This window comes from Acartia tonsa, chromosome 6 (genome assembly GCF_053477335.1).
Source record: "Acartia tonsa isolate MP-2025a chromosome 6, ASM5347733v1, whole genome shotgun sequence".
NCBI lineage: Eukaryota > Metazoa > Arthropoda > Copepoda > Calanoida > Acartiidae > Acartia > Acartia tonsa.
In genome coordinates, this window is record NC_137265.1 from 29,017,019 (window position 1) to 29,161,197 (window position 144,179).

General features: G+C 31.7%; 3 protein-coding genes and 1 non-coding gene across 4 annotated transcripts; 3 read left to right on the top strand and 1 right to left on the bottom strand.

Moving 5' to 3' along the window:
• Window positions 1–17,560: 17,560 nt before the first annotated feature.
• On the top strand, window positions 17,561–17,632 carry TRNAT-UGU (transfer RNA threonine (anticodon UGU)). Its single transcript has one exon. It is a non-coding gene; the product is annotated as a tRNA-Thr (tRNA).
• Window positions 17,633–25,652: 8,020 nt separating this feature from the next.
• On the bottom strand, window positions 25,653–30,879 carry LOC145322325 (uncharacterized). Its single transcript, XM_080164282.1, has 8 exons — window positions 30,796–30,879; window positions 29,910–29,966; window positions 29,403–29,572; window positions 29,035–29,154; window positions 27,928–28,011; window positions 26,916–26,987; window positions 26,392–26,567; window positions 25,653–25,799 (listed from the first exon to the last, which is right to left on the bottom strand). The coding sequence occupies exons 3-7, from the start codon at window positions 29,567–29,569 to the stop codon at window positions 26,564–26,566; spliced, it is 447 nt and encodes a 148-aa protein (XP_080020408.1). The 5' UTR covers window positions 29,570–29,572; window positions 29,910–29,966; window positions 30,796–30,879; the 3' UTR covers window positions 25,653–25,799; window positions 26,392–26,563.
• A 7,848-nt stretch (window positions 30,880–38,727) lies between these two features.
• Window positions 38,728–83,909, top strand: LOC145322319 (immunomodulatory peroxidase-like). Its single transcript, XM_080164275.1, has 31 exons — window positions 38,728–38,812; window positions 44,468–44,496; window positions 46,588–46,716; window positions 53,811–53,887; window positions 54,489–54,584; window positions 55,936–56,036; window positions 56,942–57,034; window positions 59,296–59,349; window positions 65,222–65,249; window positions 66,236–66,317; window positions 66,680–66,730; window positions 67,115–67,152; window positions 67,313–67,371; window positions 67,723–67,780; window positions 68,062–68,117; window positions 68,493–68,559; window positions 68,827–68,873; window positions 72,976–73,017; window positions 73,341–73,388; window positions 75,872–75,941; window positions 76,908–76,986; window positions 77,370–77,453; window positions 77,621–77,674; window positions 78,301–78,380; window positions 78,861–78,938; window positions 79,359–79,462; window positions 79,792–79,900; window positions 80,681–80,796; window positions 81,321–81,401; window positions 81,996–82,065; window positions 82,502–83,909. Exons 1-31 carry the CDS (start codon window positions 38,751–38,753, stop codon window positions 82,595–82,597), a joined length of 2,238 nt encoding a protein of 745 aa, XP_080020401.1. The 5' UTR covers window positions 38,728–38,750; the 3' UTR covers window positions 82,598–83,909.
• Window positions 83,910–118,817: 34,908 nt separating this feature from the next.
• On the top strand, window positions 118,818–139,855 carry LOC145323051 (uncharacterized). Its single transcript, XM_080165437.1, has 16 exons — window positions 118,818–118,890; window positions 119,266–119,374; window positions 119,637–119,970; window positions 121,301–121,384; window positions 126,502–126,729; window positions 127,074–127,181; window positions 128,357–128,476; window positions 129,888–129,979; window positions 130,532–130,601; window positions 135,216–135,259; window positions 135,820–135,880; window positions 136,354–136,461; window positions 136,819–136,974; window positions 138,157–138,228; window positions 138,749–138,852; window positions 139,200–139,855. Exons 2-16 carry the CDS (start codon window positions 119,334–119,336, stop codon window positions 139,513–139,515), a joined length of 1,938 nt encoding a protein of 645 aa, XP_080021563.1. The 5' UTR covers window positions 118,818–118,890; window positions 119,266–119,333; the 3' UTR covers window positions 139,516–139,855.
• The last annotated feature ends 4,324 nt before the right edge of the window (window positions 139,856–144,179 follow it).

The following is a 144,179-nucleotide window of genomic DNA, read 5'->3' on the forward strand; positions in this document are numbered from 1 at the left end:
TTTTTTCGGCTTTATTTCCAAAAACTTGTGTATATTACTAAACAATTGTTTAAAAGTGTATTTTCCAAAATGTAAAAAACGATTATTTGTCACTCGCTGGAACATAGTGCGGGAATAGTCCCTTTCGTGGCAACGCTTCTTAAGGGGATATTCGTCGTATTTTTAAAATGGCTTTTTATAGGTTATTTTAGGTTAAATTAGGTTATATTGGGTTAGGTGATTGCTCCACAGGGTTAGGCAATTGGCCCAGCAGGGCTTAGAAATAGGAGAAAAGCTACTAAGAAAAATACAAAGAATCGCCCTTCAAGGTGCGTTGCCACGAAAGGGACTATACCCGAATTTTCCTATATGAATAAAGGACACGAAACCGTAAGGGATAAGATAATGTAGGATAAATTTGTGTATACTCCTAAATATAATCAACTAAAAATATATCTTCTATAGATTATGATTTAGGATAGAAAAGTTTGGAGACGAAGCCCAATCTGTCCCACTTTTGAGCAAGACGATTCCTATATGACGTCATATAAAGGGAAAAGAAAAAGGGAAGGGGGGGAAGAAAATCTCTTCAAAGGGGATGGGAGAAAAGGGAATTGTCTTGCTCAAAAGTGGGGACAGATTGGGATCGTCAGTTTGGAAACTGTATTTTATACTGCATGACCAATATTTTTAGGCCAACAAAAGGTAAAACACATTTGAAAAACTTTGGGTACCAGTGTTATTTACAATGTCTACATACTCTCTGCAGACATTAAACTTTTCAGTGAGGACGCTGTTTTACAAAATATTAGAACCTTTAACCTTATCAAAAAATTTGATAACAACTAAAATAGATCTTATAAATATTTTTTAATAATAATGAAAGAAAAGCTTTGTTTTCTTCATTATTTTTTAAGACATAAAATTTTCTCTAAAATATGTATATAGTGGTCCATTGTAAGTTTATAACTGTTGCCTGCATTTTTAAACACTACAGCTACTCTATAATTGGCATGGATATTAAAGAATAAAACAATGGAGAATAATTGTTGTACAATCCCAATGATTATTTAGCTATAAATTGTTGGTTATAAAATTGGACACTGCTAAAAGGGTATTGCGTTTGTAAAACTTTGGGTACCAGTTAACAGTCCAATATTCCCCCTCCTTGATAATTAGGGCCTGTCCGTTCGTAAGTCTTACTGAGTCATTTTGTCAACAGATTTTTGTCTTGTATACATAATTTATAACAGTTCACTTAAAGGTTAAACTTTCCCTAAATATGTAAGTTTGCCGTAGCTGCGCTATTAGTGGACATACTCATAACTGTTGCAGCTCAATTTTTTTACCTAAATTATTGGCGCAGCATTGGGTCAAAATACACATTTTGAATGTCAGATGCAGAGAGTGAGATTTACAAAGCAAGGGATTCGTGGATAGGTAGATTAACATTTTTATTTGAGAATAACATATGATGATATAATATGAGAATCATCAATTCTTTGTTTTAAAACTTGCGTGGTATAAAATTGTGCCTGTTTTATACCAAGTTATTCCCTTATATAAGATCAATATTTTGTTAATTACATGAAATTTCTCTGTCATCTGAAATATCATATTACGAGATCTATGCAATAGCTATCTTACACTTAAATTTGTACATACATTATGTTATTTTGCTTACTTTTTCCAAGTTTTATTTTGTTTTGGTTGTAGCTAAATAAGGAACTATAAAATTGAAAAAGTTCAATAATTTTAGAATAACGTTACATAGTATTTTAACTAGAAAATCTTATTTTTTGCTGCTTACTTTTGCTTTACCCCATGGCTAGAACCTTTTGCAGTTTTACCACCGAAAAAAAAGGTTAAGAAATCATGTTTCTCGTGTTGTCCTTTCTAACTTGAAACACCCTAAATTACGCGGAGGCGCATGGATCTTCTGCCCCCAAAGCTCCAAAGGACATAGCGTCGTCGTCGGTGGTGGTCGAATCTATAAAATGGGTGCCCATCCTCCCCAATTTCTCCAGTTAGTGAAAGGACACCATGAAAGTTGCAACAAAAGCCTGCAATTTGCACACAATAATTGTGCAACAGGGGAGATGTGATTTTACACTGCTTCTCTATAAACTTATATGTCTGTCCGTCCCTATGCAAAGTTGATAACATAAAACTATACTTAAACATAACAATGCTTTCCATAACATATATATATATATAAATATGCGTCAATGTAAGTCATGTCAAATGACTGACAATAAATTTCTTGATTATTGACAAGTTTTGGAAAAACAAAGCATTAATTGATTCTAAATTTAGCAATCTAAGAAAATTAACTTTCAAATATCTCACATGATTTGTAATAATAACTCCTATCTCTCTATTTTTCCTGTACTAATCTTTACTATTCTTTTTTATATGTTGCGCTACTAAAATATAGATGAATCTATATAAAATCTACATACACGAGTGTTGAGTTGATTAACCTTTATACTTTATTACTTCAGGAGGGAGCAAGTGTGGGAGGGGAGAGGGGGCCCCATGATCTAAAAATGCATACGCTATATCACTATAATACTTCTATGGATATGAAAAAAGTCATCATAAAGATGAGAGAGGTAAAAGGTAGTGTTTTTGCATTGAAGATAATTATTATGTTATCAATAGCAATCTATATGGACAAGGGTTATTAAGAACCCCCCTCCCCCATTAAAAATGACTTTTCATACATTGCTTTGTTGATTATGATAATAGCATTATATAAACAATAAAATAAGAAAATAGGTATATTTTGTAACTTTTAAATGGAAATACTTAATTAATCAATTTTACAAACATTGGAATAAGAAATGATATAAATCCATTTTCTCAGGAATATTTCAATTTGCTTTCTGGGCAACTAGCGGCTGCATCCCTAGTATTCCATATTTAAAGATGTTTAGGAGTGGGAAAAAATAGCTTTAAACCATCTCATGAAAATTGTCTATGGCCATCTTTGTATCAATGAGAATCTGTTCAGTGGTTATTGATATTTTTTATAAAAATATTTTTAAAAATAGAATAGTATGCAATTCAAGAATTTTGAAATTAACTTTGTACTAATATATCTTCTCTACTATATTGGCAAAACACCGAAAAACTGATTTGCTTGGGGGAAATAAAAGACGGGGGCCGGGAATTAGATTTCAACGCGCGGTGAGAAAAGGACATTTGGAAACAGACATACATTCTAAAAATATCGTCCTAAAGTAGCAAGTTTACATTAACGATTAATAATGCAATTTGAAATATAATGTTTTAATTGAAGTTTCAAATTTTTTTTGTCTGTAGCTTAAGATATCGCTAACTTCTGAACTGATTGAGTTCTCCAGTTTAGGGACGCTTTACATGTGTCCAGTAGTTGTTTTGGACTATTTTATTTGTAGGGTTGATTAAGTTTTAAGCTATATTCCTGCTCTTCTCTCCCCTTTAAATACAGAGCCCCTTGATGCTTGGGGTGCAGTCGCTTGTTGAAATATAAAAGAGTTAGGAATAAGAGTTTGTATGTCTATTTAGTCATGTCATCTTTAGTTGAAAGAAATATTGAATCAGTAACAGAGAGATTGATGCATATTTAAATGTACACACTTTTTGGGCTGTTATTGTCAATATATATCAAAATTCAAAAGATATGACATTTTTTTTTTATAAATCACAAATATATTTGAATTTGAAGATTGGTCATGAGTTATAGAGAAACTGCACTACTTACAAAGGATATTTTGTATTCGTTATATCTTTCTAAGCTTGATTCTTTTAACATCTTTCAATATTAAATGGCAAATGGGGGGGGGGGGGGCTGGTTAAATGTTGTGAAGGGTAAAGCTGTTGATTTAAGAGGGAGGGTAGGAGAGAGGTTGTGGGATGTTTTAAATACAACAACAACAACATTTATCTGTTGAAGAGTAAGGATATCAACAGCGTGAGACCACAACCGGAAAGTAGCAAATTCACCAAAAAACATTCTGGCATTAAGTGCTGAGTTAATATATCAACAAATTATGACAATAGCCATACTATAACTTAATATCAACCATATAAACTGTTTGTAAGATGTAGTGAAGTTTTTGTGCTGTTGTAATAATTTACGGACGTCATGGCACACCGATATCAACAACATTTTAGAGCAAAAAGGGGGAAGACAATGAGAGAGGAAACTTTAAAAGGAACATCCTATTACTTAACCTGTTGAAAATAATTTTAAGATCAATGTTCTAACATTTTTAAATAGATGTCTCGTACACCAGCATTTTAATAACATTTCGATTATCCCTATATATAAATAACAGGATATCTAAAGCATAGGATCTCGTTAGCCGCTGAACCGGTATGGGGTCATCCTTTACAAGAAATCTTTTTATGTTCCGAGAAACTCAATTATTTTTTGGTAGTTTTACTTTACCCTCCCAAGATAAATCACCCCTAGAAAGTTTAAAAATACCCCTAGGAATGCATATTACTCCTTATTATTGAGAGAAAAAAACATAGTGGAGATACCTTTTAACTAGATATTTCCCCTTGAATCCTTGTCAAACCCGCTCCTCCTACCCCCACCCACCTCCAATAATAATCATGATCACTCCCCCCCCCCCCCCCCCCCAGTTACCATGATTATCCTCGAAGCGTTATCATGCACTTTTGGAAGCTCTCCGAGCAGAGCTTTTTGACGATAAAAAAAAAGCCACCCACCCTAGGGGTAAGCAGGGGGTGTGGGAGAAGGGCGGTTATAGGATATTTTTTTATTCCCCCTCAGGGGTGGAGGTAGTAGGGGTTGGGTATTATAGGCTGAGGATAAAATTATTTTCCTCAGTTGTACTTCTCTTCTATATAGTGCTGTTTCATACCGTAATTGCAGTTAGATAAATCTATTTAGTAGTATCACATTATAGTTTTGTGTTTATCTATCTACTAACTTACTTATTAGCGATTGTGTTGTCATTAAATCAACATACGACTGTTGTCATATTGTTATTAGGATGTCATAGGTAGTTAACATGTCAGTCATGAACACTTTTGTTTAGGGAACAGAAATACATTATGTAAAGGCTTGTCAAGAATGTGTCAGCTCTGACAACATAAGTCGATATAATTGTCGACATAAACCATTAACATTGTCTGTCAATAAAAATACATCCAACTTGATAGACATTCCTATGTAGGAGATGGAAAAAATATTTTGTTTAGATAAGTTTACTTACATATTTTATGTGATTCTATCTGTGCTTCCAAAAGTTTTTTTCATTTACAATTGTTGGTGGTTTATAAGTGAGCTTTTATTATAATGGGTCATCACATAACCCCCCCCCCTCCCTCCACCTTAAAAAAACAAGATTTATTTACTTTAACATAATGTCGACTAAGTATAACTAAGAAAGTTATTTAATCAGCATTTACTGATATTCATAGAGTCCACATAAACAATTAAAATTGTTTTCAAGACCTAAAAGCATAATTATAAAATTTTGAATATAATAAGTTAAACTTCAAAGAGTTATATAAATATATCCTTATTAAAATGATTATAGAAAATTTGCTGAAATCTAATGTTAAATGATATGTGACTTATCTCAAGGAGGGAGGGGCAAATGGCTGATAAATTTTTCCATTTTTCCAATCTTCCTCCAATATTTATAAGGTACTAACGTTTTATTTTCAATCCTGCTGTTTGTAAAAGATTGATTTATCATCCATTGTCTCATCCCTGAATCACCGTAGGTGATTTAACAATTTGCAGACAAAATTGTTTTAGTCAAGTCATTTAAAGATAATTTAAAGTTATTAAACAATATTATGTGTTAATAGTAGGGAAAATAAATGAGGAAATTTTTCTTAGTTTTTGTGATTTGATTCTAAACAACCATCTTAAACTTCACTGCTATTATTAAATTAATATAAAGATAGTCAGTATGTCTTATATGTTAAATATACCTAATGTTGTAGATTACATCGACTTCATTATCAGATAAATATTTTGTGATAAACATCCTATTGTATAAAGTAGTAAGATTTTTTTTTGTCTGCAGCTTAGGATTTGAATAACTATTCAACCGATTGAGTTTTACGGAACCTTTACATAGGTCCCCAGATTGTTTTAAGCCTTTTCATTCTGAGATATAAGTTTGGGAAGGTTTTAGGCTATTTTTTCAGTCTTCAATTATAGAGCCTCTAGATGCTAGTGGTGTAGCCACTAGTATACTACAAGATAAAGCAATTACAGATTGACAATGATTATAGAAAAGTGCTGCTTATAAATATTAGTAATATGCTTTTCTTTGATCCCTTTTAAAAAATATGGACAATAGATCATTTTATAAATTATCAATTGTCAATTTTTCAAAGTTTAGTATTACAATTAAAGAAACTGAATAATATGAATATTACATGCTTTTTGTTACAGTTATCCAAATTAACGTATATCGTTTTAGGAACTTATTGTGTTTTTTTTATGACAATAGCATTATCCTAAGAAATTCAACTATTTATAGTTGACTGATGAAATGGAATATAAAAAACTTCGTATCATTTACTAAGTATATTTGCGATTACTTTTATTTAATGAAATCTTCCAATTTTTAACATGTACAAAACGGCCTGCTTAATTGCTTCAAGATCTATGTCAGATCTATATAGGAAATAAATGTCTATAAACGAGCTCAAGTTTTTTAAGGAATATATGATTAAAACTCATAGTGCTCCAATAATCCATAATAAACTCTCATTGCCCAGAACGATAAGACCCATTATTTTACTTTATTAAAAATAAATTCATTTTTTTCATTTCATGTTGCTATTTACCTTATATTGATGTATTTAATTTCTAATCATAAAAAAGAAAATTTAAATTTATAATATGATAAATTTAAGAAAACTATGTTTTAAAAGAATTCGATTGTGGCGACATTTTGTGTGTTCAAATATTAAACTAAAATTGTAATCATCATCATTAACCCTTTGGTGATGGTAATGTAAAGAAAAAAATATAATTTAAAAAAATCTTTTAAAAATCATTTAAATTATTAAATATTTACTTTCTTTTAGATAGTAATGCCGGGTGAGGAAAATAGATTTATTGAGAAATAGATATGCATATAGAAAACTAGCCAATAGGGAGATAATTATATCGAGCCAACTCTAGTAATGTATACCACTTCTAACAATACCAAAACTATGGTCGGATTTTTCCACTCAAGATATTAGAGATATTATTCCTCTAGACTTTCTACATAAACTGCCACGTTTTTAAAGCTCCTTTTTTTGCTTATTTAAAAACAAACATTTTTTTTGCAGACACCATATATGTAGTATAGTTGATCTCTTGTAAAATTCCTAAGAAATTGTCAACAGTTTTCTGAACTTTCAAGTTAAACTAGTTTGCAAATAAGCAAATTAAATATTTTTGAAGCTAAAAAACATGAAATGTTATAAGAATGTTTAGGGCTTTTTATTCCTATAACTGGTCGTAAAATAAAAAAAATGTTTTTATTAGAGGGTTAGATTATTCTTTTTTATATTTCTTTGTTTCTTATTTTCTTAGGCTACTAAGATTTTGATATTTTTGTAAGGACACTTTCAATCTTATTTGACCTCAACCTTTATCTTTCATTTGCACTTTCAAGTTTCGTAGCAACTCTACAATTATTTTATCTATAGCCGAAATTAGATAGATAAACAAGGTTAAGGCATCATGTAAGGATCATCAAAGTAAAGATGGGAAATGCCTTGACCCAAGAACTGGTAAAACTTATTAATAAAGAGACTTTTCTAAAAGTGGTAAGTGAAATCAAAGTTTCTTATACTTAACAATATTGAAATAACATGAAAATTTCCCTTGTAATAAAATTATTATTATTATGACGAAGTTAAAGTCCATCTTATTACTGGGCTTGACATTTTATTTAATCTTAACTGCAAGTTAGATTCAACTTCAAAGGTCTTAAAACCATTTCTTCGAAATTTCCAGAAATTTCTAGCTTTTTAGAATAGTGACAAACTTTTAAAATAAATCCTTTTCCAAGATCTTATAAGACATGTCTTTGTCACTTTGTTTCCTAAGTTGGATATAGCTTAACAGGCCAAAAATCAATTTCTTTGAAAATTCTTGATTTCTAATACATTAAAGAATAGATATATTTAATACAATAAAAGGTACAGGGCTGAGCCAATCGATGTTGAATTAATTAAAAATCCTCCAATTCAAATACAATACATTTCATATTTTTCAAAATTTTTAGATGAGGGACTGCGAATTATAAGTGTTATTAACACGATCCTCATCCTCTAGCTTAAAAAGTAGTTTAGTTACTCAAGATCCTTTAAGGGTGTTTCCTTCACCACAAAAATACTCCTCTCAGTTAAAAAAAACGAATTTGCAAATAGGCATAATTTTGAATTTTTATATGTGTGTATAATTATTTTATCTTTCAATAACTAATCTCTTTATTCCTTTCCCACAATTCTTGCAGTTAACCCCCTTTAAACATAAGTGCAAGGGTGCTATTGAGGAGTTAGGTGCTTGACCCCTAATATTCTGCGGTGTGCAATTTTTTATCAGGGAGTGTTGGGACATTGGAAGCCAAAGTTTTATAAACTAGTTATCTTATTCATTGCCTGAAAAACATTATTTTGAAACTTTTATTGAATTTTGATTGGTTGGCTACAAACTAGTAGAGTGCAAACTTTTATAAAAATTGTTTTTTTTATTAACAGAAAAGTTAATTTTATTTATTATCCATTGTCTTATCCCATAATAATTCTGTTTTTTAATGCTTATTTTCAGATCATTCTCTTTAGGACGATATTTCATCTAAAAATTACAAATATTTACATTCAACCTTTCCACTAGTCAAAATATATTACAATACTATTTACTTCGATTGTTTGATATATGTAATTTGTATAATGTAGTATGCTATTTTTGTCTGTAGCTTAAGATTTCGATAACTACTGAATCAATTGAGTTCTCCATTTTACGGAAGCTTCAAATAAACTTAAGTACTGTTATGGTTTTAGGCTATAGATGGCTTGGCTTCAAATAAACTAGTATATACTTAATATTTCGATTAAAGAGACTTATCAACACGTTTTTTTTATTCGTTAGCTTTAAAAAGTTGGGGACTTTTATCTAATAATGATTTGGGTTTAGTAAAAATCAGTCTCCAGTCTTTTCAGTTAGTAATCCATAGAGAAAGGGTGATTTTGTTTACAGTAATAGTAAAATGAAAAACCAGTTTTGTTATCCCGGGCTTTAAGCCTCTCAGGGCTAACAAAACCGGAATTTATCTTACAATTTATCGTCGATAATAATACGATGCGATAGATTTCTTTTATTGAAAATTACCGTCCTTGTTTAGGCATTATAAATGTTTGATATTCGTTTTTGTTAAAATATATAAAAAATGTATAATTTTCCTTGATTTTGTGGAGTGTTAATTGGTTATTGGTTTCAACTTTTAATTAAATATAAACCATATTTTTAGTAGCGCAGCTACTCTTTAACTTGTTTATGTTCGTACGTTTTTCCATTAAATTATTTTTGGTATGTGTGTGTTAATGAGCAATTTACGCAAATGTTTATAAATGAATTTTGCAAAATAGTCAAAAATATTTTAACAGATATCTTAAAGGACAAGACAATAGACAATAAATGGGTGTAAATTTTCAAAATTTTTACAAAATTACTCTGTCTGTAGATTCAAATTATTACTTGAAAAGTTTGAACACTGCTAGTTTAAACAAACTAATCAAAGATATCCCGCTAACAAATAAGTGAACATATTAAGCAAACTTTGGGTACCAGTATAATTTACAGTGTAATATCCCCTCCCTCTAAAACAACATATAACACTTCTTTTAAATGTATTTGATTCGCAACAAATGGACACTGGTGTCCTAGTTTCCACGTTTGTTTTATTCACGTTACATAAATATCAAATAACTGATTATTTAATCAATTTGGTTAATCACACGTTTTTGTTGTCTTGTCTCTTTTTGTTTGGTTATTAGTTTCAATTTCTTTGGTAAAACAATCCAAATATCATTTTTTTATCATCCCTCTTATATGTACAGTTATTGTATAAAGTATTGTTTTTTTGTCTGTTGCTTAAGATTCAACAACTATTGAACCAATTTGGTTATCTATTATACATAGGTCCCATGATGGTTTTAGGCTATTTCTTTTTCAGATTAAAGTCTTATGAAGGTTTAAAGCTATTTTTCTATCCACTTTCTGCCCCTTTGAATACAAAATTACTAGATGCAAGGGGCGCGGCCGCTAGTTATATAAATTTTAATGAGGGAATATATTCATGATCCTATTTTTTAACATTCAGAATTCTTGATTAAAATGTTGTTTTGAGCTATTTTCTAGCCAAAGAGAACTAAAAAAAACTAACTTGAACAGTTTTTTACCAAAATAGAAATTTCAGCCAAGCCGTTTTAGTGATCTAAATAGCCTAAAGACAAACAAACGCACATGTTACTACTTTAGTTTATAGATTAAAATTTTCCCTTAATATTTGGTTTGAAAAACTGTTATTAAAAGATAACTTTTTCATGACAATGATATAGCTAGACATATTAATTAACAAGGATAATTAAAAGCAACAGTAAACTTTGATTCAGTAAAATTATCATAGATTGGAATAGGTAAATGCAAGGGATCATAAGGGATGATAAATTGATATACAAACCTAATTATTAGAAAAAATGTCCCCAACCCCCTGAAATGTCCGTAACCATTAAATTGACTTGTTCAGAATGACGTATAGGCGTAAAGACATGCCTTAATGTTTGAGTAGCTGCGCTACTATTTAGAAGACAATTATTTAATCCTACAGTATCAGATTAATCTTGGATTTTCTTCCGTAAACGAGATAATAATTACACCACTTCAAAACACACAATGACACGCAAAGGAAAAAAATGTTAGTAATTATCTAAAACAAATTTATAAAGCAAAAAGTCTTTTGTTAGTCCGTTAAGATCTCGCTAACCACAGAACCGATTTAGTCTCTCATTTGAGGAAAGCTCTTCATAGGTCCCGGGAAGCAAATATTTTTTGTTTGTTTTTTGTTTAAGTAGTTGGATGTTTATTGGCTTTACAGATTTAGTATTCAGTAACATCTCTGAAGTTACAAAAAAAATATTGTGTTCAATTTTCAGATTTTCTGGGGAAAGAGGATTTTTATCCCCCTTTAAAAAAGCTAAACCTGAATTAAGAAGGATCTTCAATAATGTCATTTTCTTGGGAGCAGGAGGTCATCATCCCGTTTAAAAAACTGTCTGCAGATACTAACGCTAACCTGCCATAGATTTGTTCAATCTAAAACTTATTTTTTTTTAGCTCAATGTGATATGTCTATACATATGATATAACAGCCGTTATATTTGTGGTCGTAAAAATTGTTTCTTGGGGGGAAATGAAAAAAGGGAACATTTACAGACCTGTTTAGTAGCGAAGCTACTTTTTTATACAGAATGACTGTCTGTCCATCAACTACGTTGTCCTTCCCCTTTTTTTTAGATCAAGTAGTTGTTATTTTCTCGGCTGCTATAAAAGATAGAGAAGACTATTTGGATCTACTGCAGTTCACGGTAAAATATTGCTGGTAACGAATATTGCTAAAAATCTATGAATTTAAAAGGCTGCTAGCTGCCAAACGGCTGGACGTACAGATCATGCCCACACACTGTTTTAGGCGGCATAAGAAGGACTACAAATAATCTGAAATAGCCATAAATCAATAATGCATAATTAACTCGCAGTGCAGAGAAATGCGCGAAAAGGGCCTATATTATGCGTTTTTTCTTCAGTGAAGCTTTCCCTGTGCATCATTGGATCTTGGCTATTCCAGATTATTTGTAGGCCTTCTTATACCGCTTAAAATGGTGTGCGGGTATGATCTGTACGTTCAGCCGTTTGGCAGCTAGCAGCCTTTAAAATTCATAGATTTTCAGTAATATTCGTTACCAGCAATATTATACCGTGAACTGCAGTAGATCAGACTATTTTTGTGTAAGCTCTTTTGACCACTTACCTTTTCTACCACCCACTTTGTCCCTCCGTCCATCTTGAAAAACTAGCTATGGAATTATTAGCTATTAATGTTTTGCTACTTTAGAATATTTTCATACTTGTTATAGAGGCATGTAACTAATACACATATAGAAAAATGCCATCTTGGTTAATAGTAATGTCAATTGGGGTGTTCTACCAAGTTAGCACAAGGACCCAATAAAAAAAAACGATTTAAAAAAAAGCAAATATGTTATTTTTTCATTAATTTTGACCTTCCCTTCACATTTCAGAGTGTTATCTTATACGCCAATGTGTTTTTTTTGCAACTAGCGGCCGCGCCCCAGCCCCTAATATCTATAGAATTTGTAAAAGTAGGGTTATGGAGTGGGTATAACTATAGCATAAAACAATCCCAAGATTAATTTTTTTTAAATATCCTGAAACGATCTTCGATCTTTGTCAAGCTTCCCTAAACACTAAAACTGAACAGGTTCTGTATCGTTCATGTTTTAAATAGTTTTTGGCAAGACCAACATTTTTCAGACATAAATAAACACTATCATAACGGAAGGAGTGGGAGGGGGTGAGGGAAGCTTTAAGAGGTTATAAAAAACGTATGATTTCAATTTAACCTTTTTGGTTTTAGTTCATACAAATAAATTTTTTTTTGGTTTTAGAACTCTCATAAAAAAACATTGTTTAGGATTATTTTTAAAAATTTTTTTTTTTTTGGGGGGGGGTGGCTAAGGAATTTTTTCTCTTGACAATCATTAAAATTGGTGGGGGGGAAGGGGGTGGGGACCTAGCACCCCTCTCATGGGACAAAGTCTCTATCAATTGAAAATATCAGAAGACAAAAAGATAATAAAAATACCAATTGACCTACAAATTTTTATTTCTTACGGTATCTAGTTTTATTATGTAGACAGATCCTTATAAATTTAAGCAATCGTATAAGTGGATTTATTATTGCTTGGATGTTACATCAGATTATCATGTACTCTCTTAAAGTGAAACTTGTAGCTAGCTAAAATAACTCCACCCCTTTACTTCATTCCCTCCCCTCCTTATGGAAGACCAATAAGTAATGTCTATGGTAGCAACCAAAATTGACGAAAATTTTCCCCTGTCATAATATCCACGTATATTCTTTATCCATTATCGTAAATAATAAATGGCTGAAATAAGATCTCCACTGAAAACAATGCCATTTTTATAATAAACACAATTATGTTAAAGAACATTAATTAATTGTTTTTAAAGCTAAGCCTTTCTACAATTAGAGAAAGTTCGTCCGTCCACAACATTTAGCTCAGTCGTTCGTTTATTTAAGAATAGAATCATATCATCCTATTGATTTAAAACCGCTTTTTTAGATATTATTATCCTTGATTATACTTTATTACTTGTTAAATTTAGTTTTGCCAACTTACTATTAAAATAAATAGGGTGTTTGTATTAATATGTGCTTGTCTGTTTGCACCAAAAGTTCTTGGGGGACTTAAATAAATCATCTTTTTTAGTTTGTTTTATATAAGTTCTTGAAAATTTTGATAGTGAGGAACAAAATTTGAAGAGGGAGTACTACACATTTTACAAATAAAAACTCGCTCCAAATAGAGGATTTTTTTCTATAAATATTACATATTTTAAAATTTAAGGCTAAATATATTTTCTTGAGATAGAATATCCCTGCTTGCTTAAGATGCGGAACCAATGTTGAAAAAATAAATAATGAGATTAAATTATTTGGGTTCAGTAATTTGTATTTAGTTAATTGAACATTATCCCATATTCATCAAGTGATATACTTTTAACTTTCCTCCCCCCCTCTACTTGATTTTAAAAAAAAAGTAACTAAATTTTTGGGTGTCTGTGTAACCCATCAAACGTGAAAGGTTATCATTGGAGATTTATGATCACCTAAATGCCCGTGTTTTCGTCTTATAGCTTGTATTGAAAATAATTCTGGTATCATAAATTTAACAAAAAAACATCCACAACAGTCTTATATCGATTTTATAACATCACAAAAGATTGACGATGTGCTCAAACTAATTTCAATAATTTGATCTTAGTTATGTAAGTAATTCTTTCTTTTAGGGGGGATAATTTGACCATGTTGAAAAAAATGGGACGTTACCTTAAATACATATTAGTAAATTGATACCAAATTGACCCCAATTGTTTCAATTTCCCAAATAATTCATATGTACCATCTTTTAATCTTTCAATCAGTGGTGTACAGTGCACAGAGGTTCACCATTGGGGTCGGAAAACACTAGGAATGAAAAAAGTACAGAGGGTGTTTACACTTTCTTTGGCTGTTTGACGTACAGACGGACATATCATAGTTAAAAAGTAGCTGCGCTAATAATTAAAGAAAAGAAACACTTAAAAATAAAGAAAAGGTTAATTAATTGCGTTGCAATAAAGTGATTTTTTAATGATTATTTTTTTAATGCATTTTTAAATTTTAACTAATCATTATTCAAAATCAATTAAGTAAGGACAACTAAATCCATTAGCAGCGAAAAGAATCAATAAAACTGATTTGTAGACTAAAGTGAATAATGCACTATTTTTTAGTTTTGGAAGTGGTAACATATCATCATCAAATACGAAAGAAATTACCTAAGGGAGGGATGGGACTTTTAACTGTAAATTATGCTAGTACATATGAACAATCTTTCTCTTATTCGCTGACTTTAAAACTTTTGGGACTTTTTGTTAATAAAAATTTCAAGACTGTTAAAACATTTCATTTTTAACCAATTATTTTAATCAGTATATATATAAACACAGGTCATTTCTTTAACTTTTTATTGATGGAATACAATTGTTTCACTATTAAATAGATCATCAGTTCCAATTAAGATGTATAAGATAAGAGTTAAAAAAATATATGTCCTTGCATTATTTTAATCTACAGAATTTGCCTTTAGTGATCAACAAAAAATGATTATTGTTTTTTTTTATTTGTGATAAATATTTGAATAGGGCTTTTCCTTTTAAAATGTAAAAAAAATACAATAGGAAGCAATAAACATAATAGCTTATTTTTTCAACATAATCAAAGGATTTAAAAACTTGAAAAGGTTCCACTCCTTAATTTTGTTCTCTTAGCAATTAATGAATTATCTATTCCTTGCTAGACTTTTGTGCTGTCATTAATAGCGGCTATGCCCTTAGATGCCTCTTTTGCGACTTTAGGTGGGAGGATTACTCAACCGTCTACTTTGTATTTTAGTTTTAAAATTAGAAAACATTTTGGGGTTGGGGGTATTTTGTTCAAGAAGCAATTTCTTTTTAGAGGAATGAGGCATCTTCCCCCCAAATAGCTAAAGGCTTCCTTGGACCTCTAAGAAGTTTCACTGTAAAGGATAATCATATTGCTTCAGCTGTTAGCGAGATCCTTTGCTACAGACAGAGATCCAATTACTTTTATTTATTATATTATAGTATCATTGTAGGATCCTAATTAGTTACAGGTTCATAATTTATAACTCTTCTTGGTAACAATTCTGACGTAAATATCAGATTAATTTTAAAAAGCCAATGACTAATTTTTAATGGCAATCTTTTACGATCCCTGATCAAATTAAATGTCAATACAGTACTTCCATATTTATTGGGTTTGCTGATCCCAAAAGAATTTTTATAGATTTGAGTAACCTTTACTAGTCATTTAAATCAGTAGCATCTCTTTAATGGCAGGATGGGAATATTGGACTGTAAATTTAACTGGTCCCGAATTATTAGTATGAACACATTCTGTCATTTATTGACTTAACTTCAAGGACTTTGAATAAATATTTATTGTCTATAGGACATTCCTACGTTACATTTTGTTCGTTTGTTTTAAGTGAAAAAGTTGGATTATTAATTAATGAAAAATTACGAAACAAGTGTAATTAAAGAGGGCTTGGTCTTCTAGTAATAATAAATAATAATGATAAACTGGAAAAGGGTAAAAGCCAGGGTTCGGAAGCCGCAGCCGCAGCCTCAGCCTCAGCCACCATCAGCCGCGCGGCTTACGAGAAGCCTCAAAATCAGCCGCGCGGCTTCCTCAGCCACCCAATAAGCCTCAGCCTTAGTCGCAGCCGCGCGGCTTAAAGAAAACATAAGCCACTGTAAGCCTCAGCCGCATTCAGCCACTGTAAGCCTCAGCCACTGTAAGCCTCAGCCACAAAACTCCAATTCAGCCACATTAAGCCTCAGCCGCACTAAGCCTCATTCAGCCAACGCCCCTCTAAGCCTCAGCCGCAATCAGCCGCGCGGCTTATAGTTGGGGAAGCCTCAGCCACACTCAGCCGCGCGGCTGTTAATAATTTGAAGCCGCAGCCGCACTCAGCCGCGCGGCTTCAAGAAAGCCTCAGCCGCAGCTGCAAAGTTATGATTATGCCGCAGCCGCAGCCGCGCGGCTTGATATTTGTAAGCCGCAGCCTCAGCCGCAGCTTAATTTTTTAAATTCAGCCGCAGCTTTGACACAGCCGCGCGGCTGAGATATTGTAAGCCCCAGCCGCAGCCGCAGGTGCTAAATTAGTACAAGCCTCAGCCGTCAATTCAGCCGCGGGGCTTAATTTTCATTTAATTTTGTCTGTCTGAAGCTTAAGATCTCAGCAACCACTGAACTGACAATGTTGTCCTTCTCAGGAATCCTTTTACTACAGTAACAGGATGTCTATGTGTTTGTGTATCTGTGTGTCTGTACCGAAGGATCTCTCTAACCGCTGAATCGATCGGGTTCTCCTTAACAGGGTAGCTTCTCATAGGTCCTGGGAAGGTTTATAACTATTTTTTTGGGGGTGGGACACCCCCAACCCCCCCAAAAAATTAAAAATCCCCCCCCCCCTCAAATAAAGAAAAAATTTTTAAAATTTTTTAAACTTAAATTAAAAATGAGGGGGGAGCCCCCCCCCCTAAAAAAAAAAATTCCCCCCCCCCAAAAAAAATTTTTTGTTTACTTTTCTTTAAAAATTTAAAATAATAAATTGGGTTATTAAATTTGACTCTCTCTCTTCCTCAAGTGCCCCCTAGAGGCCTCTAGGGGCGTAGCCGCTAGTTATATATATATTGACATTGGATGGTTTTGAGCTAATTTTGGGGTGGGGGTCAGACATTTCCATCGCCCAAAAATAATTTTTTTAAATGTTATACTTTTAAATTTTTTTATATTCTTTTATAAAAATTTTATCTTAAGTTTTTTTTAAAATTACAACATAGAAACTACCATCTCGAACAACTACAAAAAGTTTGAACCTGTAATGTAAGAGCTCCAGTAGCGCAATCAGTTAGCGCACGGTTCTTCTACACTGTTATGCCGGGGTTATAAGTTCGAATTTCACCCAGGAGCAATACGTTTTTGAACGTTGATACTTATGAATATTATTGAATACTATTTATAGGGTAACTGCCCTACTGACGTTTGCCTAATTTTATTGTTTTTAAAAGATACAAATTTTTCAGAATTTACTTAATATTTACTATGAATTTGTATTATCTTAAATTTTTTTTCTTGTACAAGTGGCCTATTTAGCTCAATGGTAGAGCACTCGTCTTGTAAACTAGGGACCGTGAGTTCAAACCTCACAGGGGGCAATCAATTTTTGTGATACTCAAGTTATATAGTAGCTTCTCTATTATTTTTCCGTTTAGGTACGCAATACTTGTTATATATAATTAAGCTTCTCCTACTTAGATATTTCTTCAATTTTAAATGTATTTAATACGTTGTGGTTGATGAGAGACACTGAAAAAGTTATGCAAAAAAAAAGATTTGTATGGAGAGTTATTTTGTCTGTAGATTAAGAATTCGATAACTACTGAACTAATGAAAACTTTTTAAATTGCCTTTTCCAAGTTTTTGAAAAAACTAAAATTAAAACTGGTGGGTGCTCAACCAAACTCCCCCCTATTTTCCCATAAAAAAATAATAAAAGTCACCCTTCATCCCCCCAAATTTTTTTTTCTTCTGGGATTCGAACCCGGATGATAGATGGTTCAAAGCTGTTACCGTACCAAAAAGCTATCAGAGCTCCAATATTTCAAAATGAAAATTTGTCTTATTTTTAGATCATTAAGTATTATGATGTCTGTCTTTATGTTTGTACTACAGGATCTCGCTAACTACTAAACCGATATGGTGCTCCTATTCAGGGTAGTTTCTTATAGGTACTGGGAAGGTTTACAACTATTTTGGGGGAGGGTACCATCACACTACCAGAAAAAAATTGCCTTAGAAAAAAAATTAAACATCACCCCAAAATTAAAAATGGGATTTACTCACCCTGGCCCTCCCCACCCAATAAAAATCACCCTACCCCCCAAAAAATTATTTTAATTCAGTTCTTCTTTTTCCAGTACCTATTGTTTAGTATTTTTTGTAATAACTTCATAATTACATTGTCATTAAGATTATGTGACATAAAAAGTTAGTCATAAAAATTATACCCATGAATAATTGTAATAAAAAGCACTTTTGTAAAAAAACATTTTTCATAAGAGGTAAGTTTTTATGACTAATACATTTATTGCAAGTGTACATATGATAAGCATTTTAAAGACGATTATTTTTAAGACAAATTTAACCTGCGTACCATGGCTCAACATGTAGCGCATCTGCTTGTCATCATGGAGGTAATAGGTTCGAATCTTGGCCAGACACTGCGTGAAAACTGAAGACGTTAAATGGTTCCTACTGCAGCTATGCCAGGTATGCAACATGTAAAGTTAGAGTATGAGGATTTCCTTGGCTGGTAAATAGGCGTAACTCATTACCATAGGACTTTCTGGCAGGTAGTTGGTTGCTGGATAGATGTCACTTAAATTGGAAAGAATTGGTTCCCCTTAATTATCCAAGGTTCAACAAGAAGCGCATCTGCTTGTCATCAGGGAGGTAATAGGTTCGAATCTCGGCCAGACACTGCGTTATAACTGAAGACATTAAATGGTTCCTACTGCTGCTATGGCAGGTGTGCAACATGTAAAGTTAGAGTAGGAGGATTTCCTTGGCTCATAAACAGGCGTAACTCATTACCATAAAACTTTCAGGCAGGTAGTTCAATAAAAAAAGTTGGTTGCTGGATAGATGTCACTTAAACTAATACAGAAAAGGAAAGAATTGGTTCCCCAAGGTTCAACAAGTAGCGCATCTGCTTGTCATCAGGGATGAAATAGGTTCGAATCTCGCGCAGACACTGCGTTATAACTGAAGACATTAAATGGTTCCTAGGTGCTTGGTGTGCAACATGAACAGGCGCAAAGGAAAGATATAATTCCCCTTAGTTATCCAGGGTTGTTGGACCTTGAGTTAATGTCATAGAAACCCTCGACCGTGGCTCAACATGTAGCGCATCGGCTTGTCGTCTGGGAGTTGATAGGCTTTGTACTGCATCATAACTAAAGATGTTGAAATAAATTCCTACTGCTAAAACACTTGTATAAAACTTTGGGTACCAGTATAAAACTTTAGGTATCAGAATAAATTTTTGTCTATTAGTATAAAACTTTGGGTACCAGTATAAAACTTTGGGTACCAGAATAAATTTTTGGCTATTAGTATAAAATTTTGGGTACCAGTATAAAACTTTGGGTACCAGTATAAAACTTTGGGTACCAATATAAAATTTGGGTACCAGTATAAAACTTTGGGTACTCGTATAAAACTTAAGGTACCAGTATAAAACTTTGGGTACCAATATTAAAACAAAATTTTAGGTATTAGTATAAAATTTTGGGTACCAGTATAAAACTTTGGGTACCAGTATAAAACTTTGGGTACCAGTATAAAACTTTGGGTACCAGTATAAAATTTGGGTACCAGTATAAAATTTGGGTAACTGTATAAAACTTTGGGTACCAGTATAAAACTTTGGGTACCAGTATAAAATTTGGGTACCTGTATAAAACTTTGGGTACCAGTAAAAAACTTTGGGTACCAGTATAAATTTTTAGTACCAGTATAAAACTTCTGGTACCAGTATAAAACTTTGGGTACCAGTATAAAACTTTAGGTTCTAGTATAAAACTTTGGGTACCAGTAAAAAACTTTGGGTACCAGTATACATTTTTAGTACCAGTATAAAACTTTGGGTACCAGTTTAAAACTTTGGGTACCAGTATAAAACTTTGGGTACCAGTATAAAATTTGAGTACTAGTCTAAAACTTTGGGTACCTGTATAAAAACTTTGGGTACCAGTATAAAACTTTGAGTACTAGTATAAAACTTTGGGTACTAGAATAAAACTTTGGATACCAGAATAAAATTTGAGTACTAGTATATAATTTTGGGTACTAGTATAAAACTTTGGGTACCAGTATAAAACTTTGGGTACCAGTATAAAATTTTGGGTACCAGTATAAAACTTTGGGTACCAGTATAAAACTTTGGGTACCAGTATAAAACTTTGGGTACCAGAATAAAACTTTGGGTACCAGTATAAAATTTTGGGTACCAGTAAAATTTGGGTACCAGTATAAAACTTTGTGTACCAGTCTAAAACTTTGGTTACCAGTAAAATTTGGGTACCAGTATAAAACTTTGGGTTCTAGTCTAAAACTTTGGGTACCATTATAAAACTTTGGGTACCAGACTAAAACTTTGGGTACCAGTATAAAACTTTGGGTACTAGAATAAAACTTTGGGTACCAGAATAAAATTTGAGTACTAGTATATAATTTTGGGTACCAGTATAAAACTTTGGGTACTAGAATAAAACTTTGGGTACCAGAATAAACTCTGGGTACCAGTATAAAATTTTGGGTACCAGTAAAATTTGGGTACCAGTATAAAACTTTGTGTACCAGTCTAAAACTTTGGTTACCAGTAAAATTTGGGTACCAGTATAAAACTTTGGGTTCTAGTCTAAAACTTTGGGTACCATTATAAAACTTTGGGTACCAGACTAAAACTTTGGGTACCAATATAAAACTTTGGGTACTAGAATAAAACTTTGTGTACCAGAATAAAATTTGAGTACTAGTATATAATTTTGGGTACCAGTATAAAACTTTGGGTACTAGAATAAAACTTTGGGTACCAGAATAAACTCTGGGTACCAGTATAAAACTTTGGGTACCAGTATAAAATTTGGGTACTAATTCTGAATCAAACATTTGAAAAAATCCTGCTGTCCTCCCCCCTCTTCCCTCCACTCTTATTCTCACAACCCCTAACCACCCTCAACTCTCCAAAAAATGTCCTAGAATGCATTTAAAAAATCCAATTTAGCCGAAGCCTCAGCTGCAAAGCTTATTTTATAATCAGCTGCGCGGCTGAATTTAATTCAGCCACAGCCTCAGCCGCACGGCTTTCAGTAAGCCGCAGCCTCAGAATCAGCCGCGAGGCTTAATTATGTTATCAGCCACTCTCAGCCTCAGCCTCACTCAGCCGCGCGGCTTAATTTTCCAATCAGCCACTGTAAGCCGCAGCCGCTATGAGCCGCGCGGCTTTCAGTAAGCCGCAGCCTCAGCCACAAATCCTTCAGCCACTGTAAGCCTCAGCCACCCTCAGCCACTGTAAGCCTCAGCCGCTCGAAGCCTCAGCCACAAAATTCCAATTCAGCCACTGTAAGCCTCAGCCACCCCAATTCTTATTAAGCCTCAGCCGCATTCAGCCGCAGCCACTCTCAGCCGCACTAAGCCTCAGCCACTCTCAGCCTCAGCCACTTCCATAACTTTAAGCAGCCGCAGCCGCAGCCACAGCCGCAAATTAGGATTCAGCCGCAGCCGCAGCCGCGCGGCTGATAGCGCGGCTTCCGAACCCTGGTAAAAGCAATTAGTTTGATTATGCTTTGAGTCAGTGTATGTGTTTTTGTATGTGTGTGTTTGTGAATTTGTTTTGTGTGTGTAAGGGTGTGTTTGTGTTTGAGTGTGTGTAGAAATCCACACAAATACACTGAAATAACAAAAAAAATATGCTTCTGTGGAAGTAAAGATTGTCAATTAAGATCTTGCAAACAGCTGGACGTACATTATAATCTATTTCTGTAGGGTTCAATTACCCCCTCCCTTCTAGAAAAACTCACCCACAAAATGATATGAATGGTTTTCAAAAGCAGTTGGCGATCTCCAGTTTTTATTTTTTTTTTTACAGTGTTTGGCTAAATGTTAGCTGTAAAATGTCTTAAAAATCGCTGGGAAATTTGTAGTTTGATTTTTTCAATATTCAGCATAATTGCAATCATATTAAAGAAAAAGGAAATTAATATCCAAAGTCGCGCATCATTAATGGTTATAAAAAGGTTAAAAATAGATACATTTCTAAACAAGGATGACAACATCCATAAGTAGCGAAGCACAAAAAATTGTGGATGGTAATACGTAGCAGTAGATTTAAAGTGTATTTATTTAAATCAAGAATAGATTTATTGGAGAAAATAAACACAAAACCTTGTTTTATTTTGTATGATGAAGACGGTTAAAGTAAATTACATACTAGATGCACATAACAATGGAAAAAAATATTTTGAAACTGTTAATGCAAAAAGTTTTAAAATAAGACCAAAAATACCAAAGATATGGGGAAATATGTCAAACATTTAAAAATAGCCCAAAACCTGCTAAAAGGCAGTTTGTCCGCCATTGTTTCTTTTCTAAAAACGCCAGAAATTTAATTTTAATATCTTTAACTGAAATTTTTTTGAAAATTTGACCATAAACACCAAAGATATGTGTAAAAATGTGAAAATTATAAAAGTAGCCAAAAACCTGCAAAAAGGCAGTCTGACTTTCATTGTTGTTTTCTTCAAACTACAGGAAATTTAATTTTGATATCTTTAACTGAAAAAATTTTGAAAATCGGACTATAAACACCAAAGATATGGAGAAAAGTGTGAAAAATATAAAAATAGCCAAAAACCTGCAAAAAGGCAGTCTGACTGTCATTGTTGTTTTCTTCAAACGACAGGAAATTTAGTTTTGATATCTATAACTTAAAAAATTTCGAAAATCGGACCATAAACACCAAAGATATGGGGAAAATGTAAAAAATATAAAAATAGCCAAAAACCTGCAAAAAGGCAGTCTGACCGTCATTGTTGTTTCTTCAAATGACGGAAAATTTAATTTTGATATCTTGAACTGAAAAATTTTTGAAAATCGGACCATAAACACCAAAGATATAGGGAAAATTTGGAAAATATAAAAAAATAGCCTAAAACCTGCTAAAAAGCAGTCCGACCGCCATCGATGTTTTATAGTTAATTGTGCTCCTTAATGATGGGAATGTTGTCAAAAAATTTCAGCTCTCTATCTTTTATAGGAGCTGAGAAAATCACGTTTCCCCCAATTCATTAATTACGGACGGACGGACAGACGGACGGACATTGTGAATTATAGAGTAGCTTCGCTACTAAAAACAATCTTTTTTTGACATTTAAAATAGTTATAGAGTAGCTATGTTACTAAATTAACAATCCCACACACACACAAACATCCTCAGAAATAATTATAAACAATAACTTGCTTTAGCATTCAAAGTAAATTTTATAACTTAAACTAGTATCTAATTTTATTAGTTTTTTTAATGTGTTGTCCATTAGCTGACAGATTATGCTTTTGATTAGTTTTACGTCGTCATAGTGTACACCATTTAACATTACTACTGAAAACCATATCGCCCATGGTACGATAATTATAACCACATAACTTTGTTGATGTAATAACAGCACAAGGGTTAACGAGGGCATTAAGTGCCACTAAAAGTCATCAGCACGAATTTTTGTTTGTAAATTTGGAAGGACCGTTTTTGCTTAGGCAAAATGTAAAGTAGTAAAAATATGAAGAAAAAAATGCATTCTCAGCGTTCTAATGAGGAAAATGAGAAGAAAAGTTAAAAGAAGGGCTCGGCAGCCGTTTACTTGTTTTAGAGTTTTTTAATTAAACAATCATATTATTGGTTAATCATCATGACTGTCTGCCTGGCTGTTTGTCGGGGGGGGGGGGGGGGGGGACATTCTAAGGAAGAAATGCTGCCACTAAAAATAGATGCATGAAATATAGCATAAAACCATTATTCTTCAATGAGTTTTGTTATTCTCTTCGCTTCTTATGAATTTCGTAATCCTTGTTTATGTTATGCTTAAGAAAATCGGCTGCGATTTGGTTATCTAATAATTATATAAATCGTCTGGAAGTTTTAGTCTTTATTATATAAAAACATAATTTATATTTTTTTTTCTTCAAAAAAGAAAGAGGTTTAAATGAAATTCGAAGCCACGATCTAAAAAATATGATTTTTTCATATAGACATTTTTTTAACAGGCAATAACTTGTATAATAGCTTCGATAAGAGATGGATCTTTAAATGTGTAGCCGTTGCCGTAGTCATGGCCAGAGGTACAGCCACTAACCTAATAGCGAACTTCAGCTACGGCTATGGCAACGGCGACGGCAACGACAACGGCTACACATTTAAAGATCCAGCTCTGAGCTGAATTTTATTAGTGTAATGATTTCCTTTACAGCTTTACAGTCATATTGAAATACATACATACAGACATGATGGCAAAAATAAAAAGAGTTAGATTAAATAAAGATAAATAGAACATGTTATGTTTGTTTTTACTCGGTATATTGTTATCCTTGGTTATGTATGTTTGTATCAAAGTTATCAAAAAGTCTAATGAGTTCCTTTTGCTTTATATAAGCCCGGGATAAACGGATAGACAAGTAGAATTAATACAATATTTGTTAGTAACTTCTCTATAAGTTATTTTCGTATGTTGGTACGAGATTAACCAATTTAAGGCATTAATTGTAATATTGTTTTGTTTCTCTTTCATAAAATATTACCCTTGTGTATAAGAAGCTCTTTTCTCGTATTCATTCGAATCCGGTGGATAGGAACCGGTTCTCATCCATACGAAAAAACCATGTCTAGCATCGTATTATATCCAGCTTTCTACGAATATAGAAATGTACAATCATAAGATTAAAACCAGTTTTTTTAGACGGTGCCTCCGGCACCTCAGGGCTAAAAAAACTAGTTTTAATCTTATAATTGTACACTCTATATCCGCGGAAAGCCGTTTATAATACGATACGAGAAATAACTATTCTCGTATTCATTCGAATCCGGTGGATAGGAATCTTATAATTGTACATTCTATATCCGCGGAAACCCAGGATCGAATTAATACCATAAAAAAACCTAGTTTTTACCACTTTTATGGTAAAATTTTACCAGCCTATACGATTTAAAAGGTGGTAAAATTTTACCGTAATCGTGGTAAAAACACTTTTGGTGGTATAGCGAGACGCTTTTTACCATCGATTTTTACCACAATTATCGGTAAAATTTTACCAGATTTCCGGTAAAATATTACCATTTTAGGACGCAAATTTATACCAGATTTTGACCAATTTTTACCACTTTTTTGGTAAAATTTACCGCAAATTTCTGGTAGATTTTACCGAAAAAGTGGTAAAACTGTTCAACACCTGGTAATATTTTTGCCCTAAACTGGTAAAATTTTACCAGAAATAGGGTAAATATGGTAAAAATTTACCAATAATTGTGGTAAAAACGGGTGGTAAAAATCACGAGAAAGTGGTAAAAAACGACCTTAATTATAGAAAAACCTCGCTTGTACACAAAACGCAAAAATAAAAAAAAAATTGTTTTCATTATTATCTTTATTGATTGAAACAACACTTAAACATATTTTTCTTGATTCTACTGCTCTGGCCGCGAAAACTGTTGCGCAACCTCCTGGATTTGCTGGGCACCGGCCCCATTCGACCTCGGTATCACTGATATTCAACCTGGAATAAAATTGCTCATTAGTTAATTAGATAATTACAGGGATATAAAGGGATAAGACAATGGCTGATAAATTGATGTTCATCTCTAATGATGATACACATCGTTACCCCTTCTGTAGATTACAATAAGTGATTGAAATGTTAGGACACTCAACTTAATGAACCAACCAATAAAAAATCAATAAAAGTACCCAAGGTTGTTAGGCCAAAGAATAAGAAAATGTTATTTGAAAACTTTGGGGGCTAGTGTAATTTACAGCCCAATGTCCCATCCCTCCCTACTAAATATCTAATCTATAATACAAAGTAGAACGATGTCTGTCCGTCCGTCTGTCCGTCCGTCCGTCCGTCCCAAAGATAAAGCCTATACTCGCTGTTTACGCAAATGTGTCAGAACTTCCCCCCCCCCCTTACTCTCACACCTAAATTTTTTCTTTTGAAAGCAAAAATAAAAGTGTGTAGGTTCGACTCCCCCTCTCCCCCCTCATTCATTTCCTACAGGCATCTTGACACGTGGCAAAAAAATCAGCAAACTTATCTAACTAAACATCTTTGAAAACGCAGAACGAGAAAAAATAAAGGGAAAGCTTACCTGGAAAACATAAGCAGTAACAACATCCCTGGCTAACAAGAACATGCTGTGTCCATACTACTCGGCATCATAACAGGGAACCCGATCTTGTCTGCCTCCGCCTTCAAGGTGTCCAGGCTCTGGTCCTCTCCGTGGTAACCGTGGATTACAGGTACGTTAGCGGCTTCCATGATCATCTAAAAAACAGGTTAAATATTAGAAAAATTGTAACGACAGACTTCTTTTAAATACACAGTTGCTTTTCCTAGAGCCTACTTGTGTTTCGTCTTAAAAGAGGATGGTTGGAGGGTTTTTACCAATGAAAATATTCGAGGTCATTTTTCCAAGAAGCGGTGTCATACCCCCCCCCCCCCCCGCCAAAAAAACAGCATAAACATTCCCTGAAAATTATGGAAGACCAGAAGATTGAGATCGTACAGGACAAATGAACAGACATCCTGTTACTCCGGTATAGTATAGAGTGTTATTTTTTTCTACTTGAAATCAACCAAAATAAGTTCCTGAGTAGCTACTCTATCATTTACCTTAGATGTAGACTTGATACCCATATCTCTAATGGCAGTGGACGGTGGACCAACAAATATAACTCCTTTCTCCTGATAAAAAAAAAAATTTAAATTAAAAGGTAGGTATCATTCTTATTAATATAATATTACATTCTTGAAATTAACCAGAAAAAAACGTAAGCAGTACAGTGGCGTGCACAGGGTTTTTACGGGAAGGGATGTAATCTTAGAGGTTTTTAAAAAACGGGGGGGGGGGGAATCTACATAATTTTAATTTTAAGGGGTGTGTTGTCAACCCCATTCCTCACACTAATGACCGTGGACAAGATAATGAACGAAATATACATATATAAATCCCCAAATATATTGAACAAAACAACACCTTAGATTAGTTCAGACACTGCTAGTTTGAATGAACCAATCAAGATTTAAAGTTGTGAGCTAACGTGTTTATAAAACTTTGGGTACCAGTATAACTTCCAGTCTAATATCCACTCCCTCCCTGCAGTCAAATGGAAAATATTACCTGTCCAGGGATATAAAATACACGTGGATATTATTAATGACATATCATGGAAATTTGTTGTCATGAATTTAGGTTCCTAACATGGACTTCATATATTGGTCAGATCGTTTACCCAGAAGGAGGTAAGGGGGTGTTGTAAGGGAGGAATAAGGGTGTATCTTTATTTTAGCCCGCTGTGAGTACCGCTTTATTAGAGTACATGAAAAACTGGTGTAACATCCAGGTAATAATATATCCATTTACCCAAGAATCTTAAGGGATAAGACAATGGTCGACAAATTGATGTACTGTACATGTACAACCCCATTGATGATACACAAAATTACCCCTTACATAGATTACCTTTTGTGGTTGATACGTTTGGACACTCAACTTAATGTACCAACCAATCAGGGATCACTTAATCCCCAAAGTTGTTAAGCCAACGAATAAGAATACGTTATTATAAAAGTTTGGGGACACGTGTAGTTAACAGCCCATTGTCCCCTCCCTCCCTGCATTTACCTGGCAAAGATTAGCAAACTCGACATTCTCGGAGAGAAATCCATAGCCAGGATGTACAGCATCGGAGCCGGTTTCCGCCGCAACCTAAGATAATACAGTGTATGGTCAATAGTAACTAAGCCCCTAGAGGCCTCTAGGGGCACTTGAGTTAGTGGTGAGTTGAAATAGATCCCAACATTTTTTTATTTTAGTTTCAATAGAAAAAGTAAAAAAAATCCATCTTAAGGCTTAAATATGATCAGAAAATAGAATAAAACCAACTCAGGACCTATGTGATGCCTACCTAAAATAGAGAACCCAATCGGATCAGTAGTTATTTAGAAAAAAAGTCTTACTGCTTTATATAATAGGATGATGCATATAAGAGTTATTTTAAATCTTAATAGGTAGATTCTTCCAAGTTTCAATTTAAATTATCAATCACACCATTAAGCAAAAAACAACACCCATTTTTTTTGCAATGTGAAAGGTGTGGGGAGGGGGGGGGGGGGCTGGGAAAGAGCCGACCCACTACCTTGAATTTTAATTTTTCAAAGTTTTTAAAAAATAAAATTTTTGGGGTAATTTTTCTTAGGCCTATAAAAAAATCCATGTATAAATTAAAACCTTTCCGAGACATACAATAAGCTTCAATGTAGAGGAGAGACGTGTACGTACGCTAGATATTTCGCTACAAACGAAGACAAACAAACATCCTGTTACTTTTATTTAAGGATTATTTTAATCAATCAATTCTTGTAATGTCCATCTAAAACTAATACCTAACAGTATAATGTCAGAGATATAAAGGGATAAGAAAATCTTTAATAAAGCAATAAAAGAGATGGTAGGCATTTAAAGTTAGCAAATTTGGAAATTACACTAATATATTTTGTTTATATACTAAATTGTTTAAAGTAAAAAGGTTCTTTGTCTTTAGCTTAAGATTTCGATAACTACTAAACCGATTGAGTTCTCCTTTATAGGTAGGAAAGCTTCTCATATGACACGGAATGGTTTTAGACTATATTTCTGTCCCCTATCTATCCTTTTTAATACAGAGCCCCTAAATGCTAGGGCCGCAGCCGCTAGCAATATCTAAACTAATCTTAAAATTTAAAATTTTACCTTGGTGGAGGGGATCTACCACCCCCTCTGCCACCACGTCCTCTGAAACCACCCCTGTCCCCTCCACGGTCTCTGCCTCTAAAGCCACCCTTATCACCTCCCCTTCCTCTAGAGCCACCTCTGTTATTTTTAAATGTTTTCATTTTGAAAAAAAAAAATTCGATGATTTTTAGTAAGTATTTTGGAAGATTAATTTTAAATTTTTTTATCTTAGGTACTGCTGTTTTATTAGCGCAGCAACTTTATAACAAAACTGTACGTCAGTCCATGGCGAAATTACAAAAAATGCATTGCTTTTAAACGTTACATTTAATAAATAGGCCTACCTAAAGATTTTCTAACTTTTACTTTTTAAAACAAAAACTTTCCTAGAGTAATGTGGGGGGCTGCGTCTTTCATACCTATCCCCGCCCCCACCCCGGCCTCTACCTCTGTAAGAACTGCGCCCCCTATCACCTCCGCCTCCACGTCCCCTGCCTCGTCCCCGGGATATTTCCACTCTCAGCCGTTCACCGGCATATAATGTACCGTTCATTTCCTTAAAAAATAAAGTGAAGTAAAAATAACTTCAAGACCTGAAGTTTGTTTAATAACAATAAGGTAAAAATAAATCAAAACAATTCCCTATAACTTAAAAATACCTCCTACCCTTGTGGAATATTCTAAACCCTTCTTGATCTCCCTAAACCTAACTAAAAGCAGTAGTGAAAGTTTCAAACAAAAAATTCAAGTAATGAAAAGGTGAAGGCAAGCCTTGACTTTTAAGGGGGTGGCAACACCCAGCCATTTTGTTGTAAAGAAACCAAAATATTGTTTGTATTATTATACAGATCTACAAAGATAAATATAAGCTGCGAAACTTTTCTGTAACTTACTTCTTCAACTGCCCCCTATGTTTCAAATGCTGATCTGAGGTCTTGTTTCTTTACAATCTAAATAAAAGAATTTGTTATAATCAAAAACTATAGGTATGAAACTAAAAAAATACGACAAAAGTAGAAACCTTATACTTTTTAGCTAGACCAAAATAATCAGTAGGTAACAAGTTTGAAATAGATAGGACAATTCCTACATGCTTGAATTAATGATAATAGCTATGAGTTTCGTCCATACAGACCGGCCATCCAACACTAATTATAGAAAAGCTTCGCGTTTACAAAAAACATAATTCCCTTCCACAAAATAACAATGATAACGTTTATGAGAGTAAAGCTCTCAAATAAGACAGTGGGACAAACGGAATTTTGTTGGTAAAACTTCAAGGATTTTAAGGGATAAGGCAATCCCCGATAAATTGATCCACATCATTAATGATTATTAACAAAATTACATCTTTATAATTATAATTTTTTTTTCAATTTTTTTCAATTTTGTACCCCCCCCCCCCCCCCCCCCCCCCGACTACCGACGAACAAGTATTTTAGGTTAGGTTAGGTTTTAGGCTAGGGAGCCGAGCGCTGCGGCTAGGCAGGCAAGGATAATACCACCTACTCTAATGAATGTAGAATATACGTGGATATTACGACAGGGGGAAAAAATTGTCGTTATTTTAGCTTGCTAACATGAAATTCGTTTATTGGTCAGTTTGTTCAACCAGTAGTAGGGTAAGGATTGGGTTTAAAGAAGGGGGGTATCTTTATTTTAGCCAGCTGTGAGCATCTCCTTATCAGAGTAAATGAAAATGTGGTACAACATCCCAGTAATAATATATAGATTATTTTTATAAACTTTAATGGAAAAAACATTAAAAAAATAATATACCTGTCTAGCTAACACTCTGGTAAGGGTTTCCATAGTCTTAAACCACTCCCGGATTAATTCTTCCCATAAAGTTAGTCCACTCAAAACCTAAAACAAACGAACTTATTTTGACAAGTAGAAAAGTTGGTGGAAAAATAATTCATCTAAATTAATGAAGCAAAAATTCGTCCCCAAACTTCATTTTTAATTCTTGATACAGATTTTAAAGGGTGGGGCTTAAAGGGTGTTAACTCCACTCAACCCGTAAAACCCCTTATTTGTTTCCCTTCAAAATTAAAAAAAAATATATTAGATTACCAACCTCAAACCTTTGAAATCCCTCATTTTATCCCTCTTAAAATTAAAAGCTTGACGTACAATCAACCATTGGTTGTCTTTAGGACGATTGGCAAATAGATCTGATTCCTGTACTGTAGAACAAATAAAACATTATGGAATGGATATAGAATATACGTGGATATTGATGACAGTGGAAAAATTGAAGTCAATTTAGGTTGCTAACATGAAACTCATTCAATGGTCAGTTTGTTTATCCAGTAGGACGGGACGGAATGGAGTAAAGGGGGCGAATTAGGGTTATCGTCATTTTAGCCCACTGGGAGTTTTACTTTATTAGAGAAAATAAAAATCTAGTGTAACATCCAAGTAATAAAATATCTATTTCTGCAGGTTATCTTAATTATAGTATAGCTAACATTACCTCTAGAAACTGATCCCAAAGTTCACAGGACACAACAACATAGAGATTAGCCTTGATCCATGTGACAATGAGGGTCTGGAAGATGGCCTGGGTCAACCTTCCTCCAAGGGTGTCCTCCCTGATAAGCATAGATAACTATTAACTAAAGATCTAAGAACAAATTAAATATAAATAGGCTATTTTTATTTAAGTGTGTAGGTAGGTATAAAGTATACTTTTTATCTAAAAATGGTATTTTTGTCTCTGATTTTATTTATCGCGTCGTATTATAGACAGCTTTCCGCGACTGGTAAAATGAGAAATTTTCAGATCAATAGCAATTTTGTTAGCCCCGAGGGGCCAAAGGACTGGCCTAACAAAGCTGGTATTGATAATATAATTTCTAGACTATTGTTCATAGAAAATTGTCTGTAATACGTAATTTTTCAGTATGGCCCAGAACCATTTTTAATCCAGGGGATATTTATCGGTTTCAAAGCCATACTGGAAACTCTTTGTTTTCAAATTTTTCAATATTGAAAAAAAAATTTCTAAGAGGATAATACCAAAAAAACAATTTAATGGACATTTTATATAATACGAAAAATTTCTTCCTTTCCCTGTACCTTATAAAAATCGTCGGAAAAAGCCGTTTTTTAAGCAAACAAAAGCGCGTTTTGCTCTATCTGTGAGATATTATGAATAAGATAATGTTAAGATGAGAAAAATTTACGTTCACAGTCCCTTTAAAGACACAATACCTGTAATAATAATGTACAAACTTTTCAACCACTAATAATACCCTGGCCTTTCTAATTAAAGCCTAGGCAGAGCAATGCTGGTTAGCTCAAACGTGTACCGTGGTTTCTGTAGAACTGTTCTTCTGAAGCCAATACAGGGTTACGAAAGTTTAAATTGATGTTTTTTTTTTTTAATGTTAATATTAAATGTAATATAGTTTTGTAATGACATATAAAATATATATTCGATAGAATATAAAAAAATATAGTGCATTCAATAATAAAAAAAATATTTAAATATATATATAGTTGTTAACCATATATGATCCATATAAGAATCTATTTCCGGCCGGGTTCTTAAAAGATATTGCCGCGTTTTTTCGACATTTTTTAAGCTATGAATAACAAGCGCGACATTCGCGAAATCTAAAAGAGTATACAATGATTTATTTAATTATTTCGCTTTTGATGGTACGGCCTTCATAGAAAAAAAAAGATTATCTTCAATCCATTTTTGCTGCATATTAATTAATGCATCTTTTTAGAGCTGTGTTAGACATTAGAAAAATTGCTAAAAAAATAATTTAAAATTCAGTATTTTTATGTTATATACTCTGTTTGAAATTCTATCGTCAACGTTCAATCAATCAATGTCTAAAAAACGCCGAAAAAATGTGGCATTCATCTTTTAAAAACCCATCTCGGTGGTATTTCCGGTTGGCAAAGACAACATAAATATAGAAATCATGAAACATTGTTGTTCCACAATTTTGCCACATTTTTAAACATCTTGCTTAAAAAAAATCTTCCTTGTAAATTCTACAAATTTAAATATTTAGAGAAAATTGAGTAGTAATTTACTTCTTGATTCAAAATATTTGATTAAATTGAATCAAAACTAATAATTATTTTTGGCACTCTATATTCAAATAATCATAAGCTTATCCATAGTGCGCATGCGCGCACAGAGGTGCCATAAATTTCAAAACTTAAAAAATAAGTTTTGTAGCGAAATTAATTACTCTATAATTCGAAATCTCTGTCTTTCTTTTAGAAACATTCAGGGGAATATACGAAAGCTTATATTTATATTAAAGATGAAAAGTCGATAAATTCAAATGCACACGGCACATCTGCGTAAACACACCCTGGATTTTTTTTCTTTTAATTTTAATTCGTATGAAGCTAGCTCAAATAAGTAAATATTAAATTTGATATATTTTTGATGATGCGGGAGGATGTTTTAAAAGAAATGATGAAATAATTTTCAAGGTTTTAAAAAAAAGTTAGCTTCTTTTATGCGAAAAAATTCAATAAAAAGTAAAAATTTTTACCAAAAAGTTGGTCAAATTTTACCAAGTTTTTTTTTTTGTTAAAGTCCAAAAATTTGGACTTAGCCTAAAAATTTACCTTGTCAATTTTTACCAAAAAGTTGGTCAAATTTTACCAAGTTTTTTTTTTTGGCAAAGTCCAAAAATCTGGACTTAGCCTAAAAATTTACCTTGTCAATTTTTACCAAAAAGTTGGTCAAATTTTACAAAGTTTTTTTTTTTGGCAAAGTCCAAAAATTTGGACTTAGCCTAAAAATTTACCTTGTCAATTTTTACCAAAAAGTTGGTCAAATTTTACCAAGTTCATTTTTTTTGGCAAAGTCCAAAAATCTGGACTTAGCCTAAAAAAATACCTTGTCAAATTTTACCAATTTTTTGGTAAAAATTGACCAAATTGCGTTTTTTTGTCTAAGTCCGAAAATTCGGACTTAACCTGAAAAATAGAGTTGTAAAATTGACCACATTTTTGGTAAAACTTCCAAAAGTGGTAAAATTAAAAAAAAAAAAAAAAATTTAAATTTAGGCTTCATTGTATAGAAGTCATTATTTTAAAGTACTACAACTGATTATGAAGAGCTGTTTTTTATTTAAAACACCAAAAACGGGTTTTTTTGTTTCGTCAAATTTTACAAAAAAAATGGTAAAATTTGACTAATTTTTTGGCTAAAATTTTTGCTGGTAAAATTTACCACGAAACTGGTATATTTTACCAGGTTGACCAGCTTTACCACTTTTCTGGTAAAACGATTTTTTTTTCTGGTATTTCGTAGAACCTGGGAAGCCGTTTATAATACGATGCGAGAAATAACTATTCCAACTAAAAAAAAAGAAAAAAGACAAAATAAATTTATAATTTTCTTTAGACAAAAAAATCTTTCAGAAAGGACACTAAATCGGTCAGGTCGTTTTACTTTTTCTTTTAGAGATATTTAAGGAATTTAGAATTTATCCATCCCTTCATCCCTTACATAAGCGGAGACATATGTTTAAGTCATCAAGAGTTGTAAGGGCGTAAACTGAATTATTATGAAAGGGTGAAACAAATGTCACGAATAAAATGCATCGTAAAAATTAATCTAATGTACAAAATAGGGACTTGATTTTAGTCTTATATTTTGAAGTAAAAAAAAATATAAATAAGCTACGATGATAACATTGCGTCTATTTGTCATAGGAATCTCTATGTCAAAAATCAAAAATTTTATTGAATACTAATATGGGGGAGGGGGTGTCCCCTTACTCGGTTAGATGACATGAGATGTTTTAGTACAGCTTGAACGGTTTCAGATCACACACAGAGACAACATTCTTACATTTACACAGACAAATAGCATTCACATACACACACACTCACAAAGAAAATTCGCATATAAAAGTAGTCATCACCAGCAAGTTAAAATAAGACCTTTTATTGCTTACCATATTAGAAATTAAAACCTTTGTATTTAGAATTCTTTTAATCTTTCTAACTACATATAACACAAGCAATTTCCGAGATCTTTAGCTCTTTACATCATAGGACTAGTGTTTTCAAGAAGGGGGATATCATTAACTAGCGGCTTCGGCCCTAGCCTCTAGGGGCTTCGCCCTATAAGGTAAGGGTAAGTCAACCCTCCTATATAGAACTTTTCGTAGAGCTATAGATATGTTCAAGAAAGTTATTCTTTGTCAAATTACTCTGTGTTGTTCGCGTATATGTGGTAATCCGAGCCAGGAGTACTTGCGGCGGACGTAAATAGAAAACCTACCTAAAAAATAGGTACCTATCTAAAAAAAAATGGGAGGAGGAATTTTTTTGGTTTTTGAGGGGTCCCTATCTAACACTACATACCACAAACAGTATAAAATTAGCTGTTTAAAACCTAAGAGAATTTGGAGAAACATTAAACAATTGATTTACTTCTGTCTAGACTTTTCAAATCATTTTTGTCACAATTTTGCTCAAAGAACCTTTATTTTTAATAATTGGTATGAATTATTTTTCCAAATACATTTCACAGTATCAATCTTTCACAAATGCATTTTTATAAAATTAACGTAGCTACCTGATAATTAGGTTCTTTTTGTCTGCCAAATAGACTAACATATAGGTCACATTATAATAATAAACTGTGCTATTTGTTTACTACGACGTCGTTCTACTAACCGTTCAAGTTCATATTTGCTTTAAATTCTGAGAAAAAATATCTTGTAATTCTAATCCATTTACTCTCATTATTTTTAATGTAGTACATGTTTTACCTAAAATTAAATATTTAACTGACTTAGGTCATTGAATTGTTGATATCCAAAAGGCTTTTTTAGATCATTATTAGGGGTTTTAGGTAATAGACAAGGTACAATAAATTGATTTATTTAAAAGCTTTAAACTTCAAAAAAAATCAAAATTTGAAAAATTGTATGATGTATAATGATTATATCGATTTTCCCTTTGACCGGAGTAGCTGAAAATAGGTTTTTAAAATATTTAGGTTATCTGCTGTACAACTTTGGAAATTATGTAAGAAATAGGCAATCAATTTTCAGTTGATCTAATTTTCAGTCCTATATCTCATGCTCACCTTTTCCAGTGTAGCTGCCCTACTAAAACCACAAAGATCTATTTCATATGTAAGATACATAAAATTTCAATCAACATAACACACACACACACACACTATGGAGGGAGGGGACATAGGGCTGCATAAACAAGTCCCCAAAGTCTTATGATAGCTTTTTCTTATTCGTTGGCTTAACAAACTTTGGGACTTTTATTACATTCTAATTGGTTGTTTCATTTATTTGTATGTCCAGACGTTTCAACCACTAATTGTAATCTACAGAAGGGGTAATTTTGTTTATCATTATTGGGGATGTATATCAATTTATCGGTCATTGTCTTATCCCTTTAGATCCCTGCACACAAACACACACACACAAATAAAAGATGTTACACTAATCCTCATAACGCATGGATGGACAATAAAGATATATGGAATAGAGGGAAGATTCACTTTTGTTGTAGATGGATTTTAGTCAAGTCAAGGATTTTAGTCAAATTTGGGGGTTGGTTGGTTCAAGTACTTAAAATATACCTATCATGAATAGTGGTCATGGCTAACATAACATTATCGGCATAAAACATATAAATGGTTTGTCAATAAAATTTTTAAACAATAATTGAATCAAATTAATTATGAAACAACCCTCTATAACTGATATATCAACAAATAACTTAAATAAAACCAAAAATCTGAAACGGTAGCATCATGAAATATCACAAGTAATACATTCGTGTATAGTAGACCTTCCTTCGCTTTTAAAAACATTAATAATCAATCCTTAAAAAAAATTAATTTTGTTTTGAATGTTAAACATGGGGCTTTAAAAGTTCAAAAGGTTTTGATACGCATATGTATACTTGAGCATAGATAGTATACAATTTACATTCCTATAATGGTATAAACCTATTATATGAAGTCTTGGAGTTGTTTTTAGGTTATATTTATGCCCCTACTACTTTAAGAGTCTTTAGATGCTGTAGGTGCAGCCGCGTATACATTTTTTTGTAAAAAGCATAGAATTTAAGTTATTACTAAACTAATTGAGTTCTGCTTTTTAGGAAAGCTTTACATAAGTAAGATGGGTTCTGGCTACTTCATTATTATATACAAGTCTTAAGGTGGTTTAAGGCTATTTTTAAGCCGCTAGTATCTTAAAAATACCTGACTTTTGAAACTTATTGAAGATTTAACCCAAAGAAGTACACTTGCTATTTTATTGCAAGACCTTTGGCTTTAAGTCATTTCATCAATTTACCTGTTTTTAGGCTAAGGAAATACTTCAGTAATTTTATAATAAAAAGGAATTATTTAGTTTTGACATAGTTAAAGTTTTTAATTTTATATATGGTATGGATGTAAAAACGGCGCTACTTTGCATATGAATATATATTCTAAAATTGTTATGTGTAAAAGGTTAATTAATGCATAAATGAATGTGTGTACATTATACATATATTAGGGTCATTCAGCCGCAAATATTAAACTGGCTTTGCAGCTACAGATTTATAAAAAAATAGCTCGTTTATATTGTTTTTGACAGCTTTTGACGACTTAAGTTTCAGACGGACATTGGCAGCTGAATCTTGATAAATAAGAACTTCTTAAAAGGCTGTGGGTGCCGATCCCTTTCATAGCTTGTACACTATGCACATATATAGGCAAGGTGTTTAATTTAGAATACAAGAACAAGGATAACCGTTGGGAAAGATCTGCATAGCCAAAACACAAGTAAGAAATATTTGTCTTTAAAAAAATTTGGATATCTTAAAGACATAAAATTGTATTATCTTATCCCTTAAGATCCTTGGAGAAACTTTAAAGTATGTAACTATTGATGATAAACAATATTACCCTGTCTGTAGATTATAGTTAATGATTGAAAAGTTTAATTACTGAAGGTTCAGAGCCAATGGATGCGATAAAGGAAGATGAAGAAAGTCCCTCAAAATATCTGCATGATAAGTCATAAAAATGAGGGATTATCCATCTCTTTTTAGGGGTTTTCTTTCCCTTTCCTCCACTCCTAATCCCTCATTGACGTCATTGAGGAACTTTCATCGTCTTCCGATAACGCGGTTAAAAAACTTTGGGTACTAGTATAATTTACATTATATTGTCACCTCCTTCCTTGTTCTGAAGGCTAGAAACTAGAAGTTTAGAAAAATTACATAATCTTGTTGAATAAGGAAAATTGTGCTATAATATTAAAAGATAAAACGACAATTATTGTTACATTTAGTGATTAAAATAGTTATTTTATTCTGATTACCACCAACTAATTATTATGCTTTGTTAATGATTTTTAGATAAACATTTTTTGACACATATGTTTTCAGTTATTTTAATTTCTAATGTCATGTAATTTAACTCATCTAAGTTGTATCGGGAAGATTAGGTATTTAAATATTAACAAATTTTCACAAGTTTATGGTTAGTTCTGTTAATTGTATTAAAAATTTATTTTTTGACATCCCCACTCTTCCCTCCAGAATCAGATGCTCAGTACGAAGCAAATATTAGATTATAAAGGCCTTCTCTCTGACCTTTGTCTGTGCATCTGTGTTTTGGAGTATGCATTCGTAAGATTTATGCGCCTGACAAAGCAGCAATATATTAAACATTATTTGTATTTCAGATGATTCGTTTACGAACATGCAGAAAAATGTTGAAGATTTTAATAATGATGAACTTTTTCAATCAAGCCTTTTCTAATCCACAATTCAAGTAAGTTTTGTTTTAATGTTGCAACTCAATAATTAGAGAGTATTCTTCTGTCTATCTGTAAATATTTTGCCTGCAGCCTTTATAAATTGTCAAATTTTTTTTATAAAAATCATAAAATTCTGCATCACAGTAGACTTGCATTTTGACGAATTTTTCTTTTTCTAATTTTCCCCCCAAAATTTTTCTGATGTTTTTTTATTAATTTTTATACGAATAACACTGGAAATAAGACTAAAAGAGTAGGTTTGCAACTAAATTTTCTTAAGTTGAGTTGAAAAGATATAGTATGAAATCACACCATTTAAAACCAAGTAATGGTTGATTATTTATCCGCAAGCAAGAATAATTATGTAACCATAATTAATAAAAAAAAGGAAAAGCTACTTTAATACATAATTATTATTACTTCTGTGATAAAATACTTAAAAATGTATAACCCTTTATTAGAAACAAGGATGATAACAGCCATAAGTAGAGTCAGTCATCCAAAAAAATGATGGTTGGACAAAGTGAGTTATAAATATAGAGCAAATATTCAGATTATACAACAAAAATGCATGGAAAGAAATAAAGAGAAGGATATTATATACAAATATTTATGCAAACGGTCTTTTATTGCGTCGTCAAACTAGTTAAGTTGTATACTTGTTGTTCTTTAGTAAGGGGCTATCTTCCCATACAAAATCAGCAGTTTATCTTTAATAGCATTCGAGAAAATAAATTACTCCTTAGCGTTCAGACTTACAGACATACTAACTGACGGACAGACAGATTATCTTCACTTCTAAAAAGTTTACAGAGGAGGGAAGACAGTACATTCCCTTGAGTGCTAATGGCGAAAAAAAGAAATTCATTGCCGAAATGGCTGAAATGCCTTTTTTTAAAGGATTTAATTGAATATCATTTCAGGGATAAAGGGAAGTAAAATGGTCAATAAATTAATCTTCTCCTAAATCTTTATAAATAAATAGCTGTAGAATATTGGGGAATAGGTTGGGAAAAAGGTTGAGTTTTATTGCTTTTATTCATGTTACAAACTATGTTTGTAATACTTGAGAAAAATACAAATTTATTGTCCATTGTCCTATCCCTGTATCCCTGTAATTATTTGGTAATTACAGGTGGATAAGAAATGCAAGAAAATGAAAATAAAAGTTGTGACCAAGGCAATAAATATAAAACTTGAAATAATCCCTAGCGTCTCGTACGCCAAGGGTAGAACCACGCCCATCAAAGAAATTTTATCAGACAGAGATAATTGTTCAATTTGGATAGACTATGAATTTTTTTTTATAAATTTGGTTATTTGGATTGGTAAACTTTTTAACATTTCGTATTAAAAACAGCTTTCCGCGGATATTAAAGTAAAAATACAGTTTTTAAGGCCTGGGCTAACAAAACTTGTTTTAGTCTATGATCTTTATAACTATTCGTGAAATTTGTCTACAATACGATGTTATACATGATTTTTCATTATGGCTGAGAACCGGTTCTAATCCATCGGACATTGATTGGTTTCGAAGCAGTTCTGGACAAACAATACTTTGTGTTTAAAGACTGCAAATGTCGTAGATGAAAGATAGCAAAATAGTTTTCATTACATTAAAATGTTTTATTTTTAACCTTAGAATGTTAAACCAATTCCTATATTTTTTTTGGAAACAATCTTCTTTTTAAACTAAAACACATTTTACTAGGTATTTTTTATTCTTATCGATTAATCCTACTTTTTAAATTTTTTTTATGCAATTTATTTTTAGAATTCTTGTTTCTTTTAATTTGAAATTTACATTTGATTTATTAGAAGTAATTTTTAAATTTGTAAAAAGGTTTGATTTGTTGGAATGATCTTATCACTGACAGAGAATATTGCCTCTAACTTATCCGCTTGCAAAATTGATTATTTTTGAAACTAAGAGCATATTTTTGGCGTAGTTTTTTATCAATTTGCTTTATCTGTCTAGTAAACTATAGATATAATATTAATAAATCTCTAGTCTTTTAAACAGCCCATTAACGATGGACTAATTGCATTTTTTTTCAGTGACGCTATATTTTTGTCTTTTAGTATAAATGAAGTTAAGTCCAGTTTAAGTTTTTCTTTTTAATGCCTAAAATACTAGCATATAGGGTATCTAAAATACTAGCATCTAGGGTATCTAAAATACTAGCATCTAGGGTATCTAAAATACTAGCATCTAGGGTATCTAAAATACTAGCATCTAGGGTATCTAAAATCAAACGGGCAAAGGGGGGTTAGAAAAAAAGCTTAAAACTACCCCAAGACTTAAATCTGAAAATAAAATAGCCTGAAACCTTCACAGTACATATGTACAGAGAACCAAATCGGTTCAGTAGTTACTAAGATCTTAAGCTAAAGACAAAAATCTTACTACTTATTTAATTGGATGTTCTGTATAAATTATTTGGTGCTTGCTTACATGTGAAGACCGGAGCACCGAAAACCCCCCCCCCCCCGCTTAGTTTTGACAAAAATCAAAAATAAGGGGGGGGTAGTTTTTTAATCCCCCGCTTAGTTTTGACAAAAATCAAAAATTAGGGGGGGGGGTAGTTTTTAACCCCCCCCTTAATTTTGAAGAAAATCAAAAATAAGGGGGGGGGGGGGTAGTTTTTTCACTGTACAACACGCCAGAAAGTTGAGTGAGGTAAATCAAGTAAATTCAGTATACCAGAGGGGAAACCTTATTACAGGGATATTCATGTTTTGGGGCATAATTTCCTTATTTATTGACTTTGGCCAGTAAAAGGTTTTAATTTTGCGCAAAATAAGGAAATTATGCCCCAAAACATGAATATCCCTGTAATAAGGTTTGCCCTCTGGTATACTGGATTTTCTTGATTTACCTCACTCAACTTTCTGGCGTGTGTACAGTGAAAAAACTACCCCCCCCTTATTTTTGATTTTCTTCAAAGTTAAGGGGGGGGTTAAGTCTTTGCCTTGCTGAGCTTTTTTCCTCCTTGCCGTTTTCCAGACATTAAAAAACTACCCCCCCCCCTTATTTTTGATTTTTGTCAAAACTAAGCGGGGGGGGGGGGGGGGGGGGTTTCGGTGCTCCAGTCTACCACATGTAAGCAAGTACCAATTATTTTCTTGTGTTTATTAAACGTACTATTAAAATAACAAATCTACAAACAAAGAAATGTCTGTTAATTAATTGCATTAAGAATCAAAAATACAAATTGACGAAATGTAAAATAATTAATACAAGTTGAACAAGCTAGTTAAAAAGGTTAGAAAAACGCAATCAGGATTTAAAAATTAACCCTGGATGGATAGTTACTAAAGGTTAATGCCACTGGTGGGAGGAGCCCCTCCCCTAGACTAGATTTTTTGACATTTTTGCATTTGCATCTGCAAATTGCATTTTAAGACGCATTTAAAGGAGAAAAAGTCTTTATTTTAACTTTTGAATTTTGTAGGGGAAAGGGAGATGCATGATTTAAGACTTAGCGATTTTAACTCAGGAGGACAATAGCATAAAACCATCCTGAGACATTTATGAAGTGTGCCTGAAAAGATCAATTTGTAAGACTGGTCATTTAGGAAATAATATAGATAAAAAAAACCTTACAAGTACATGATATTTTTCTGCTTTTGTCGGGACGGGGGGGAGGGGTAATTTTTTAAGGATAAGAGATTGTCGCCCCAAAATAGCTTATTTCCTGCCAGGATTATTGGAAAGATTTATTCAAAAGAAGAGCAAAATTGTCCATAACTTCTTTTTCTAGAGAATAATTTTAATAATCATGAGAAGAAAAACGATTATAAATTGCATAATTTTATGTCGTCTGCTAGTTATTGAATTAAAATTACAATTAGGGCTTTCTTGGTATTATAACTTCAGTAAAGAAAGAAGTTTCTAAATGAATGCTCTACTTATATAAAGCAAACAAATGCTAGCTTCGTAGAAAGTATAACAAGAAGAAACCTCTACATATAAACCCCTTTTTTGATCAATTTAAGAGACAATGTGCGTAGTAGCATATTCATTAGAGAATTAAAGAGTAGCTACAGTATTAAAAAAGTCAAATTCGGTTTTAACAAGAACATACATCTACGCTATATTTATGAATAAATATAACATTGTATATAGACTGACATACCTTGATAATAGAGTAGCTGCGCTACTAAAAAAGTTAAGGATGCTAGTTCATTCTAACTGCCAAAACATTAAACAACAACGTGAGAAACAAGAGAAATATTTTTATAGATAACCACACAAGGACGTCCAATGGGGGGAGGGGGGTTAAAAGGGTGATTACCGAAATTTTAAATTTAGAATTTTTAGCTCTTCCTCCCCCCCCCCCCCAAATGAATTAGCTTGGACGTCCTTGTAACCACATCATGGATCTGATAAAGTCAAATGATATTATATTTTCTTGTTAGGTTAGATCAGGCCGTTTTTTTAGGGGGGGGGGGGGAATTAGCTTTCCGCCCGCCATGTTATTTTTTCCACAGGTTAAAATATTTTAAACAAAATTTCGGCGTGCCATTTTAACCACATGAAAGTTAAATATACCCCCCCCCCCTTATCAAGATTTATACCCCCCTAAAACTTTTTTCCTGGATTTCAACGATTTTTATTTTTTAAACTAAACTTCAAATTAAATCTATTTACGCAAGATTATTTTGCTCTAAGAAGTAATTTCTACTGGTGAGAAAGATTTAATGTTTATCAAATGTGCATTGGCCAAGTTAATAAAGGACAGTCCAAAACTTCAATTCTTATAAATAATTTATCCTATGTTAAGTAAGGCCCATTTTTTCTGCCACTGAACTAATTGCGTTCTTTTTATTAATATTCATTTTATGGGTATAGTCCCTTTCGTAACATCGCACCTTATGGGGCGATTCTTCGTATTTTTCACAGTAGCTTTTCTCCTATTTCTAGCCCCTGCGGGGGGTTCTATCACTGCGGGGGCAATTACCTAACCCAGTGGGGCAATCACCTAACCCAACATAACCTCTCCTAACCTAAAATAACCTATAAAAAGCCATTTTAAAAATACGACGAATCGCCCCTTATGGGGCGATGTTACGAAAGGGACTATTCCCCATTTTATTTAAGTGTATGAGTGTATCTTTGTGTCTAGGTAGGAAGGGCAATAAATAATTACACAATTAATATTCATTTATGTGAGTGTATGAGTATCTCTTTAGGTCTAAGTAGGATACTAAATTATTATACAATTAATATTCATTTATGTGAGTGTATGAGTGTCTCTTTAGGTCTAAGTAGGACACTAAATTATTATACAGTCAATAATCATTTCTTTAAGTGTATGAGTAAGTGTCTCTTTAGGTCTATGCAGGACACTAATTATTACATAATCAATATTCATTGCAATATTTTTTTAAGATATAAGAAAACAAAGTATAAGATTTATGCATTATTGTAGAAATCACATGCACTAAAATTTTTTTATCTGTTTGACTAGATCAGCTTCACTTATATTTCTTTAAATTTCTTTTCATTCTCCGGCCAAAAATTTTTTTTGATAGAAAAATTTAAAATAATCTCAGATCTTCTTAACTTCCACTGCTGCGCTACTTATGGACATAGTTTTCTCTGTTTATATTTAATTAGTTAACTTATTAATTTTTTTATTTATTGACATTTCGTTTTATTTCAGTTTTGGACTTGGGATCTTCAGTACTCCAGGTGAGAATAGTTATTTATTTTATGATTTTTATTTTAATATTCGTGGAAAATTATTTGTAATCAGATGCTATACATGATAGCTGAGAAACGTTTCTAATCCAGTGGACATTTATAGGTTTCAAAGCCATACTGGAAAATTGTTTAAGCATACTCTGTGGCTGACCAGATAGTTAATCCATACTTGATATTCTATTTCTTTAATGTTAAAAGTCTCTCGTTTCATCTGAATGTTCATTACTTCGACTGATTTGTTGAGCTCCGCATTCATGGATGTTGTCATCCTCGTTAAAATACCCACAAAACAAACTTTGTTTGTCATAAAATGGTTATGAATCAACTTTTTCAGTTTCCATTTTTTTTATTTACAATGAAAAAGAAACAACTTTTTATATTCAGAAACATTTAAAAAAAAAGAAATTTAGAAATAAGACAAATAAAGTATAAAGACCTTTTTATGTAATTTTTTGTTGTTTGTGCGCGTAATACTGGGAAATATCCCACGACGACGTACCGCAACAACTAAAAACGCGCGAAAAATCCCTTTAATCGTTATTGGGACTCCCCGCTAAACATGCAGTGTTGTTATTTTATCAACATAAGATTGAGAATACCCTTATAATGGGCAAAATCATATAAAATTTAGTAGGCTAAAGGAAATTGAAGACTGAAATATTAGGCTAACCTAAGAAAATTTAAAGGCTTTAGTCGATTATAGATGCATTCCAATGACTTTTAACGATAATTTTTATCAAATTTTGATGACAAAGTATTTTTCATAGGTATTTCTCAATTATATTTACGTACTTATAAATTAAAGGGGGAAGAGGGGATTATATTTGATCCACTGGTCAAAAAAGTGGATTCTACATAGAAAATCTAAAACAGAGAAATAAGGGGAAAAATTAATTCCTTTTTGGTTTTATAAAGAAAAGTTTTTTCCCTTTTTTACATTTTTAGGCTTTTGTTCCTTTCATTTTCTGTTTATAGTTTTCCTAGGCTAAGTCAAACATTTCTGCAGCGCAGCTTCTATGTAAACAAGCGTGTGTCCGAATGTTCGTCTGTCCAACAGTCACTAAACGTCAAAAAAGAAATTTATCACACAACAAACTGAAGGAGGCATAAGTTGAATAAAACAAATATGCCTTACTCTTTGTCAGAAAAAAAGAAATTTAATCTATTACTTTGATAGCTTGTTATTGCTGCACTTCTTAATCTTTGGCAGCTTGTTTTGCTATTTTCAACAATTTTTTTCTATTAAAGAATACATTTTTCATGTGATAATTATTCAAAATAAAAAAAAATATTTTAAATGTTTAAAAGAGCAGCATTTTGCTAACCTTTAGGCTAAGGCTTAAAGATCATTAATTTTATTGAATAACCGCGCCTTTGATTATAATTTTTAAATTTTTTAATGTTTGGCAATTTGAGTCAATTTTTAAGGAACAGTTTCATGAAGGAAATACATAGTTTAACTATTCATAACTTCTTATATTATGCCCTTACATTGACCAAGGCTATAAGGATAGTTAACGAAAGTTAACGTTTAAGGGATCTTAAGGGATAAGACAAAAAAAGGATGGAGTTAACTCCCTAATTATGATAAAAAACGTACCCCTTTTTTTACTAAGATTGTTGGTTTAAAAATTTGAACACTACTATTTTGAACCAACAAAATAAGATTCTTAAGAGTATCTATAGTTTTTAAGCCAACGAATGTGTACCAGTATATTTTAAATTCCAATGTCACATCCCTCCATGAGTTTTGAGTAATTGTTTGTGAAATCAAGAATTAATATTATTTTGGAAAAGGATAATGAATATATGTATTTCGGAATTATTGTAATGATTACAAAGCTATATCATATACTTTTTTGGATTTCATCAATATCGTTTTCTTATTTGTTAGCTTAACAATTTTGGGGACTTTCGTGAATTTTGATTGTTTTTTTTTCATTGAGTGTTTAAACGTTCCAACAACTAACTCTAATCACTAGAAGGGGTAATTTTTTGTATCACAATTGGAGATGTGCATCGATTTATCGGCCTTTGTCGCATCCCTGGGATTTCATAATAAAACGTCATGAATTTCAGGTCCTGTATCAGTGGAGCGAGATTTTAGTAATTTTGTTGACCTACCCAGCCAGCGGCTACAGTCCTCCAGAGGGTTGCCTGCCCGTTTGACCGCCAGTGCCAACCATGTAGACCCTAACTGTGCCCTAAGTAAGTTAATTAATACAATAGAGATAAAGCATATGCAGAAAAAATGGAGGTTTTCTGTATGGATTATATAATATTGAACAATAGAAAAGATAAAACATATATAGGCTGTACAGGGAAGCATCGTTTGAGTCTACTATTACGATTTATGATTTATAATTTGAATATTCTAAAATTAAGATTGACAGTAAGGGTTACTAACCTCTTTGCAGTCTTACCCAACCTAACTTTGAAAAAAAAGCTTTAATTAGGTTGTCATGTATATTTTTATTTTTTTTATTTTGTATGACAAATTGATTGGTTTTAGTTTAGATCCATGTGTTTATCTAAACGGTATCATCTTTTTATATGTATGTATAAATCTAAAAGAGTATGTTGAAGTGTGTTTCTATATTATATACAAAAATAATTATTAGCTTAAGATGTTTTAAAGATTTTAATGTAATTTAAGTTCGTATCTTCTTTTAAATTAAGGAATGTCTGTTTTTTCTCTTGCAAATGTTCAGTTCTAACAATACATACCATAGACTACTCTATGGCTGTTAAAAAAGTCTTTGGTTTTAAATCAATACCCGCGGGGTTTATTCAGATATTGATTGGTAAATTGTAATCTACTTCACGATTTTTTTACACAGGGTGAGTTGAAATAAAGGTGGTTGGTTTTAACACAGGGTGTTTTCTACCAATAAAAATCTATTTTCTTATCTTAAAACAGGCCTAAAGGGGACAAGTAGTTTGTATTACAATGCCAAGGATGGCATTAACTTAAAGCGAGGATATTCTTTCCTTTGTATGGACAAAAACATCAAAATTATACAAGGCTTTGCATTTAAAACACCCTGTAGTGTATATTTTTTATTAGAGATATATAGACAAGAGACTTGATTACAAATGATTGACTCAAACTTTTTCAACTTTTATCTTATTGGTTCACTTAAAGATTAAAAGAAACCAAGTACCTTTGATATTATTATACAGATTGAAATAATTGAAGGTTATATAAAAGCAAATATCAAATGATTTATCAGTTTCTGTGATCTTATGCAAATATGATTAAAAAATCACAGTTTCTATATAGCTAGTGTTGTTGTACGTATTAATGTTTCTTGAAACATCTTAAAAAATATGAAAAGCTGAAAATGAAATTACATAAATGACAATTTCTTTGAAATTGAATTTGATGTTTTATAAATCATCTTTTGAGCTTGCTTATGCTGCATTATTTATGAATTTTAGTTTTAGTTTTTGCACTTATAATATAAAAAATCAAAAGTGCACTTGAAATAATTAAATAAATTTACAAAGATTGTTTTTGGGCGTTTTATGCCTTGTATATGCTAAAACTTATAGATTAAAAATGGTTATTTAATTTTTTTTCGATGTATGCAAACCCGCCTTTAAAAGAAAAAATTATCTAAAACGTTTTGAAATAAGGTGACGTTATATAATAAGGGTCGGTCCTTCCGTACATACCGGATGGGCATGTCAGAATTATAATATCAATTTAAAACTTTAATTCCTTTCACAAGTTAGATTTAGAAGTTGTAGCAAAAAGTATCATGTATTTAAACAATTTTGCAACAAAATTATACATATAAAATTTAGTTTAGACTTATATTCTGCTTATTAAGTATAACACTCTAAAAGTATTTATGTGTTTTGTCCTACCGTCTGATTTTAGAGCTTCCCTTTCAAAGATATTGTCATCCTTGTAATTTTAAATGAAAAAAAAAATTATTTTTGCGTGGTTTAAAAAAATATTTTGTTAATTTAAAGTGCAGCAAGTCATAAAACAAGAAATTTGGCGGCTTTTATTATCATCCTACTTTTTAATTTTGTGGGATAAGGGTAGAGGCATGTATAGGGTTTATAAGGAGATTAAGCTTGCATTTGTAAAACAAATTATGAAATTTTGTGGAGCTCAATATTTCAAATCCTTAACCTTTCCTAAGCAAGAACAACAATCATTAAACTAAACAAAACTCATGCTTATCATAATTTCTCGAATATAATCAAATCTCTAAATTCTAAATAGAAAATGATTACTAAGCGCAAACGGCTTTTTTTTCATAATGAAATGAGTTGTGTCCATTGAGATCTAATTAACTGCTGGACACACCTTTCCAAAGTTTTTATAGTAGCTTAGAATTAGTCCAGGGCAGGTATTAGGCTAATCTTTCTGTGGAGAAGAGAATTTCTGCGATAAAAAAAATGAGGAGGGGAGTGCAAACCCCACAAGCAATTCCTGTGCACTTGCATGATTCCCGAATTAGTTTACATTGAAAAACTACAAATGAAAATATCTGATTATTTAAATTGAATGTTTTTTTTTGGCATGACCCTGATTTTTAACGGTAACTAATTGGAATACGTGAATCAAATAATTTTTAGAGGACCTACAATTTATTTTAAAAAAAATTTATTGGAGTGCACAGGCTTTAGTCTGGAGGTGTAAACCTTAAATAGGCGTTAAAAAGGAGAAGTACTTCCTAGATACATCTGTAAGGGAGTGTTGTTGATACCCCTCTTCTATTAAATAATAGAATAAACTTCAAAGATTACAAACTTTTGAAAGTGAATCTTTTTGACCATAATACAATGTGGAAAATTAGGTGCATTTTTAAGTCATGCCGTTTTATATATCTTACAGGGCAGGAAAACATAAACACAAATCATTACATTATATATAGGGTGCAAACTTGTTGACCTTCTAAAAATTTTACTTATTGTTTATTTTGTGATTTGATAAGTCTTTCATTCATTCATTTATAAGTTTTATTCGTTAAGCAAACAATATTTTTTTGTAAATTTGTAGAACTTCTCTGTAATATCTCAATATTTGTATTTTTAGAAACAAATTGCGGGGCTCATCTTGTAAACTGAGTATGTCATACAAAACAACAAATTTTCATTGACCATCTTACCAAGCTATATTAGCTTAGTCATTTATATTCTTTATAGTAGTAATTTAAGCCAAAAATTTCTTCAGTTATAATGATATATTGATTATGGCTGTTTGAAAACTAGCTGCGATGCTATTCGGGCTTTGGTTAAGATTTTACAGCCGTTTGTGTAATCTTATTGGACAATATACATACATACAGCTACCAAATAGTTTTTAAATATAGCATTTTTATGAAAACGCAAAATTTGTATCTAACTATTGTATACACAAAGTAAAACAGTTTATATTTGAAGTATTATTTTCAAAATTTCTTGACATTTTAACTACAATTTAATGCAGTTTAATAGTTTTATGTTCTGATAATATGAGAATAATATTTTGTGAAAATATTTGAATTCTATAAAGGACAAAGAAAACTGATCATTTCTAACATATTTCTTTATTCTTATATTTTTTTAAAACTTTCAAAAAGGGGTGTAAAACATAAATCTAATATTTTTTCTTAAAACAATTTATGTAGGTTGTGGAAGATCAATTAGCCAGATCTTAGGTACAGACAAACAGACAGAAACAGGGCTCGGCTGCTGCGCCTCAGCCACGCTTAAGCCTTAAGTTTAAACCCGCTTGTGAGGAATAAAAAAATTTAAAAATTGTCTGATAAGAACAGCTTTAGACATTCAACTGAATTTTAAAGTTATAAAATGACGATTTCACTAAGTCTTTTTATTATAAAGAAATAGCTTTCAATCCTAATCCTAAGCAGAGGCGTGCAGAAGGGGCCCTAGGGGCCCACACCCTTCACCCTAAAATTAGGAGAGTGTCAAGTTAAAAAAAAATCACACAACCAATATAATTATGGAAGGTGTAAAAGTAAAATATTTTACCCACTAATCAAATTTCTTTTCTCAAAATAAAAAATAAATTGTGCAAGCCACCAGTTATCTTTATTTCAGAATACTTACCCTTGCCCCTGGAGAAATTAGTGTTATTGAGGCACACGACCTAAAATGCATTAGAAATATTTTACTTTAGAGGATTAAAAGAAAAAAAACTGAAAGGGAGAGTGAAAGAAAGAAAAATAGTGAAAGATGGAAAAAAGAGAAAGAGAGAGAAAGAAAGAAAGACTCAAAGAAGCTGATAAAATTTTCTTTGTCGACTGTTTTTTGAAATATATACAATTGTAATTTACAGCAGTTTTTATCTAGGGCTCGGCAACCGCGAAAAAGCCTCAAATTTAAACCTGTTTGAATGATAGAAACAGTTTTTTTAAGAGAGGGATTACCAATTTTGAATCGGGTTTGGACTTTCAGCTGATTTGAAAAATTGTAATTGGTTGATTTCCCTGAGGCTTACAGGCGGCTGACGCGCGGCTGTCGAGCCCTGATTTTATCTATGTAAACAAAGAAAATAGTATATTTAATATCCTAAATATGTATTACATAAAGGAACACTGAGAATTTTATAAATACTGTGCACAAATTTTGGCAAATCATGTACGAAAATTAAGTCAACTTCTGTGCACTTTAATAATTTTTATATTTTACAAATTATGTTTCGTTCTTATAGATGTTGGCATACTTGTTAAAATTTTGGCGTAGGAGATTTAATACTGTCCTTATTAGGTTAATATGCAATTATAACACTATGAACTCTTTTTAATATGTGTTTAAATATCATCTTTTAGTGTTTCGTTTTAAGATTTTATCCTACTAAATAAGAAAGTATTAGGGAAGCTTTACAGAGGTCACGGGATGGTTTTAGATTATTTAATTTTTGAAATGTATTTACTATTTAGTACTTTTTGTCCCCTTTTTACATCTTTGTATGCCAAGGCCCTAGATGCTAGGGCACAGCCGCTAGTTTTAACATAATAGAATAATAGAACAATTATTTCTTAAATGATTATCACAATGTTTTGAATGTGCTCTTCAGGGAAGCTTCTTATCTGTCTTTAACCGATTTTAGGCTATTTTTATATAGATATATGTAGTATAAATATGCTTACTTTAAACGAATTTATTGAAAAAGAACCTAAAGCTAAGGGCGAAGCAATGGCTAAGAAATAAATTTAACTGTCCTACAATAAACTATTATCGAGAATTTGCTCATAGAAAATCAGTGTTGATTATTCTGAAAGCATGATTCTTTGAAATCAAATTAACAAGGATGAAAACATCAAAACCGAACATAATTCTATACACAAGAATAAATCTATGGTTATGAAATAAATTTAACTGTCCCTCAATAAACAATTATCAAGAATTGGCTCAAAGAAAATCAATGTTGCTTATTTTAGAAGCAGGATTCTCTGAAATCAAAATAACAAGGATTAATATATCCAAAAATAACATAGCTGTAATCAAAAATATTTGTAAAGATATACATAAGTTTCTTTTTATTTTCCATGAATTGTTTTTTTTTACCTATCCAGGGATCTTAAGCTAAAGACAATGGACGTTAAATTAATGTACATCCCTAATCAAAATAAATTAAAATTATCCCTTCTTTAAGCTAACATATTTTTTTTGAAACGTGTGAACAATTCTAATTTGAACAATATTTATAAGTATAGATGTATAATCAATACAACTATCTGTCGCAATGACCCTTTTCGTCTGCTAGTAGATTCCTTTTGTTGTTTTGTAGGGAATACTATTTATTTACTTCCGACGATATTGGCTGATTTCAAAGACCCAATACAAAATCAGGACAGGATCTCTACTCTCAGGGGAGAGTTACATATAGCTAATGTACCATCTATTCTTTTACTTTAGAATTTGAACCAAATAATCAAGATGTAATTCTTAGCCAACAAATCACAGAACTTATTTGTAAAACTTTTGGTACAAGTGTAATTGTAAAGTGTCCATTTGCAAAAGTTATAGAAAAGCTACTCTCCTAAAAAGTATAAGTGCATATTTTTGGATGATGCATATTTACTTCTAGCGGTTTACATTAGATATTTTAAAATAGAGTATTAACATTTCAATAATAGATTATCTCTCTGACAATGTTCCTAAAACAAATTGTAACTGCAGCGTTTAAAATGTGTATTCCATCCTGTTAATAATAAAGTAGTAAGGTCTTTCACTGTTCGTTAAGATCTCGCTATCAACTACCGATTGAATTCTATTTTTCAAGGAAAATTTGAATATTTCCCGAGATATTTTTTTTATACTAATTTTGTTTTTAAACTTAAGTTTTTGGGTGGGTTTAGGCTATTTTTTTATCATACTTTGATTACAGATACTTTAGATGCTAAGGGTACAACCGATGTATAATAAAGTATCAGCCAATAGGAAACACAATAAATATATGTCCCTATTTACTTATAACATTATGTCATATTAAAGATAAATAATTGAGGTCAAAATAGTTTTTCCTTAGTTAACTTTGGACCAAGAGTTTAGTTTAAAAATCTATTTGTTCCAATTATTATGCACTTATATGAAATATGTATTTTTGGTTTCAAGAAGCGATAACATGTTTTTAACACGCACATAGTGTTCTGCAAAACTAAGCCTCCCCCAATCTGTTACTAATTCAGTTATTCTGTTTTCCATATTATTTGTTATTGTTATCTTCTTTGACCAATAAAAATGGTTAATAGGTGTAATTTAAATCAGTTTGTTTAGAAATACCTGTAAAAGCATTCTGTCGATATCCATTTATCCAATGATAATATAAAACAGACAGACATATATTTATTTATTTACCAATCTTTTTATATTCTATGTTTAGTTATACCTGGATATGAATACTGTATAACCTATTCTATGTTTAGTTATACCTGGATATGAATACTATATGACCTATTATATGCATAGTTATACCTGGATATGGATACTGTATAAACTATTCTATATTTAGTTATAATATATTCTATGTATAGTTATACCTGGATATGGATACTATATAACCTATTCTATGTCTAGTTATACCTGGATATGAATACTGTATAACCTATTCTATGTTTAGTTATACCTGGATATGAATACTGTATAACCTATTCTATGTTTAGTTATACCTGGATATGAATACTATATAACCTATTCTATGTATAGTTATATCTGGATATGGATACTATATGACCTATTCTATGTTTAGTTATACCTTAATATGAATAATGTATAACGTCCTATTCTGTTTAGTTATACCTGGAAATGAATACTGTATAACCTATTCTGTTTAGTTATACCTGGATATGAATACTGTATAACCTATTCTGTTGTGGATTCAGCTTTCTACTCTGCTCTAGAAAAATTAAGGGTAAGAATTCTGTCCTTTATAGAGCGTCCACTCTAAAACGAGAGTCTATACAAATAAACGTCCGTTTGTCCTTACCACATTAAATCAATTTAAGACAAAAAAAAGGCCTTTAACAGCAATTTACAAGGCATTTTGGTAAAAAGTGCTCTCATTTATATTATTTAAAAAAATTGCTATTATTCACTATTCAGTCAAAATGAAGTAAGTTAATTTAATTTGCTCCTATTACCTAATCGCTAATACAAGACAAATTAATCTACGTTACCTTCTTTGTTTTGGATTTAAGTATCCATACATAAAAATAACAGGACGTTTTCCCGTCTGTATTGAAGGATCTTGTTATCCGCTGAACCGATATGATTTCAGTGCAATTTTAACAGTGGTAATAAATAGGTGGAAGGGGGGAGAGGGGAGCAACACTTTCACAAAATAAACTTGCCACTATAAAAAAAAATCCCCCCCTCCAAAAAAAAATCTACTTTTCTTTGAAAACTTTCTCAAGAGCCCCAAGTAGAGGCTTATCCGCTAGTAAACTGTATAGCAAAACTAAAAAAATTAAGAAAAATAAAAAGTTAATAAACTGTATAATTTCTTTTTTTAGTTGCCTCTGAACATTGACATAAGAGATACATTTGACAGAGATGAAGTGAACAATCTAGCGGAGATCATCCAGGAGACAACTAGAATTATAGCACAGGTTAGTAACACTCTAGCGGAGATCATACAGGAGACAACTAGAATTATAGCACAGGTTAGTAACAATCTAGCGGAGATCATCCAGGAGACAACTAGAATTATAGCACAGGTTAGTAACACTCTAGCGGAGATCATACAGGAGACAACTAGAATTATAGCACAGGTTAGTAACACTCTAGCGGAGATCATCCAGGAGACAACTAGAATTATAGCACAGGTTAGTAACACTCTAGCGGAGATCATACAGGAGACAACTAGAATTATAGCACAGGTTAGTAACAATCTAGCGGAGATCATCCAGGAGACAACTAGAATTATAGCACAGGTTAGTAACACTCTAGCGGAGATCATACAGGAGACAACTAGAATAATAGCACAGGTTAGTAACAATCTAGCGGAGATCATACAGGAGACAACTAGAATAATAGCACAGGTTAGTAACAATCTAGAGGAGATCATACAGGAGACAACTAGAATAATAGCACAGGTTAGTAACAATCTAGCGGAGATCATCCAGGAGACAACTAGAATTATAGCACAGGTTAGTAACAATCTAGCGGAGATCATCCAGGAGACAACTAGAATAATAGCACAGGTTAGTAATAAGGATAGGTAGATAGGAGGGACATCCAAGGTGGGGGGGGGGGGGGGGGACATAATTTTGGGTTCCGTAGTTGCCATCAAAATTTAGTTTTACCCCTCCCCCCGCCCCCTCTTTCAAATTTTTATTCTATAGTTGATGTTATCAATAAAAGTTTTTTTTTAATTTTAATTAATTTTAGACATTTAAACTCAAATGCAGGTTTCTATACCACGTCCCCCTATCCCTAAAATAGGTTTAGACATCCTTGACGGTCAAAGATTTTTTTTTCAATAGCTCTTAATCAAATTAATAAAATAATATTAGTCATTACAGTTAATTTAAAATTTTTAATACAAATCACCAAGTTTAAGTGATCTAATTATTTAATTCAATTCTGATGTGTTTTTGATTAGGTGTAAAATTTTGATTTTTCATGGTTTGAAATATTTTGTTGCAAACAAACAAAAATTACCATACAAAGTTGTATAGTTTGTTTTGTTTGTTTGTCAGTCAAGATCTTGCTAACCACCAAACTAATTAATTTAGGGAAAATTTACATAATAACGGTATGGATTACGGCTGATTAATGGTTTCATGCTATTTCAATGTCATTTTCCCCTAGATACTAGAGGCAAAAACACTTGTAGTAAATATAAAGTACCAACCCAATTGCCAAGATAACAACAGAAAAAGACAGTGCATTGTGAACCAATAAAACAGATATTTAAATTGAAATTCATGTTCATTAATATTTCTACAATTATTTAAGACTTACGGATTGAGTCAGGATGTCGTCTTTGATTCTCTGTCCTTGATAGATACTTCCAGAACAATGATTTCAAGATACTGTCCACTCAGTCTCCAACCTAAGTAAGTAGTATCTATCTATCTAGCTATCTGGCTATCTATCTACCTAGCTAGCTGGCTTTCTATCTACCTAGCTACCTGGCTATCTATCTACCTGGCTATCTCAGATTCTCTGTCGTTGATAGATACCTCTACAACAATAATTTCAAGATACTGTCCACTCAGTCTTCAACCTAAGTAAGTAGTATCTATCTATCTAAATATCTGGCTATATATCTATCTAGATATCTGGCTATATATCTATCTAGCTAGTTGGCTATCTATCTAGCTATCTGGCTATCTATCTGTCTTTGATCTCTGTCCTTGATAGATACCTCTAGAACAATGATTTCAAGATACTGTCCACTCAGTCTCCAACCTAAGTAAGTAGTATCGGGTATAGTCCCTAACCCAATATAACCTAACCTAACCTAAAATAACCTACAAAAAGCCATTTTAAATATACGACGAATCGCCCCTTATGGGGCGATGTTACGTAAGGGACTATTCCCGTAGTATCTATCTATCTAGCTATCTGGCAATATATCTATCTAGCTAGTTGGCTATCTATCTAGTTAGCTGTCTATCTATCTAGCTAGCTGGCTATTTATCTAGCTAGCTGGCTATCCATCTACCTATCTGTATAACAATCTTTCTATTAAGCTATTTTTTAATCTATCTATCCACCAAGTTACACATTCATACATCTATAGATCTTATTTAATCTATAAATACCCATGTAATAACTGCTATGTCGAGATAGCGACGTTAATAGTAAGAGTATGTGGAATGTTCTTACCTGTAAACATGCGTCACTTCTTGCTACCCTAAATCAAACTTCAAGCGAATGGCCCTGCAATTAAAGAGATGGTTCTAGGTTGTCTCTAGTGTTACCAATATGACCTATGTTGACTAATCATTTAATATAGGCAATGTCAGTTGTCCCGTTACCGTGAGATTGACGGAACCTGCAACAACCTGGAGAATCCTCAGTGGGGCTCTGCAATGATGGCCTTCAGCAGGTAGTGTCTTCCAATCACTATAAACTAAGTAGTTGGAGGTGTGTTGATTTATTAAGATCTCAATAAAAGGTCTATTATAGGTCCAAGTATGGGTATGGGTATATTATTTTCTATTTTTAACTCTACCATATAAAGTACTAAGCTTTTCTTGTCTGAAGCAAAAGATTTCGAAAACGGTTTTACGACTGAGTTGTTCTTTTCAACGAAGCTACATAAATATTTTATGGTGGTTTTAAGCTATTCTCTTTTCCCAAACCTGTTACTTATTATTAATTAATTAATTGATCATTTTATTATTTGGATGTTAAAAAGAACAGTTGTAATTAGATAACACATGAAAAAACTCAATAATAGTGCTCGATAAAAGACAGGAAAAAATAAGTATAGCTATAAAGAATATTTTGTTAACACAAAAGTCAGAGTTTTGGCTTCTATAAAAGAAATCTTTTTTAAAAACTAATTCTAAAAATTTTGTAACTAAAGCTATTAAAATTTTGTCCTCTATTGTAGGCTTTGCTAATATTTTTGATTTTCTACATTATGTCACGCACTATACCCCTAGCTTCTAGGAAACCTAACTAAACCCTTCTAATGACTTGATCGGTTGAGTAGTTATCGAAATCTTAAGCTTCAGACAAAAAACTTACTACTTTATATAAAAGAATAACCTTCCTTATTCTAATTTGTTGTGTTTTTGAAAAAAACACCCAGAGTATATTGTATATTTGACATTATATAATAGTATGAAGCTGAAAACGTGAGGTTAAAAGTATATTCTTAACCATATACGGCAAGATATTGGAGCTTAATATGTTTTGCTGAGCGCGTGGTTCACAAGGACAGGGAAATTACAGCTATAATTCGAGTTATGGGCTTATCCATTTTCCCACTGCTATTAGGTCGCAATGATAGTAAAAGAAGAGTGAATACCTTGGCCTAAAACATGCGCTACTCATTATAATGTTATGAAAATGGATGTCCACCAGGAGTCTTAAGACAATGGACTTTTTATTAATACATTTCCCATTTATGATAAACAATGCAACACAGACTCTGGATTAAAATTATTGGTTGGAAAGTTTGGACACTTCTAGTTTGGTACCAACCAATCGAAATTCAATAATAGTACCCCAAGTTTATGAGCTAAATAATTAGATAACGTGGTTATATAACTTTAGGTACCAGTGTAATTTACATGCTTCTTGCAAAAATAAACATTTTGTATTTTTAATGGTTATTTTTAAAAGGCAGAAAATTTCAGGGAGAATTTTGTTTTTCAGAAGTTTTATCACTTTGCCTAGATTATGTGAGTATTTGTGTGTGTGTGTATGTATGTGTGTGTTTTAATAGTGTTATTTCATGTGTGGTATTTATATAGCTCATCAAGGATACACACACATTAAGGTTTTAAATAAATAGGTATTGTTGGTTCTTTTTTGGTAATGTTTTTTAATTCCTTTTGAGCTAAGAAAGTCTCCAAACTTTACATTTTTGAAGGTAGTAAATGAGTATAGCAATTTTTATCAACATTACATTAAATAAAAGTGGCCATGTCTGACATATTATCATCATGACGTTATTTAAATGACCTTATCACTAGAGTCTTATTTTGATAAAATATCAAAACAAACTTTTAACAGTGTTAGTAAAACTTTGAACGTACTCTTTAGTAAGTCTTTAAATTAACAGGCCCATAAAAATGGATACATTACAATTAATGATTTAGAATTAGACGCCTTTTTTTCACATCTTTTAGTAATTAATCCTGGATTATCAATGCTCTTAAAAACTACGTGATTTAAGTTTTAGTGTTTGAAATAAATTGAATAATAAAAATATCTAAGCACTAGGTAGCTAGTGTATATCATACTAAATGTCAAATGTTAGTACACAAGAATGATTTTAGCCAATAGTAGCAAAGCTTTTGAATCAATGATAAAATTAGCGCACATACTAAGAGAAAGCAAGACACAGATTGAATAATTAGATATAAGTGTTCTTACATGTGTATTGCCTAAAACTAATAAGTTTACAATTTTAATGCAGCTTCGAACAAAATTACCCTTCCCAATCCCCCAAAATAGAAATTTTTTTGCGGCATTTGCCCAAGGTTTTCAAAAATAGCCAAATAAGAAAAGTTACATTAGTTCTAGTTCCCAAAGCTCAAAACAGCTTCAAAATATATCATATCCATTGTCCCTTCGCTATATCCTTCATGATTTATTGACAATACCTAGAAAAATAATGTTTGCTATTTGTAGGTTCCTGCCTCAGTCTTATGGAGATGGAATTGGTAGTCCCAGATTATCTATTACAGGAACAAAATTCATTTAATTCGAATTATTTTAAAACATCAGGCGATGGGATTCGATACGCTCCTCCCTACAAAAAAAATGTGGGGGTAATGAAACCCACCACCACCTTTTTTGGTGAATCAAACTGAGGTTTAATATTTTCTTTATTCTTAATTCATAAGTGATGATGCTCTTTATCAGGCTGCTGGTATGTCTGCCTGTGATTTTATTTTATTTCAATTAAACTAAAATAAAAAGTAAAATTTAGGTAAAGATCTATAATATAGCTTAAAACATATTTAATATTTATTTTTTCATTGCTTTCATTGCTTTTTATTGGCCCCTTTATTTCTAAACTTACGGTAAAAGGATTGTAAAACAGATAGCAATATTGAAATTTGAAATTTTTCCTTTTAAAAGTTGAATGCCTCAAATTCTCAGAATTCACTCGCTACTCAATTTTTAATACATTTTTTTTCTCTCAAAAGATTGAGGTTGGATTTCTTGGGTAGTTTTTTTATGGCATTTACTTTAACCTTTGCTTAAATTTTTATTTTGCGAGTTTGAAGTTTTGAAATTGTTGATTTTTGGCGTATATAATAAAATTAGTTATAAATATCGGGATTTCTTCGGCAGCTTAAAAAAGGACTATAAGGGCATTTCATGCGGGGGGGGGGAGGGGGGGGGGAAGTCGACCCCACTACATTTTGATCTTAAGATTTAAATGAAAAAGAAAGAATGTTTTTTTTTATTTAGGGGGGAGGGACATTTTTATTTGTAGGGTGTCGATACCCTCCCCCAACATAGTTAAAAACCTTCATAAGACCTATATTTACGAAGCTTCACTGTAAAAGAGAACCATATCGGTTCAGTGGTTAATAATATCCTTCGCTACAAGCAAAAAAGCTTACTACTTTATATAATAGAATAAAGCTATAAACCTAAGTTTATATATTATTTTAGGTTTTATATTTAAAAGTATCTAACTAAACTGCCTTTCAACCGAAATATGTGTGATAATTACCCATAAACAAAGCAATTAAAAGATTTTATGGCCTACTCCATATGACATTTGTTTTGGTTTAAGAACGAATATTATCAATAATTAGTGTCTAAATATAACGGATAGCTATTTTTATTGATTTAATGTTCAACTTATTTTCATTGCAAGAATAGTTATTTCTCCCATCGTATTATAAACAGCTTTCCGCGGTTATAGAATGTACAAATATAATATTAAAACCAGTTTTTTGAGCCCCGAGGTGCCGAAGTCACGGGCTAAAAAAACTGGTTTTAATCTTATGATTGTACTTTTTATATTTGTAGAAAGCTGGATATAATACGATGCTAGACATAGTTTTTTCGTATGGATGAGAACAGGTTCTTATCCACCGGATTTGAATGAATACGAGAAATTTTCACTTTTTTTATTAGCGAACCAACTCTATCGCTCTCTATATCTTTTTGTCCAACCAATATGGGAGCAATATGATACTGTTCTGGTAATATGGTTTACTCGGCATCTGTATAAGGTAGATGTCTCGAATTTTTTGAGATTCGATTTCCATTGATAATATTTATGCAGCTTCTTCATATTTTGTTCGTATTGTGATGATTTTTGTGTTCAGTAATTTAAGTATTTTTTTATTTTTTTGTCTGTTAAGGTCTTTTTAGCCACTGACCCAATTCAGTTTCTAAATTTAGGAAAGCTTCACTTAAGTCCAAGGATGAATTTAGACTATTTCATTGTACATTTGATATTAGGAGAAATCTTTAATAAGAATAATCAAGTCGGTCTTCCAGTTGGCAAGAACTAGTATAATATATGAACTTTGTGATACATTTTAAACTAGAATTAAAAAATAATAATCTTCAATTAATGGTGAAGAAATGAAATAAAAAAATATTACCAGGATATTATTGTCACGGTGACATTTTAAAATCAATTTTATGGTACAACTCAAAAGTTATCTTGTTCTTTTTTAATACCAAAAAAGAGACAATGCATCTAAAAAAATATACATAAAAATATTCTGCAAGATTTTAATCATAATTTCCAATTATTTCTCCATTTTTTAAATTTGTGTGTATGTTTTTTTCAGATAAATATTAATATCTATCAAACTAATTATATCTAAAGACAAAATTGGTTTGTTTAGATAAAATGGTCATAAAAGCTCAGACAATATCTACGAAACATTCTCTAAAAAAGTGCCGCCTTTATGCACTAAAAGTATAGCTAACATAATTTATTATCGACATAACGTAAATATTATGACTTTTTACTTATGTTGTTGGAAAAACTACAGAGTTCCGAAAATTTTACACGAAAACTTATTTATGTCCATGATTTAGTTGTCCTTTATTCTTTATCCTACTTTCCCGGCTAAAAAGGTCATTTCAAGATGAAAAGGGCAGCAACCAAAACTGGAGTGCGCAAAATTTAAATTTCATTTTATCTTTTGTCCTTAATGATTTTCAACATTTTTGCCAGCCATAAAAATAATCCAATTCATGAAATGGAAAATAATCTAATCTTGACAGCCGCCCATGTTAATGTTGTTTAGGACACAGAAAATTTTGCTGCAGTTCCGTTTTCAGTGTCGGCTATAATTTGCAAAATTGCTATTTTTAGCTGCGAGAAACCGCAGTTTGGTGGCCGAGATTATCAGTAAATAGTGCAGCTACGGATTGTGCACCTACTCGCTAATTCAGATTCTTCCGCGGATTTTCCCCACAAAAAGACTGCTAATATTAATTCGGACAAACGATAAAAAACAAGGATGACAACATCCATAAAAGCGAAGCACTGAAACGGTAGGACAAACGGACATTAACACTTGTATAGTGTCATAACTGAATAATCATAATATAAATGTATAAGAGTCAAAGCAAAATTGTAAGTAAATTTGTTGAAAAACTGCTTGATTCAAGATAATGTTTATGGACATACTTACATTTTTAGGACTTGATTATAGAGTTGCTTCGCTTATAAAATTATACTTTGTTGTCCCAGGAATTAATATTCCAAAAATCAGATCAATCGGATGATTAGATCACATAAAAATTTGTTGTTAAAAAAGTAAAAAAATCAACATGTTTAAAATGGACGTACGGACATTTTGGTGATGATTACAGAGTTGCTACGCTTTCTAAATCGTACCTAACTACTAAAGGAATCACCATGCAAAATTTGAAATCGATAGGACAATTCTAACATGCCAAAATCAACGAAAAAAGCTATCCGTTACGGACGTACGGACGGACCGACCCTAATTATAGAAAAGCTTCGCTTTTAAAAACTAAAACTGTAATTAGTTTTTACAGGCAAACAAACAGACCAAAATGTTACAGTAGATAAATAAAACATAATATAATTTTGAAAATCTTATTTTTAGTCATTTGACACATTAGTATAGTTTTATTCTTGTTTTATCCTTAAAGTTTCAACAGTTTAACTTGTTTTGTTGTTTGAAATATGGTTAAATTGTTTAAATTGCAAGCGAATATCAGCAACCCCCTTCCTTACTTTTTATTTTTAATCAGAAGAGGTAAGATGTATTTGCCTATCTGTCTACCAAAAGAAATTATTATCTAATTGACTCATATTCGAAAACATTTCTCTATAGTCTTTGTCCCCTAATTCAGGAAATCTTTATGTATATATCTGTATGCTTTTCATCTATTTTAGAGGGTTTCGTTAACACTCTTGAAATAAATAGCCCCTAATAAATTATTGGGTTTCTTTATACTTTACATACTTGGGCCTGGGGATGATGACATCCATAATCAATAATACGATTGTTGAAAACTTTTTAAGGCAGTAAAAATTATTACTTGAAAACATATTTTGAAAGGTTGGTTATTGGTTGTCCACAAGTTGGTTATGGGATTTTGCTGAACCAATTTTATGCAGATTTGTGCAACTGCAATAAGGTTTCTATTCCTGCAGTAAAATCACAGTAAAAATCTGTGAAAACTATGCATTTACAAAATTGTGATCCAACTAAATTTAAACGTCTATAGAAACCAGAGCCCATATTTCTGCGCTCATATTTCAGCCATTTTTATAATCCGTGAAACACGCTTTCAAGGAACAGTAAGTTAGCAAAAACTTATAATAATAGTATAAAAGATACTTTTACAGACAGACGGAATTCCCTGTTTATAATTTTGCAAAAAAAATTTAATATTTACAAAATTGATAAAAGAGCATTTTTGAGTGAAGACTAATCAGGAACTTTCTTTAATTGAAATGTGTCATAGGTCAAGCCATTTAATAGATCTTAACGGGCAAGTAGACAAACATCGTAACTTTGCTATCATAGGATAAAACTTACTATATGTTTTGTAAAAAAAAACCGCAAAAATCAAAAGATTTCAAGTTCTAAATATATAAATATTTATATTGCTTTATCCTTGTTAGCTACGGTGGCATGCTGCGATGTTGATTTCTTATCGTTTCTAATTTTTCGGGTGTTTGGCCAAAATCCTTTTTAAATATACAGTACTATTACCACCCCTTCCCTCATTTAAAAATAGTCTGTAGTTTTCACCATGTCGACACATCTATATTTACTTTGTATGACGTAAGTGGTCATTGTTGACAAACTATCGAAATACCATGTTTTATAATATTCTTAGTGTCGAATATATGGTATTACTAAATGAAGACGACTGACTTATAATTGATATTTTAATGGCATTTTTACATTAGTTTAATGGTAGTTAAAGTTTGATTCATTACCAATATCTTCGAAATGTATGTTTTTTGCTGGTTATGCTACTTTTGGATAAAATAATCCTTGTTTTAGTAAAATCTACGATATTGCATTTGAAGAAAATACAAGCATTAATTAGGCATAAAAATGGATTATAAAAGTTGCAAGAATGAAAACATTACACCTATCTTTAAAAACAATTAATCTAAAGTTTGCTGTGTCGACAATACGTCAGATATTGCAACTGTAACAAAAATATTGCCTGTGCCTCTAGCTAGCCTAGCTTTTAGGGGATTTGTATTTGAAAAGGAATAGAAGTGACAGTAAAAAAGCATAATAAACATCGTAATTCTCATATTATCCAAATCTTAATCAAACTGTCACGGGTATTTGAGAAGCTTCCCTAAATTGTAAAATCTCAACGAACAAACAGAGAAATACTCCTTCCACTTAACATAATGTGATTTCATATTGATAACCTGCAAAATTAAAAGTCTTTGAATTAATAAAGTTTAACTGGGTACTAATTAAAACACTGTTTTCAAGAAAGGATAATTGCTATCAACCACCCGATTTTGTCTTTAAAAAATGCAGGGGGTAAATAAGAAAATAAAAGTAAATAACATCATGCAAGGCTTATATAAGGATACAGGGACTATTGTCGATAAAATAAACTTTCCCTCAAATTTTTGTGTTTGAAATTCTTTATTTGATACCTAGCAAATATTGGGAGAGTAGTATGGGATCAAATTCAATTATCATTTATTGTGTCTCGGCCTGGGGCTAATTAGAAAATATGGGTACATTTATGAAGCTATAATTATTATGATAATCATTAGTAATTTTACCAGCAGAGCTTAGGACAACTACCTTTGTTTTAACACAGTAGCTTTCCATTAAAGTGCATATCGGCGGCGGGAGGGGGGAGGGGGGGTTATTTTTTCATTTGATCTTATCTTGATTTCAAAGAGAAAGTTTCAAATTAACAAACTTTCTTTAAAGATTGTAATTTTTAAAAAAAGGGTAAGTAATAGAAGAGGGAATAATACTTTATTGACGACAATTGTTTCACTAAATTTTCAATGCTAAATATATTTCTCAATTCTTTGGAAGGATCAAGGAATATTTCATCATCATTAATAAAAATAGGACAATAAATGAATTTTGAATATAGGTCGTCCATTGCCATCACCCAGATTGGTAAGTTTTTATCATTATTATATTTTTTGTGTAATTTTGGACATTTTAGCAACAACAAAAATAAACAATGGTTGCTGCCGTGCTCTATTAATTCTTGATGATCAATAAGTCAAAATGGGTAAAAGGTTTGATCCAGTAATTTATTTATATACATATATCTACCCAATCATTTGTATTCAAGAAAATGCTTTGTTAATCTGTAATTTCTAGCACTACAAATAATTAGCAAAGTTTAGCATTTGCAATTTTTTAGTTGGTACTTGCTTACATGTGGTAGACTGGAGCACCGAAACCCCCCCCCCCCCGCTTAGTTTTGACAAAAATCAAAAATAAGGGGGGGGGTAGTTTTTTAATGTCTGGAAAACGGCAAGGAGGAAAAGGGCTCAGCAAGGCAAAGACTTAACCCCCCCCTTAATTTTGAAGAAAATCAAAAATAAGGGGGGGGTAGTTTTTTCACTGTACACACGCCAGAAAGTTGAGTGAGGTAAATCAAGAAAATCCAGTATACCAGAGGGGAAACCTTATTTGCGCAAAATTAAAACCTTTTACTGGCCAAAGTCAATAAATAAGGAAATTATGCCCCAAAACATGAATATCCCTGTAATAAGGTTTCCCCTCTGGTATACTGGATTTACTTGATTTACCTCACTCAACTTTCTGGCGTGTTGTACAGTGAAAAAACTACCCCCCCCTTATTTTTGATTTTCTTCAATATTAAGGGGGGGGGGGGGTTAAAAACTACCCCCCCCCCCCTTATTTTTGATTTTTGTCAAAACTAAGCGGGGGGTTAAAAAACTACCCCCCCCTTATTTTTGATTTTTGTCAAAACTAAGCGGGGGGGGGGGGTTTTCGGTGCTCCGGTCTTCACATGTAAGCAAGCACCTTTTAGTTTTCTTAGTTTACTAGCCTGTTTCGTAATATAGAGATTTTTCTTCCTTATTAGAAATCTTGCCTGGTTTATACATTTAATTTCTATCCTTTTATAGATCTCTAGCCTGTGCCATACAGATAAAAGTGTCCATGAGTATGCTATCTCAATCCTGTTCGTGGCTTGGGGACAGTTTATCGGTAATGATATCTAAATTATCTTCAAACAAATATCAGGGACTAGCATCCCCTTCCCCTCTCCTAACATAATAACTCAAGTTTTATATGAACCTATGTTTTTATGTATCTTCTGTAAGGTAAGGTAAGAAAGGGTTTTGGATAGCAAGGCTAAAAGTTTCAACTATCGCTATATTAGGTTACCTGAATTTGAAATTCTTAATGCATACTTTTTTGTTTACAAACCTCACTTTTACTTTTTAATAATTATTTGCTTGAAATGACAATTAGACCTTTTTCACCGCTTGATATTTTCATTACTATTAAAGTTTTATGAGTAAACTTGTGGATATGAATTTTGCCAGTATAACATTATTTTTATCTAGATCATGATATTACTTTGACTGCTGAAACCCACGACGTAAAATGTTGCCAGGGTAAGCTTGTTGTTGTATTGGCTGCTCATAGTCCATTTTCGTGTCCGGTTCGTCATCAGTAAAGCTTTGATCAGCATTATAGAGAAGCTTTGCTTCTAAGAGTTATAACTATTATTAGAGCAGTTACTATACAGCTGTACTTAGCCGTGTTGGATTGACTGTCGGGTGCTCTTTCCAAAATATAGTTTCTCCAGAGTCCAAAACTGTCATTTAATTTACTTATATAAAACGTATTTTTGAATAAGAATCCTTAACTATACCTAATTATTTATTTGAAGAAATGTAATTTAATACTTTAACATTTTTAAAAATGTGTAGAAATCTATGATCATTAAATACTTAGTCTTATACATAAAAATTAAAATTATGTGATTTAATATTCAGGTCCTAATGTAACTCATCCTAGCTGTCTACCTATTTCGGTAAGATAATTTATCATTTTTAGGATCTCGATGTAAAAAAATTAGGAAAATAATTGGACCTAAAAACGCGTCTTTAGTTTTCATCTTGCTAAAGCAACTGACATTATAACAAAGTTTACTAATCAAAACCTTTATCTACCACTTAACTTTAATTGTTTAGATTCCCAATAATGACCCCTTTTACTCAAGATACAGACAGGGCTGCATGAATTTTGTCAGGTATGAAAAATATTACATTTCGTCTAAATAATGATTACTCTATACAAAAAAAAACGAAGCAAAGAGTAGATATGATGCAATCATCAAAGCAAATTCCTTACAACTATTTCTGAAATCACAAACTTAAAATATATTACTTTGGTAAGAAATCCTCTTTACTTTTTTTCTATAGCAAGGTTTTAAACCTTTAACACCAAGGTACAAAATTTGTCGATATGTGACAATATGTGTGAAAAATATAATAATGTCATATAGAATAAATATTTCAAAAGAAAAAAATAATGATACAGACAGAATGATTGGTTGAATATAACTTAAACACATTTCACATAATAGATAATTTGTTTTTAGATCGAGAGCTGGGCTTCGAGCTGAGTGTAAGCTGGGACCAAGAGAACAATTTAATCAAGTAAGGAACTGTTTTTATTTTTTTATTTTTTATATATAGAATAATTATATCAGAATTTCATCATGGCCTATTTAAGTGTATAAGAGTTTGAGAAACTAGAGTTACTGACAGCCATAGTAAGGGAATTTAATATTTATATATGTATATGTTAAATTGTTTTAATTTTGATATGTCTACTTGTAGATAATATGTAAATGAAGTAACATAAAAGATATAGAGACAAAGGTAGGGAATTCAAATTTAAAGAAGAATCTTTGCGCGTAAACTTTTTTTATTTTTAGATTAGTGCAACTATAGATGCAAATACTGTATATTCAAATGAACACAAAACAATTAGGTAAAATTATCTATCATTTTTACCTACTGTTCTGATTAAGATTAGTATTTTGCAAAATAAAGCTGAACACTCTCAAATTTGCCCACAACCCATTCGGGATTCCACAAACAATGGTTCAATAAATTGATACCTAACCTATTGGATTAGTAAATTTTTTTTTATTGTGAGTTAAGATATCGTTTGCCATTGCACATAATGAGTAGGAAAGTTTTGCTTATGTCGCAGGATAGTTTTAGACTATTTTATTTTTCGATTGAAGTCTTCGTATAGTTTTAGTTTATTACCTTGCCAACTCTCTCCCCCTCCAAATACAGTTTTTCTAGATGCTAGGAACGTATCTGTTAGTTTACTAATGAAATGTTATTCATAATCCAGGAAATTAAGAAGTTATGTTGGTGGAAAAATGAAAACCTTGCCTGTCTTTGGAAATTTAGGACTTAAGGTATTTAATTTCTTAATATTCCAAAGCATTTTCCAATGTTCTTCATCATTAGTCTAATTTTTTTCTGTTTCTTAAAAATTAATGTATGATAAAGAAAATCTTCAAGAAAGACATTATATACTTCCAATATTTTTAATCCACCAATGCAATTGCAATGGCAGAATTTCACACCAAAACAATACAGGCGGAAATACAATTTACCTCTCTTTTCTAATGCCTGCCAAAAAGACAGTATTAATATGAAAAATATTTTTTTTTGTATTTTAGGATCTGTTGCCATTGAATTTAGAGGATCCTGATCGAGGTTGTATTAGGTAAGAATTAAACATACTTTTGGAGGAAGTAACAGAACTCCCCCCCACCAAAAAAAAACCTTGCGAACTCAAAACAACTTAAAAACTTGAAAATAGTGGGGGGGGGGGGTCGTTTTTCAATATTTAAAACCTAACCTAACCTGACCTAAAGTATTACACAAACTTACAAATAAGAACCTCCCCCTTGTTTTGATATAATTAAAAAAAGGGGTTCTGAGCTGGATCTTTAAATCATTTTAGTGGTGAGCCGAATCGGGGTAAGCCAACTTTCCACCAATGAGAGCACAGCATTTTATGAAATGCCGCGCTGATATTGGCTGAAATTCGGCTCACCCCGATCTGGCTCACCACTTAAATGATTTAAAGATCCAGCCCTGTTCTGTGGCATTTGGAGGGAAACCGCCAAAGTAAGACACATAACTTGAAGCGGGGCATATTAACATCCAAATCTAAAGAACACGTGTAGCTCTGACATTGTATATAGATATTTACATTTTAGCAACGAAGCTACAAAACAAATTATGTCCGTCAAACAAAACACAAAAAAATAGATAAAAAATGGAAACGACCTGAATTTGAAGCACTGGAAAGTGTCATGTGTGCCGTCATAAAAATACGTTTAAAAAGGAGGGATGAGAGGAGAAGTGGGAAAGGAAACCACTAAAAAGCGACGTATTCTTATGACGCCACACATGACACTTTCCAACGCTTCTCTAAATTGCCCTTTAAGTCAAAATATAACCGATTTTGCCCATTCTAGTATTGATATTAGCCCTTTTTAGCTCTCCTATAAAAGTTTTACAATATCTATGAATATGATTATTATTATTCTAGCTATTTGGGTGTCTAAATGACTTAAACACGACCCAAAACACAAATGTCGATGAACGCGGTGCCTGCACCCTTTTTAGGAACCTTTTGAAAAGGTGTACCTACATTTACAAAAAAAACACAAAAGCAAATATTTTTTTTAATTGATGACTTTCATAATGTTATAAGCAAAATTAACTTATAGTAGCTAAAATATAAATAAATGGATGGAAAACATTTGGGAGAAAAATACACAATATGTTTTTCAATCTACAAACTATTTGGGTATGGACCCTTTCGTGGCAACGCCCTTTAAGGGGCGTTTCTTCGTATTTTCTAAGTAGCTTTTCTCCTATTTCTAGCCCCTGCGGGGCCAATTGCCTAACCCTGCGGCGCAATCACTTAATCTAACCTTAAATAACCTAACAAACCTTAAGGGGCGTTGCCACGAAGGGGACTATACCCAAATTTTTAATCTATATTCTATTTTAAGTTATTTTGCGTAATTAATTTTACACCTTTGAGGAACCTTTCAATATAAAACCATAAACAAATCTAAAGGTTGATTATTCTTTCTTAATACTTTGATAGTCTTATCTTTCCAATTGGGTAAACTAAAAACGATATAACTCTTTTTGGGCAAAACTTCTATATAGTTTAAACCTGTACTGATTTTTATTGGTTTAAAAGGCTTGATTCAAGTTAGAATATAATAAACAGTGGCTAAGCTCTAGCATCTAGGTAAAAGAAAGCAATAAAATAGCCTAAAACCACATCAAGACCTAAACATTTGAGTAAATAAATCATTAACCATCCCTGAAATTAAAAACTTCAATTGGTTTAGTAATTACAGATCATTTAACGTCATATGACGAGGTTTTGGGTCTCCTCAACGACGTTTTTTGTTAGCGTATACAGTTATTTATAAAACATAGAATAATTAAATACCACAGAGTGACATTTCAAGTTTGTTGACTTTGGTGTAATTTATTTTTATTAGCTTTATAATCATAAAAAGAATGGTTTTTACTTCATATAAAGAAAACAAAATATATGACTTAATATTTGACTAAATTGTACATTTTTCAGGGATAAAAAGACATTTGGAGATAAATAAATGTCCACATCAATGGATTAAAATATTAACAAGCTTTCAAAGACAGATTTTGCTCATAAAGACAGGACTTAAGACATGATGGGGTAGATTATTTCATCGCTTATTGTCCTATCCATTTATCCCTGATAGTTTTTTGACATGTAATCATTAAACAATTGTAATTAGGTAACCCAACATATAAAAATAAAACAATTTTTTAATTTTCAACATATCTCTTCTGTTTAAGCCAACTAAAGATAGTAATTAGAATGTTACAGGGATTTTAATTAATTTATTTACACTAAATTCAATTAATTGATATGGATACTCAATAATGATGAACAAATATACAAATATACCCCTTCTGAAGTTGAAAAGTATTGGTTGAAAAGTTAGAATACTGCTTGTTTGTACTGCCAATCAAGATTTTAGAAAAATTTTAGCCACTTTATGACACTTTACTTACATTAGCCTTCCATTTTTTCGTTTTCTTACATGTAAAATTTTAGCTCAAAACCACATAGTTAAGCTTACTAATAGAATAAGAAAAATTGGTAGTCCCTTTCGTGGCAACGCCCCTCAAGGGGCAATTCGTCGTATTTTTAAAATGGCTTTTGATAGGTTATTTTAGGTGAGTTGAGGTTATATTGGGTTAGGTGATTGCCCCCACAGGGTCAGGTAATTGGTTCCGCAGGGTTAGAGCATTCCGCAGGGACTAGGAGAAAAGCTACTGTGAAAAAAAAAACGAAGAATCACCCTTAAGAATCGTTGCCACGAAAGGGACTACCAATTTTTCTTATTCTATTAGTAAGCTTAACTATGTGGTTTTGAGCTAAAATTTTACATGTAATAAAACGAAACTTAAAACTTACTCTAGAATATTAAAGGACATGAGGAAACAACATGAAGGTCATGCGCCCATAATACATAATTAACAGTTAACCTACAAACTTACAGAGATACAGGGAAACACGATGAATAGTTTATCTCAAAGAACACAGTAATAGTGTCTGACTGATTATGACGTAACAAAAAAAAATTAGCCAATGAGAGGCCACTATAAATTTTACCATTGGTCAATAACGGCCTCTCATTGGCTAATTTTTTTTGTTACGTCATAATCAGTCAGTCACTATTACTGTGTTCATCTCAAAAATATTTATTTTATGAATTTTATACACAAGTAGTTCTAATATGGGTTTGGGTATTTCACAGTTAAACAAAGAAAACCATTTTGCCTCCGTCCAATATTTACACCAGATGATTTTGTGATACCTAAATTCAATGAATTTTTAGTTTTTTTGTGCAAATTGAAGGCAACATAATTTTTCTTGATATGAAATATTCCTCTCTATAATTACAGAAATTAAGATTTAAACATTGCATATTACAACACTGCTAACATATACAATACATTGACATTTTAGTTTATAATTGACTTATTATAATAGACCTCTTAGAACCACTTTTTTCATTATTGTTTTTAAAGTGTCTTTTATACTGATTAACCTCCCTCCCTCTATGTGTCTGTGTCTTTATGTAATGATTTCCTTACTTTAAGTATTTATGGTCCATATCCTGTAAAATTTCTTTGAGTAGCCTAAGAGTTTATTAATATAATTGTAACGAAACCCTAGCTAAGAAAATTTTATAGGATTGGCCTTTTGTTGATTTTTTACTTACTCTTCTATTTCAAAGTTTAGAGCTATATAAAATTACTAGCGGCTACGCCCCCCCCCCCCTAGAAGCCTCTAGGGGCACTTAAGGTAGGAGGGGGAAAAGTCGACCTCATCCCATTTTAAATTTGTGTTCAAAAGAGTAAAAAAATTTGGGGGGGGGAGAGGGGGGTGAAGACCAGGACCTATAAGAAGCTTCACTGTAAAGGAGAACAATATCGGTTCAGCGGTTAGCGAGATCCTTCGGGACAGACAAAAAACGCTTACTACTTTATATAATAGAATTTGCAAAAATTTTGTTTTTTAATTTTTAAGATTTGATATCTGGCAAAATGTAAATATTTTTTATTGTGATATTTCTAGCTAAGCCTGATTCTCGTAAGTGTCATCTAAGACAATTAGCAAATGCGTTACGATTAGTTCTATAATTGTGAATAATACTCGAGTAGGTCTAGCATTATACATCTATTACATTGTCCTTAAATGTTAGAGAAAAAAGCTAAAACTGAATATTTTTTAGGCCTAACAAAGATGTTTACTGTTTCTTCACAGGAGATCCAAGGTAAATGCCATTACAACCATCACAATTATGTCCACTAGTAGTGCAGCAATAAAATCATCAAAAATTTGAATTTTGGACGAATACTATATTTAAATTTTTATTTAATGTCTTTTCATTTATATTTTGTGTTTATGATTTTTTTAAAAGCCGACGATAAACAAGAAAGTTACCATATTATAGGAATATTTACTAACTTTAATTGAATACTTTTCTTTATGAACACTAAAACGAAATTATAAAAATATTTTTGCAACAATTTATAGCTTAATTTTCATTATTGTAATTTATTTATTATATAGGTAATATTATATTTTTTTATTTAGAGTTAGCGAACAGACAGTATTGTCTTTGATTCACACACTTTTTATAAGGTAAAATTTTTTAAAAAGATTTAAGATTTTTTAGCTAAAGCCCTCTTTTTTGATAAACCCACAGACTTGTATTTATAAGTGGACGCGCATTAACTATCCATTTCACCTTCATGAACGAAAAATTAAAATCAGTGGACTACTACCATGAATATATTTTGTTTCAGGCACTAACCTTACTTATTTACCGTTTATAACAAATAATAAATAATGTGATCATACATTGTAGAACACAAGTTAAAAAACAGACAGACTGAAATATCAAGTCTAAGAGAAGCTGTTCTTCGAAAAAGTACAGAATTTAGTTGGCTTTAATTACTTGATCAAACTTTACTGAAAACAAGGAAAATGATATTAAAAGACTTAAATAATTGCCTTAAATCTCAAAGTATAGGACAAATTGAAATACGCAATGGACACAAAAATTCTTATTACTTCTACCAGAGAAGTGCACCTTCCTACACCCCTCTAATCCCCCTTGGTACTTCCTACACCCCTCTACACCCCCTTGTTACTTCCTACACCCCTCTACACCCCCTTGTTACTTCCTACACCCCTCTACACCCCCTTGTTACTTCCTACACCCCTCTACACCCCCTTGTTACTTCCTACACCCCTCTACACCCCCTTGGTACTTCCTACACCCCTCTACACCCCCTTGGTACTTCCTACACCCCTCTACACCCCCTTGGTACTTCCTACACCCCTCTACACCCCCTTGTTACTTCCTACACCCCTCTACATCCCCCTGTTACAACCCCCGAAAACAACCAATGGGTATGTCAAGGGGAAAAGTTATACCTCCTCAGATTTGAGATTAGTGTGAGAAAAAAAATTGCGCGCCTTGATGCTGCGCAAAATGGTACAAAAAATTGACCTCATATGATAAAATAACCAATGAGAGGCGAGTATATATTTTACCATTGGTCAATTACAATGTATACTGGCCTCTCATTGGACAACTTTATAGTATGACGTTATTTTTTTTGTACCATTTTGCGCAGCATCGCGCGCCTTCCTCCTCAATTTACCAGTCTTTTGAGTATGATGATTATGTATAGGGTGGACTTTATGGAGCTGTATCAATACCCCTAAATGACAATAAAATAGCACCTCTCTTGTTGTCTGTGTTAAAACGCACTCCATTTTGGCTTTAGCGGTGTAGATTAATTCATGCTCAATTATTTTTAGTATGTAAAAGTAAATTATATAGTAGCTATAACACAAATAAAGTTGTTTAGGTATACCAAATTAATCTGGAAAACTTTGGAATTTTAATCCATTAAGGGTTGACATTTAACCCACTGAAAAAAAGTGTTAATTGATTTTTAGTTGCAAAGATGAATCTAGAATTTGTGAGTATACACCAGTCAAATTGTCTATAATCTAATGGTTCTCGATGCTTTTATCCTTATAATAAAGTAAAAGAATTTCTGTCTGTCTATCTGTTCCGAAGGTTTATAGCTATTTTAAGGGAGGGTACCATTACCCTCCAAAGAGAAATCGCCATGAATCAAACAAATATAAAGAGCCTTTTGGGTATTTTTTGGTAAACAATTGATCTTAAATAAAACATTTTATGTGCCCCTAGAGGCCTATATGGGCTTAGCTGCTAGTATATCCAAAAAGCTTTTCTTTTACTTCAAAAAACATCACTTACACACTTTTATTCTCATTTTATTTTGAACTTTCTCTGAATATTGCTTCCTTACCAAATGACAAAACTGTTCTTGTTCTTCTTTCTGTTCAAACCTAAAGGTCGTTAAATACTAATTGTTTTGAATAAACTTTAAAGCGAAAGATTATGTGCAATGATTTTATAAAAATTCTAATTAAATTTTAAATTTTTACTACTCCACTCCCCCATCCCCCAAGTTCAAAGTTAAAATAGTGACATATCTTTTTGATAGCGATTATACATAAGTTGTTTTTGATATAAAGAAATTGAGTACAGTTTGTCTCTACGATAATTTTATGACAGATTTAAAAGTTCAAGGTAAAACAGTTTTTCTTTAGGTGAAATATTTATTAGTATCAAATGAACTTGCTATGATAAACCCACACTATTAATATTTATATTATATTATATTGAACATAATAGATTAGCAGATAAATTAGCTGTTATAAACCCACACTATTAATATGTATATTATATTATAGAGAACATAATAGATTAGCAGATGAATTAGTTGTTATAAACCCACACTATTAGTATTTATATTATATTATAGAGAACATAATAGATTAGCAGATTAATTAGCTGTTATAAACCCACACTATTAATATTTATATTATATTATATTGAACATAATAGATTAGCAGATGAACTAGCTGTTATAAACCCACACTATCAATAATTATATAATATTATAGCTGTTATAAACCCACACTATTAATATTTAAATTATATTATAGAGAACATAATAGATTAGCAGATGAATTAGCTGTTATAAACCCACACTATTAATATTTATATTATATTATAGAGAACATAATAGATTAGCAGATGAATTAGCTGTTATAAACCCACACTGGTCTGATGAAACTATTTTCCAGGTAAGTTAAATTTGTATGAAAGGTGTGTGAATAAAAAATGAAAGAAAAAAAATTATTTAGACATTTCATGTAGATAGACAAATTTAAACAATTATAGAAAAGTTGAACTACTTCAAAATACTAAATTAGAAAAATTTCTTCTACATTCAAAACTTTTAAATATTTTAAAATTTAAAACAAAAAATCTAAATTTATATTCTTTAAAATATTTTCTTCAAATTGATCTTTTAATCTTTAAAATACTTTCTCTAGCTTGAACTTTCTAACTTTGAATATTTGAAATTTTAAATCAAATAATATTAAATTTAAAATTAGGAAATAACCACTACAAATTTTAGTAAAATTACTGCTCCTAAATTACTATGACAATCCTCCATAGTCATAAACGTCCAAGGGGGGGGGGGGTAAAGGGGTATTCACCCCTCCCCCCTCCCTGAAATCTGTTGGCAGGGGTAAATTTAAATAACCCCCCAAAAAAATTTTACCCCGGGGGTAAATTTTTTTTTTTTTGGGGGGGTAAACAAAATTTACCCCTGCCAACAGATTTCAGGGGGGATAAGTAACCCCCCCCCCCCAAGCAAATTTTACCCCCGGGGTAAAAATTTTGGGGGGGTTAAAAAAATTTGCGGCGCGCTTCGTGCGCCATTTTACCCCCCCCTTAAAAATTTTTTACTTCCCCCAAAATAAAAAGCTTGGACGCCCCTGTCCATAGTATAATCATAATCTCATTCTCAATTAATTTAGAAAAGGAGGAATATTTGGAAAACCAATTTTGCCTCTTATGTTTTGTTCAAAAATATTGCCACATAAATAAAAACACTGTTATGCTGTAATTATTATCAACAAAGAAAAGAATATTATGTTAAAGGAATGTAATTTTTCTTTTTATGAAACACCAGGAATATTGTATATTTTTAAGTAAAGCAACAAATTCTTGTTTATAGTTATGCAATTTTTTTATGGTAGGAAGTGCGTCATATTGTCGCCGCTATTGTGCAGCATATCACTCTTGTCGAATTTCTGCCTTTGGTTCTTGGCAAACAAGGTTAGTCATTTATACAATTTTTTTCAAATACTGCATATGGAAGCCCCACATTTGATTTGAGTCAATTACAACACGTGGTTTACATAAAAAAAATAATTAAAAAATTTCCATATGCTTATTTTCAGTAAAGTGAATGTCTTAGCCAATTAAATGATTCAATTAGATGCATAAACTTCGATAGAATAAAGTGATAATAGTTATGTCAATTCAGTTTTTGGCCTATAATATTCAAAGAAATAATATAGTTGCTTTTTTAGATATTTCTTTTAATATGCACTTAACACATAGTACATTTATTTAAATTTAACTTAAAAATCAATCTTTATTTAGTATCATTGGATTAGTATCATAAAAAAATTATTTCTTATGATTATAATTTTCAGGGTTGCATGAACATGGCCTAACTCCCTTCACCCATGGATATTATACTGGTTATAACAAGGAAATCAACCCCTCAGCAGCCTCAGGTAATTGTCTAGAATGCCTTGGCCCAAAAACAGGTACTTATAATTTTCTTACGATTATAACTCCGAGAAAATTGTTGGTTTTCGAAAGGTTGCGTGTTTTTTTTGTATAAAAAGAATATTGACAAAAATTACTCAAATTAGAAAATAAATATTTATGTATATTTAAGGTTTTACAACTGCAGCTTTCAGATTTGGCCACTCTCTTCTTCCCGCTACTATTGGTAATTATTATCCTTGCGCTATTCTCAGGGATAAGACAATAGACGATGAATCGATATATATCCCCCAACGATAATGAAGACAAGTTACAACCTTCTCTAGATTAAAAATAGATTGAAAAATTTTAGCACTGATGATTTAAACTAACTCGTCAATATTTAATGAAAGTACCCAAAGTTTTTAAGCCAACAAATGAGGACAAGTGTTCATAAACCATTGTCTATTGTCCCCTTCCTGGTTATTATAAATTTAGCCTTTTGAGTCATTTGTACAATATTTTGTTCTGTGACTATATTTGTATGGATTTGCAAGTCCTTGTACAAGCGCATTACTTTTAGTAGCGAAGCTACTCTATAATTCACTTTGGGGTATAGTCCCTATCGTAACATCGCACCTTATGGGGCGATTCTTCGTATTTTTCACAGTAGCTTTTCTCCTATTTCTAGCCTCTGCGGGGGGGTCTAACCCTGTGGGGCAATCACCTAACCCAATATAACCTAACCTAACCTAAAATAACCTATAAAAAGCCATTTTAAAAATACGTTGAATCGCCCCTTATGGGGCGATGTTACGAAAGGGACTATTCCCTCACTTTGTTATAAAATAATTTTGCTTATTTTTATTTCAGAGCGTTGGAGTAGAACTCATCAGTTTGTTGGAACTCAGAGATTATCAGAGATGTTGCAGCAACCTTATGATTTGTTCAAGGTAAAACTGTCCCTAGTCCCAAAAGATAATGCGGGAGATGTCAGGAAAATGGCATGAAACTATACTTTACATTTATGAAGATTCCCTAAAACGTATAACAGATTAGGACCAATAATTTCCGATATATTTTGATTCAGTCAAAATTCTTACTACTTATTACTGTTATAGTTTAAAGGTTTTTGTCCCTCTATGGACAGTGGACACTTATATTTTAATTACTAATATTTTAAAAGTCTCGCAACCTTTACTATTTACTTTAATGGTCAACTGAAAACGTACTTAAATAGTTGGCTGAATGCCAAGCAAGATTTTGAAGACCATGGAATCATCCGAATGTCTCCTGGGTCAGGTTTTCAGCTATTTTGCGGAATGTTAACTTGATAAAAAAATCTCTCGTTTCCATCTCCCCAAAACTCCCATTTTAAAATAAAAATTATTACTAAAAAATTAATAGCGTAGCTACTTAATGATTTTGTTTAGCCTGGATGGGCGGACCAGTACCTCTTGGGAATGTTAAATCAGGTTGCACAGGCTATGGACGATTCTGTCACAGAACAGGTAACACAACAATCAGTTTTCAGTGAGCTTGGTCAGTAGAATATTAACCAGATATAAGTAATGAATAACGGCATCCTACGCTAGCGCAACATTTTTCAAAGTTAACCAAAACAAGAAAATTGCATTTGTTTTAGTACCAAAATAATGAAATTTAGGTTCGTTGTTCCATCCCTATTTCCCTGGATTATATAAGACAACTGAATGACACCTTAAAAACATTTGTTTCAATTAAAGCAAAAATTTTAATTAGCAAAAATTAAATCAATTTAATATTTAAAAGTTATCTCCTAATATTGCTGTAACACGGCTGACATAGCAGCAATGTTGAAACTTTGGTTACAAAGTGCCTTGGAAATAATTAGTTTTGGGTTCTCCTTAATTTATCTTCCAATTTCCCATTCCTGCATTGCTATGTTTTAGGTTACAAATCATTTGTTTGAAGAGCCTGGAAAAGGATTTGGTATGGACTTGGCTTCACTTAATATTCAGAGGGGAAGAGAACATGGTATCCCTTCATTTAACAGGTAAATATGATCTGCTGAACATGGAAGATTAGATAATGGGCAATAAATTGATGTACATCCTCAACGATGATGAACACTGTTATTTGTAACTAACCAATCAAGCTTTCATAAAACAATCAAAAGTTTTAAGCCAGTGAACGAGAGAGCATGATCATAAACCTTTGGGTACCACAATAATTTACAGTTCAATGATCCTTAGTTCCTGATTTTTTCAATGGTTTTTGTGTTTTGCTAGCATATATGACTTAAAAATATGATGTTACATTCTCTGATTAAAATAAAATGTTTTAGTTTGGCGAATATAAAACCCAATCACTTTAATTTTTTAGATGGAGAGAATGGTGCGGACTTAAGCCATTTAAAACCTGGCACGACCTGCAGGGTGTTATGTTTAATACTAGTCTTGTCTGGTATCCTAGACTTTATGAATCTCCAGAGGTTAGTATTATTATGCAGGGTGTCATGATTAATACTAGTTTTGTCGGGTATCCTAGACTATAGGAATCTCCAGAGGTTAGTATTATTATACAGGGTGTCATGATTAATAATAGTCTTGTCTGGTATCTTAGACTATATGAATCCCCAGAGGTTAGTATTATCATACAGGATGTCATGATTAATACTAGTCTTGTCTGGTATTCTAAACTATATGAATCTCTAGAGTTTAGTATTATTATACAGGATGTCATGATTAATACTAGTTTTCTCTGGTATCCTAGACATTATGAATCTCCAGAGATTAGTATTATTATACAAGGTGTCATGTTTACTACTTGTCTTGTCTGGTATCCTAGACTATATGAATCTCCAGAGGTTAGTATTATTATACAGGGTGTCATGATTAATACTGGTCATGTCTGGTATCCTAGACTATATGAATCTCTAGAGGTTAGTATTATTATATAGGGTCAAATGTTCAATACTAGTCTTGTCTGGTATCCTAGACTATATGAACCTACGAGGTTTTTCAAGGATAAGACAATAGACGATAAATTGATGCACATCCCCAATGAACAAAGATGCCTCATCTAGAGATTAAACTTATTGGTTGAAAAGTTCTGACAATGCTAGTTTTTAAGCAAACGATTGATCAGATGTGTTTATTAAACCTTGGGTACTAATATAATTCACATTCCAATATCCCGTGCTTCAGAGCTCTTAGGTTTTATAAGTAATAGCTAGGATCTGTTTTTTATGTTATTTGTCTTTTTTTTGTAGGATATTGATTTATGGAGCGGTGGAGTGAGTGAAATCCCGCAGGAAGGATCCCTACTTGGACCAACATTTACTTGTATCATTGGCAGACAATTCTTTAATCTTAGAGCTGGTGACAGGTACAATTATTTATCACATTGCATCGTATTATAGACAGTTTTCTGCGGATAGAAAAATGAAAATGTTTAATGAAATTTCAGTTTTGTTGGTTCCTTGTGGCAATAAGGCCCGTCTAACAAAACAGGGACTGATTTTATAATTTCTATTTTATTATTTCTAGAAAATTCTCTGTAATACAATATGATTCATGATTTTTTAGTATGACTAACTGGTTTTAATCCAGTGGAAAATATTCGGATTCAAAGCCTGAATGTTTAATACTTCAAATTAGATTCTAAAGAAAAAAAATTTGGCCGTGTATTCTCTTATAAACCTTCACTGGATTAATACATTTCTGGGAAATGTGGCACGTTTGGTCATGCCATTTACGAGATATTACTTAAGATACAATCAGAAAAGAAAGAAATAAACATACAACCAGCAATCCTGTTATTTTAAATCTTAGGATTAAAAAAAAGATAATAACCGAAAGGTTGCGTGATTAATAAAAAAATATCAGAAGTTATTGGGTATTAATTTTTAGGTTCTGGTACGAGAATAATGGTTGGCCTAGCAGCTTTACTCTTGAACAGCTTGAACAAATTAGACAATCTTCTTTAGCAAGGTATGAACACTGTATAGTCTTATTTTCTTTATTACGGTTTTTTATTCAAAATTAGTTATTCAAGTAAATTTATTTGAATGGAACTATTAGTAGAAGACCTCTTATCTAACTAAACTTATGTAAAATTGATAATGGTTATAGAAAATATTCTATTATTATATATATAAAGGAAGTTTTAAAAATAATAGTAGCTACTCTATTTCGGGATGGGTTTTTGAATTTACCCAAAGACATGAAACAATTAAGTATTTATCAAGATTTTATGAGACAGACGGTTTGAAGGACATTGCTATACTTCATGTTGTAAAAGTATGTACAAAATATTAATCCTTTTATTGGATATAGTCCCTTTCGTAGCAACGCACCTTAAGAGGCGACTCTTAGTATTTTTCACAGTATGTTTTCTCCTATTTCTAGCCACTGCGGGGGGCTCTAACCCTGCGGGGCAATCACCTAAAATAACATATAAAAAGCCATTTTAAAAATACGACGAATCGCCCCTACAGGGGCGTTGCCACGAAAGGGACTATTCCCCTTTTATTTTATCATTCCAGACAAATCGAAAAGAAAAAGTAAAAAAATACCTTTTTTCAGGTTGATATGTGATAACTCAGATGATATAGAAAGTATTCAGTTGAGAGCTATGTTGCTACCTGATTATAAGGTAATTTCTATTCAGTTGAGAGCTATGTTGCTACCTGATTATATAGTAATTTCATCAGGTCTTCAGAACAAAAGTTGTGTCATTAAATGGTTGGTTGTCTGTGGGATTTATCACTGTAAGTATAGTGAACGTCTAACTTTATATAATCATTGAAAAGAATTAACTCAAAACCAAGAACCTAAAGGAATAAGAAATGGATGATAAATTAATGAATACCTCCAATCACAATAAACATAATCACCCCTTCTGTAATTTATACTTATTGTAGAAACTTTGCAATTTGAAGGTTTGTACAACCCTCAAAAAAAAAAGTCCTCAATGTTTTTAACAACAAACGTGGAAGCAAGTTTACTGTTACAGAAAGAAATGCAAAAAGACAGATAAAACTTACTTATGGGAAAGCCTTGCCATTAATAATTTGTTATGATTATTTTAGATAAACCCGCGGTTATCCTGTTACTCAAGTGAAGTACCCAGAATAGACCTGACTCCTTGGAGAGATGTGGCTTATCATTATAACTATAAGAAATAAACAACTCAGAAATATTGGATCCATTAATGTACTGTGAAGAAAAAAAAACTTTTGAATTTATAATTTTTTTCAAATTTTGTTATAATAAAGACAAGTCATAAGGATAAATATTTCATCATATCACATACAATTTTTTTTCTGTGCATTAATGGATTTGAAATACTCTAGGTATTCTAAACTTATTTTAATTTAAGCCTTTTTGCTAGATTTTTTCCCCTTAAGTAGCTCAAAAAAGCTATTTAGTAAAAATGTAAAACAAAATAGTTTTAAAATGTTGATGCATTTTTTCTTTGAATAGAAAGCACTTACAGTGAACTCAAATAAAAGTTAGATGTACCTATCAGATATTATATACCTATCTATATGTTTGATAGGTATACCTATGTACAAGTTTTGTTTGATTCTGTTTTAAGTTTACACATTAAATAAGCAATGCAAACGGGCATTTAGTGAAACATATTTTGTAATTATAGTTTAATTTAAATTGTCAAGCCAAAAAGTATTTTAATTGATTTCTAGTCATTTGAAAACATAATCAATTTTTAGTTATTATAATTCAATTTAAAATCATTTTTTATATCCCTGTTAAACATAAAAGTGTAAAGTTATTGTTGACTTACAGTTAGAATGGTTTGTGTAGATCATTAAATATTAGCTAAGGCTGACATGATGTTACAGTAGCTTCTTATTCTTATATTTATGTCGATAGTATGTTTATATGGATGAATAATAGCACAAAGATTAACAGGGACTCAATTATAATATATATGTATAGTTATACTTATTCTTTATGTACATTGATACTTAAGACCTCTGAAACTGAAGAAACATATGCTAAAGCCTCCCAACCCCTCAAATTTTTCATTATTAGCTGTTTTTAAGTGGGCATTCATAATAAAGAAAAAAGAATGATTTTTTACATGGGCATTAAAAATATAAATATTAGGTGTTCAATCACTTCTGCAAAAACGTCACATCTGCAATTTCCTGTATTTTTATATTAGCAAAAGTGTAATAGAATATTTTGTTAAAAGAGTGTAAAAATAATATGTATTTTTTACACCTATTTCAAGTCTAGATTTAGGTATAGCTAAAAAATCAAGCTCTTTTGCAGAAATGACTGAATACAATATCTTGACTGATAGATAGATAAAGAGTGGTGTTTTACATATGAAAAAGTTGCCATTGATTGTAAATAGTTTAACCCGACTGGGCTCCCTAACCCTGCCGGGAGAATTGATTAGTTCAATTTTGTATTTTTATTTGTAAATGTTTGAAAATAATGGAAATAATAAATATTTATGATGCAAAATATGTATTTTATTAGTGTATTAAATTATTTATTTGGACGACAACAATTATTGCTATATAAGTAATGGACAAAGAAAAAAATATTTCTTTGATTAAGAATAAATCATATGTTTATGAGGCCTCAGGTTTGAAACCCTATAATCGTTTTTTTGGAATATTTTGCTCTGACCTATATATGGATCACTAAATCTTTCACCCTTCATAGCAAGTCTCTGAATAAATAGAAATTGTTATATAGCCTTTACTTAACCTAACCTTTTTTGTTTTTAGTGCTAGACAAATAGACAGTAAGCAAGATCTCAAATATTCATACCTATAAATGGTCCAAAGAAATCTACAAACTTTTCTGCTATTTTTGAAAAGAAAAACAAAAAAACTATTGTCTCAACCATGACACTTTGGTTGAGCTTGACTTCCGAATTAGCGGGAAGTTCACGAGATCAGTTGGCGAACATACAAACCCCCAATACCAGGAACCATCAAGTTTCAACAGCAGGTTTGAATATAGATTTATTGATGAAATTATTTCAAAGACCTGAAATTACAATATCAATTAGTTCATAATTCCAGTTATTTATAACCACGTAATCTTATTTGCTTTTTAAAAATCATTTTTCTCTACGGTAAAAAATCTTTGGAAACTTTGGCTTTAAAGGAAAATTATTTGGTTTAATAAATCATTGTTAAATGCAACAATAAGGCACATAAAAATTACTAAAACATATATTAATCATAATTAAGTTTCATGCTTAGCTGGCTAAAGCCTTTTTAAAACTACATATAATCGTCCTATACACCATTCTTCCTTATAAAATTAACAAATTCTACCTGAAGCTCTTATGGTTTCAAATCCCTGGTATACTAGGGTCGTTCACACACTATGAGACCAATGATAGGCCCAATTTTGTTCTCCGAAATCTTCACACACTCATGTCTCATTCAAAAGTGAAAAACGTGGGCGCATATAAACAATCCATGCTGCGTCACTTTATGAAGGGAAAGTCAAAAAAGACGACATTTGCGCTTAATTCTTGGATTAATGATAAGGAATTAATTTTGCACTTGATAAACACAAAGCTTCCTCGAAAAGAGGTTAAGACACACCCCCCGTTTGAAAGTCAAATTAACTTCCTTAACGAGATTCAAGGTTTTTTTGCGCTGAGCACTAGCAACATTTCTCACTAAACTCAACTCACCATAATCACATGAGAATGGCCACATCCCGAAAACGTGACAATTTTGCTCCTAACTAAATGAAACCCCATGAAATGCATACACAATATTATACTCCTCACTAGGACTCATAATACCTCACATTTTAGGATAGAAGGATGGGGATTGGTTTGTACCATACAACATTCCATGCACATGACAATCACAAGATCACATACACAATCCTAAAATAGATAATCCTATTAATCATGATGTTGTAATATAACAACTATACTAAATAATAATCATTTCATAATCAATAGGTAATAAATCATTATTATAAATCAATAAGCACCTACGAAATCAGGTTGAAATGTAAATGTAAACAAATAATGGTAAAAATAAAACGAAATAAATCTTAGACAAGAAAATTAAGATTTATAGGTACTTAAAACTAAATTTGTTAAGCATCAAAAAGAGTAGTAAGAAAAATTTTTTCAAAATCCTTGGGCAGAAAGTTTTTCAAACCTAATGAATAAGAACTGTAATATCTTAATCAACAATAAAACTTTTTAATACTTAAAGAATAGCAATAATAATATCTTCGTTAGAATTTTCATCGGAATTATGAAAAAAATACCAATTTTTCTTTGTAAAAAAAATATGAGACTTTAAATATGAATTTTCAATCATTCCTTGATCTGAATAAAAATGTTTTACTTGATTGAAATTCATATATAATTTTAAAAAAATCTGCTAAAAAAATACTTGATTTTTTCTTAGAATAAATATCGAATCACGCAACCTCGACACATTTATTCCTTTTTGTTAAACTTTTCAGGTAAGTTTTATAATGAATTGTACTTTTGAAAAGAAATTAAACTCAATAAAATTAAATTTGAGCAAATGAAATAGAATAAAATTTAATCGCATTTCATTTGATTCTTATTTTAGGCATAAAAATAGGCATCTGAAAAATGTGGCTTTTTTACTAAAAAAATCTCAATTTCCATAAAATAAGAATCAATTATTAATCATAATTTTTAATAACCGCTTTTATTTTAATATCTGCGATAAAAATGAAGGAAAGGTTAATTTAAAATATGCATAGTTTATCTTAAATTAATTCTGTGATATTCATATAAATAATAATCAATATTTTAATAATATCATACATCGTGTTCATTATTATAAATGCTTATCTCATAGAAAATAGAGTTTACATTTTTAAACATGAACGAAAATATATGTACCTAGGAAATAATTGCTATAAAATACTTTCTCAAGGTTTAAAATTGTCCGAAGTCGCTAGGTACATATATTACTACGAATCTCTGCTCTCGGAATGAAGAAAAATCTTTACGCGTGGATTATTAGGAATCCTTGCCTCCGGAGTGAAAGAAAAAACTTTATTTGCTTACAAATTAAAACAAATATCTTGATTTTTTGCGATAATCTTTTTAAAATAATAATAAGAAATATTTTAAACATTATCATAATAATTTTACATGTTGTGTTCTTTACTTTAATGCATTATCTCATACGAGAATCTGAGAAATAACATTTTTTTAAGCAAACGTGAACCATGAAAAAATACCTCGAAAAATAATTATAAAATCTATTTTACTCAATCTAAAAAAAAACTGCAAAAATCATTTGGTAGTTAATACACACAAACTTTTGCTTTTCAAAATCATACTTAAAGAAACAAAATCTTTTAAAATCTGCTTTAAAAGTCTAAACAATTTTGTAGAATTTTTTGTGCTTAAATATGAACAATAAAATTAGTTGAATAATGAATACTTATTCTTTGCAGAACCTTTTTAGGTTCCCTTCACAAGCTTAATATATAACTTGTAATATTTTTTCTTTGAAGATCATTTTCACATAAATAGTTTACGTTGTAGATTAGATATGTGTGGTTTGAAATTTTTCAATGACTTTCTGGCGGCAACACCCGCCATATTTCCACCCGCCATTTGCAGGCCTCTTACCCTGTGTCGGGCGGCAAGGTTGGCAGCAGCCAAGTCGATTCTTGATTCATGACAGCACCAGGGCAAGTAATAAAAGTGTGACTGTCATAAAACTTAGAATCATCTACCGGCTTTTGTCCGGCCGGAACCGAAACTCCCGTCGGCTCTTGTCCGGCCAGAACCGAATTTCTTATTGGCTCTTGCCCAGCTGGAACCGAAACTCCCGTCGGCTCTTGTCCAGCTGGAACCAAAACTCTGATCGGCTCTTGTCCAGCCGGAACCGAAACTCCCGTCGGCTCTTGTCCGGCTGGAACCGAATCATTCAGCGGCTCAATACCCGCCGTAACAATATTCTCAACGGCTACAGTATCGTTACCAATATCATCAGGAATAACTGCAGCACAACTAACATCATTATCAATAGCAGCTACGGCAGACCCAACCGGCTCATTATCAACAGCTACGGCAGTACCAACCGGCTCATTATCAACAGCTACGGCAGTACCAACCGGCTCATTATCAACAGCTACGGCAGTACCAACCGGCTCATTATCAACAGCTACGGCAGTACCAACCGGTTCATTATCCACCGCTACGGCAGCTTTATATGCAGATTTCTGCTGACCAGCTCCATAGTCAGCACTTGTACAGATAAAACCACTACCAAAAATGGTTCGCCACAACATAGACTGGCCCACTTTCTGGTAGGTTGATGGAAACACGTCAGGATGTGTATTTCCAATGATGATATCTAAGCCTCCACTAATATATGTAAATCTTTCTGGCGGCATCTTAAATATCTTGGCGGCGGTTTCCGGATGGACCGAGCGCATCTCGTTGCCACCTCCGAGGTTAGGCATAACAGCTGCCTCAAATTCTCTCAAATTACCATCCCTGTCCTTCAGATAGAACACCACATTGCGGCAGGATGATTCACTACCGTCAGCAACAGAAATGTTTGTATATCTGCCGGTAGATTTCAGCTTCAACTTGTGGGACATCTTCTCAGATATAAGTGGTAGACTCGCACCAGAATCAAACATGACGGCGGCATGGCAGGCGCCGCCGCCAGGTGCTACAACTGGAACTATTTGCAGCAGGAAGGTACATGTGCTAGGCGCAAAACTTGATTTGTAGACTGTATTCACACTAGCACTAGCCTCATGCAACATACGACTATGATAACCGTCGCAATTATTGGTGCCACAGACACCAAGCTTATCCGATTTATTACAATTGTCAGCAGCATGACCCTCACACAGGCAGAGTTCACACAATTTATTCTGCTGGACAACTTTTTTTCGGTCAACAACATCCATCTTCTTAAATGTGGGACAACGGAAAATAGGATGTTTATCCTCGCAACTTTTAATAGGACATGCACTATTCCACTTGGAAGTTTTGTCCTTTCCAGCCCATCCATTCTCATTGTCACTGCGGCCAGACACTTGCGCGGCGGCAGCTCTGTCACGATTTCTCTTGCCGGCGTTAGTGTCATAGGACATATCACCGGCCAACATGGCACCCCTGGTCCTCTCCAGCAGTTCTACAATCTTCTGGATGTTTGGTTGGTTCATGCTACCTAGCTCCATCATAATTTTGTCTCTCAAATTTTCAGGGCACTTGTCTTTAAAAATATGAATAAGAGTTAGGTGATTGTAATCCTTAGCTGCAGAACCAACGATGGCTTCTACCTCCTGCATCATGCTCTTGAAGGTAGCAATTGCGCTAACCACGTCCACAGGTTTATCCACAGGTTTCATCTTGTTCAACTTAGTTAAAATCCTCATGAACCGGCGAGTGTTTGATAAAAACATCTGATCAAGAAACGCCCATTGTTCATTATGATCTCTAATCGCTGACACTTGCTTGCGTAGTTCCGGGTTGGTTATCACCTTCTCCATACACAACATCAGACTTAACCTCTGGTCAGCAAATCCATAACCAGAGCATAGATCCTTAAAGACCTGTTTAAAGTTTGGGTAATCCGTGTCAGTACCGTCGAACGACGGCAACAAACTGTTGTCCCAGCGCCCATACTGCGGGTTGGAACTCCGAATATCCACGGCAGACATACTTCTGGAGAGAATGGCAGGTGTCCCACTCTCATCCAAATTAGATGAACGACGTTCCATCTCTCTAAGCCTTCGGTACATATCACGTACTTCTTGGCGCAACTCCATGGAAATTTTAAGCACTCCCATGTCCATCTTCACCTTCTCAATGACGTCGAGGTTCCTGGCGACAGTGCTTGACCTCGCGTCGTCTGAATCATTGTCAAGCCAGTACAGAATTTTTGTACACTGCTCCAACGACGCATAAACTTTATCTGCAACAGTTTTCTGCTCACTAGCTTCATCCAAATCACGCTTGAACTCGCGCAGCTCACTAGTATCCACGGCAGGTTTTAGACTTTTTATTAGGTCAGATTGGTCCTTGACCTCACTAAAAATGTCACGAATTGATTTTAAATTCACATTTTCACATGAACTAAAACTTTGGCAGGCTTTTAGATTTTCATAAAACACTTTTATCTGTTCGTCAAACACCTCTAGCCTTTCATTGCCAATAGCGATAGCTCGCTCAATTTTCTGCTTTTTAGTGAGCACCATATTGATTCACTAGGTAATTATTTCACAGAAAAATTGTCAATGTTTTTTTTCATCAATACACTATATGCTATTGATTTATTGAAGAATGCTAACGCCTATTCTTCAGATTCTTTGAAGAATGCTAATGCCTATTCCTCAGAACCATTTGAAATTGCTTGTGCAGCGCCTTCAACCATCAGGTTATTTGAAATTCGCTTGTGCAGCTCCTTCAAACTCCATTCCTTTGAAATTGTTTGTGCAGCTCCTTCAACTTCAGTATTTTGAAATTTGCTAATGCCTAAACTTCAAGTCCTTTGAAATTGTCTCAACCATGACACTTTGGTTGAGCTTGACTTCCGAATTAGCGGGAAGTTCACGAGATCAGTTGGCGAACATACAAACCCCCAATACCAGGAACCATCAAGTTTCAACAGCAGGTTTGAATATAGATTTATTGATGAAATTATTTCAAAGACCTGAAATTACAATATCAATTAGTTCATAATTCCAGTTATTTATAACCACGTAATCTTATTTGCTTTTTAAAAATCATTTTTCTCTACGGTAAAAAATCTTTGGAAACTTTGGCTTTAAAGGAAAATTATTTGGTTTAATAAATCATTGTTAAATGCAACAATAAGGCACATAAAAATTACTAAAACATATATTAATCATAATTAAGTTTCATGCTTAGCTGGCTAAAGCCTTTTTAAAACTACATATAATCGTCCTATACACCATTCTTCCTTATAAAATTAACAAATTCTACCTGAAGCTCTTATGGTTTCAAATCCCTGGTATACTAGGGTCGTTCACACACTATGAGACCAATGATAGGCCCAATTTTGTTCTCCGAAATCTTCACACACTCATGTCTCATTCAAAAGTGAAAAACGTGGGCGCATATAAACAATCCATGCTGCGTCACTTTATGAAGGGAAAGTCAAAAAAGACGACATTTGCGCTTAATTCTTGGATTAATGATAAGGAATTAATTTTGCACTTGATAAACACAAAGCTTCCTCGAAAAGAGGTTAAGACAACTATTTTCTAGCCCCTGCTAGGTATTATTCTTCTGGGTCTCTTAATAACACTTAATTAATCTAATCTAAAATTATAACAATAACAATTTTTAAGTTTTAAGTGAAAAAAGGTAAACAGCCTAAAAAATCCTCCATTTTTCAGCAAGCTACATAATAATACTTTTTCAAATTAATCTAATGGAATAAGGCTATGAACAAAAAATTGATGTACATCCCAAATGATGATATACAAAATAACCACTTCTTTAAGTCAAAATTAGTGATTAACTCAACTAAATAAACAAATCAATCAAAATTCAATTCATTTTCATTTTCATTCCATCTTTCTGATGGCCAAACAAACAAAATAAAACTATGAGCGCGCTACTTACACACATTATTTTTCTTGTTGAATAATAAAATATTTTGTTCAAAAATTAAACATAATTATAAGTCTTGCATATGGTATATGTTAATTGTATGAACTAGGGATGCAGGAATATGTCAATCACTGATAATTTATTCGTTCCCATTTTTAATGACATTTCCTTTGATAATTGGAAACTATTTAAGAAAATAAATTGTTTTAGATTAATTTAGTTACTATTGTCCCTTCCTCCCTGATATGAATAGAAAAAGACCACTGCATTTCAACTCACCCCTTTCTTTTCCTCCTTGAATAAACTAAATACTTCACAGTAGACATGAATTGGAAGTGCGGAAAAATGTCAAATTTTTATTGCCTTATATTGGAAAAAAATACAAAAAAAATTGAAAAACTTGATGTCATGGTTTTAATGAACAAAAAAAATAGATGCATAGCTAAAGTTCTAACTTTTTTTTAACAATTTTGCTTTTAAAACATTTAGTCACAAATCTGAAAAAAGAAACAATTTTTTGAAAATTGAACAGGAAGAATATCAATTTGAAAAACAAATGACTTTAAGCTTACCGTCAACAACTTTTTGTTGTTGTAAATTTTGGTAGATTTTTTACTAGATTTTAATGGCCTTATTGTTTGAAAAATATTGTAATCCTTTTGGCTGGTTAAATCATTCCTGTGACCGTTTAATAAGATTAAAAGTTATTTCTCAACAGTTCATAGAATTTATATAACCAGATTACTCGGGGATTGTGTAAATAAATATATTTTTCTTCCATTTTTTTTATTCACTGTGTTTGCGCCATTCCATCCTTTTCCTTCTAAAGCACCCCTTTCCTCCCCCCCCCCCCCCTTTGTCTAAACCACAGATATGAATTAAAGGTATTCAGATCTCTCAGAGTATGTAGTTATTACTTGCTAAAACAAGGATGACAACATCTCCTCAAAGGAAAGATTTTTTAAAAAAGGACGTTTAAAATCAGAGAACCTTTTAGTTTTAATTCTTGAATTGCGAAAAAAATATTTATGTAAAGAAAATGTTTAAAGTTTGTTTTGTCCTTGTGTTCAGTAAAATCTTTAAAACGGCTGTCTAATGGGCAAATCCCCCTCCCCCATAAACTATTACTATAGCAGGTGTGCCCCTAACATAAAAGGAGAGTTTGGGGCAGAAATATGGATTAAAACCATCCAAAGTCTTAAGATTAAAACTAAATTAATAATCTAAAACCATCCCGGGCCTTTAGTAAGTTTTTCCAAAATGAAGAAACAAATTGGTTTAGGGTTTATCGTGATCTTATCGGACAAATAAAAAAGCTTACTGCTTTTTGAAATAGGACAGAGTTACTGCCTTTAGAGGCCCTAAGGGGCACATGAGAAAAGGGAAGTTGAATCACAAAACCGATTTTTTTTTTGAGAAAAAAAATTGGGCGATGTGGGGGTATTTTTTTCTGTGGGTTATCTCTCTTTGGGGGTTGGTGGTACCTCCCCTAAAATGATTATAAACCTTTCCCGGACCTATGAGAAGCTAGCCTGTTTAGGAGAACCCGATCAGTTCAGCGGTTGGCGAGATACTTCGGTACAGACAAACAAACATCCTTTATTATAAGGATTTATTGAAATACTTGAGTACTGACACAGAGACCTCAACAACATACCGCGAAGCTATGATTCCAACAACAACACCAACAATTGCTGTTGCGCTTATTACCCTCTGAACGTCTGTTTATCCCTCTGTGTGTTTGTCCGTCCGTCAGTCTGTCTATCTGTATGTGTGTTTGTCCGTTCGTCAGTCTGTCTATCTGTCTGTGGCCCCGTGCAAATTAATAATTCGTCCATGTCAGAGAAATATAATTTTTCAGTTTAGTTTCAACAGTGAAATGGTCCACAGCCATATGAAAATGAACACCGGATTACAATTTGATTTTTTATAAGAAAAGTGATTTAATAACTATTATGTGATTTCTCTAGTGGTAAAAAACTATTTAATTTTATTCACTTATACAAAAATACTTTTAAATGCTTTAACCTATGATTTTAGATTTAATATCTCCAAATATAAACTAATCCTTTATTTAGTTTAAATATTTAATTTTAAAAATAAGACAAATTTAAAAATGACAAAAAAAAGCGGCTAGGCACGAATGAAAGCTTTGCATACAGCTTTTCCACTAACCAATCATGAATAATTATCGAGACGAAATGTGTTGTTTGTTCAGCATCTTTTTGATTGTATAGCATTTTTAACTATTATCACAAAGATCTCCTATCTTAGAAGTGGAAAAAACAAAAATAAAAATATTTCTATTCCTATTACTATAAAAAGAACAACAATGTCAAACGCCTGACAAAACAGCTGTAGATTCCAATAATAAGGAAACTTATTTTTGCTTAATAACCCTATTGTAATTATATCCTAAGGATCGGTGTTATCACGGAGGAACGGGACATGAGCATTGAATTTAATCTACACCCCAAATTTTCTTTGATGTATACTAGCTATTAAAATCACACCCAAGAATTGGAAGGAAGATTAATTCACCATCAATTGTCCTATCCTTGCATCCTTGTTACGTCGGTGTTGTTGGTTTGAATATATCTGGCTTTAAACGCCATATGCGTCCATTTATATATTTGAATATGCATACGGGGTGCTGATATTAAATTGTATTTGAGAATGCGTCAATTTATCTTTTAAAGCGAAGGTTTTCTTTAATTAGAGTCAGTCCGTCGGTCCGGGACAGTTTGTTCTTTTCGTTAATTTAAAAAGGTTAGAATTATTCTATCGATTTCAAACTTTCCATTATGATTCCTATAACAATTAGGTACGTAAGTTGGTACATCTACACATTATAATATGCATACGGGGTGCTGAGATAAAATTGTTTTTTAAAAAACCGTCAATTCATGTTTTAGATGTACATACAGGGTCATTGTTTAAAAATAAGTTGGTACATTTATATATTTGAATATGCATACAGTGTGTTGATAAAAAATTGTTATTAAAAAAGGAGTCAATTTATGTTTTTAATGTACATACAGGGTCATTGTTTTAAGTTGGTACATTTATATATTGGAATATTTATACAGTGTGTTGATATTAAATTGTACTTGAAAAACACTTACATAGTTTTTGTTAAAAAAAGAATGTCAGTGCATTTGGATATTTAAAGGGTAACTATTTGAATGAGCGTTTTCTTTAATTTACTTTATATTCGGGGGTTTTGCATTCTAGTATGGTTACAGGGTTCTTATATAAAAGTACTTTATTTGTTTGTGTCCATTGAAAAATGTTTAATATGATGCATACCATACATTGTGCTTTAAGAATGGCCCAATTAGTCTATTTTTTAACTTCTAGCAAATAAAGAATTTACTTTTTTTAAATTTAATAGCAATAACTTAAAGTTTTTATTTTATTTTCTAATTTAGACATGAAATTCTTTATTTTTTTAACTTTCTTTTGACACCCTGTAAACGTTTACCAAACACATACTATTAGAAGCATGCAGATATATCATTTTAAATTGGTTCAAATTTTCTCATATTAAACACTTTAAATGTTTATCAAATTTACATAATTTGTTTATTATCAAGGATAATTTTTTCTTGAAAAACCAAAAATGTTTAATTCTTTACACACAAAACACAAACATGTTTCTAAACAGCTTAACATCTATCTAGCTATCCACTTTTTGTAATTGAAGACATTCCACAACTCTCATTTAACAAAGTTCAAAAAATTTCATTAATGTTGATTTGAGGATTTATTAATTTAAATTAATGGCAGTATCCAAAATTTATCCACATTTAGCTGCTGCGCCCCTGGCAGCTAGGGTATATTCATTTGATTGAGTAGGAGGGCAAAAAATAGCCTAAAATCATCTCAAGAAAGAAAATTAAAAAATAGAATATTTTATAACCATCTTTTTAGGAACTTTTTGAGATAAATAATTCACTTTTGCTTACCCATTATAAATATTGCAACTCGATTCCACTACCTACTTCATAATTGAGACCTACCGCCATTGTTATACTTTTCGTCACAAGATATTAACATCACATCTTTAAATTTTGAAAATCCAATGACGAAAATTCAATTATAGGATATTATCTATGGTAAAATATGTTCTTAGAATCTTGTATTCGTTGGCAGGCCACCTAAAGAAACCGTATCTGTAAATCTTAAATATTTGATTTTGTATGATGAAGGTATCTGAAGATGTAAAAAATAAAATAAGAAAATTGTCAATTTATAGTTGTAAAGTAAATTAAATCATTAAATCTTGGAAGGGGTAATTATTATTTACTTTTATGACATTTTTGGACATTTAAAGATGCATTAAACACTTTACAGGTTTTTAATTACAGGGTTTATGATGGAAATATATCATTAAAAGAAGTATATTTTTACATGGATCTAAAGGGTTAAGACAATGGCCGATAAATCGACGTGCTTCCCAAATGATGATATAAAAAATTTCCCTTCTGTAGATTTGAATTAGTGAATGAAACGTTTAGACACTCAACTTCATTAACCAACCAATCAAAATTCAATAAAAGTCCCTAAGGTTAAGCTAACGAATAAGAAAACGTTATTATAAAATTTTGAAGACTAGTGTAATAAGCAATTAAACAGTTCAATGTTCCCTTCTTCCCTGATATTTTTAATGCATATTTTAAATTGTTAAGTAGTTGGATGAGTGTTTAATTTGTTAATAAATCCAGGATTTTAAGGGAAGTTTGATATTGGTCTAGGGTAAGTTTATTTCAAATTTTCGAAGAGGGCATCATACTTCATTTCCCCAAGTAAATATGTCAGTAAAATTACATCCCCCCTTCACCGTCTAAATATATTTTTTGGGAGGAGAATGGGGATAAACATTCTATATTAAAATGTGGTTGTTCCCACCCACTCCTACCCCCACCCCTCATTTTTTCTCTTATGGGCCATGTATTATATAATCATAATAATCTATTGGCCCACTACCAATTACCAAGTTTCAAAATGTAAACATTTACCCATTCTTTTTATGATTTATCCCTGTGAAAAATAAATCTTTAAAAAACCTTGCAGACGTTTGACAATGTCAAACACTTTTTATACGACATGAATTTAAATTTTGTAGACATTTTAAACAGCAGATAATTTGCATTTTATGCATCGAATCATCAATTATCCTTAACGAACATACTCTATGGTTCATTCTGTTTGTCCTTCTATAGGGAAATAGAATTACTCGGCTGATTTTTAAGCAAGATTTTTTTCATCTTGAAATCGTTCAGTCTTAAAAAACGCTTTAATTATGTTGAAAAATTATTACTCATGAAGATTCCCTTGACTTATAGACATCTACTAACATTGTCCTATGCTATGTTTGTTATAAATGTTGTCATCCTTGTATATAGATTTATCCACATTTTCTTTATTGAAGTGGACATCATTAAAATATAAAAGTAATGATGGACAAATTTTTCCGCTGGATACTTTTAAAACATTGTGGATATTGTTGGAGTTTGTGTTTACTTGTGCGAGTAATCTATAACACTTTAATATACCTAGTACTTACGTCTATAGATTTTAAATAGTACAATTATTTTTAAAAGATTCTCAACAAGATTTTTTTTAAATGTATAAAATTGACTAATTATAATATCAAATGAAAGATGGATTAATGCTTTGATAAACAACAATTTTTTTAAATTCCTGACTATTAAAAGGTGTCAAATCTTCTAAGATACTAGATATATCGTTCACGCGTCGTAGTTTGTTCATAGAGATGGGACTTTTATTCGGCCATTTAGTTTAGTTTGAATTATGTTCTGATAGTTTTGATTTTCTAATCCAGCCCATGTACCCTCTATTTTAAATGTATTTACTGTATTTTTAACTAGCGGCTAAGCCCCTTGAGGTCTCTTATGGTGGGGGTGGGGGCGGGCGGGGGTAGATAGATATCCTGTTACTTTTATATATGGATATTCATATTACCCTCATAGAATGTATGTTTTATTTGAGTTGAATTTAAAGTATAGCTTTTATATTTTATTTGCTTTTCATAGTGCTTTTATATAAATTGTCTATCAAGCGCTGCCTAACCACTGCGAAGGGACCCTAAAATCACGGGGCTTAACCTAACCTAAATTAAAAATGAACAAACGGAAAACTACTATTCTCCCTACTGTTTATTTCAATTTAATTACAAATATTTGGGTGGGGGGGGGGGGGGAGAGTTGCCCGACAAGTCACTTTTAGGAAAAGCGCCCCTATTGTATGTTTACTGTTTGTGTATAACATGGTTAATAAATACTGGTAAATCTTTTTGTATTTCAAGCTGAAATGTCTTTAGGGGCTACTTAAAAACATTTTAATTTTATATAGCATTCAATTAAAACAAGGCTAAAAGTTTCAATTCCCCTGTTAATCTCAGCATTTTCATTCAGGGATTTTAAAGGATAAGACAGTGAATGATAAATTATGCATCCCGAATGTTGATATCAAAATTAAAGTAGATAAAAATTATTGGATGAAATGTTTAAAAACTAATAACCTGCAACAGATCAATCCAAATTTACTAAAAGTATCCAATGTTTTTCAGCCAACAAATAGGATAACGAGTTTTGGGTACGATTGTTATTTATAGTCCAATGTTCCCTCCCTCCCTAACTATCATCGCAAGAATATTCCGCTTCTTATTTAGCTTGATAACATGAATCTCGTTTATTCGGTCATCCAGTAGCAGGAAAGGGATGGGGTAAAAAAGTGGAAGGGGGAATCGTTATTTTAGCCCGCTGTATGTTAAAGTGTTTACTTTATTAGAGAGCATCAGGTGTTAGATCCAAATAATAATATATACACTACTGTGGCCAAATATTTTTTTCTTTAATGCTTTTTATCATAATTATTTGTTATCAAAGTTAAGTTTAAATGATTCACCTATAAAGAATGTTTTATCATAAACTTTTTTTTTTAAAAAAGATTTCTAACTGAATAGTTTTTTTATTTAGTATTCTTCGAATGAAGGACCTTCCCCCAAGCTTAAAGTATTTTTTCATTTGCCAAGTTTTAATCATATACAGTCCTTTCATCTGCTAAGCTAGAGATTCGAATCTATAACAATCCTATCAACAACGCATAAGACTTTGCTCTAACGTCGCAGAAAACCTTATTGATTACGATTACATTGATGATATAAAAATAGTGAATGTCAACTAAATAAAACAGTTAGTGTGTTAATAGAAGCCAAAAAATTGATATTTAAAAACTCTTCCTCATATAGCAAATGTATAAAAATCATTAAAGTTGTTAAATGTTTGATGATCTTATTTTTTTAGATCGAATAATTCCAAATGTTGTTTCATGCTCGTTTAAATTGTCCTATCAATTTTAAATTTTGATTCTTTCAATAATCAGGTACAATACAGAAAACAGGAATTCTAAAATTATTTTCAAAAGTTGTATAATTATCATATTAACTTGAATTTTATATGATTCCTAGGACAATCAGTTACAAGGTTTAACATCGAAAGTTCTTTATTATTAACCTTCGTCCATATTAAGCATCCTGGTTTGAAGACATTTTTGCGACAGGTTTTGGATCTACTGCAGTTCACGGTAAAATATTGCTGGTAACGAATATTGCCAAAAATCTATGAATTTTAAAGGCTGCTGGCTGCCGAAAGGCTGAACGTTCAGATCATGCCCGCACACTGTTTTAAGCGGCATAAGAAGGTCTACAAATAATCTGGAATAGCCATAAATCAATAATGCATAATTATCTCGCAGTGCAGAGAAATGCGCGAAAAAGACCTATTTTACGCGTTTTTTCTTCTGTGAAGCTTTTCCTGTGCATCATTGGATCTTGGCTATTCCAGATTATTTGAAGGCCTTCTTATACCGCTAAAAATGATGTGCGGGTATGATCTGTACGTTCAGCCGTTTGGCAGCTAGCAGCCTTTAAAATTCATAGATTTTTAACAATATTCGTTACCAGCAATATTTTACCGTGAACTGCAGTAGATCCCAGGTTTTCATAGAATTTTGTTTAATATAACATTCCGCTTCTTTAATATCAAAAGCGATATATCTATATTGTTAATACTTTTTTGTCTGAATGTCTAATTTTCAAGCTTTACTTTTATGGATGTTGATTTAAAAAAATAACTTCCTTGCTATAATTAAAAACGATTGAAAAATGCAGTTCAAGTTTAAGTATTTTAGAAATACTTGGACTCATGAAAAAGTGATTAGATACGTGTCAGTGAGCAATGTTCCAATCTATACTTTTAGTTAACAAGGACAAAATTGATCATAAGAACAGCTTTAAGATCATTGTCACAAAAAAGCAACAAAAACCAGTTGCTACGCATTCATCTTTCTAAAAATTTTGAACAATGAAATTTAATCATTTGTTGAGCTTCGTTTTCATGAATGTTGTCTTAGTTTTTTTATGATTTTTTTACGTGGAAAAAATCGTTTGCAGAAGCCGGTTTTATTTAACAAAATTAATTATCAAATTATATTTATTCTGTTGCTATTATTAATATAATTTTAATCTAATTTAAGGCGTGCAATGTAATTGGAGTTGGGGAGTAAAGAAAAATTTCCCCTAGTATGATCATAGGACCTTTTTTCCTTCTACCTTCGGCCTTATTTTCTAACATTTTTATTAGTAGCGAAGCTACTCTATAATTCGCTATGTCCGTCCGTCAGTCAGTCCGTCCGTCCGTCAGTCAGTCCGTCCGTCCGTCAGTCAGTCCGTCCGTCCGTCAGTCAGTCCGTCCGTAACGCTATGGGGGAAATAGGATTTACTCAGCTCCTATAAAAGATAGAATGCTGAAATATTTTGACAACATTCCCATTATTAAGGAGCACAATTGACTATAATACATCATTTGCGGTCGGACCGATTTTTAGCAGGTTTTATGCTATTTTTATATTTTTCACATTTTTCTCCATATCTTCAGTGTTTATGGTCCGATTTTCAAAATTTTTTCAGTTACAGATATCAAAATTAAATTTCCTGTCGTTTAAAGAAACAATCATGAAGGCCAGACTGCCTTTTTAGCAGGTTTTAGGCTATTTTTATATTTTACACATTTTTCTCCATATCTTCAGTGTATGGTCCGATTTTCAAAATTTTTTCAGTTATAGATATCAAAATTAAATTTCCCGTCTTTTAAAGAAGACAACCATGACGGCCAGACTGCCTTTTCAGCAGGTTTTAGGCTGTTTTTTTATATTTTTAACATTTTTCTCCATATCTTCAGTGTTTATAGTCCGATTTTCAAAATTTTTTCAGTTGTAGATATCAAGATTAAATTTCCCGTCTTTAAAGGAAATAACCATGACGGCCAGACTGCCTTTTTGGCAGGTTTTAGGCTATTTATAAATATATTTAACACTTTTTTCCATATCTTTAGAGTATATGGTCCGATTTTCCAATTTTTAAAAGTTTTTAAGGATTTAAAAATTAAATTTTTGTCGTTTTAAGAAAACAACCATGGCGGCCAGACTGCCTTTTATCAGGTTTTTGGCTATTTTTATATGTTTTACATATTTCCCAAGATCTTTGTTTATTTTGATCCAATTTTCAAACTTTTATGGGATATCAGTATCAAAATAATTTTTCCCATTGTTATGAGCATCTTTAATATAATTTACTTTGACCATCGTCATCATACAAAATAAACCAAGGTTTCATATTTATTTTATCCAATAAATCTATTCTTGATTTTAGTAAAAACCTTTTAAATCTACCTGTACGTATTCCCATCTACGATTTTTTGTGCTTCGCTACTTATGGATTTTTTCATCCTTGTTCTTCTTTTACCCAGGAAATAGCAAAAAAACTGCAAAGGAACAACAAAAAATATCCAAAGGAATTATGAATCCTTCTGTAGGGACATTTCCAAGATCTTACAGGCTTTACAAAGACACGCATCAAACTGCTATTGTAATTGTATATAGGATAATAAAATTCTTTCCAAAGAATAGAGAAATTACATCTCTATTCATTTGGAACAATTTAATAGTCTAGTTCCTATATTTAATATCATGTATAGTTGTATACAGGGATAGTACAATAATATATAATTTAATAGCCTAGTTCCTATATTTAATATCATGTAACATGGATGGAGCAATGGTATATTCTTATATAAAGTAATAGGATATCTGTTTGTCTGTAGCTAAAGATCTCATTTCAATGCTACACCTACATTGTTATTCTTTTGCAGTGAAGCTTTTTATAGGTCCAGGGAAAGTTTATGATTATGTAAGGGAAGGGTAACTCGAACTCGAAAAATCCCCTGTAAAAAAATGTTTTTTTTTTTTATTTTTTTTTGTGTTTTTTCTCTATTCTTATTAACTTATTATATGTAAATGCAATTTATACAAAGTCTAAAGTGACCGAAAATGGCTCTAAATTTTAATGCACATAGATATTATTTTAATCATTAAAGTAAAAGAATAGAGGGGCATGAGCTATATGTAACTCTCCCGTCAGGGTAGAAACCCTGTCCAGATTTTGTATTGGGTCTTTACAATCAGCTAAAAGTGTCGGAAATATAAAAGAACAAACGGCAGTTTGCTAGCAGATGAAAAGGGTCTCTGTCTCTTGGGGCATACAAATTTTTTGATCAATCTGCAAATTATAGTCTTACCCAAAGTTTATAAGCACATTCTCCAAAACATTTACTTTTGATTGATTGGTCCAAATTAGTAGTGTCGAAATCTTTGTAATATACAATTGTAATATACAAAACGGGGAATGTTTATCATCCTTGGGGATGTACATCAATTTATCATACATTGTTCCTTAAAATCCCTTTAAAATTATTTTAAAACATTCAAAATAATTGTGTTGTGTATTAATCATCAGTTAGAATATGCAGTCCATATGTTGTTAGTCTAATTGTGAACAAGCACACTTTTAAATATAAGGGCTAGGCAACAGTAAGATAAATATGTAGCGCAGGGCTAGGCAACAGTAAGATAAATATGTATCGCAGGGCTAGGTAACAATAAGATAAATATGTAGCGCAGGGCTAGGCAACAGTAAGATAAATATGTAGTGCAGGGCTAGGCAACAGTAAGATAGATATGTAGCGCAGGGCTAGGCGACAGTAAGATAAATATGTAGCGCAGGGCTAGGCAACAGTAAGATAAAGCTGTAACAGAAGAAAAGGAAATCTATAATACAAAGTAGAACGATGTCTGTCTGTCTGTTTGTTTGTAGCGAAGGATCTCGCTAACCGCTGAATCGATCGGGTTCTCCTTTACAAGGTAGCTTCTCATAGGTCCCGGGAAGGTTTATAACTATTTTCTTGGGAGGTGGGACACCCCTAACCCCCCTTAAAAAAGTAAGAAATACCGCCCCTCAAAAAAAAATTATCTTTTAAAACTTAATTTAAAATGGTGGGGTCGACTACCCCCCCCCCCAAAAAAAAAACATTTTAAAAAATTTTCTTTAAAATCTAAAACATGAAAATTTAGTTTGATCAAACCTCTTGGGGCAAAGCCCCTAGAGGCTAGGGGCGAAGCCGCTAATAATATATAGAGAACAAGACAGAAAACAGTTATAAAACTGAAAAATTATGATAACTTTTTTTCAAATATATTTGACAAATATATTAATATGTCATAACATTTTGCGAGGATTCATACCTTTGATGTCAAGCTATTATGTTTTAATATAAAAATATCTTAGAGCCAGCTTAAAGATTTAAAAATTTCAAATTTTTTAAAACCGTCACTAAGCAACAAAGCTATTTCGATGAAAAAAAGCATTACATACTTAAATAGTTACAGACTTTTGTAGTTGGGCGCTGCGCTTTGTATAACACGCTTTGCGTGCGGGCGCAGAATAATAGATATTTTATGAAAATAAAAATGTGTAATCTTTTGATTTAAATAATTCTTTTTTATACAAATTTTATTTTCAGCGCAACATAAAAATGATGTCCTTGTTTTAAAGTCATTTTGAAAGTCAACTCCTTCTGATCAAAACTAATTTGATATCATGAATTGTTAATGGTTTTTTAAATCATTTTTGTCTGTGGTAGATGGTTTTTTTTGCCAATATCAATATAAACACGCGTGTTAAATTGATTTATAGCTTCGTGATAATTTATCAATTAGAAAAATTAACAAAAGTAGTGTCATACATAATTAAGTATAAATAAAGTAGGTAAATAAAAAGTTGCATGGTATATCAAAGTTTTATTTATGTTTATAATTATATCTTTATATCCATACCATTACTAGAATAGCGTTATAAGGTGGATAAAGTACTATTGGCCAGTAAAAATTATGTCAGCAATGGCCACTTTTGATAAATATAAAAATTTCGACATAAAATAATATCATTATAAATGAGACAATTTATTGTCTTGTTTTCTTTTTATAGTCGCTTACATTATACCTAGGGACGTCCAAGCTTTTTATTTTGAGGGGGCAATAAATGGGGGATTATCTGATGAATTTTCAAAAGTTTTGATAGGTTGTATTAAGATGAATCATTCATTTTTTTTTACTTTTCAGGCGAGTATGTATGACTTGTATTTAATAACTTTTTCATCCTGCCCAACACATGTTAAAATGTCAAATGTTTCCTTGTATTTATAAAAGATCTTTATTTAGTTGTTGTCATTTTTTAAAACGAAGCTCTTCTAAATTCACACAAATGTCCTCTTTTTAACGTTACTTAAACTTTTTTTATAACTTTCATATATACATATTATAATGTCGTTTTACTGTAGATTTGGGTGTTTAGTAGTAAGGCTAAATGATTGATATTATGTTTAAGTAAATAGTAGAAAATTAATCTCATACTCATGTCGATAATGTGTCAGTCATACACAATTTTAATTAATACTATATAGTGGACATTTTTGTGTCATTGTAAAAGACAATCCATTATTTTATGGGATAAGATATTGGACGATAAATTGATTACATTCCCAATGATAAACAAAAAACAATACTGTCCTTTCTAAATATCCCAATTATTGGTCTAGAATTGTAGACATTGATAAATTGACCAAACCATTCAATAATTAGTACAGTTTTAGATGCATCGACTTTAAGAGCGAGCTTCTAAAACTTTGGGTGCCATTACAATTTACAGTCCTTTGCCCCCTCCCTCCCTGATTATTCTATAATTCCTGCCACTCGCTATTTATGAACAATTTCATCCTTGTTTCCAAAAAGATCCTTATTTTGTCGTTATCATTATTTTATTAAGAACATATGGGAATGGCCGACAATAAAAAATAATTTCACGTCACTTTTCAAAAATTTTGTGCACCTACTTTTTTTGACAGGGAGATGGATAATACTTCTGAAAAATATTTCTAAATATGTATCTGGTCAAATAGATCACTGTTGAGACAAAATATATTAATTTTTGAATTAATGCTAAGATATGAAGAAAAAATATTTCTTCCCTAACTTTTTAATATCTTCTATAATCTGCGATAAAAAACAGGCTCGAATTCTGATAGTAGGACTGACAAAAACATGAAATGTGCTAATTTTGCAGGGCATGAAAGTCTGCGAAATTTCAGCTAATATCGCCATACCGTCTCTGTAAGAACTGACATTTTGTCTTTAGAGTAGTTGCAATTGTGCTTCTAAATTGATATTTGGTCCTTTCCCTCTAAGTGAGTACAAGGCACTGAAATCCTTATCATCTCTAATTTTTGCTATAAATTAAAAATGATTTATTTAAAATAGTTGAAGGGAGGTCACTAGGAATTTTGAGAGAAACCGTCGATTATTTTTTAAAATATAACTTAATCAAGCTCTTAGACTTTGTAAACCAGAGTTTTTGTCTCCTTCCCAGACTTTATTATTGTTAAATTCACTAAGTGAAAAAGTCTTTTAACTTCCCAGCTATTTATTGAAATATATTTCGGTGGACATTGCACCCTCATCAGTCTAAATGACCTTGAGTTTAGTTGGATGTTAAAAGTTATTTAATAAAAAGATAAAAGAAAAATGTAGTTTCCCTTATTGGCCTAAACCTTAAGTTTTCTTTATAAAATTATATTTTATAAAATTTATAGATAAACTTATGTAAACTAACTACTTAATATTTTAGTGATCAACCATATCTTGGATAAATTAGTGCAATAGCCGGTATTCTATAACGAAATTCCTACTTCATACTTCATTCGATTTGGTTATTTGGACGTTATTAAATGCATGCAGAGGCTAGATTTTATACATATACATATTTTTTTGAATGTTCATTTATAGTCAATTGTTATCTTATAACAACTCGTAAAAATAATATATCAAAGGTTTTTTTTTCATTACGATACTTTGGCATTTTCGTTAAACTTACTATTAATAGAACTAATACTAATAAAATGTTCTAGTTGATTTCTTTTAAATCAAATTGAAAATAAGGACAAGTGTTTTTTGTACTCTTCTTTTCTACTTTAGGTCAGGTTAGATTAGGTTAGGTTAGGTTATATTGGGTAGAGTGTAGCCCAATAGAGTTGGATATTCCTCAGCGTTTAGGAATAAGAAAACAAGGATGACAACATCCATAAGTAGCGAAGCACAAACAATTAAATAAGAATTTAGATATTAGTTGTCAAAAGCATGTATATTAGGAAAAAAACACGAAACATTTTCAACATTTGTTTTTAATTTCTGAATATTTATATTTCAGTACTATGATAAACTGACTGATGGTTAAAGTAAATTACATAGTGGATGCTCAAAACAACGGAAAATTTAATTTTGATATGTGTTTAACTACAAAAATTTAAAAAAAAAACGGACCATAAACACCAAAGATATGAGGAAAAATGTAAAAAATATATAAATAGCCAAAAACCTGAAAAAAGGCAATTCTGACCGTCATAGTTGTTTTCTTTAAACGATAGAAAATTTAATTTTGATATCTATAACTGAAAAAATTTTGGAAATCGGACCATAAACACCAAAGGTATGGAATAAAATGTGAAAAATTCAAAAATAGCCTAAAACCTGCTTAAAGACAGTCTGACCGTCATAGTTGTTTTCTTAAATCGACAGGAAATTCAATTTTGATATCTTTAACTGAAAAAATTTTTGAAATCGGACCATAAACACCAAAGGTATGGAAGAAAATGTGAAAAATACAAAAATAGCCTAAAACCTGCTTGAAGACAGTCTGACCGTCATAGTTGTTTTCTTAAATCGACAGGAAATTCAATTTTGATATCTTAAACTGAAAAAATTTTGGAAATCGGACCATAAACACCAGATATGGAGAAAAATGTGAAAAATACAAAAATAGCCTAAAACCTGCTAAAAAGCGGTCCGACCGCCATTGATGTTTTATAGTTAATTGTGCTCCTTAATAATAGAAATGTTGTCAATAAATTTTAGCCCTTTATCTTTTATAGGAGTCGAGAAATTTACGTTTCCCCAAAACTAAGACGGACGGACAGACGGACATTTCAAATTACAGAGTAGCTTCGCTACTAAAAAGACTACCCATCCAACCCCTTTTTTTCAATGTATTATAAAACATGGTGGGGCTTCTTTGCTTGCTTAGCACTTTGAGAAAAATCTACGAATATTTTATTGGAAATATTTGTAATGGATGTGGTTGGGCGAGTCGGTAGCTTAGTAAAATTTATTGTAGCTTCGCTACTGTTATTATAACTATAACATGTATACAATTATTAAGATTTGACATATTAATTGATAAAATGATGAAATTATATGCATTTTAAACATTATTCATTGAATATCATTATAATAACTGTTTTATGTAACTGATCATAATAAATTATAAGTGTCTGTTACATAAGTAGTGAATTTAAAGTTTACATATTAAAATTAAACATTTTTTTGTCAGATTAAATCAAATAACTTACAAAATTAAGACCCTAGTCTTTATTTTGGTCAATTTAAAATTGGGGGCTTTATTTCATCCCCCCTCCCCCTCCTTGATTTTCACAAATGAGATAAAGTTTTGACATCAAATATGGGTTTATATCAACCCTCCTTTGAGATTTTGAAGGGGGGTCCCTGGTAAAATAAAAAGCTTGGACTTTCATTATCTGTATGCCTCATAAACTATTTTTAGTAGCGAAGCTACTCTATAATTTGAAATGTCCGTCTGTCCATCTGTCCGTCTTAGTTTGGGGGAAACGTGATTTTCTCGGCTCCTATAAAAGATAAAAGGCTGAATTTTTTTGACAACATTCCCATTATTAAGGAGCACAATTAACCATAAAACATCAATGGCGGTAGGACCGCTTGTTAGCAGGTTTTAGGCTATTTTTGTATTTTTCACATTTTTCTCCATATCTTTGGTGTTTATGGTCCGATTTCTAAAATTTTTTCAGTTATAGTATCAAAATAAAATTTTCTGTCGTTTCAAGAAAACAATTATGATGGTCAGACTGCCTTTAAGCAGATTTTATGCTATTTTTGTGTTTTTCACATTTTTCTCCATACCTTTGGTGTTTATGGTCCGATTTCCAAAGTTTTTCAGTTATAGATATCAAAATTAAATTTCCTGTCGTTTCAAGAAAACATCAATTAGCAGTCAGACTGCCTTTTTGCGGGTTTTTGGCTATTTTTGTATTAAAAACATAGTTGAAAAGGTTTCGTGATTTTTTCCTAATATATGTACATGCTTTTGACAACTAATATCTAAATTCTTATACATATTTTTTTATGCTTCGCTACTTATGGATGTTGTCATCCTTGTTTACGTACAAGTTAATAATGTACAGTGTGTTTTTATTTAAAGGAACATAACAATACTGCTCTTTACCTTTCTTGTTAATCTATTGGTGTACGGGCAGTGTTGATTATAATCAATTGTGGGATAACTCAGTGCAACAAAAATATTTTCATCTTCATTAAAGCATTTTCAGGGTCGTACAGATTTTTAATTTTAGTTTCGTAGCATTTTTATAAGTGACGTTCAATTATTCAGGGATCTCAAGGGATACGACAATGTACAGTAAATTAATATGCGCCTCCAACCATGAAAAAAGTACCCATTCTCGAGTATATATTTGGAAACGTTTGGACACTCCCAGTTTGTACCATTCAATCTAGATTTCATAAAAGTATCCAAAGTTTTTAAGACAACCAACCAATGAGAGAACGTGTTTTTAAAACATTCTTAACATAAGCAAAAGTCCCTTCCTTCGATACTTCAAGAATTTTATGACATCTATAATACAAAGTAGAACGATGTTTGTTTGTCTGTTTGTCTGTCTGTTTGTTTGTAGCAAAGGATCTCGCTAACTGCTGAACCGATCAGGTTCTCCTTTACAGGATAGCTTCTTATTGGTCCCGGGAAGGTTTATAACTTTTTCTTGGGGGGTGGGACACCCCTAACCCCCCCAAAAAATGAAAAATCCCCCCCCCCCCTCCAAATTTTTTTTTTTATTTTCTTTAAAATCTAAAACACAAAAATTAAAACCTCTTGGGGCAAAGCCCCTAGATGCTAGGGGCGAAGCCGCTAGTTTATAATATTTGCCTTATGTTGCTGCACTGCTTATGAACATAATTATACTTGCTTATAAAGAAATTATTTTGCACGGATCTTTTTGTGCAAATAATTAGGAAGAATGCAACTCTATGGGAAAATACAACAGGAAGAATCTTATTTATTGCCGCTATACCATTTATTACCCACAAACACACATCCTTTTCTTACAGAGATCCTAATGGATAAGACTATGGCCGATGTACATCGCAAAATATGAAAAAAATACCCCTTCCATAGATTATGATTATTGGATAATATGTTTTAACACTAAAGTTTTTGGTCAACAACTAAGAGAACGTGATTATAAGAGTGTAATTTACAGTTCAATGTCCCTTTCAACCCTGTATTTTTATACTATTTGATTATTTCTTGTTCCTCGCCCTATGAGAAGCTCTAAAACCTGTTTGAAAATTTATTTTTTATTCAAAATAATAAAGTTGGAACAAGGTTATGGGCTACTGCAGATAATTTTTGGCGAAATAAGGAAAATTACCTTTTGATTCCAAGTAGTATATTTTAAACCTTAAAGTTGCTAATAAAATTACATGTGTGCCTTAGTCTTAGCTTAGTAATAAAATTAATGCTACACTAAAATGAAATAAAACTTTAGAAATTGAACCAACTTTATTTTATAAACTTTGTTTTTTAACCTCGAGAAACTGTACGTTTATAATTGATTTTTCTTATATTGACATTCCTTTTCTATTCAACCCCAGGGCTGGATAAGACAATGAACGATAAATTAATGTTCACCCACAATTATACTAACAAAATTACACCTTTAATTAGATAAAATTATCAGTGTAACTTAAGGCATGCTATGTTGTATATTTTAATCAAGAAGTCCTCAATATTTTTTAAGCCAACGTATGACAGAAAGAGTTTGTAAAACTTTGGGGACATGAAAAAAGTATCATGTAAAAAATTTCAGATATGAACATTTAATGCCCCCATTTATGTTAGGCTGGGATAAGTATAACTCGAAACAAACAAAATAGTTGAAAAAACTTAGCCACCACATGCATTGGCTTTTTAGAAGCGAAGCTACTCTATAATTCCAAATATTCGTCCGTCCGTCTGTCCGTCAGTCAAGAAATGGAGGAAACGTGATTTTTTCGGCTCCTATTCAAGATACAAGGCTGAAACTTTTTGTCAACATTCCTATCATTAAGGAGCATAATTAACGATAAAACATTGATAGCGGTCGGACTGCTTTTATCAGCTTTTTAGCCGCTTTTATTTTTCACAACTGAGCATAATTAAGCATAAAAACATCCATAGCGTTATTACTGCTTTTAAGCTGCATTTTTAGCCGCTTTTACTTTATACAATATTTTTTCTTGGCTTCTACATAAGATACACGCCTGAAACTTCTTGCCAATATTTCTTTCATTATGAACCATAATTAGGTATAAGAAATTTATGATATTCCTACTGCTTTTCAGCTGCTTTTCTTTCAAAGACATAAATCTTTTTTGAGGTTTCGTGATTTTATGTTTTTGTATATTTTCTCTCTTTCTTTTCTTTGTTATGATAACAGATAATCTGCTCTATAACTCACTTTTTCCGTTTGATTATTTTATAATAGATTTTGTGCTACGCTACTTATGGATGTTGTCATCATTGTTAAATAACTTGCAATTTTATGATTGATAACCCCTTGTATACATTATATTTTCAATTTGTTTTTAATTTAAACGTATGTTAAATATAATTTCAAAAATAAAACTCACTTCCTATTTTCTCGACTTGACTTTGAATTCAATAATCAAACAAGGATGATATAATCTAAAGGGAGCGTAAAAAAACTTTCAAAAATCAGAAAGACAGACAGTTTAGGGACAGTTATGCTTGGGAAATTTAGCAAATAACATCTATCCTAAAATAATCTGGCGGAAAAACTGACAAAATTAGCATTTTTGCATACCTATCACTGAGTTAATTGTATTTTTAGTAGAATTATTCTTTTAATTTCAAAATAGGGAAATTCAATTCTATTATTTAGTTTTGTTATCTGAACTGCTAATTTGTGTTGTAATTTTGCTTGACCATTAATCTATCTTAATTCCAGACTTAAAATTACTTTAATGATATATTAATATCTTTAGACTGAAGCTATTAGAAAAAAAACAAATTAACTGGATATATGTTTTTAAAACAAATTAAAATGCAACGTATTTCTATATCAATGGAAAGTTAGCCTTGCATATGTTGATTCCTGTAATATTGAGGTATAATTTTTATTAAAAAAAACATAGCAACTTTATAATCAAAGCGAAAAGTTATAACAGGAAACTTATATCATAATTCTAGTTTTCTTACACTGATTTATACCTCTTAATTAATTTGAATATTAAGTTTTATACATGCATAGAGAAATGGACATTAGTATTAATACTAATTCTTATTGGACAAAAGCCCCCCCTTTAGAAAATACTGGAACAAAGATAATGATAAAAGACTTTTATCTTTAATAAGTTTAATAGTTTAATTTATCTAGCTGAGCTGTTTAAAATTAGCCTCCAAGGTAACTAATTGCTTTTTGACCATCAAATCTCTTGTTATGGTTTAATTTAATTATCATAACTTGACTAAATTATTATTCTTGTATCTGTGGTCCTAGCATATTGGAGCTCTGTTCTTATTAGCTAAAATATAGCTAAAACCAATCCAAGACTTTAATCTAAAAATGAAATAGTCTAAAACATCCTGAGACCTATATAAAGCTTCCGTAAAGTGAAGAACTCAATCGAATCAACGGTTTTTGAAAAAGTAAGTTCAGAAAAAACCTTACTACTTTATGTTATTTTAGAGGCTACGCTTCTAGAGGCTTAGAGTTTATACTTATGTTCTTTTCATGCTCTTGTTTTAAAATTTGTTGTTGGCTAATTTAAAAAGTGCATTGTATTAATTTTAAACATATTTATTAATACTTGAGAATAATGCATTATTAACTGTTTAACGTTGATATTGTTGTTTATAAAAATGTTTCAAGATTATCTATGAGTTTCTTACTCCACAAATTTAATATAAAAATGCGAACGAAATATTTGTTCAGGTATTGGAAATACCTCCGCAGGGTTTAGGAATTTAAAATAGGTTAGGTTAGGGGTGTTTAATTACCCACTCCGACATTTGTCACTCCTGCGTTTGTATAAGACCGAAAGAATGAGGAATGTTAGGGTAAAGGTAGGAAAAGCCTTACGGGTAGAGGAATTTTAATTGATTGTGCACTGCAGTAACCCATTCCTTTATTTTAAGAAAATAAGTAAGGTTAGGTGATTGCCCCGCAGAGTTAGAGCCCCCCCCCCCCCCCGCAGGGGCCAGAAATAGGAGAAAAGTTACTGTGAAAATACAACGAAACGCGTAATAACGAAAGGGACTATACCAAAATATATTTAAATATTAGGTGGTAACTTCAGGTCCTTAAACAGCTAGAATGGACAACAATTGGCCTTACTAACATTTTAATAAATTTAAACAAGGTATAACAGCGGAAAAAATCTTTGTAATTTTAGTTTTAAACTGCACTGCTATTAACATTTTATTATCCTTGTTAGTTACTTAGAAAGAAGAAAACTGTTTTATGGTACATTGGTTAATTATTCAAGATTGAACTAGAATTAAACTTATACAAACAGAGGGAGACATTTTTTCTTAAGAAAAAATAAAATGCCTTACAGTTTTCTTTCAGTCAAAATAAACATGACTTATTTGATACTACGAATGTGCTGACTGTAAAATTGGTTTTTTTTAGATGCAATATCCCTGCATGAAAAAAAATTTGCAATTATTTGCATTTTTTAGTCAGCTGGCAACATTTAAAAGTAGCGTTTCCATTTTTTTCTTAATTAATATAAAAACAAGTGCTGGATCTTTAAATCATTTTAGTGGTGAGCCAGATCGTGGTGAGCCAACTTTCCACCAATCACAGCGCGGCATTTCATAAAATGCTGTGCTCTCATAGGTGGAAAGTTGGCTCACCCCGATCTGGCTCACCACTAAAATGATTTAAAGATCCAGCTAAGGATGATAATATTCATCTAATGGTAATTAAAGTTATCTTATCAACCACTGTACCGATTGATTTTTTTCATTTTAGAAATCTTCACTTTTCTCCAAAGATGGTTTTAGGCTATTTTGATTTATGAATTAATGAAAAGCCTTGGGGTGGTTTTATTTTCTGTCCCCTTCCTCCATCTGCAAATACAGAGTCAATTCGTTTTATATTTAGGGTTGGGGTTATGGTCAAATATGTCCTTGTTACATAATAATGATTTCCGTATTTTAAAATGTTAGCATATATACATCTTTCATATTTTGGAAATTCTATATTCCTTAACCAGTTAGGACCTTGAAATGTTTAATGTTTTGGTAAAGCGGTCAAATTTGGGATCTACTGCAGTTCACGGTAAAATATTGCTGGTAAGCAATATTTCCAAAAATCTATAAATTTTAAAGGATGCTAGCTGCCAAACGGCTGAACGTACAGATCATACCCGCACACCATTTTAAGCGGCATAAGAAGGCCTACAAATAATCTGGAATAGCCAAGATCCAATTATGCACAGGAAAAGCTTCACTGAAGAAAAAACGCGTAAAATAGGTCTTTTTCGCGCATTTCTCTGCACTGCGAGATAATTATGCATTATTGATTTATGACTATTCCTGATTATGTGTAGGCCTTCTTATGCCGCTTAAAACAGTGTACGGGCATGATCTGTACGTTTAGCCGTTTGGCAGCTAGCAGCCTTTAAAATTCATAGATTTTTGGAAATATTGCTTACCAGCAATATTTTACCGTGAACTGCAGTAGATCCCAAATTTGTAATGTAGTAAATAGATTAAAAAAATTTTCAGTATAAATCACTATAGTTAACTTACCACCCTTACTTTATATACAATGCTATGTTTAATGTGTTAATTAGAGTAAATTTTCTTTTCAATTGAAATATGATATTTATATATATTATACAAAATACGCTAATTAAAATATGGAGCATTAAAGATGCTCTACAATACAATAGTGAATTTAGCATCCTCACTATACATACAATGCTAAAATTGTTTAATGTATTAAATAGATTAAATAGCCTCATTTGTGGTCTCTAAGATACATAATATTCTAAAATATAGACACATACTTTTTACCAGCGGAGCTCTTCCCTGTAAAACTTCGGGATGTTATTGTGTCGACGTGTTCTAATAATTATAATGTCATTTTTAAAGCAATGCTTTTTAATAGTTTAAATAAAACAAGGATGACAACATCCATAAAAGCGAAGCACTGAAACTGTAGGACAAACGGACAATAACATTTGTTTATTGTCTGAACTGAATAATCAGAAAATAAAAGTATAAGAGTCAAAGCAAAATTGTAAGTAAATTTGTTGAAAACTGCTTCATACAGGATAATGTTTATGGAAAAACTTACATTTTCAGGACTTGATTATAGAGTTGCTTCGCTTATAAAATTGTTATTTGTTGTCCCAGGAATCAATATACCAAAAATCAGATCAAACGGATAATTAGATCACATAAAAATTTGTTGTTAAAAAGGCACAAAAATCAACATGTTTAAAGTGGACGTACGGACATTCTGGTAATGATTATAGAGTTACTGCGCTTCCTAAATCCTAACTAACTACTACAGGAATCACCATGCAAAGTTTGAAATCGATAGGACAATTCTAACATGCCTAAATTAACGAATAAAAGCTATCTATCTCGGACGGACGGACGGACGGACCGACCCTAATTATAGAAAAGCTTCGCTTTTAAAAATTAGTTATATAATAAACTTGAAAGATAAATTTCATGTCTCGCAAAGATAATAAATATTGTATACAGAAACATGAATAAAAACTCATAAGTGTAATATCTTTTATATGTAATCTTCTTGACAGTTAAAGGAGTGTTTATGGACCTTTGTACATATATCGTGCAATCAAAAATTTAGTTATCATGAAGATTACCCTCTGGGTAGTTTTACTCTAGTTTTTGCTTTCAATGTTTTGGTTCTTATTTGTTTCAAACAATTCTTGTGTTTTCAAGGATAAATAAAGAAATATATTATGTAAATATGAGATAATTTGTCTATAACAAGTTTAAATAAATTTAGTCTGTAAAAAAATATTTGCTTAAGGTCAAAATTAACTAGTCATGAGTTTAGCTTAAATCTTGCCTTATAATTTTATGATTATGCATATTAAAAAGTTTAGAGTCATACTAAATATATTTAATCTGCTTATTAGTATAAAAATATTATCTTTTTCAAACGTGAAGCTTTTCTATAATTATGTTGCATGATATGAAAGCATGTACATGCATCATCATATTATTGCCAAAATTCTTGCATTTTCAGACTATAAAATTGGAAGAAAAAAATTAAATTTCATCTATCTTTAATACAAAGTAGCTTGATGTCTGTCTGTCCGTCCGTCCGTCTGAAGCTTAAGATCTCGGTAACCAATGAACCGATCGGATTCAGGGAAAATACCTACTGGTCCTGTGGTGGTTTTAGGCTATTTTCTTGTGGGTGGGACACCCCCAACCCACCAAAAAATAAAAAATCCCCCCCACCCCCAATTTTTATTTATTTTTTTTCTTGCGTAGGTTAACTATTTTTCAACAATTATTTTTTTTTTCTTGCGTAGGTTAACTATTTTTCAACAATTATTTTTTTTTGTAGGAGATATCCTTGGTCCCTTTTTTTTAGAAGATTTCCTTGGTCCTTCTTATTTTTTTTACCAATTTCACCTTAACTTTATTCTAATCATCTCTTGGGGCAAAGCCCCTAGAGGCTAGGGGCGAAGATACTAGTATAAGTATAAAACACTGCTTCATTCCTTTTTAAAGAATTCTGAATTTTGAACATTTGATTTTATTTGAAAGTTTTGTTTTATTAGCATGATTTTTTGATCTTAATATTTAGAGCTAAACTGGCCTTAAATTCAATTGAACTAATGAGCAGCTCGCAGCAATGGAATTAATAGTCATTGGTTAAATTTTCTTGACACTCTTAATCATGCTTTGACTGATTAAAATATATTCATCTTCCTAATTATTTGAACCATGCAATATCAACATCAATTTCAGAAAAATCACATACAAACATTCACACACACACAGAAAAATTCATACATATTTTTTACCAAACAATTATATGGGTTTCAAGTTTTCATTGATAAAATGATCACTATTGAGACAAAAATTGTTGTTGCTATTAATTAAAAAGATGCAAAAATAAGTAGACTTGGATGCCACATATTTTTTTTCAGTTTTTTAAGAAATCTTAAGAAAAAATTATTCTAATATGACCTTTTTACCAGTAAATTTTAAGTTTTTTATTGATTATGATTGAGTTGTTAGTGCACTCCTTGGTTATTTTTTATTATATCTAACCCCTGCAGGGTTATTAACCCTTCTGGGCCTATACTTACTATGTCATAACCAGATCTAAATGAAAAAAACAAACACACGAAAACCTACAACCCCCCCCCCCCCACTCCTAATTCAAATTTATTTCATATAAGGAGTGGAGTCTATTTCAAATAAGCCGGGGGTACTTTGAAGTAAACCGCCAATTAAATTGTATGCTAACCTGTAGAAGACAAACCAAGTAATAGAGAAGCTGAACTATAACAATGACAAACAAACAATGTGCATGATTTTTTTCTCTAAGATCGTGGGATCTAAAATGCATGATATTGTCAGCTTTCTTTTATAAATTTCATCTCCTATTCATCTCTCAAATCATATTTCCTTGTTACCTATGCAACGCTATTCTATAGATTGGCCTGTCTGTAACATTTATTTTTGTCAAACGTATCTAATTAATCATATATTGATGTGTAATGTGTATGTGTATGTGTGTGTCCAAAATATTTATTAAATGCATTTTAAAAAATATTGGTGACCATTTGGAAATTTGAGGCCATTTTGAGGATAGTATTTACAGGCGAAGGTACTAGTAAATTGAGAGGGGTGGGAATAAAACACAACAAAACATATATAGAGATAAAGTGCAATTAAGATACACTACTAATTTAAATTCTTTAAACTATAAATGTTTATATTAATAAAACGATGAAAATATTTTCAATTAAAGGTTTTAAAGCTATTTTTAAAAGCGAAGCTTTTCTATAATTAGGGTCGGTCCGTCCGTACGTCCGTAACGGATAGCTTTTTCCGTTAATTTAGGCATGTTAGTATTGTCCTATCGATTTCAAATTTTGCATGGTGATTCCTTTAGTAGTTAGGTACGATTCAGAAAGCGTAGCAACTCTATAAACATTACAAGAATGTCCGTGCGTCCATTTTAAACATGTTGATTTTTTTACTTTTCTAACAACATATTTTTAGGACGATAGGACAATTCTAACATGCCTAAATTAACGAAAAAAGCTATCCGTTACGGACGTACGGACGGACGGACGTACGGACGGACGGACCGACCCTAATTATAGAAAAGCTTCGCTTTTAAAAAATGTTAATTAACTAAATGCAGCCGCATGGGAAAATTCAAATCTTTGTGGATAAAAATATATACATATAGTCATTTTTAGTTGGCGCGGATACTCTATAATTGCAGGGATTTTAAGTGATAAAGACAATGGGAGATATATTTATGTACATATATCTAAATAAGACAGTTTAAAGAAATTGATATATCTTGTATTTATGTTTATAAATATATTGATAAGAAATGAATTGAAAGATGCTTTTTGTATTAAGACTTTTTTCATAGGAAATAGATCAATTCAAAAAAAAAATGGGTTAGAGTTCCCTAGAGGCTGAAAGTGGGGCCTCTTGTTAATGAACCTTTGCAATGGTTACATTGACAATTAAATTGAATCTGTATAATATATTCAAAATAGTTAACGCTTCCAAGTAGGAAACAAAACACATATATATTTTAAACAAAAAAATCTATGTGTTTTACAAAATAGACAAATATATATTCACACTAAAAATTTATTCGGTAGATTTAAAGATACTCAAAGCTTCCAAGAAGGAAACAAAAAAATAAAATCTTTTTTTTTGACAAAAAAAAACTATGTGTGACGAAATAGACAACTCTTAATGACCAGTGTAAGAATATTATTAGTCCATGCAACTAAAACATTAGTATCTATTTACCACACAAAAAGTAAATATAACTTTTAAGTCTTTATTATGGTTATTACATATTAAGAGTAACAAATTTGATTCAATATTATCAAACTTTTCTATCTGTGTCATATGAAATTAAAAAAAAACTATTTCTTAAGTTCATAAGTAATAGTTAATATTAAGTGAATTTGACTTTTTCTTTACTCATTATTCATAAAAATCCCATTGCTTTTAGTTTCTAATTTTCACATCATGTTATGGAATTATTAATAGTCTAATGATCAATATAAGTCAAACTGGCAGTAATCTTTCGAGTAGCTAATATGTCTGTTGTTTTCTACATTGCAAGAACACCGCAACACATATGCGCGAAGATTTTAGTGCATTTCCTGAAACTTAATGAAAGGGTTCATGTACATGTATGTATGCATGTCAGGGATATTGAGGGATAAGACAATGAACGTACACCATCATTATAAACAAAATTGACCCATCTATAATTAGAATTAGCGGTTGAAAAGTTTGGACAATAAAGGTTTGTACATCCCAAACAAGATTTAATGAAACTTTAAGCCAACAAAAGTGAGATTATATTTAAAAACTTTGATAATCTTCAGCCAAATGTTCCCTTCATCCATGGAGCTACTTATACATATTGTAATATAATTAATTTGTTGTTGCAAACCTTTTTAGAGAAGCAGCTACTCTATGTCTTACTAGCGGGTACAACCCTATTGGCACTTTAGGTGAAGGGGGGGGGGGGGGGGGGTTGGAGATGAATTCGACAACTCACTTTCAAATTTTAGTTTTTTTTTAAATAATGTTTTTTTTCTATGGACGATTTCTCTTGGGAGGGTGGTGGTACCCTCATACAAAATAGTTATAAACCTTCCCAGGACCAATGAGAAGATATGTTGTGAAGGAGAGCGAGATCCATTGGTACAGACAGACAAACACACAGACAGATATCCTTTTACTTTATTATAAGGATTAACATATGTCAATTACCACAGAGTTTCTACATTTGCCATAAAAAAAAAGATATTTAATTACATTTACACCCATTCACTTATTTTGAAAGGTATAATTATTGAAATATTTTTTCTAATCTAATAGGGACAAACTACCATATTTTGTGTTATTTGATTCTTTTTTATTTTTCAGACAAAATGAAATGAATTTGTGTTTCTTGAAGATTTTAGATGCAGTGTTAACAATGGATTTTTTTCTAACAGGTACTTTTTGATTTGATGTATCTAGGATTAAAATTCTGACCGCATAGGGGATAGTTTATAACCCCCTGGGATGCCAAAGACCTTCTAGCCCCTTCAATATATGTTAGTATTTGAACGTGAAGTTTGTTTCCTATTTTCAAAGAAATCCTAGATCTAATTTCATAAGTATTTTATTTTCTAATGTTAGTGTATCCTATATTAATGAAATCCTTTATATAACATCAAAAATATTTTGCTCTCAAATATTAGTATATTACCATGACTATTATATGCTATATCTAAAAAAATCCTAGATCTAATAACGTAATGTATTTAACTATAAAAATAATATATTCAGGAAATCCTTGACCTAATATAATAAATATCTTTTTTTAGAATGTTAGTATATCACAATGAAGAGTATATCCTATTTCACAAGAGATCCTGGATCTAAACCTTAAAAGATGTTGTTCAATTTAATCATTTTTGAGCTGTTTTGCTACAGGTAAACTTAATTTGCTAAACTGGACAAATAAGTCAATAATTTACATTAAATAATTAAGCTATAATTTTTTGTTATTAGGAAACTACTTTTTCAATTAATTTTAGATTTTTGTATCCTGTTGTATGTGTGACTTCAAGGGTCACCAAATAGTTTTTTTTCTGTTTTTATGTTTCTGTGTTGCTTACAACATATTTTTTTGCAAACAAGCAAAGATTGTAAGATATAACCTAGTTACCTAATTATAAAATTATTCTTTTTCCAGCCTTGGCAATGAGTTGCCAGATTTTGGGCAGAAACTTGGAAGAATCCTGGAGCAAGACCTGGACCTGCCAAGTATAGACATCCTCCAGCAGCAAGAAGAGGAGCTACACAAGCTACCTGACCAGGCTGACCAGCTGCTTCACCTGCCCACAAGTTCCGCCGCTCCCCCGCCGATAGATGATTCGTCAGAGTATTTGACGGACGAAATGATAGAAGAGCTGGAGGCGGCGGCGGATTATGGCAGCGGTTGGTTTGCAAAGGAGGATGATGGGTTTGTGCCGCATCCCACTGTGGGGGAAGATGAATGGACAATGGCCACTTCTGAGTCTACCAGGGTAAGCAAACACTTATATGAAGTAATATGATGTCTATCTGTCTCTGTCTAATTTTATAATAATTTTGGCAAGTAGAAGATAAATAACAATTTTTGACATGCAATTTTTCTTAAATATATACAAAAACCTATGTAATTAATTTAAAATTACAAAACAAAATAATTTATTCTTGAAACATATCTACATGCAAAAACTATAGATTTAAATATTTCAGTTTTAAAATTGTATGTTTGCTATTCCAACATCTAAAGATTGCATTTTGGTTTGAGGTTTATGTTTGTTCTAACGTTTGTTTTACCCACTTCCTTATTTTATGGTCTGCCCTTGTTTGTCATTTAGTCATACTTAATTTTGTAAAAATATAATACATCCTTTTAAGCAAAAGTGCAGAAGATTGGACATTATTTAATATCTAAAAATTTTTTAAGCGAAGCTTTTCTATAATTAGGGTCGGTCCGTACGTCACGGACAGTTAGTTTATTTTGTTAATTTAAGGTTTGAATTATCCTATCAATTCCAAACTTGCATGGTGATTCCTGTAGTAGTTGGGTACGATTTAGAAAGCGTAGCAACTCTATAATCGTTACCAGAATGTCCGTACGCCCATTTTAAACATGTTGATTTTTAACTTTTTTGACAACAAATTTTTTGTTGTTGATAAAACTAACCGATTGATCTGATTTTTGGAATACTGATTCCTAGGACAACAAAGTACATTGTCATAAGCGAGGCATCTCTATAATCAAGTCCTTAAAATCTTAGTATGTCCTAAAACAATATCCTGTATTTAAGCAGTTTTTCAACAAATTTACTTATAATTTGTTTTGATTGTATACATTTATATTCTGATTATTCAGTTCTGACACTCTACAAGTGTTAATGTTCGTTTGTCCTACCATTTCAAAGCTTCGCTTTTATGAATGTTGTCATCCTTGTTTCAAATGTGTATAAAAGATTTTTTTATGCTACAAAGTCTGTTTAATTAATAATCTTGAAATCGTGAATAGCTAACGAACAAAGTTATTTTTATGGAAGATATTCTGTGGTTTTAAAAAAGGAGAAGAAAAAATGGAAAAAAATGTATAGGAAATCACGAAACCCTTTTTTTAAAGAAAATATGTCTTTTCTAGCTTGACCGACAGACCTATGGACCAAAAAATATTAATCTGGAAGAGTCTTTGGAGGGGTATGTTAATCAAAAAGATCAGCAGTCAATCTTAAATAGCAGCCATTTGCCTAATTTAGTGTGTTTATTTGAATATTGTTAAGAAGCAAACATAAAAACAATAGGTATTATTTTTATTTTAAAACGAGAAACTTATTATTTTAGCAAGAAATATGGAGTAGACCTTCATCATCAAGACCTGCGACAGTCAGAAGAGCAGAGGATTTAGTTGTGGAACAATTTAAAGAGGTTATTAAGTTTTTTTTCTAAAATGAATTATTCCTCTAGCCTTTAGGGGGCCTTGTTTTAGATGTCGAAATTGTCCAACCTTTATTTTGTTGTTGGTTGGGGTGGGGAGGGGGGGGGGGTCAATCTATCTAATTTAATCTCAAAATTTAGGGGTTGATTATAATTTATAAGGGAAGAGGCACCCCTTTACCACCTACCATTGGATGGTTTATTTGATTTTCCGAAACCTCCTCCTTTTCCCTAGGTGCTAAGGGCAAAGCAGTTTGCATCTTTAAAAGGGAAAATTTATTCCAGTTAAACCAAATATGCACTATCTATACAATAAAATTAAATAAATATTAAACATAAGAACATATATGGGACATATGTGCACAAAGGACCGGCGAATTCAGTGTCCGATTTTGTACAGAGCATACTTTGTACATATGATTTTCTCAAAACTTACAAATATTTTTCAAAAGGTGTATTCACTAAAATGCTTGAAAACATAGGGATTTTAAAAAGATAATAATAAATCTTATTGGCAATTTTTCTTGTAACCTTTTAAACCTGTAAAGAATCTCGGTCTACTGGGTATTTTCACCCTGTGCACGTACAAATAATGAACGTACTTTTAGTTCATGCCTTGTGAATTTGTGTGCGAGTTATTAATTCCATGTGAATATCAACATATTAATTTCATTTGGTTCCTTTGAATATATACCAGCCACAATTTTACAGTATAATTCATATCTCGACTAATTTAATTTAATGTTGTTATATTTATGTGACGTGTAACCTTAGAAATATTTTTAATATGTTTTCTGATAGAAAACAATAGTAAATCTGTTAAAACTGTAGCAGTTAATTAAAAAGAGTTTGAAAATATGTGGTTTCCTAACTGCTTTTTGAATCAGTTGGTATATGATAAGACAATGTATGATAATTAGACGTATACTCTCAACAAATAACAAAATGACCCCACCCTTATAGGGTACCAGTATTATTTACAGATAATTTTCACTCTTTACCTGTTTTTTAAGCACTCAAAGTGTGTTCCATATAGTATGCTTCCCTTACTGTTATTTAAAACAAACTTATTCAAAACATCTTCACGCACCGTTTTGAGTGAAATTAAAAGGTTCTCTTTTTTGCATATTTTTGTAAACCATAAAATAAATTTATTACGATAAGTATGTAGGCTCTCGAGTTTGAGTTTGGACCAAACCACGTTAAACTAGAGACGTTAAAAAATGTACCTATTGCTGCTATGTCAGCAAGTTACATCAATAGTAATAGTAGATAGAATGTCTTGGCCCATGAACAGGCGCATCTCATTACTGTGCAGAGTTAGAATTCCAGACAAAGGTAGTGCAATCAAATGGTTGGTCGTAATTAAAGATTTACGCCGCAATTATGCGACGGGGAGTATGTTTTAAGTAGCATGGAGAGGGGGCGACAACAAGCCTCTTAGATGTCAGATAATAATGTACAGACCTATACCCATCTAAGTGGCCATGGTAAAAAAGCAAAGTTGTTTGTGTGTTGGTGTGGGGGGGGGGTGTTTGTGTGTGTAAGTGTTAACTAGCTGCACTGCACAGTCATTGCATTTTCAAAACTGCTGATGTGATAAAAGTTTCCTTTCAACTTTAAATGGAAAAGTAAAAAAAAACTTTGACACAGTTGATTTTTTTCATTTCACACTTTAATTTCATGTGCTAATTATTGCCAATGAATGCTAGGAAAGATCTTCGAGATCTCGCTTGATCAAATTTTTATATATTTTGGGGCTACAATTAGAAGACTTACAAAATATTGATTTCAAATTTCTTTAAAGGGGACAGAAAGGTTACAATTCAAATCCATGGGATATTTAATAATTTTGATTTTTCTGAAGTTAATCTACCATTCAATGAATTTGATAATCGTTGGCGTATAAAAATCATGCACTCATTTAGTGTGCTAAAATAATGTCAATTTTATAGTAGCAAAACCACTCTGCAAACAACCTTAGTATATCACATCTCTAAGATCCTAGGATAAACACAGGAGTGACAAACGTCGGAGTTGACACTTTACCGAACCTAACCTATTTTAAACCATTTTATAGGATTTTGAAATGTCTAATCACTTTGGGAGGCTTATTTGTAAATTGATATCTTAACCTAACCTAACTGTATAGAAATACCTAGTTAACTTATTATTTTATACACTCCAGCGTTTGACTACACCGATATTTGTCACTGATTTATTGCCCGACATTAGTGGATATTGTTTTTTTACTGGCGGCACATAAACCTGCGGATTGACAATTATTTGGCAAAAAGCTGCTACTTTTTAAGGAGAAAACTGTTTTGGATTTAGATTGAGATTCGGCTTCTTTCCCTTAATAATAAAATCTATCGGTAAAATCTTATGTAAAACCCCAAGAAAATTTAGTAAACGATGACCTTTGTATTTATATTTGTATTGACTTTTAAATGACTGAAAAGTAGCTGCTTTACCAAAAAAATGCAGTTTATAATTAATAATTGATCCATGAAACCAAGGAATATAAAACTGCTGACATATATATACAAAAATATAAAGTATAAAGAACAGGGGTGCAGGGATATGATCTAAGTGGATGGTTGATAACTTAGAGCAATGGATATATTATCCCTTGGATCTTACTACAGATTTTTTGTTCTCTAAATAAATTGGTATTTGAAGCGGGCTAAATACGATTCCACATTTTCACCCCCTTTACCCCATCCCCTCGCCTCCTATTGGATAAGCGAATTGGCCAATAAACCAGTACCATGCTAGCAATTAAAATCGATGACAATTTTTCCCTTGTCGTTATATCCACTTATATTCTACATCCATTTTTAGAGCCAATGTGAGCCGAGGCATTCTCTTTAAACTCACTTTAAATATCATATGTCTGGCAAAGCAGTAGATGTTCTTTAGTTTTGACGTAGCACCCCGCCTCCCCTTGAGATTTGGAGGCTAAGTGATATTGCTGTAGGTGCCATATCACCCTTTGAATATCAAGGATTCTGGGGGATAAGATAATGGACAATAATGTGATATACACTAAGATATATAAGTTTTCCGGAATTTTAAAGTTAGGGGGAGATTTGAAATCTGCATCAAATTTTGAGGATTTTTTATAAAATTCGTTTTTTCTATAATTCTTTATCTAAAAGCGGAAATGCAATTTAAGTTAATTAATTTTGGCATCTGTGATTGGTTGATTTAAAAAATCTGCGCTCTGATTGGATAGCGTACATCATTCAACCAATTAGAGCACAGGTAGTTTAAAATCCACCTGTCCTATTGGTCAAAATTAATTAACTTAAAATGCATTTCCGCTTTTAGATAAAGAATTATACAAAAAACGAATTTTATAAAAAATCCTTAAAATTTGATGCACATTTCAAATCTCCCCCTAACATTAAAATTCCTTAAAACTTATATATCTTAATATACACCCAGATAAATGAAATTACTGCATATATTGGTGGGAAAGTCTGGACACTACTAGTTTGTACTAGTGGTAATACAAGTTTCTAAAGTTTTTAAGCTAACGAATAAGAGGATCTGCTTATAAAACTTTGGGTACCTACTGGTGTAATTAACAATCCCATGTCCCCTCCCTCCCTGTTAAATATGCACAGTTGGTTAACATTTTAAACTGAAAAATTGTGGCAAAAGTATAATACATAATAATTGTGGTTTTTACGCGCACAGAGTGTTCTAAAAAAGCTCGGATTACCTCACTATGTCTACTATGTCTGTAAAAGGATCATCGAAAATTCATATGTTGCTTGTTAATAAGATCTTTATATTTTAAGTTTATATTTTTTCGGTGAAGTATTTCTATAATTAGGGTCGGCCTGTAGGTCCTCCGTAACGGATAGGCGATATCGTAAATTTAGGCATGTTAGAATGGTCCAATCAATATCAAATTTGGCGTTATCCTCTTAGAATTTTTTTTTCAATTTTGAAAATTTGAGTACCCCCCACCCCCCTCCCGACAACGACGAACAAATATTTTAGATTAGGTTAGGTTTTAGGCTAGAGTTCATAGTTCGCAGTCGGGGGGGGGGGGAGGGGAGAGGGGTTACTCAAATTTTCAAAATTGATTGTTTACGATCTTGTTACTTAACATTTAACTTTTATATATATATTTTAATTATTTTGCATCCAATTAAAAAATACGTTTGCACTAAATTAAAATTAGAATCGGATTAAAGATACAAGGATGACAACAATCATAAAAATTATATTGATGTTTGTCTTTCTGTCTTAACCGCTATACTGATTGGATTCTTTTTTAGACATCAAATCCTTTCTTAAAATACCACGGCTTTATGCTTTACAGGGGTGGCACACACCATACTAGAATATAATGGCTTCTCAACCCTAAAACTTTTTACTTTATACCGAATTATTTTCTTAGTTAGAAATTTAAAGGCCTCTAAATTTAATCAAAGCCATGTGACATGTGAAAAGATTTGCTTTTGTAAATCTAATGTTAAATAAGGTTTTCATTTTTTAAATGATTGTTTTTTAAACACAAAATGTCACTTTTAGATTAATTATAATAGTGAATCTTCGTTAAATCAGTTTATGGTTTTATGACGTGTTCTTTATCTTTATAAGTTAAAGTCCTTGCAGATATTTTTTTGCAACAAAAAACATTTTTCATAATTATTTCATTATTCAATCATTTTATTATTTATTTCTATGCAGGCTTTTCTACAAAGGCTAGGAATATGAAAAATATCGACTTCACTGGTTTTTTCAGTGTATTTTAAAAATAAGGGGGAGGGGGGATGTTGGGTTTCAATGCAACAAAGGGAAAGCACCAAAATGTAAAAGTCAATTTTTATCACTTGTTTCATAACTAGGTATATAAAAAAATGAAGCTAGCTAAGACAGAGTCTTTTGCATTTTTAATTAACCATTAACAACACTTAACTATTTTGCCTTGGTAGAGTTTTAGTCTATAGCCTAAAGGAACTATGTTTCAGCAAAAAAAAAGCTTATAACCATATTTTTGCATATATTAAGATTCCCTGTAAAGCACAACCTATTATTCTATCCATTTTTAAAGTCTTTTACTTTAAATTAATACTTAAATTTTTTAGGTTCCTAGGCTTTCGCAAGGAGCAAGATTACAAAGAGTAAATGGACCAAGAGGCGAACTGCAGCCTCAAAGACAAAGGGCAACTGAACAAAGAGTGGGACAGACACGAGCTGAGCAGCAAGGTGACCGCAAGCGACAGAGAGCCTCGGCCTCTTCAGTTGAAGAGGAGGAGGGGGAGAAATTTGAGACAGCAGAGACTAAGGATAAAACATTAAAGAGATCCATATTGGTAAGTTAAAAAAAAAACAATTTTGCACTCTCATATTACCAACATACAGTATAACATTCTTTTCTATAATGCTAGTGGCTACACCCATTAGGGGCTCTTGAGTGGACCATCTGCTTTTTGGCAGGTTGGAATTATTTCTAGATGTGATTTCTTCAAAATAAAACTTTCCTGTACCTTTAAGAATCTTCATTGAACAGGAGAACCATATCCTTTGCTAAAGACAGGCCCAAAGACATCTTGTTATTCTAAGAGGATTGCAATAACAGCATGCTTTTGAACCAAAAAATCATAAAAAGAAAATACAATTTAACTAAATTTTAACTAATTATTTTGTACTGTTTTAGGATACTAATTATGGTGGTTATGCTTCGACAATTGGGTATGAGTACGGAGATTTGGAGATAGAACCAAGAGATTTTAGTTCTTATGGAAGTGCTGTTGAAGTTCATGATGTAAGTTTTTCTATTATTGTATCTGTCCTTCTGTCTGTAATCTTCCTCTATTTCAGGTGCTGTAAATTTCGTGATGTAAGTCTGTCCTATTTTCTGTCTCTTTTTAATTCTGTCTTTACTTACTCCTGTCCGACAGTCTGTCTGTCATTCATTCTCTCTGTCTTTCCATTTGTCTGTACTTCCTTATGCCTGTCTTTTCTTGTGTAATTCATTGTCTGTCCTTCCTTCTGTCTGTCACTTCTTTTGTTTCTCTTTCCTCTTGTCTGTCCTTTTTATTTGTATATCTTTCCTCTGTATATTCTTTCTTCCATTTGTATGTCCTTCTTTCTGTCTGTCTTTCCTTCTATCTGTCCTTCCTTCTGTATATCTCTCATCCTGTCAGTCCTCCCTTCAGTCTCTCCTTTCTTCTGTCTCTACTTCACTCTGTCTGTACTTACTTTCGTCTGTCGTTCATTCTGGTTATCTCCCCTTCTGTCTGTCATTTATTCTGTCTGTACTTTCATTCTGTCTGGCCTTCCTTCTGTCTGTTCTTCCTTTTGACTGCCTGTCCTTTCTTCTGTATGTCATTCCTTCTGTCTGTCATTCCTTCTGTCTGTCCTTTATTCTGTCTGTACTTCCTTCTGTCAGTCCTTTCTTCTGTTTGTACTTCTTTCTGTCTGTCCTTCCTTTTATCTATCCTTCCTTCTGTATATCTCTCATCCTGTCAGTCATCCCTTCAGTCTCTCATTTCTTCTGTCTCTACTTTACTCTGTCTGTACTTACTTCTGTCTGTCGTTCATTCTGGTTATCTCCCCTTCTGTCTGTCCTTTATTCTGTTTGTACTTCCTTCTGTCAGTCCTTTATTCTGTTTTTACTTCTTTCTGTCTGTCCTTCCTTCTATCTGTCCTTGCTTCAAAATTTCTCTCCTTCTGTCTGTTTTCCCTTTATTCTCTCCTATCTTCTGTCTCTACTTCACTCTGTCTATACTTTTTTCTGTCTGTCCTTTATTCTGTCTGTACTTCCTTCTTTCTGCCATTCCTTCTGTCTGTTCTTCCTTCTGTCTCTCCATCCTTCTACCTGTTCTTCTGTTTGTATTGCTGCTCCTATAGTTATAACTCCATGCAGGAAATTCAGAAGGCAAATTTCAAGAATTGAATGCAATTTTAGAAAATATTTTTAACTGTCTATTTATTTAGGTGAGCGGCTACGGAGGGGGAGGGAGTGGTTATGGAGGTGGAGGAAGTGGGGGTGGTTATGGAGCCTACAGTGGGGGTGGGGGGCACGGTGGCGGGGGGTACGAAGATTCAGGACATAAGGTAGTAAGTACCTGAACCATTGCCGACAGACTGACAGATTATGTTATAAAAGCACATCTTTATTAAATAAAATATGTCCATCCATTAACATATCAAATAATTAACTATATCTTCCTTGTAAATTATTAGTTTTAAGATCAAAACCCACGAACAACAACTAGAAATGGACCAAATTAAATGAGCTAATTTATTGAGAAATCAATAATTGGCTAAGAATTGACTTTTTTTGCCCAGAAATTGTATTTGCTCATAATAGTTACTTTTGATTGGCAAAAAAAGTTAATGCCAATGATAAGCCTCTCCTGAAATGAAGTTTTCAAAATTGTAAATTATTGGTCATGTATTTGTCTTTTGACTAAAACTAATAACAATTAATTAGTAAAATGTCATAATTTGATAATTTCGAGTTATTTTAAGTGTTACCGTTTGCAACCTTTTTAAAAGGCCATTTATTAAATCACATTTATCTTACGTCGTTGAGCATAAATTGGTTTGTCATTTCCCCTTTATAATAAAAAGATTGACACTCTAAAAAAACATCAAAATTTAAGATTTTTAAGACTTTTTTTCAAAGTGTTAAAGTAAAGTTACTCTATAAGTATGTTTTGACATTTGTTAACAGAAAGCTCTAATTTGTGCAACATTAATGAACTAAAACTTTTAACTTTTACGCACAGAGAAACCTGTGACTGTACCGAAACACGTAGCGCATCTGCTTTTCGTTGGGGAGGGGATTGGTTGTAATAATGAAGTAGCCGTTCTGTTATATAGTTTGTAAAGAAATAAATTTTTCTCAAAGGCTGTTTAGAGATTTTTTTACATTTTTTTTCTTTTTTATAGTTTGGTAATTGTTAACACGGAAGAGGCTACGAAGTGTAACATTTGACATAAGGAGACAATGATTTCACACTTTTTCATATTAATTGTTTTTTAAGGGTTTACTTTGCGGCGCTTGGGCGATTTTATAATTGTTTTTTTGTTGTCAAAGATAAATAAGGATATTATTTTTAAGTTATAATATTAAATTTTATATTTGTGTAAACGTTATGAATCAATTTTAAAGAAAGAAAAACAGTCGATAATTAGATAATAAGATTAAAGACAGGGAAAAGACAATGGGCAATAAATTGATTAACATAAGTATCTCTTAAATTTATAGTTAGAAATTTTGGACACTACTAGCTTTAACCAACCAATCCAGATTCGACAAAAGCCAAATCCTTTCAAAACCCTCATTTTATCCCCCTTCAAATATATAAAAAGCTTGGGCGTCCTTGCATCATACAACAATATTTTCTTTGAAAACAGAATGCAATCAGATCTTGTGCTTTTGAAAAAAAGGCAGTTAGAGACAACCCAAAAATGTTATAGATATTGTTTCCTAAAATTAGATTATTTTTTACACTTTCAGATTCAGCCCAGAAAGCCGGGACCCTTTGGACCCCCAACTCCAAATTTTAAATGTGAAAAATCCAGTGAAACTCTATACGTTACTGAAACAAGGTATGTATAATGTAAATTTTTTGTAGCGACCTTACCATTCGACCTTATCCGCGTCTCTCGTTTTAATGATTGTAACACTTTTGGGCCTTTTTTAACTTCTTTCAAAAAAAATATTCAGACTCAATAATCTATCTAATTTACAATGGAATTTCTTGCAGACGAATTTTTTGAATCATGGAAAGAAAACGAAATTGCTGGTTTCGTCGCATTTTCACAGTAGCTTTTGAAAGGTTATTTCAGGTAAGGTTAGGTTAGGTAAGTGTCAATGATTGCCCGGCAGGGTTAGAGCCCCCCACAGGGCTAGAAATAGGAGTAAAGCTACTGTGAAAATACGACGAAACCCCGTAACTTCGTTTTCTTTCCATGATTCGAAATTTTATTTATATTTCTAGCTTACATATTATATTTATGGACGAAAAAAAATTAAAATAATACATAGATCCTACTCTGTTGTCCTACCCCTATTTGTCTAACTGATTGATTATCTGAATATACTATAATTATTTCTATTGCTTTAGGCTGCTAAGTAATTAATGATTTATCTTTATTTAGATGGACATTTGACAAGAAATGTTTTACAATTTACAAAGTACAATGCAATGAAGGCTATGATACGGGAAAGGTAATTTTTATATTTGCTACTCTATATCATTAATATTCGGCTGTTTTGAAGAGGGTTAGACCTACATTAAATGCCTCAAAAATATCTTAAAACCAATTCAGCACAAATATAAAAAAATGTATAACTATTTTCGAGATCTTAGTGGACAAGAAACAAGTTTGCTTCAAAATAGCATTGCTCTAATTTGTGAATCATTTATAACTCTGCAATTAATCCAGCACAATAAAAAGAAATAATTAGCCAACTAGCAGCTTTAGAACAAACAATAGACCTGTTATTAAGTTTGTAAAATAATTTAATACATTTAGAAGCGTAGCTACTCTATAATTAAAGCTCCCCTATTCTGTCAACGTTAATAGTATAATAAGCTTAGTGGTGGAAAACAAATGTATTATTTGTAATAACTTTGATGTGAAGGAATATTTTTGGCCAGAGGGCTAAGAGAATTCTAGGTTAGGTTTGGTTAAGTAAAGGTTAGAATAGACAATACCCCGTAAGGATAGAGCCCCGCAGGGTTACAGCCTCCCATAAGGGATAGTTATAAATTGTTTGTAAATAAAAAATAAATGGAAGGGGGGTTGGGGTCAAACAATAGTTTAGAGTGAAAATTTTATTTCATGTAGAATAGTCCAAATAAACCATTTAAATATTAGCTCAATCTGATTTTTAATCTTCATGGTCAATCTTGTTATTGCTGCGCTACTTATGAATATAATTGTTCTCGTTTGTATAAGAAAAGATTTAATTATGTATACAAGCAAAAATAAATATTTCAATTCCCAAGAATATAGGAAGAAGCAAATCTATGTAAAAAAAATTCTGTTAAAATAGATTTAATTAGTTTATATTAATTTCATAATAGATATGGAATATACGTGGATATTATGTCAGGGGTTTTCAGTTTGGTTTGCTAACATGGACATCACTTAAAGTTCAGTCCGTTCATTCAGTAGAAGGGAAGGGGTTGGGGTAAAGGGGGTGGATAGAATGGGTCGTATTTTTAGCCGCCTACAAGTCTAACTTTATTAGAGTTCAAGATAATCTGGTGTAAGATCCAAGTAAAAATAAATTTATTATTTTTCTAGTGTGATCATAACAGACATGCAGGTTAGTATGAACTAATTTACATGTTATCTACTTTGACATTAAGTTCAAAATAAGCCTTAAAAGCAATATATTTGTACATGTGCTGTAATACAAAGCCTTTAAACAAACAACCTTTATACATATGTATGAAAGTCTTAATTAGGTTTGGAATTCTTTTAACTTCACTCGTCTAACATAGCAGCAGCCCAAACCATTTTTAACATCTTCGTAAATATCATAATTTGAGCCATGCCGCCTGTCCAACATATTACATGTTCCTTTCCTCCTGTTTGAATAACATATGCTCCTATTTTGTATATTATGTCCTCAAGCTAATATTATATTTGAATAATAATGTCCATAAGTAGCGCAGCTATGAAAAGCTATCAAATATTCTAAATAAAAAAAACAGTATAAAAACAAAAATAACTAATAATGCATGCAAGTTTTGTAAATGCAAGTAATGAATATCTAAGGACCAGGAAAAGAGGTGAGGTGATCTTCATTATTTTCTTAACTCAAGAGAGAAGTAACACATCCCTACAACCAATTAAATTTAAAAGTATAGTAAAGTTATAATACAAATTGTTTTCATTGATTTTCGCATCCTTGCAATAAGAAACCTATATCAACTCAATTCTAGCAATAATGGAATGTTCAGTTCATAGTATATTGCTGAAGAAATTTAATTTTTGTAACATAGAGTTGACACTAATGTTGGTTATTGTTTTAGCCTCCTTTCAAATTATAACCAACTAGATGAAAAGAAGTATTTAAAAATATCTTTAAAAGGCTAGCAGGACATAATGAAGTTGTCAATCCTTAAATAAAAGTAATTTGATGTTTATCTGTCCGTATGTAGTTTAATATCTCTCTAACCTCTGAACTGTTATGGTTCTCCTCTACAGTAATGCTTCTTCTAGGTCCAGAGAGATCCATCCCAAGATAAATCGTTTAAGAAAAAAATAAAAAACTAAAATTTAAAATATAGGGTCTAAATTCGAAAATTTTCTTACATAGTAAATGAATAATACTTTATGAATCGACGAAGATAAGCCAAAATTTGATATTTGTAGAACCTCTCTTTGAATACATGTATTATGAACATGAGTATAATTTATTTTGACAATTAGAACAATTATGTTACAAGACCTTATGTGCCAAAACCTTAGGCTTATTTATATGTCAGTAATTTTCTTATAATAGGGTAATAATCATCTAAAGTTTAGGTTCCAGAAAAAAAATAAAAAAAGTTTATTGTAAAATGATTGCTAAATTAATCCAGAGGTGGATTCTTAAACAAAATTTGCCCCACTAATCGCTTAGTGGGGCAAAATTGTTTTCGTGATAAATCCTAAGCGATTAGTGAGGCAAACTTTTTTTAAGAATCCACCTCAGATATCTCATTGAATCCAAAATTTGCATTTTTATTGTTGGCAGTAAAACTTGTATTTAAACAAAAGGTTGACTATCAATTTTTAAAAATACATGCGAATTCCCTTTCTTTTATAAACAGATTTTTTATTATACGCAATTTATGAAGAAAGAAAAAAATTAACAAAAAGACCATTTTTCATATGCAACAGTTACTTGCTAAGATTGCATAAAGGGAAACTATAATACTTGGCTTTCCATATAGTTCTTAATGACATAATCATTACTGAAAGAATAATGTATGTTTTTTATTTAAACAGTGAGTTTATAAAATACAAGCGGAAAATTTAGATTTAAAAAAATCGGAAAATTTGTTTTGTGACTAAAAATACTACTGAATTGTTCTTCAAGCAATAATATTTCAAAATGTATTACAAAATTACAAAATAATAAAGTACCAGTGTGCTTTTTTCGTTTTAAGTTGTTTTATAATAAAAGGACGACACTTACCAGAAGTTGTGCTCTAAATTTTCCATTATTCCAAATTTAAAACTGCATATTACAATTACAACCAAACAATAGAATGCAAGCATGTTTTTTATCCTCTTCCTCTTTTAATTACAGGGAAGCTTTGCTGTTGAAAAACTGAAACTCACTAAATTACTAAATTATGCTATTTATATGCCAAAATTCTCACTAAAACGAATAATACTTAACAAAATATAATGCAAGCTATGTTTAAAAAGCGAAGCTTTTCTATAATTAGGATCGGTCCGTCCGTCCGTGACGGATAGCTTTTTTCCGTCAATTTAGACATGTTAGAATTGTCCTATCGATTTCAAACTTTGCACGGTGATTCCTTTAGTAGTAAGGTACGATTTAGAAACTCTATAATCATTACCAGAATGTCCGTACGTCCATTTTTTAATAACAAATTGTTATGTGATCTAATAATCCGATTGATCTAATTTTTGGTATGATGATTCCTGGGACAACAGAGTGTAATTTTATAAGCGAAGCAACTCTATAATCAAGTCCTAAAAATGTAAGTATGTCCATAAACATTATCCTGTATCAAGCAGTTTTTCAACAAATTTACTTACAATTTTGCTTTGACTCTTATACATTTATATTTTGTTTATTCAGTTCTGACACTATACAAGTGTTAAGGTCCGTTTGTCCTACCGTTTCAGTGCTTCGTTTTTATGGATGTTGTCATCCTTGTTTTTAAATGGTTTTCTATTACGAAAGTTATAGAGAAGCTTTGTCTTTAAAAGCTACCAAACTATCTTTTATACAATTTAAATAACAAAATTCACACATATTAGAACCATTACCAAAATGCAATGCAACAAAGTTTTTTTTATTAGCGTAGCTAGTACTTAACTTACAATGCAATGTATGTCTATCCATCTTCTTGTAACGTTATTTACTGCAATGTTATTCATTCACCTATAATCAAGACGGTAGAAATGTTTTGTGTAAATCTACTTTATTTATTTTGAACTTCCGTTGGTCCGATTTTAAAAGGACAAACGCTCAGGTCTAATTTATATTTAACCAGAATTTGTAAGCCTCTCTACTACATTTGTCATCCTTGTTTACTACTCTTAGTAGTTTTTAAATGGGATTAAAAATGTAATAAAGGATGAAAGAACTTTACATTATTCAAAGAATATAAAGTTCTTTTTGTTGTTACTTATGATTTATAAAATTGAAAACTTCAGTTTAAAGGCCAGTAAAGAATATTAGATCAGAAAAAATCACAATTTGCATCTCTCAAGTCAGCTAAACTTAAAAGTTAAAAATTTAAACTTAAAAATTTCTTTCTTTGTTGAAAAATAATATGACAAAACACAATAAAATTAAAAATCTATAAAAATCAAAACAAATTTGAGTATATAAATGCATATTAGTTTTTATTTAAAAAAACGATTCTAGTTAAAAATGTTTTTTTTTAAATTTAACTATCAAATGCCTTAGTAAGGTCATGTGTGCAGAAATTATGGATCTTTTTAACAAAAACTATTATATATACTTAGTAAATAAAAATTAGATTATCAATACATTATTAAAGCGGTGTGGTTGGGAATTAGAGCAAACTTTTTTTTAGTAATTTGTAATAAGGTTATTATTGATTTCGACTAATTTTAGGGAATTGGATATCAGAAACATTGCAATGAGTTTACGGAAACCAGGTTAGATACTTTATTTGCCTGCCGAATAGTTGCTACCAATTGATATAGCTGTGATTTGATAAGTTTAATCTCAAATCTGGACTTTTCTATAACATTACCTTTTTAGCCATCAACAAAACAAAACAAGCATTACTCTTCATTAGCATGCTTTATAATTATAAGATTCTTTAAAGAAGCACTTTTAACAGTTATAAATCTATCTCAACCATAACATTTATAAATTAGTAACTACTGCTGCTTCATAACGAAATATATTTCAAAGAAAAAATCTTCATTATCAATCGCATCTGTAATAGAAAACAACAACATAAATAAATGGAAAAAAGCATGAAGAATTATACAAAAATAGTCAAAATGTTAAAGAAGATTTAGCCGTTTATCTTGAATAGAAGCCTAGATAATCATGTTTCCCCCATTCCGTTTCTTACGGACGTACAGTTAGAATTATAGAATATAATAGAATCAATACTAAAAATTTATAAAGTTTGGCTTTCCAAAGGATCTTGTTAGAATCTAATTAAGAAAATGTTATGTACAAATTACCATGAAACAATATTTAGGTGTAGAACAGTTTATGACACAAGTTCAGAGGAAAGGTGTTGGACTGTGTATAAGAAACAGGTAAAAATGAAAAACAAGGGTAATTTTTATTGAAATAGCGTATTAATCCTGATTGTTACTTGGATTTCGGACGGCTTCTGTTGTTGCCAGGATGGATGGTCAAATTTTTTACCCAAATTTGCTTTTTTTAAAGTCCAAAAATTGTTAGCTTTTCCTAGCACAACCATTTTATGGCAAATAAACCTTAAGATGGGGGGGTTGGGGGTTGTTTATAGAGCTCTTTACGCCGTATTTTGCCTACTTCTCGGAAAACATGCAAACACAAAACATGTTTTATTTATTAACCACTAAACCTTGATATATTCAAGTGTGAAATGGTGTAAGAAAAAAATATAATGAAATATATTTGGATTGAGCATATAAATATGAGTAATAATGACTCATTACGTGACATTTTAAGCATTTCACTGAAAACATGTTGCACTCACAAAACATGTTTTTATTTGATCACCAAACCTTGATATATTTTATAGTGTGAGATGGTATACGAGACTAAAGTAGACTGGGAGTATGAACAGAAGTGTACAACAAGCTATGAGAAGGAATGTCATGGATATGGTTATCATCAAGAATGTGAAGATGTAAGTATTGATTAGCCAAATCTTTAACCCTGCGGGGGACTTTATTGAAAGTACTTTGCTATAAAAATTCCTAATAAAACATATTTTATGCTCAAAAAAGTATAAGTTACACATATAACACAATATTTTCTAAGCAAGTGACTAAGAAATTCACGGATTTTTAGGTATTAGAGAATGTACGATATATGATGTATATCCCCAATGATGATCACAAAATTACACATTCTGTTGGTTAAAAGTTTGAACACTTCTAGTTTGCAACCAACCAATCACAATTTTTTTTAAATTACCCAAAATTTTTATCCAATTAGAAAAAAAATTTCCGCCAGTTACTCCTAATATTTTGTTGTAATTTAGGTGCCCAAAGAGCATTGTAAACAGGTACCTAAGAAGGTGGAGAAGCAGGTGCCCCGCACCAAGTGCAAGAAGGTTCCTGATAAGAGGTGCCAGGATTTCCCCATCAATGTGCCCAGAAAAGAATGCAAGGAGTTCCCGAAAACTGTTTGCACTCAGGTATAGAAATAGACATAATATTTCTAGAGGGTCCATCTAACCACTAGATTCGTCAAACTTAAAAAGAGATTTCATGATTAGTTATTCTAAATGCTACTATTTGTAGCTGACTCCAACTATTATCCTATTGGCTGATTTAGACAGTTTTTCTATAGATTATTTCTATTGGTATTTCATGATATTTCTAGTGGGACAGAAGAAGTAAGTTAATGAAAGATAAATAAATTAAAGAAGAAATATAATAGCATTGTATAGTTTTCCTATAAAACACAATTTGTTCAGCCCAACCACAGTGCGTATGAAGGTGCTTTGACTTTACTGTCAGAACCTAAATTGGGACATAGTGCATTTCATTACCCTAGGTTAGGTAACTTCATTTCACTTTTCAATACAATCTAAAATGTAGCCGTTTTTGAGAAAATTAGATTTGAAAATTTCAAGTTCAATTTTCATCCACTAGGAGTTACCGCATAATCTTGACAAAGATCATTTATTTGAAATTTAAACAACTTTGCTTTTATAAACTCTGTCATAAAACCTCTCTACATATGATTTATTTAAGGCTGAATTTCCGTGACCTTAGCAAAGCAACTGATAAAAATGGCCATGAATCAACTCACTTCAGGAGTAGTTTTATGAAGAAGTTTAAAAAAGCAAACTTGTTCCAAATTTTAAAAAAATAATCTTTGTTTTTCTTGATATGGTTATGTGATAATTCCTAGTGGGTGAAAATTGAACTTGAAATTTTCAAATCTAATTTTCTCAAAAACGGCTGCCTTTTAGATTTTATTAAAAAGTGAAATGAAGTTACCTAACCTAGGGAAATAAAATGCACTATGTCCCAATTTAGTTTCTGACACTAAAGTCAAAGCACCTTCGTATGCAGTGTGCCAACCATTTAAAAGACCCTAGTTTGGAGACACTTTGAGATTTGAAGATTAACAGATTTCATGACTTTCCTTAGATAGAAAGGTTAATGTAATTGTCTTGAAATATTTGACTGACCGTCCACTACCATTGGCTGTGTGTATAATAATGAATGAAAACTGTCGACCAGAATTATAGTCAGGATATGAATCTCTTTTCTTACTTTATCCTATTCTATTTTTTTTTCAAAACAGATTGCAAGGAGCTAGAGCGAAGCTTCTGTATTACTCTATTACTATATTTCTAATATTGCAGGATCCTGTGAATGTTCCTAAGAAAATCCCAAAGAAAACTTGTATCCAGATACCCAAAGAAATTTGTAATAAGGTACATTTATAAAATTATTATTTTTAAAATTTGCATGGTATTACGGATTATTCAACTCCTAGTCTCCAAATTTTGACAGATAGTCTACAGATATCATAAATTCAACAACATATATAATTTTTCTGTATATGATGTTAAAAATATTAAGCTGTTATTTTGTACAATTTTATTTGTTTGTAGCAATGGATGTAGTTGGATACAAGTGGATATTATGGCTTGGGAAAAAATTATGCAATTTAGTTTGCTAACATTTAACCCTTATATTATTCAGTTCGTTTATCCAGTAGGAGGGGAAAGGATGAGGTAGAGGTGGAAATCGTTATTTTGCCCGCTACAAGTTTCAATTTTTTTATTAGAGAATATGAAAATCTGCTGTAAGATCCAAGTGATAATACATATATGAAATAGAAAATTGTATAAAACATTCAGTATTACATAATCTTAAAGTGGAATTTAGAATATTGGAAAGACCCACAAATAGACCATTTTTATGATTAGTTGAACTTCTTCTTTTGTTTAGGTTCCCCGTCAGATTATTGAGGATGTTCCCAAGAAAGTTGGAAAGAAAGTTTGTACTAGCACAAAACCAACCTCTTCTTATGGTCATGAAGCTAGCTCTTACAGGTAATTTTATTCATGTCCCTACGCAGTTTCTCTCTAATATGGAAAGAAAGTTTGTACTAGCACAAAACCAACCTCTTCTTATGGTCATGAAGCTAGCTCTTACAGGTAATTTTATTCATGTCCCTACGTAGTTTCTCTCTGATATGGAAAGAAAGTTTGTACTAGCACGAAACCAACTTCTTATGGTCACGAAGCAGATATTACAGGTAATCAATTGTACAATGCATATACAACTGGCTTTTTATTGCACAATATTTGTCTGGAAGTCCTTACTTTAGGCATCTGACATCCAAAAAAAAAGATGTCTATTATTTTTTTAATTCCTAAATATATCTAAAACCATTTAGTGAGCCGCTAACTCCAACCTACTCCGCGTATGGAAGTAGCGACGACGGCTATTCAGCTCCGGTTGAAAGCTATTCTCCTCCAGCCAACAGCTACTCCTCGCCCTCCGACAGTTACTCAGCCCCGGCGCCTAGCTACTCCCCGCCAGCTCCCAGCTACTCGTCGCCTGCACAAGGCTACTCCCCGCCCTCCTCTAGCTACTCCAGCTACAATCAAGGCTACAAGAGGGAGGCCAAGTTTATAACGGCAGGTGTGGCGCCCAGTGATCATAACCTACATGCAAGTCAGAACACTGAACAGCCGGCAGCGGCTAGCTAAGTAATATTTAATCTATGCTCTAGTGCAATTAGACTTCTCTTAGTGTGCAATATAATATAGTTATTCCGGGGAGGGAGAGGATAATGGCGTTTAACTTAATCTGTATCCCTTACTATACCCATCCACTGAATTAAAAGCTGCGAAGGGTAGAGTTGAATGTGGAGTTTGTGATAAATTTATCCTCCATTGTCCTATCCCTGTATCCCTGAGTTATATAAAGACATGAATTAATGCAATTCTTTTACGATGGAAATATTTCTTTCGAGGCCATATGTGATAATTTTTGTGAAGCAGTTTTTTTTTTATTATTATGATATAATTATTCATATATATATTTTTAGTTGTCTATGTTTTTCAGTCTAAAGACAAGGTTATTGCACCTGAATAAAATATCTGTTTTGCGTTCAACTTTTCTGCCAACCAAAAAGTTACATATATTATGCATTTTTTTAATGTTTTGCAATTAAAATACTCCTTGTGCAGAAATAGCTTTTTCTTTGAGTGAATAATCTTTGTCAACTCTTTTATTTTTATTGTACTTTTCTAATAATTTCTCTTCTAGATCACATTACGCCCCCCCCCCCCCTTCTAAAATTGCCCTACTTTTAATCCTAGTAATATCCACCTCGAGAACGTGAAACTCTCGGGGCGCCCTTCTATAACCTAACCTAAAAAATATTTTTTTTAAATCTACAGTTTTGTAGAAAAAGCCTTATTTAATATACATTTTACATACATATAACTGTCTTTTTAAATGTTTAAAACTAATAGAGAATAATAGTTATTTAATTAAACAATTGTTTCATAAATTAATGATAAACAGGGTGCGCAACATGAATTGTCCCGGATTTTGATATTTTACACTATGCTTTTAAACAATATTCAAATTTAAGTTTTATGGAATACCTCTCTTCATTGAAACTGAATCCATATGCTTAGAAATTTAAAGCTTTTATTTTTTAATTTGAATTCAGAGACAATTCATATTTCGCACCCTGTATATATTTTAACTTTTTTAGAATAGAAAAATATTTAGATTGTTTTAGAATAATTATAGATTGATATTCTTTTATTTTGTTTATTCAAGTACTTATCAATGCAGAAGATAATATTAAATTTAAGCTGTGCTTAAAATTTGTTTTTATATATATAGTCAATATACTTAGTTTTTAGAAATAGTGTAGATGTAGGCAATAGATGTTATTTTTTAGATTTAACCAAATAACTTAAACTTTGGTGGTAGAACAGTGAAACAGCTGGCTAAACTTGTAAAATCTATTTTTTTGTTTTTATTCTTTATTTACATCGTTATTATAACCAACAATTTTTATTATTTAAAATTTATGTGTAAAAACCTAAAAAGTAGCCAAAAGTATTGAATTTTTTTTTATATTTAGCCCTGTAAACCATATATTGCAAGTAATATGCAAAGAACAAAAAGCTGACATGTGTGATTTCATTCAAATTTTAACTTTTTTCACAGATCAAGTTATATAGGATTAACAAAAAAAATGACAACACTTTTAAAAAAACACGATTATAAATGTATAATATTTGAAGTTTCAAATAAAATGTAATGTGCATATTTATATTTTTTATTCTTCTTTAGCATAATAATTTTCCTCTCAGCCTACTTTACTCCGATTTGAATTATAATTATTTTTATTTAAAAGTAACAAGTTTTTTCATAATAATACAAATATTGTGGTTAATGAGATGAATTCTGTTTTCTTTAGAGGATTTTCTACTAATCTCTTTCATAAATCATAGTTTATTGCTCTAAAATCTGAGTTTTAGTTCAAAGTTTCATGAAAAACTAAAAGATGCTGATAGAGATCCAATAATTTTATATCAATATTTCAAAGATTTAGATAATAACTTATCAAAAACTTAGCACAAAAATAATCACTAAAAAAAGAGTATATAATCCACTTTAGTTCACAGTATTTCAATCCTAACCCACACTGGTAAATGCAATTTTCAAGCTAATTCATTAAACAGGTTTAAATTACATATTTTATGGTTTAAGAAGTTTAAGAAGTAAATCCTGGCAGATTTTTTTCTGTGTTAAATCTTTTATTAATGTTTCAATCAGCTATTTTTATTTCTACTTCTACTTTTAAACCACTGTGTTCTATAAATCTAGTCAATATTAAGAAGATAAAAGCTCTAATTCTCAGCCGCTATTAACTGCTTTTATGCAACTTTTCAGATGAGCCAAAAATTCAAGTTGCTGTAGAACTTTAGCTTTTTATAATTTGTAAAATAGAACATTGTTTGGCATTAGTTCCTTAATTATTTTCTAATAAATCATGCTTAAATAGTAAAATAAGTATTCATTTATTTGTTGTTGTGGTAACCCAAGCCACGAGTTATTAGTAATAGATATGCATATAACTAGAGCTTTTAGGAACCCTATCCCTCCCTCCCTGCCCGTGGGCCAGAGTTGGGAGGGATTGGGGCGCCTTACCCAGGTGAATTAACATAATCCATCATTTTATATACAATGGGATTCATATACAGTCTTAATTTAAAATACAGATTTAAAAATAAATGAGCGTAGCTACTCCAAACTTACGCGTTGGGCTTGTCCCTTACTACATTACATTGTTTAGAACATTTTTTTTGTTAATAACCATAAAATCTATTTATTATTACTTTGCATTAGATTTTCAAATTCAGAAATTGTGAAATACAAAGATCAATTTTTGTCTGCTTACATTGTTTGCTGTACAGGATGGGTTTGTAGGAAGGTGTCAACCCTACTCAAAATCATGTGCACGCAGCTGCTTGTAAGGTAAAAAAAATAATAAATGAATTGTCATTTTTTGTGGACATGTTTGTTTTTCATAAACTCATAAACCAAAACAGAGGATATGAGTTCTAAAAAAAATCTGCGAAGGTTTTTGGATCAGTTTCACTAAATATCGCATGTAGACGAATTTATTCCTTTAGGTTCAAAAATAGGTTTAAGTGAAAGAAGCCCCAAAAAATTGTTAAAAATTAAACACTTTGCTGGGAAGAGACCTTTTTCTGCCTATTTCTTATATCTACAGTACTTTTTAAAGTAAACATTTCCCTGTTTGTCCCTCGTCACCTATGACTGCACTTTTCTAGCGTGAGAAATTGCACGAAGCTAATTTTAGAACGGTCTCTTTTAACCCTTACATTGAAAGATATAGTGTGTGGAGGACGTTTGTTTGGTGTCGGGTTCGAGTCTGGACCACTCCACGTCATACTAGAGACGCAAAAAGTTGTAACTTCAGCCGCTTCAATTTCACACAAAACAATAGTAGTGAAAGTAATAGGGGGGGGGGGGGGGGATGGATGCTTTGGTAATTAGTGAGAACCAAATAAGTGGAAACAAATTGGAAGGAAGGCCCTTCAAATCTATATTAAATGGGGGCCGGGGTGTTTGGAGCTACCTTAACTTCTTTTCGCACGCCCATGGTTATAACCCAGCTGATAGTGATGATAATTGTAATTTTGTAAACAAGGAAAGGGATAAATCTACTTAGGCAGAAAAAAAATTATATTTGGTTATACAATTTTCTTTAATAAAATGTATGTAATGATAGGCAAAACAACAGTCTACTAGTATAGTTTAGGGTAAAACCATTGTTAGAATTACAAAGTTACTGTACTTTTTAATGATAAGCTTCCACTTAAAAATAGGGACGAGGGTAAGTAAATATTTTCTTCTGGAACATTATCCCTGAATGTGAAGGTCCAGGCAAGGTCATGTTTTCTGCGCCGAAGATTTTTACCATAAATGCTCTGAAATGTATTTTAACTACCAGTCAAAAAATCATGATAAATCTGAAAATGTTTATACGGTCATTATTCATTCAAAAGTACATATATAGTTAAGTTATGATTGTAAAGGAAGCTTCTTTTAGGTATTTTCATTTGTAGTAGGTAAAATTTTGAAGGAAAAGCCCTTTTTTATTTACCCCTAAACCCTAATTTAGATATGAAATATAGAAAATTTTATTTGATTTGGAACTATGTATTTATTACTTTTTTTGTGGAGGGGGGGGGGGGGTCAATCTCAAGTTATCACCCCCTCCCCAAACCCAAAACAAATGTGATAATCTGCAAAAATGAATGCAACCCCCATATACACGCTACTGATACCAATATTTTATTTTCCCTTGCTGAGCTGTTAAAAAAACATCCTTGTGCTATGACATGACATGGCATGACGTTTTCTTGTTAATTATTTTCATACTTGACGGAACCTAAAAAATAAATATAAATTTATATTTTGTCATCCTTCATTTTTTGTATTATTATGTGGCTTTTTTGAAAGCTAAAAGATTCGACTTACCCTCTAAGGGTTATCACTTCAAATGGAGGTGATCTTCTTGTACAAACACAAACATTAAACATCCTGTCACATATTACATGTAGTTAATTTTTGTCCGCTAGGTGAACAAATTTTCTTGAAGATATAACTGTTTAATAATGATTAAATTATCTTTTATGTGAAAATGATAAAAAATTTATTAGATAACAATGCATAAACAAGGAAAAAATACTTGATTTTAATTTTTATCTAAACATTTTAAACTTACAAAGATAAAGTACAGAAATATATTAAAATATTTTTATTATTTAATAATCTTTATAATTATTAAATCTACATAATGAAACAATAAACT

Bases quoted from the DNA above. Each gene is read 5' to 3' on its own strand.
- LOC145322325 (XM_080164282.1), bottom strand. From the start codon at position 29,569: ATGAACGGTACATTATATGCCGGTGAACGGCTGAGAGTGGAAATATCC. The intron at 28,012-29,034 runs GTAAAATTTTAA...GTATTATCTTAG, and splicing joins GGTAGATCCCCTCCACCAAG to GTTGCGGCGGAAACCGGCTC. The intron at 26,988-27,927 runs GTAAATGCAGGG...TTTTTTTATCAG, and splicing joins AGTTTGCTAATCTTTGCCAG to GAGAAAGGAGTTATATTTGT.
- LOC145322319 (XM_080164275.1), top strand. From the start codon at position 38,751: ATGTTGAAGATTTTAATAATGATGAACTTTTTCAATCAAGCCTTTTCT. The intron at 56,037-56,941 runs GTAAGTAGTATC...CATTTAATATAG, and splicing joins CCACTCAGTCTCCAACCTAA to GCAATGTCAGTTGTCCCGTT. The intron at 81,402-81,995 runs GTATGAACACTG...ACCTTTTTTCAG, and splicing joins AGACAATCTTCTTTAGCAAG to GTTGATATGTGATAACTCAG.
- LOC145323051 (XM_080165437.1), top strand. From the start codon at position 119,334: ATGTTGTTCAATTTAATCATTTTTGAGCTGTTTTGCTACAG. The intron at 121,385-126,501 runs GTTATTAAGTTT...TAAATTTTTTAG, and splicing joins TTGTGGAACAATTTAAAGAG to GTTCCTAGGCTTTCGCAAGG. The intron at 129,980-130,531 runs GTATGTATAATG...ATCTTTATTTAG, and splicing joins CTATACGTTACTGAAACAAG to ATGGACATTTGACAAGAAAT.